Source organism: Podarcis melisellensis, assembly GCF_964234715.1.
Source record: "Podarcis melisellensis genome assembly, chromosome: 10".
In the NCBI taxonomy this organism is placed as follows: Eukaryota; Metazoa; Chordata; class Lepidosauria; order Squamata; family Lacertidae; genus Podarcis; species Podarcis melisellensis.
In genome coordinates, this window is record NC_138542.1 from 53,866,440 (window position 1) to 54,009,021 (window position 142,582).

General features: G+C 43.9%; 5 protein-coding genes across 9 annotated transcripts in view; 2 read left to right on the forward strand and 3 right to left on the reverse strand.

Annotated features, from left to right (window-relative positions):
- Positions 1 to 13,779: 13,779 nt before the first annotated feature.
- Positions 13,780 to 49,365, forward strand: AKR1D1 (aldo-keto reductase family 1 member D1). Its single transcript, XM_081928407.1, has 9 exons — positions 13,780 to 14,325; positions 31,714 to 31,881; positions 39,651 to 39,767; positions 41,193 to 41,270; positions 41,870 to 41,992; positions 44,662 to 44,771; positions 45,256 to 45,421; positions 47,165 to 47,247; positions 48,854 to 49,365. The coding sequence occupies exons 1-9, from the start codon at positions 14,227 to 14,229 to the stop codon at positions 48,894 to 48,896; spliced, it is 987 nt and encodes a 328-aa protein (XP_081784533.1). The 5' UTR covers positions 13,780 to 14,226; the 3' UTR covers positions 48,897 to 49,365.
- A 446-nt stretch (positions 49,366 to 49,811) lies between these two features.
- On the reverse strand, positions 49,812 to 59,938 carry LOC309379314 (protein mono-ADP-ribosyltransferase PARP12-like). Of its 2 annotated transcripts, none has more exons than XM_081928414.1 (8): positions 59,650 to 59,938; positions 57,128 to 57,341; positions 56,657 to 56,777; positions 54,484 to 54,580; positions 53,697 to 53,775; positions 52,998 to 53,128; positions 50,919 to 51,070; positions 49,812 to 50,235 (listed from the first exon to the last, which is right to left on the reverse strand). In XM_081928414.1, exons 2-8 carry the CDS (start codon positions 57,209 to 57,211, stop codon positions 49,955 to 49,957), a joined length of 945 nt encoding a protein of 314 aa, XP_081784540.1. In that variant the 5' UTR covers positions 57,212 to 57,341; positions 59,650 to 59,938; the 3' UTR covers positions 49,812 to 49,954. The 2 variants fall into 2 exon arrangements, with proteins under 2 accessions (XP_081784540.1, XP_081784539.1); XM_081928413.1 differs by having other exon boundaries at positions 53,697 to 53,778.
- Positions 59,939 to 63,963: 4,025 nt separating this feature from the next.
- LOC309379288 (cystine/glutamate transporter-like) lies at positions 63,964 to 95,172 on the reverse strand. 2 transcript variants are annotated; one of them, XM_081928348.1, is made up of 14 exons: positions 95,061 to 95,172; positions 85,713 to 85,849; positions 78,889 to 79,161; positions 73,550 to 73,676; positions 72,964 to 73,079; positions 72,678 to 72,803; positions 72,113 to 72,212; positions 71,980 to 72,024; positions 71,052 to 71,175; positions 69,735 to 69,838; positions 69,241 to 69,337; positions 68,659 to 68,808; positions 66,590 to 66,764; positions 63,964 to 65,392 (listed from the first exon to the last, which is right to left on the reverse strand). In XM_081928348.1, exons 3-14 carry the CDS (start codon positions 79,082 to 79,084, stop codon positions 65,328 to 65,330), a joined length of 1,425 nt encoding a protein of 474 aa, XP_081784474.1. In that variant the 5' UTR covers positions 79,085 to 79,161; positions 85,713 to 85,849; positions 95,061 to 95,172; the 3' UTR covers positions 63,964 to 65,327. The 2 variants fall into 2 exon arrangements, with proteins under 2 accessions (XP_081784474.1, XP_081784475.1); XM_081928349.1 differs by lacking the exon at positions 95,061 to 95,172 and adding an exon at positions 86,468 to 86,603.
- A 6,797-nt stretch (positions 95,173 to 101,969) lies between these two features.
- LOC309379287 (cystine/glutamate transporter-like) lies at positions 101,970 to 120,007 on the forward strand. Its single transcript, XM_081928347.1, has 12 exons — positions 101,970 to 102,482; positions 104,346 to 104,472; positions 106,552 to 106,667; positions 108,523 to 108,648; positions 110,973 to 111,072; positions 111,555 to 111,599; positions 113,363 to 113,486; positions 114,709 to 114,812; positions 115,543 to 115,639; positions 117,407 to 117,556; positions 118,409 to 118,586; positions 119,579 to 120,007. The coding sequence occupies exons 1-12, from the start codon at positions 102,269 to 102,271 to the stop codon at positions 119,641 to 119,643; spliced, it is 1,446 nt and encodes a 481-aa protein (XP_081784473.1). The 5' UTR covers positions 101,970 to 102,268; the 3' UTR covers positions 119,644 to 120,007.
- A 3,494-nt stretch (positions 120,008 to 123,501) lies between these two features.
- KDM7A (lysine demethylase 7A) overlaps positions 123,502 to 142,582 on the reverse strand; it is a 48,085-nt gene continuing 29,004 nt past the window's right edge. The window contains exons 8-20 of one of the 3 annotated variants that reach the window (XM_081928210.1): positions 142,091 to 142,178; positions 141,342 to 141,448; positions 139,340 to 139,431; positions 139,090 to 139,179; positions 138,361 to 138,570; positions 136,590 to 136,714; positions 134,801 to 134,973; positions 133,575 to 133,672; positions 132,685 to 132,833; positions 132,384 to 132,541; positions 130,048 to 130,130; positions 128,651 to 128,927; positions 123,502 to 127,978 (exon numbers count right to left, since the gene is read on the reverse strand). In XM_081928210.1, coding sequence (XP_081784336.1) covers positions 127,884 to 127,978; positions 128,651 to 128,927; positions 130,048 to 130,130; positions 132,384 to 132,541; positions 132,685 to 132,833; positions 133,575 to 133,672; positions 134,801 to 134,973; positions 136,590 to 136,714; positions 138,361 to 138,570; positions 139,090 to 139,179; positions 139,340 to 139,431; positions 141,342 to 141,448; positions 142,091 to 142,178 — 1,745 coding nt within the window. In that variant the 3' untranslated portion in view covers positions 123,502 to 127,883. Of the gene's footprint in view, positions 127,979 to 128,650; positions 128,928 to 130,047; positions 130,131 to 132,335; positions 132,542 to 132,684; positions 132,834 to 133,574; positions 133,673 to 134,800; positions 134,974 to 136,589; positions 136,715 to 138,360; positions 138,571 to 139,089; positions 139,180 to 139,339; positions 139,432 to 141,341; positions 141,449 to 142,090; positions 142,179 to 142,582 lie in introns of all 3 variants that reach the window. The other 2 variants (XM_081928208.1, XM_081928209.1) reach the window with 2 other exon arrangements.

Here is a 142,582-nt window from a genome sequence, read left to right on the forward strand (position 1 = left end):
GTCCGCCTCTGGCGCTAACGAGCGGAAGCGCTCCATCTGAAAACGAGATAGAGCGTCCGCGATATCATTATTAATGCCGGGGACGAATTTGGCCGAAAAGTAGATATTCTGTTCTAAACACAGAAGGACAAAGGCACGCAATAGATTACCCACTCTGGGGGACCGTGCAGACTGTCTAGTGAGGACCGCAACGACTGCTTGGTTGTCGGTGTGGAAACAGACCCTGTGATTGCGAAATTGATCCGCCCACAAGTGTACGGCTACGACAATAGGGAAGAACTCCAAGAAGGTAAGGTCCCGGGTAATGGGCTGGCCTTGCCACTCCGAGGGCCACTTTTTGGCACACCACTGGCCGCGAAAATAAACACCGAAACCTAAAGACCCAGCTGCATCTGATTGAACTTGGAGGTCGGCATTAAGCTGCATGGTATCTTGCCATAAGGAAATCCCGTTATATTTCTCTAGGAATTGTAACCAAACCCCCAGGTCTGTTTTTACTTCTTTTGAGAGGCGTACCCTATGTTGAGGAGCTTTGAGCCCTGCCGCCAATCTAGCCAGACGGCCGCAAAACGGCCGACCTGGGGAAACAACCCTGCAAGCGAAATTCAAATGGCCCAGCAGGGATTGGATCTGTCTCAATGTTATTTTCTTTAGAGGCAAGAGTTGTTGTATGACTGTCTTGAGGGCCCCCAATTTTTCCACGGGTAAGCGGGAAGTCTGGGCCACGGTGTCCAGCTCGATACCCAAATAGACTAGGGAGGTGGCTGGTCCCTCTGTCTTGTCGGCGGCTAGGGGTACCCCTAGTTCGCCAGCTAGGGATGTAAAAGCCTCTAGAAGAGTGGTGCAGCGTGGCTTACTGTCTGCGGCCAAAATAAAATCATCGAGATAGTGCGATACGCCTGAGGACCCTGTTCTGCTGCGTAGGGCCCAGTCTAGGAATGTGCTGAAAGATTCAAAGGCTGCGCATGCAACAGAGCAGCCCATGGGCATAGCCTTGTCAATGAAATACGCGCCGTCAAATTTAAAGCCCAACCATTTAAAGTCGTCAGGGTGAACTGGAAGAAGGCGGAAGGCCGACTCAATGTCGCATTTTGCAAGAAACGCCCCCTGACCGAATCTACGGATCATTTTTACAGCCTGATCGAAGGAAGCGTATTTCACTGTACAAAGCTCCTGAGGAATTGCATCATTGACTGACCCCCCTCTTGGGTAAGAGAGGTTGTGAATCATGCGGAATTCCCCCGGGGCCTTTTTTGGCACGATGCCCAGCGGGGAGAGGTGAAGACCCTCAAAAGGCGGTTCGAGGAAAGGACCAGCCACCCTGCCTGCCCTGATCTCTTTCTCAATTTTCTTTCTGGCTATGTCTGGCCGATCCCTAACTGATTTTTGGTTATCCGCGTCACTGGAGTTGGGTGGGGTGGCCACCGGGATCCTAAATCCCGTTGAGAACCCCTCCCAGAGGTATTTTGCCGCGTTTTTGTCCGGGTATTGTTCCAATAGGTCTTTGAGGGGCTGCAGACGAATGGGGGAAAATGCTAATCCTAGGTCGATGTTACTGGCGATTGCTGGGACCTTGATGGGATGAGCCGGGAGCACCTCTGGGATTGCTATGGAAGTACCCCCTGCCCCCCCCGAAAGGGCTGCGGCTTATTCTTGAAGCACGCGGAAGCGGGGTGATTCCCCCAGCACCGCTCGCATTCATGAAGATACTTACAAGAGGGGCGAGAGCATACGCCCCTGTTGAACTCCCAGCATTGTCGACGTCTCCTTGGCTCAATCTTACCCACTTTTGCTGCCTCCTGACTCTTCTTCTCGATGTAGGGGTTTACATCCTCGCCCCAGAAGTTAGGATCTGTAAGGTCCCATCGGGTGGAGGGGTGCAGAGAAGCATTCCTTCGGAAGTCCTCATCATACGTTAATGCAGCGTTTTCGCCCGCGAGAGCCCGAGCTCGCCTCACATGAGCCTGGTAGGCAACTAAATCCATGGCGCGGCGGGGATAAGCTGCGCAAACCACGCCCATGAAAACCTGGTACCCGTCTAACCAGTTCTCGAAGGTGCGCTCCGCCCGGGGCGTTCTATACCTCCTCCTACCATAAGAGCGTCTCTTCTCACCTCTCCCTGTTATTTTTGTTGGGGGGAGTAGAGTAAACATATCCACGTACTCCCCGTTAAGGATCTTACTCCTCTTCCTGTGGGACAAGTGGTTTCCCAGGATGAAGTCCGTGGGCTGACTGGTAGTAACCTTAACGTCCTCTACCAATGCCCCGTCCTTCCAATCTAGCACCCCATTAAAAGTCTTGCGGTGGGAATTAGCCCTCCTTTCGTGCGCCCAGAGAGGGATCCCATGATTGGACTCCCCGATAACCCAATAGCCATCCATTGGCCCCTCAGAATCAGAATCTGAAGAGGACGTACCTGATTCCTCCTCGGTCTCTGAGTGCCTGCTCCTCTTCTTCTTGGCCGATGTGTGCTTCTTTTTGGACTTCCTCTTACCCCCTTGCTGCCCACTGGCAGAGGTGTCGACGGCTGGCTGAGATGGCTGGTTCACACCGGGTTCTTCTTCGGAACCAGAACCCGCGCTGTCCTCAGTGGAGCTGTGAATGATCTGCTGCCCCTGAAAGGCACTTGGCAAACCTATAGTTTGTGGGATGGTGTTACTGCTGCCCCCTTTTGTGGGAGCCTTTCCCTTACCTTTCCCCTTTGCTGGGGCCTTGCCTTTACTGGGAGCTTGCTTAGCTTTTCTAGGGCGGGCAGACTGGCCCCGCTTACTGGGGCGGCCAACTGCTGTGGCATCGGACTGGTCACCAGCTGCCGAAGCAGCCGACTGGTCGCCGGCTGCCGAAGTGGCCGACTGGGCACCGGCTGCCGATGCAGCCGACTGGGCACAAGCTGCTGATGTAGCCGGAGAATCTGACAGCCCCTGATTGGGGGGGGGAGTATCAGGTATTACGTCTTGGGATGGCTCTGGGGCGGGCAGCGCCGCAGACCCAGGGAGCAGTCAAACCACGTGGAGAGAGGGGAAGAAACAAAGGGGCAGAATGGAGACTGTTTAAAATCAGCTGGGGAGAGGGGAGAAACAAGGGGACAGAACGGAGACCGTGTAAAATCAGGAAGATTAAAGAGCGTTCAAACCACGGGGAGAGAGGGGGAGAAGCAGAGGAGGAGGGATGAGGAAATTCTGAAGCACCTCCGCCGACCACAGGAACAATAAACACACACACCAAAAAGCAACGCACCAGCGGAATTAACGACGAATGGCTATGCAGTCACCCCCCAGGCACCCCAATCAATTAAATTCGTCCAAAGTACCCAATTATGAAGAGAGCAGCGCAATAAAGGCAAATTAAGCCGCGCACACTCCTAGAGGAGAAAGGAATAACGAAAGGTAAACTTCCCTGCCGGCAAGCCTCTTCCAAGATAGCTCCACGTGGAAAAACCTCTCAGCTGGTCGGGAGTGAAGAGGGCGGACCCTGGGCATGCCCGGCTTAAAATACGTTAAGCCACGCCTCCCCCCGGCCTGCCGATAGGCGGCCAGGGTCGCGGGCACGCCCAGGGATTCCCCCAATTCTCGCGGGGGCCAAGGACAGCCCCCGCGCCTGGGGGGGAGGGGCTAGACCGCAACCCCCTCTCCTCCCCAGGGTCGGAAATGGCTTTCTTTCATGTGTTTGCTTGGTACATTTATTTTATATCTTAGACCTTATAATTCTCATAACAGTCCTCAAATTCTTTTTTAGCAACCCTTATTGTCTGCTTGCATTTCTTTTGCCAAAGTTAAGTGTGCCTTTTTGTTCTCATTTGGCAAGAACCCTCCAAAACAGATTTGGCAGTGGTGGCTGGTGAACAGTGGGGCTGGTAGGGTGGAAAGACAGGAGACCAACACTTGGTGGAGCCAGAGCCAACTATAGGCAGAGCCTACTAGTTCTACCTTTGTCCCCATTCTCCTGACTGCTGAGTTCTGCAAGGAGAATACTGAGATTAAGGAGGGGGAAGCTGACAGGCAGTGCCACTCCTACGGTGGGGGTAAGTAAGAAGGCAAGGAGGGGCTGACTGAGAGTAAGGTAAAGGGATCCCTGACCATTAGGTCCAGTCATGACCGACTCTGGGGTTGTGGTGCTCATCTCGCTTTATTGGCCGAGGGAGCCGGTGTTTGTCCGCAAACAGCTTCCGGGTCATGTGGCCAGCATGACTAAGCTTCTTCTGGCGAACCAGAGCAGTGCACGGGAACGCCGTTTACCTTCCTGCTGGAGCGGTACCTATTTATCTACTTGCACTTTGACGTGCTTTCGAACTGCTAGGTTGGCAGGAGTTCTACAAGGAGAATACTGAGATTAAGGAGGGGAAAGCTGACAGGCAGTGCCACTCCTACAGTGGGGGTAAGTAAGAAGGCAAGGGGGGCTGACTGAGAGCAGAATGAGGTTATTGGGGGCAGTGTCCTATTTGCCCTAAAAGACCACCCTCCACTAAGATTTTGGGGAGCATTGGGGATTGCAGGAGAGCAAGGGAAATCCAACTGCCTGCCCAGAATTCCACCCATGCTGTGTGGGATTTCATCCATTGCCTTTGATTGTAAATGTGCATCACCAATCCATATAAACTGCCCAAACTAAAGAATAAAAAAGCATAAAATACTTAAATGAATACCCCTTTCTCCACTTGCTACTTTCCTCCACTGCAATCCCACCACCCTAACACACAAGATGCTCCCAAGCTCATGCCCAAAAAATAAATAGATAACAGATTGTGTTGCATATTCAGCCCCTTCAGAGTACATGAACTTTTCCCTTTGATAGTTTCGTTTATTGCCTGATAACACTGTTAGTTCAGGGTTAGCAGTCCAAGGTGAACAGACAGTTTGGAGGTGTGTTTTCTCTCTAGAAAGAAAGGGGGAGAAGGGAATCATTCTCAGAAACGCAGAGAATAGGAGACCTCACAGGGGCCCACTGATCTTGCAATGTTTTCAAACAACAGCCCAGTGGTGGTGGAGAGTAGATCACATCACCTGGGCTGGGGAGACAGGGGATGCTTCCAGGTAGCCTGCTGATTGTTTGCAGACATGTCCAAAATCTGTTCCAGGGGCCTAATCCAATTTAATCCGGCCCCGGTCAGCAGGTCAGCAACTCCATTCCTAAAAAAAAGCTCAACAACTGTGGTCGCCCTGACACATGTTCACTTCATCAAATCTGGCCCTCTTTGAAAAAAGTTTGGGCTCCTGGGAGAGCAGACAAAATGGGCTATTTTAGTGAGCACTCCTTCTGGTTTATTTGCAGGGAGATTACGTGGTGTGGTCAGTCTCACCTCACACTCTTCAGGAAACTTGGAGTCACTTTCCTTATCTCAAAAAGTCCGATCTTTGGTGAAGTGGGTTTGTTGCACGAGAAGACTTCCCATTCAACTACCGTCGCACAACCTGAATTGGCTAGTATGTGATTGAATCCCACCCAGAAATGGAAATCCCCTGGGTTTAATTCCTTTCTCTTTTCACTGTTTTCTCACTCAGAACCACCTCCCTAAAGCTGTTATTAGCTCCCCTGGGCTGGGGGCAGGAAGACACAGCATCTGAAACATGCCTCCCCTTTTCACTCCCCGCCAGACTAGTAGCAGATTTGGTAGGGGTATGATTTTACAGATCACAGAAGGGTAAGAGTTGGAAGAGCTCTTCGGGAACAATAGCAAACTTGCAGCTGAAGCAAGCATCGCTCACAGATTGTTGTCCAGTTGTTGCTTAAATACCTTTGGTAAAAGAGATCTCATCGTATCCCAAAATCTAGAGAGAGTGTAACAGTCAGTATCATGTTGTTGTTGTTGTTGTTTAGTCATTTAGTCGTGTCCGACTCTTTGTGACCCCATGGACCAGAGCACACCAGGCACTCCTGTCTTCCACTGCCTCCTGCAGTTTGGTCAGGCTCATGTTGGTAGCTTCGAGAACACTGTCCAACCATCTTGAGTCAGTATCATAGCATACTGACTGTCTCCCCCTTCTTGGATCACTGCCTTGCCGTGGCGAAGTGGCTTGAATAACTCAGAGAAGCTATGAGCTATGCCGTGCAGGGCCACCCAAGATGGACAGGTCATAGTGGAGAGTTTTGACCAAACATGATCCAACTGGAGCAGGAACTGGTAAGCCACTCCAGTATCCCTGCCAAGAAAACTCCATGGACAACGACAGTCAGTATCATAGCTGACCTGAATCCAGGTCTCCCTGGTCCTAGTCTTGATACTTTACCCATTGCACCACACTGGAAACCCTAAAAGGTAACTTCTTTCCATCATGCCACTTCATATGGCATTCATTCCCACAAATGTATTGACTGCTCATATCCTAGAGGGCTTGAAAACATACTGCGTCCATCCATTCTTCTGGTCTGTTTTAGGGCCCAAAATGTTTTGCAAAGGTTTTTTTGTTTTTGTTTTGTTTCAAATATATAAACGATGCTAATAATATTCAGACTATTTCAGCAAGATACATATACCAGCATTTGGAATGATTGATAACTGCCAGCAAACACTGGTGTTTAGTTGTGGAATTTTGGGTCCCAGACAGCTTGCAAAAATTAAAAATAGTTTTAATTGAGACAACTGCATATTGTTTCCTTGACAGGGTAGTCATTGATTCCCACCCCCAGATTTTATTGTTTTCTTTCAGATACAAATATGCGTACGTTCCTATTTGCTTATAGAAAATTAAATAAAAATAATGATTGCTTAAAAAAAAAAATCCAAGTTCAAACCACATGACAAACATCACATCTCATTTGGCCCTGAGATATAGTATTTCAAGGTCTTTGAACACTTGGAATGGGCTGTATAATTGCTACTGGAGGTACAATGTATTGCTCATTTGACCATTGCCCTTACACAACATGACTTTAAAAAAACACACATGTCGTGACAATATTTATAGCCCATAAAATAATATACAAAGGATGTGAAGCTTTCAAAGGGGTAAAGTTCTAGAGTGCATTTACCCTGAGATTTATTTATTTTTTAATAACACTCTAAATGATACTGGTATGGGGGGGGAGGAATTGAGCACAGTAATTTAAAGCATATTGTAGGAGCCTGTGATTGTGAGCTAGGTAATGACAAGCACGTGGTTGCAGCTGGCAGCTCCTCTTGGCATCTACAGCAGACTCCTGATGCTTTGAGCAACCTTCTCTAGCTGACCCAGGGAATTGTGGGTAAACCGATCCTCTCAGAGAGCTTGTTCTGAGCAATTTAGCCGGCATCAAGGCTCAATGATCATATAGGGCATTGTTCTTAAACTTCATGGCCACAGAGAAACCTTCCAGTGTCAGCATCTACCAAGGAAACCCTGAAGGTCTCCTGCAAGAGGGCCTATTCATTGAGCATTCATCCTGATTTGCTTGCACAAAGCTCCTGCAGAGGTTAGACTATTCCCTATCTTTATTAAGCATTAATTCGGATTGGTCAGTCAGAGAACGAGCATTTGTCCTGGATTCATCTTGATTTGAGTGTATGTGGTGCTTACACATCTTTCCCTTAAACACTTTCCTAATCTGTAAAAAGCGTGTTTCCTTTGTTTTTGATGTGGATTTGTTGTGCTACAGAGTGGCTGAGTTCACTTTAATTTTGAAAACCTAAATTTCCTCTGTGTTTGAATCCCTCCTTCAAAATGTGTACTGACTACCTGGAGGTTCCACAAAATACAGTGGTAACTCGGGTTACATACACTTCAGGTTACAGACTCCGCTAACTCAGAAATAGTGCTTCAGGTTAAGAACTTTGCTTCAGGATGAGAACAGAAATTGTGCTCCGGCGGCGTGGCAGCAGCAGGAGGCCCCATTAACTAAAGTGGTGCTTCAGGTTAAGAACAGTTTCAGGTTAAGAACAGACCTCCGGAACGAATTAAGTACTTAACCCAAGGTGCCACTGTAGAGTTTTCTGCCTCAGGCAGAGGCCATGCTACTGCCTTCCTTGTACATATGCTGAGCAGAATGGCAGGTGAATCTTACCTCAACACTGCTGCTCTCCACTGAAATTGGCTAGGTTAATGGGCCTGGGGTGGATGTGTGGTGCTCTCCTCAAACACCACACCACTGCTCACTCATGACCAGGCTTCCTCCACCTCGGCTCTCCAAATGTTTTTGGCCTACAACTCCCAGGACCAGTGGTCAGGGATGATGGGAATTGTAGTCTCAAAACATCTGGAGGGTCGAGTTTGAGGAAGCCTGCTCATAAATCTGTATCATTTATTTGCGCACGCAGAGCGCAAGCACCCAGCAATGTAACAGCAGGGGTACTTGGGGTTACAGTCGTCGCAAACGGAATCCCTGATCTGGACCTTGTGTTGCATAGAAATGAGTCAGCTCTCCACCACAATAATGAGTTTCAAAGCTTTGCCGCAGAACAGTCTTAAAATAGTTGCAGATAAACGTGACATAATACACCGTTGCTCTTTAACAAGCAAGCAAGCAAAAAAGCAATCCCAGTCTTTTTTTAAAAAAAAAAGTCCTTAATACAGTTCATTAACTTTCCTCTTTCTGGTTCCAGGGAGAGATCCTAAGAAACTTGCTTGTACGACACACTGAGCTTTTTTGCATTTTAGGAGGACTGGTGGGAGATACAGGACAGCCGCACTTAGAGAAATGGTGGGCAGCTCAGGCCCTTTCTTCACAACTCCTGCAGCATAACGTTTCTGCACACAGTTTATTATAACCAGTGGCGTAGCGTGGGTTGTCAGCACCCGGGGCAAGGCAAGTAATTTGTGCCCCCTAACCCGTGGATTTGCGCCCCTAAACCTAACCCCCAGATGTTGCGCCCGGTGTGGCCGGCCCCCCTGCACCCCCCACGCTACGCCACTGATTATAACATGCATTAGACAAACAAAGAATAATGGAACAGAGAGGAAATGCTGCACCTACCTGCAGCCATGAGAAGGAGGCCTGTAAGGTTAAGTCTGTGTACAAACCATGCCTTTAAAGGACATCCAAAGCCCCTCTCCCCCCAAAAAAGAATTTTGAGAACTGTAGTTTAAGGTTGATGGGAACGGTGCTCTGTGGAGGTAAACTAGAGTTCCCAATATATTGTGTGTATGTGTGCGTGCGCACGCTTTAAAGGTATGGTGCATACGTCTTAATGATGATCACATCATTTGCATGATTGTGACCTAGAGATTAGTAATGAACACCAAGCCCAGCTACTAAGCAGCAAATGCTGTTTTTGAGTGTATGGGTTCATATTCTCCTGTTTTTAGTGGTGGGTGTTATGTTGTCTGAGCATGTAGAGACATAAATGCTCCAAGATGTGGGCCGGAAAGAAGGAACAGGCCAGATTTGACCCAGAAGGGATGGGAAGCAGTATCATGAAGGGCCTAATAGAAGAAGAAGAAGAAGAAGAAGAAGAAGAAGAAGAAGAAGAAGAAGAAGAAGAAGAAGAAGAGGAGGAGGAGGAGGAGGAGGAGCAGGAGGAGGAGGAGGAGGAGGAGGAGGAGGAGGAGGAATAGTTTGGATTTGATATCCCGCTTTATCACTGAAGCTGTGATTGGGGCTGAGGCCCCAATACTTTGGCCACCTCATGAGAAGAGAAGACTCCCTGGAAAAGACCCTGATGTTGGGAAAGATTGAGGGCACAAGGAGAAGGGGACAGCAGAGGACGAGATGGTTGGACAGTGTTCTCAAAGCTACCAGCATGTGCTTGACTAAACTGTGGGAGGCAGTGGAAGACAGGAGTGCTTGGCGTGCTCTGGTTCATGGGGTTACAAAGAGTCAGACATGACTAAACAACTAACCAGCAACAACAAGAAGAACATAAGAAGAGCCTGCCGGATCAGGCCAATGGCCCATCTAGTCCAACATCCTGCTCTCACATTGGCCAACCAGCTCTGCCTATGGGAAACCTGCAGGCAGGATTTGAGCCCAAAGCCCACTTCCTTCCTGTGGTTTCCAGCAAGTGGTATTCAGAAGCATTGTTGCCTCCAGCTGTGGAGGCAGGGCATAGCCCTCATGACTAACTGAATTCAGCAGGGTTTACTCCCTGATAACTGGGGTCAGCATTGCAGTGCAAGCTCATTTGTTCCAGAAAAAAAGATGACACAAAACAAGGAGGGATGGCGATGAGGAATGGGGACGGGGGACAAAAGAAGGACACACCACCCTCGCACCAGACTTTAGTCCCTTAATGTGCAATACCACAGTCCCATGGGATGCGAGGACTGTGTCATCAGGCTCTCTTTAAATCAGCTTGACATTTTTACTTGCTGCACAGCTGGGCTTCTTTAGCTCCCTCTCCTGGCAGACAAAGGGCAATTTAAAATGTGCATACATTTAAACGCTTGAACAAAGGGCACTTGATTGACGGAAGCCTTCTCCCAGTACCCTGTGAAAGAGGCACCTTCGGTCCTGTGGCCGAGAGTTGATGATGAGGACGACTTGGGAGAGATCACTGTTCAGCAATAAATGATCCACACCCCTCCAGCAGCAACTTTATCTGTGAAAGAGAGTTTTTCCACCACACCCTAATTGACCGTCCTCCCATATACCTTGGGGTTTTGATGTGTGGGCACTTAAGAATTGGATATATAAGCTGCTTTTCGTCCCCACTCCCCAGCTCAGCATTGCATCAGGTTTGCTCCTAAAAATGTGAAATTCATTTGTGGTCTTGGTTAAATAGGTATCATTCCTTACCAGGTTGTTAGGAAGAAACAGAAGGCAAGGGAAAGCTTGATCTTTTTACTGCTGTACCTTTAACACCAGCTTGCTCTGCAGACAATAGCAGGTGAAAATGAGCTGCAAATGGCTTCACTTACTGATTTCCACGGATCACATTCCTATTGTTATAGGAATTCTAAGGTCTTATATAGATAAAATAAATGCTCAAAAATGTACAAGGCAAACACACATGCATAAGTATAGTGTCTGAAACAGTACAGGACAGCAAACCTGAAGCCATTTTGACTCTCCCAAATTGACTTCAAACATTTCTCTGCAAAGAAGAAAGAAATGGGAAAAGCTTTCCAATTGTCTTTGGGCTGTAGGGCTTCTTGTTGTTGTTTAGTTGTTTAGTCATGTCTGACTCTTCGTGACCCCATGGACCAGAGCATGCCAAGCACTTCTGTCTTCCACTGCCTCCCGCAGTTTGGTCAAACTCATGCTGGTAGCTTCGAGAACACTGTCCAACCATCTCGTCCTCTGTCGTCCCCTTCTCCTTGTGCCCTCAATCTTTCCCAGAATCAGGGCCTTTTCCAGGGAGTCTTCTCATGAGGTGGCCAAAGTATTGGAGCCTCAGCTTCAGGATCTGTCCTTCCAGTGAGCACTCAGGGCTGATTTCCTTCAGAATGGAGAGGTTTGATCTTCTTGCAGTCCATGGGACTCCCAAGAGTCTCCTCCAGCACCATAATTCAAAAGCATCAATTCTTTGTGGTCCTTCTTTATGGTCCAGATCTCATTTCCATACTTCACTACTGGGAAAACCATGGCTTTAACTATACAGACCTTTGTCGGCAAGGTGATGTCTCTGCTTTTTAAGATGCTGTCTAGGTTTGTCATTGCTTTTCTCCCAAGAAGCAGGCATCTTTTAATTTTGTGACTGCTGTCACCATCTGCAGTGATCATGGAACCCAAGAAAGTAAAATCTCTCACTGCCTCCATTTCTTCCCCTTCTATTTGCCAGGAGGTAATGGGGACCAATGGCCATGATCTTAGTTTTGTTTTATGTTGAGCTTCAGACCATATTTTGCGCTCTCCTCTTTCACGCTCATTAAAAGGTTCTTTAATTCCTCCTCACTTTCTGCCATCAAGGTTGTGTCATCTGCATATCTGAAGTTGTTGATATTTCTTCCGGCAATCTTAACTCCGGCTTGGGATTCATCCAGTCCAGCCTTTCGCATGCCGAATTTTGCATACAAGTTAAATAAGCAGGGAGACAATATTCAGCCTTGTCGTACTCCTTTTCCCAATTTTGAACCAATCAGTTGTTCCATATCCAGTTCTAACTGTAGCTTCTTGTCCCACATAGAGATTTCTCAGGAGACAGATAAGGTGATCAGGCACTCCCATTTCTTTAAGAATTCACCATAGTTTGCTGTGGTCGACATACTGTACTCAAGTTTCTGCTGGGAACACCTCTTGCTGTGATGTATGTATGATGTTTTGGGGGGTGGTCTTGAGCTACAGGGTAGGCAATTTCAAAAGTCTATACAAGTGCTTGTACAGCAGTGTTCTGGGTTCCTCTCCTCCCTGCCTGTGTGGGGGACTCTGTTGCAATAAAGATCATGCTTACTAGCTGCTTTGCTTCTCAATATTCTCTGGTTGGCCTCTGTTATTTTCTCCTACCAATAGAGAACCTACACAAGGACTCTATACCGGCTCTTGGATACCCCATAAGGGAAAAAAGGAGCAGTGTTTTTTTTCTTATGACACTGTGAAAAGTGCAAAAACGATGCTGCAGTGTGGCAGCACTGGCCCTCCCTGCCCATTCACATTTGGAAGGTGCCTTAACTGTACTGCATTTGGTGCATTCTAAAAAATATTATTTTACCAGTAAGCCTACACAGGTATGTAACTTTTAACATGTAAACTTATTATGTAGTGTAGTGGGTTCCAACATCAGACTGGGACCTGGGAGACCAGGGTTCAAATACCCACTCAACCACGAAGCTCACTGGGTGAACTTGAGCCAGCCGCTGCCTCTCAACCTAACCTCCCTGGCAGAGTGGCTGTGGGGATTAAATGAGGGGGAGAACCATGTACTGTATACCACTTTGAGATCCATGGAGAAAGAGGTGGCCTATACAGTGGTACCTCGGATTAAGAACTTAATTCGTTCCAGAGGGCCATTCTTAACCTGAAACTGTTCTTAACCTGAAGCACCACTTTAGCTAATGGGGCCTCCTGCTGCCACCACATGATTTCTGTTCTTAACCCGAGGTACTATTTCTGGGTTAACCGAGTCTGTAACTTGAAGCGTCTGTAACCCGAGGTACCACTGTAAATGCATTAAATAAATTACCGGTACACATAATTCCAATTGCCAGTTTCATTACTTGAGGGCACCGGCGCATGGAAGGCAGAGCATCCCATAAGCAGGGACGAGGCTGCAAAAGAACACATCCGCTTGGGCCGAGGCGGCTTTGCAATGACATCAAGAGCGACCAGCTCTAGGAGGCCTTTCCCGTCCCCTGATCTGCCACTCTTTAAACTGGGAATTAAACCAGGGATTTTCCTCTTGAAAAGCAGGTGATTTGCTAACTGCGCTCCCTGTATCTCCCCCACCTCTATGACAAGAAAAAACACGGCAGTACAACCCTTTAGTGGGGAGTATGAGCAACCCTCACCAGTCTGTCTCTGGGGTGTGTGGGTATGTGAGAGAGCTGTACCAGTTGAACTTCCACCATTCATCACAGCGCTTAGTAGCCTAGGTAGAGCGACCAGCGTGCCAAAATCTCAAACGAGAGCCTCCACGCCTATGATAGGCGTGTAGCAGTAGCAGCAGCCAGGAGTTCGGCAGGTGCAGCGGGATTCCTAGCTGGCTCCCTTTCCTCTCCTATGCCCGTGTAGGAAAGGCAGAGGAGCCCGAGGAGCTGGCCGCCCGGCTGCTGGCGTTTAGGCGAGGGTTCAGAGCCCCCAACAAGGATTCCTCAGCGTCACGTGTGAACGCGTCCCAAGAAGCCTTTCTCCTTGCACTTAGGGCTTGATCTCCCCCGAGCGCTTAGGGTTGCCTTGTAAAGCAATGACGCGGGGCAATAAGAGCTTGCAAAGAGCCGCAGGGCAGCGGTACAAAGGTTGCTTTGTGTTTCCTGGGTTTGCCATGGGGCACCCTCCTCACCCCACTCCGCCGCCACCGTTTCGATTGCGCACGGGGTGGGGGTGGGGGACGGACTCAGGAGCAAAGGATCTCCAGTCCTCAGATCCAACCAACCAGCCAGCCAGAAGCCCTTTCCAGCAGCTCGGGGATCCAGATCCCCCGGAGAGCAGCTGCCAAGGCCTTCCTCCCAGAAAATCCCGCAGCCCGCGCGCCGCCGGCTCGTATTTAAACAGATGGCGAGTTGATCGCGGGCCCCAGTGCAGGTCGAGCAGCAGATGGTGGCCGGCTCTCTTCGCTGCTCTCTTGCGCCCTCTGCCGCTAGGACTGGGCTGCAGCCCAAAGCACCCCGAAGCACACAAAAGGCAGGATTCCCTCCGAAGAGTCTCGTGCATCCGAATTCTTGGTGGTCTCTTTAATAAATAAAAAATTTAAAAATTTAAAAATCGAAGTTTTTATTTTGCATCATGACGACTAATCTCACCGCCAAAAACCACCGTTTGATGCTGAGTGATGGGAACAGCATCCCTGTGATTGGACTTGGGACATACTCCGACCCTAAAACGGTAAGAGCATTTATTACTTTTCTCCCCCTCGCATGAATATGAACTCACCACAGCGGCTCATTGTTAAGGTTCTCTTTTTTTGAAAGGAAGCGTCTCTGTCCTCCCAGCTTCTTAGCTTTTGAAACTTGTTTGGACTTTAGATTCTCCCCTCGCATTTCCACCCCCTGCATGCTTCCATCCCCCCTGAACTCGTTAAAATTTATCTTGCAGAGATGTGATCAGCCTTTAAGCCAATCTCTGGGGCCTCTTTTGCAAAATTCATTCAGCACAAATCAAACAAGCCAGAACATCATGTGTATTTAAACTTGGTTGTGGGTGCTTGTTGTTGACTGTGATGTAATTCAAGTGACTCTTAAGGCTACATTCTTACACATGCAGACTTGAGGGTTAAGCACCCTGAGGCAGCAATGCTAAATGCTCACTTACCTGGGAATAAACCCCAGTGAAAGCTTTGTGCGTGATATCTAACTCGGCCACACTCCCACTGAAAGAAATTAGTCCTAGATTCTAAACCCAGTGATTTCAGCGACTGTGATTTAGTCAGATGTCACCCAGTGGGGTTTACTTCTGAGTAAACCTGCCTAGGATTGGACGCTGATAGTGGGACTTTTCTTCTGAGTTTAAATGTGCAAGAGATTTGGCTGCAAGCCCGTTTATAGAGTCGCGCTCTGCTCAAGTGTCGTTGATAAAGAATTGTGAGTTAAGGAAAGTACTCATCTCTCACCTACATAAATCAGGGCGATGGATAAGGGCTCAATGTTGGTTGGATCCATTGTACTAATAGATGGCAGAGCAGGGCTAAAGATGGCTTTAGACTTGTAGGATCGACTCTGTCTCTTACTGGGACCCCAAGATCCAGCAGTCAGAGCTTGGGGCGAAAGACATACATACAGTTAGCACGAAAGCCTTGGGCACACCCCCCCCAGCCCATGCTGAGCTCAGGGCTTTGTTTCCATCGCCAGAACTGAACAGAGCTCACACAAAAGACTGGGGGTGGGATAGCTCTCAGCAGCCTCTCTTAGGTGTTTCTAGCAGGACTCTGCTACCGATCACACACACTTAAATGGCTTTTAAAAAGGAGGGGGCAAATCTATGGGGGAGAAGACACTCTGTGGCCACTGCTAACCTCTGATGGCTGCATTCTGCTTCCATTGTTAGATGCATACCATTCCGATTCTTGGAAACTGCAGAAGGGGAGAGTGATTTCCCCCCCCCTTTCTGCTAGTGCTCTGGTCCGGCTTGCAAGCTTCCCACAGGCATCTGGGTGGTCACTGCGAGACCAGGATGCTGGACTAGATGGGCCACTGGCCTGATCCAGGGGCTCTCCTTGTATTCTTGTTGTTTAGTCATGTCTGACTCTTCGTGACCCCATGGACCAGAGCACGCCAGGCACTCCTGTCTTCCACTGCCTCCCGCAGTTTGGTCAAACTCATGCTGGTAGCTTCGAGAACACTATCCAACCATCTCGTCCTCTGCTGTCCCCTTCTCCTTGTGCCCTCCATCTTTCCCAACATCAGGGTCTTTTCCAGGGAGTCTTCTCTTCTCACGAGGTGGCCAAAGTATTGGAGCCTCAGCTTCACGATCTGTCCTTCCAGTGAGCACTCAGGGCTGATTTCCTTAAGAATGGATAGGTTTGATCTTCTTGCAGTCCATGGGACTCTCAAGAGTCTCCTCCAGCACCATAATTCAAAAGCATCAATTCTCCTTGTATTCTTGCCTCCCAACAAATCCCACCTATTCACTCCTGCTGTAGATCAGGGGTAGGCAGATTTTAGCCTGATAAAAACTTGAAACTCAAGAGCTATACATTGGAACCAGATACAACACACACACACACACACACACACACACGGATAGAATTACAGAGCAGGGTGCGTATAAGTTGGGGCTGAGCCCAGGAGCTCCCCCCCCACCTGCCCCCAGTTACCGGGACTGATCTGCACTCCCTCGAAAGTCCCCACCTGGTTTTCCTTGCAGACTTCCTTAAGGGAAGGGCAATGCAAGAGCAGTGGCTATGTATGCAGAAGGTCGCAGGTTCAATTCCTGGTGTCTCCAGGTAGGACTGGGAGGGAGGTTGCCTGAACCCCAGAGAGCCCCTGCCAGCCAGTGTAGACCAGTAGTTCCCAATACTTCCCTCCAATGCAACTTCCCTCCCAGTCCTAATGTAACCTCCCTCCCAGTCCTACCATAGACCACTTGAAAATTGCTGATGGTCCTGGTGGACCAGTTTTTTCTGCATGTCGAGGCAATTCAAAGAATCATAGAATTGCAGAGTTGGAAGGGAACCCCAGGACCACCTGGTCCAACCCCCCTGTAATGCAGGAATATGCAGCTGACCCTGGGCCACTTAGTCTTTCAGCCGAGCCTACCTGCATAGAATGGGGAGGAGGAGAAGAACCATGTATGCCACCCTTGAGCTTCTTGCAGAAAAGGGGGGCACAGAAATGTAATGAAGTACATCAATGAAATAAGGAAGGAACGCTCTGTTTCTACTGCTAGATGTCCTAGGACAGGCATCCCCAACTTGCGGCCCTCCAGATGTTTTGGCCTACAACTCCCAGGATCCCTAGCTAACAGGACCAGTGGTCAGGGATGATGGGAATTGTAGTCCAAAACATCTGGAGGGCAGCAGGTTGGGGATGCCTGTCCTAGGACTCCAGAATCAAAAGGAAGCCTGCATTCAGGCACAAGGCAAGGTGAGATGACCAGCTCAGGCAGCAAGGATCCACAGGGACAGCCGATCCCGGTGTAGATCTTTCTTCCACCCAGCCAGCCATTCCTGATGTAGATCTTCACTCACCCCTTCTTCCCTGGTGGGAAGGGGGCGCCATTTTGTTTTCCGCCTCGGGTGCCAGAATGTCTTGAACCCAGCCCCTGATTGCAAGGGGAGCCAATATGGTTCCCTCCAAGAGCTGGAGTACAACTTCCCCACATCCCTGGCCACTGGCTATGCTAGCTTGCAGTTCACCAACATCTGGAGGAACAAAGCCAGAGGCCTGCTGATGTGCCTATTATCGCAGCCTTGACAATGATTTGATTGCAAGGTGGGGGTCTAACTCTTCCAAATAGCCAAATAAATTCCATATATGCATGAAAGCAAGTCCCATGGCAAGAAGCAAAGCTTAATTCTGAGTAAATATATGAAGGATCAGGCAGCACATGTTTGTTCAGCCTTGGAATTTTTCTCCAAAGGAGGGAAAGGGAATCCTTTTGTTTGCCGGCTGGTGTTCCATCATGCATGTGCAATACAACTTGAGAGAAGGAGCTTTGTCAGATGAAGGGCTTCTACATGTCCAGACAATAAGGTGATTCAGTTCTGCATGGTTAAAAACTTTTTATTTTTTAATATTTTTTAAGGCCAGCTCATCTTTTTTAGTACAGTCCGGTACTTTTCTTATCCCTTGACTACTCATGCGGAATTTGATGACAGGGTTGTTGTGAAGATAAAAATGGAGAGGGGGAGAACGATGTAGATAATCCCTACAAAATGTATTTATTTCTTTGTCATCCCGCCTCAAAAAAAGCATTTATAAATAGCTTCATAGTTTAAAACTCTTTAAGTGGTAAATGTGAGAAAGATAAGTGAATAAGGATGGCTGAGAATTCCATTGGCAAGAGAAATTGCCTCGATTGGCAGGCCAGCCCAAGGACGCCCTCGCTCACCCGAGGTCACAAAGTGAACTCAGTGGGAACCGAATGGGATTGTGAGACTCGCTAGCCCTAGAAGTGCTTTCTAAGGTTTGCTGCCTGCCAATCTTGCTGCACTGAACAAATATAAAAGATGAAGAAATGTGCCGGAGCCTCTCGCAGCTGGCTCTGATGCATTCAAAGGAATGCCCCTGGAACAAAAGCCCAGATTCCATCACCCCAATTGCTGGGGCTCCTCAAACTGAATGCCAAAACCAACTGTTGGAAGACGCCAAGGCATCTGCTTGTGCCCCTTGATGTGGTGCACTGGGCATTAGAATTTATCTTCATCTTTGGGCAGCCTTAATATCTACCAAAGCATACCTGATGCTCACAAGCTGATTCTTTCAGCCCATGTTTGCTTAAGGTGGGCCATACTGTGGCGGGAGGGCAAGGGAGGAGAGTGGATAGGATAGTCTGTACTACTCTCGGCTAGTAATTTTCTGAATGCTCTCCTACCTTATGCATTAAAACCTTCCTGTGGATACTGACAAACCAACATCTGTTTGACTATTATTCTCGTTTTCTATTTTCGGGAGACCCTTTTTAAAAAAATATATGAAAGGGAGTCTTCAATAATAATAATAACAATAACAACAACAATAATAATTAATTTATTATTTATACCCCGCCCATCTGGCTGGGCCTCCCCAGGCACTCTGGGCGGCTTCCATAAAAACCAAAAATGCTTCAGGTTTGCAGAACATCTGGGTGACCCCATATTTTGCATGATATTTTGTCCCAGTAATGTTGAGCAGTCCCCCCCCCAAACTGGGCACGCTCCAGAGGTTGTTGGACTCCAAATCCCATCAGCATGGCCAACAGTCGGGGATGATGGGAACTGGAGTCTAGCACCACCTGGACGGGAGATGCTGCCCCTTCATGTGCCTGAAATGAATGCATATTCTCCCCATGCAAACCCTTTCCCTTGTGACTTTTCATGTTGCAGTTTGGACCGCGAAGCTCCTTGGCCCTGGGGCTTGCCCAGCAGTGTTTCCCTAAGATATTATGCACTCTGATGGTACTACATTAGTGGTGGGGAAACTCTGGCCCTGGGGCCAAACATGGCCCCCTGGGCCTCTCTATCTGGCCCTCAAAAGTCTCCCCAAGCCACCCCTCTCCCTGTGCCTGCTTTCTCAGGCTAAACATAGCCAGTTCCTTCACTTGATCTTCATAGGACATGTTTTCCATACCGCTGGCTACCCTTATCAGTTGTTCAGTGTTTGCAGTAAATACATCATACATAATCTGTTCTTGGGGTCTGTGGGCAAGTTAAACTTGCAGACCATTGTAGCTCTATTTCTGTAATGGTGTGAATCAGCAAGCTACGCCATCAACTTGCATTTCTTGTTTATATATAAAATCATAGAATTGTAGAGTTGGGACACCCAGGGTCTTCTAACTCAACCACCTGCAATGCAGGAATCTCCGCTAAAGCATCCATGAGAGATGACCACCCAACCTCTGCTTAAAACCTCCAAGGAAGGGAGTCCACAATCTCCCGAGGGAGACCATTCCACTGCTGAACAGCTCTTCCTGTCAGAAAGTTGTTCCTGATATTTCGAATCTCTTTTCTTGCAACTTGAAGCCATTGGTTCGAGTCCTACAAGCTTGTTCCCGCTTCCATATGACAGCCCTTGAGATTTTTGAAGATGGCTATGATCTCTCCTCTTAGTCCCCACTTTTCCAGGTTATACATACCCAGCTCCTTCAAGTGCTCACCATAAGGCTTGGTTTCCAGACCCTTGATCATCTTGGATGTCCTCCTCTGCACATGTTCCAGCTTGTCAACATCCTTCTTAAATTGTGGTGCCCAGAACCAAACACAGTACTCCAGGTATGGTCTGACTAAGACAGAATAGAGTGGCACTATGACTTTCCTTGATCTGGACACTAGGCTTCTGATGATGCAGCCTAGAATAGCATTCACTTTTTTTGCCGCTGCATCACACTCTTGACTCATGTTGAGCTTGTGATCCACTAAGACCCCTAGATCCTTTTCATATGTCCTACTAGTAAGCCAGGTGTTCCCCATCTTATATGTGCATCTGGTTCTTCCTGCCTAAGTAAAGGACCTTACATTTGCCCCTATTGAAATTCATTTTATTATAACCTATCACAATCTCTTGGCAAAACAGGCAAGACCAAAGTGAGGGGGAGGGGTACCCACAATATTGAGCTTCAGACTAAAAGCCTGGGGGCAGTGGCAGGGTAAGGCCAATTTAAATGCCTAATCCTTATATATGAACCAGGGATACTCTGAGTGAAAAATCACTGTCCTCTATGCCGGCAATAACGTGTGTGTTCTGAAACAATGGCTCAGTAAGTAAGACCAAAGGCCAAAGGTCATTGGAATACATATCTTGGAAGCTGAACTGGGGGACATGGGGCAGGGGGTGGTGATCCTAGCTGGGTTACCACTCACCCAACCTCAGTGGGAAACACTCCACCTACAGCCATGGTTCTCAACCTTTTTTTTCTCTGGACCACACTTTGAGATTTATTTATTTTTTTGCATTCCACTGATTTTTTTCTATTGGTAAGAACTACATTGGAAAACAAAAAGAAGCAACTCCTAGCCATTCTTGATTTATAACATAGAACAACAACTGCTTTATAATGTGATTGTAGGACAACCAGAAAGTATAAAACAATGTAGCTATATAAGAACATGAACTTGTGAGGGAGGTTATTGGGATAAAACTCGAAGCAGAGGCTGTGCCTGCTTTTGGCTCCAGTTCCTACATAGGAGTCCTGACCTGCCCCAAGAGACACCAACCACAACTGTTATAAGAAGGTGGAAGGTTGGCAGCTTTAAAAGGGTGTGTGGGTGTGTCTTCAGATCAAGTTCACTTGTTCCTCCATTATTATTATCAGTAATATATATTTCCATCCCACCCTACCTCTGCTTTAAATAGTCAGATGCATCATTAGGGCCCCTTGCGCCCTTGGCAAGGAGCTGTATTACTTTGCCACAATAGCCATATTAGAAATTACTACATTTTATGTGTCCCAAGTACAGTGGTACCTCGGGTTACATATGCTTCAGGTTACAGATGCTTCAGGTTACAGACTCCGCTAACCCAGAAATAGTACCTCGGGTTAAGAACTTTGCTTCAGGATGAGAACAGAAATCGTGCTCTGGCGGCGCGGCGGCAGCAGGAGGCCCCATTAGCTAAAATGGTGCTTCAGGTTAAGAACAGTTTCAGGTTAAGAATGGGCCTCCGGAATGAATTAAGTACTTAACCCGCGGTACCACTGTACTTGAAGTGCCCAGGGTAAGAATGAAGAGCAAAAAACATAAAATAATGCATGCCTTTGTGTGGGAAGATTGGGAAACCTCTCCGAATTTTATCTTGCCACAACAGTGGTGGCTTTGTTGCCCCACACATATACTTCATACACCTCATAGTGTAATAGGTGATTTTTGCAAAAACAAAACCCTGGGTTTGTGCCCCTGGCAGGAACTGGTTTCACCAACCCCTAGGCATGCCTCTGTTTGCAGTGTCTAGAGTGGATTACAGCAAGGTTTTTTGGGGGAGGCAGGGTGGGGACTAATAAAATTCCAGCAGCCAACAACAGTTTTAGGCATTTGTCTGCTGCCCTTATCTAAAAACAAGGGAGTGGCCTTAAAGAATTTGGGCGCAATAGAAATCTCTGTGGTGGTCTCTGTGAGGCAAGGCATTCCACCATCTAGGCCTAGCCACAGAGAGAAGGCCCTTTCCCACGGCCCAGCCAGTCCTGCCTCAGGCACTGTCAAGACACAAAGAGGAGTCTTCACAGCAGATATTGTGGGGAGGAGATGGGCTGTGGGTGGCAGTTCATTAGGGCAAACGGGGTGCTGCCCCACCAACCTTGGCCAGCCCTCCCTTGCCTTGCCTTATTATTGCTTACACCCAGTCCAGGGGGGTGGGCCCTGGCTGTCAGTTTCTTCTGCCTTAATCTCTGCATTGCTGCTGTGGACAGGGACAAAACTAGAGTAAGTTGGCTGTGCCCATCATTGATTCTTGACTCTATCTGCTCTTGACTTCCGTTCCTTCCACCTCCCAGCCCTAATGGGCCCAGCCCCCACTGTGGGCAGCTTCACTTACTTTTATTGGGATTGAATATATTTTTGTTTATTCTTCTAGGCTTTGTAGCCTCCGAAGGTGGCACACAAAGCAACCAGTGAAACAAAGATTTTATTTATTTTGTTATTTAGTTAGCTTTTGAAACAATAAAGCAAAACCAACAGCAACATTAAGTAGCATTAATATAACGGCAGTAGAGAAAACTATTATTAGAACATAAGCCGACTAGAATGAAACAAAGTATTTAGGGCTCTTCTGAAAGCCAACTAAGAGATACATATATTCCAGAGATACATATATATTTGGAACAGACACAGATGAGGAATCACCAAGGAGAAGGCCTTGGAACTCACTAACCCAATAGCTCTCACCAAATTATGGGCCGTTTGTTGCAAATTTTAAGGCTCAGGTGGGTACAGATGGGTATAGGTGGTCCCTTGAGTATCCTGACTATTTAAATGGGATCACCAACACTTTTGAATGCTTGCACAGAAATGAACTTGCAGTCAATGCAGCTGTTGCAAACTGGGTATAATATGCTCACCCATGGGTAAGCTAGCACTCCCATTCTTGCTGCCTGGTTCTGGACCAATCAGATTTTCCATTTGCTTGCCACATGTAGATCATGCTGCAATAAACACAATTCCAATCTGAAAGTAACAAAAATGTGTGCCATGAGATATCGATTGGTCACCTTGACCATGGATTGGTTGGGTAGTGGTTTTCATTAGGAACCTGAGTTCGAGAAGGGGAATTTTTCTTCTAGCAATCATTATTGGGAAAAGAAGAGACTAAGACGTGAAATCGGAGGAAAGGGAACTGTTTTGAAGAATGTTTCTTGTCCTCCTTATACTGGAAATGTCACACAAGAATGCCTAATGGAAAGTTAAGCCTGCTTTTTTGCATACGAACAGGAATAATAGAATCAAAGCACTGGAACCTGGGAAAGATCTTAGAATAGTCTAAACCAGCCCCCTGAACAGAGGAGGACTTTATTATTATAGATTAATCATTCTTGACAGATGTTTATCTACCCACCTCTTCAAAAGCTAAAATTGATTTCCCCCCATCTACCTTAAAACTATTTGTTTAAACAAGCACCAAGTATGGCATTTAGGAATGTCTTCATAGTATTGAACCCATTTCTACTTTCTGCAACTTTTGAATGTTGGAGGATTTTGTTTAAAAAACTGTGGCTGAGGGAGGGGAGTGTGCTAGAGCCACAGTAAACAGCAAGGCAAATGCAACCTTAATTTTCCAGGCTGGAAGAACAAGCACCACCACCCTTTCCTCAGTGGTCTGAAGATCTTACTGCCCTTTCTTCATTTGAATGTATATCTTACAATTATCTATCTCGTTTAGAGACCTATTTGGACATATGAATGGTATTGGACATATGAATCACATGACATTTACACCACTTGGAAGGGGGCTGGTCACCAACCTTTTTGGGCTCATGGGTACATCTGCAAACTGGAAAAACGATCATGGACACCACATATACACCCACCTCCAAACAACATCCAAGCATGCACCACAACCTAGTCTATTGGCTACAAGAGGATGCTTAATCTAATTTCAGCAGGGGGAAGGGAACCCTGCAGGTACCAGGGAAGGCTCTTGCTGGTACATATGCACCCCTGAGCACCATGTTGGTGACCCCTGACTTAGAAGACACCGATCCCATTTTCATGGCTGTGATTGACATTGCAAGGGAGCAAGGCTTAATCGTAAGGTCTCCTAATCAAGGCAGCTCTATTTAGCTCAGAGGGAACAAGACATGCTTGCATTTGTTCCACCTTTGCAAGAGATGCTTCAGGACTCAATTCCTATGTGTTCCCCACTGTGATTCCACCATTGCATTTTCATACCTTACAATTTAAGACTCAGTTTGAAGCATGCTTGCTTAGGAGGTAAATCTGGGTGAAATCAATGGGACTTAATTCCAAATGCACAGAATTAAGACCTGGCTGTAAAAATAGACTTCTTTTTTGAGAACTAATCTTCATGGAATAGTTGAAAATTCAGATTTTTAAGAGGATGTCCCTAACAGAGGTTAATTTCAGTACGGTTATCAGTCAAGCCAACTAAGCACAGGTTGTTGGTTTTTTGGGGGCAGGGGGCGGGGCTAGAATTCTGGTTCAGAACTGGGAGGTCGAATGAAAGTTTGCAGTCCATAGTTAAGCCCCTAGCTATGTTGTATCTGCAGTAGTTCTCCCTGGCAAGTGAATTGTGGTCTTTGGCACAACTGCACATGGCGAAAACCTATTTCTGAAATTAAAATTCCAGTCTCGTTCAGGTTCAAAGACCATGCAACTGTTTTTAATGAGATTTGCAATGTGGTATTGAAGACTGAGATACTCAATATTTTCAAAGGGGGGGAAGGAAATTTGCCATATTTGAAGTGAGGCCTCCTGAGCACTACAGCACTCTCCCTTCCTATGGATTTCAGAGGCATATCGTCTCCTACCTCCACAGCTGAACAGCCATTGTGGCTAAAATGTGGCATTTTAGCCTTCTACAAAGCTTTATAAACATGCAAAAACTACAGGCCTTAACGGTAAGGCCTTGGAGTTTTGCATTCTTCAGTTACCTTTTTCCTCTTTTAAGCTCAGTATTTTTTTTTAATCAATATTTGAGATATTTGTTCACTTGCTGCATTCTTATCTCTGGAAGAGTCAAAACAGATTTTGAATAGGGAAGGGACTTTGTTCAGCTAGTTTTGTCAATATTGCTTGCTAGCATGGCATGTAGAATATACCATATTTTTCCATGTATAAGACTAGGTCCCCCCCCTAAAAAATAATGTCAAAAATATTATACATGGATATTGCCGAGGTTGGACTGGCCATTGGTTGTTGCCACAACAATAGGGGGCGTCTTATACATGGAGGCATTTTATAGATGGAAAAATACGGTATTTGCAGCTTCAGTGCAGTTTTATTGAGGGTCAGAGGTAGGGAACTCCCGCCTAATTTGAATTCAAATGCCTTGTTTTAGTGAAAAGCAATTATTTAAGAAACACTGACATAACATCTGGACTTCAGGTAGTTCATTATTCAAGGCTGATGATCCAAGACATTTTTATTTTATTTTATATTTTATAAAAAAGGGATTATTGATTCAATTACTTCAGAGAAAATTTCAGGAGGCTTTTGACATCCTGCCCACTCACCTCCTCTCTGACTTCTTCTCTTCTTTTTCGGGACAAACTCTGAAAGATTGGTCACGTCAATTAGTTTGTTAAGGGTGCAGGGGACTATGAGAGTCTCCTAACAACTCTCAGCACACTTTAAAAAATACAGTTCCCAGAATTCTTTTGGGGCAAGCCGTGCCTTTTTTAAAGTAGTATACGTGTGTTTTAGATACAAAGTTAGGTCCTTTAAAATGTACAGTTCTCTGAATTTTCCAAGACAGTTTTTCAGCCAAGTAGTGTGTACACAAATGTATATGCTGGGATAAAGTGTGCATAAAAATACATATACACAAATACATAACATGGAAAAATGCATTATATTAGGGGAAAGTGCTTTGCCAGTGTGGTGTAGTGGTTAAGAGCGGGGGACTCATAATCTGGTGAACCGGGTTTGATTCCCTGCTCCTCCACATGAAGCTGCTGGGTGACCTTGGGCTAGTCACACTTCTCTGAAGTCTCTCAGCCTCACTCACCTCACAGAGCGTTTGTTGTGAGGGAGGAGGGGAAAGGAGATTGTTAGCCGCTTTGAGACTCCTTCGGGTAGTGATAAAGCGGGATATCAAATCCAAACTCCTCCTCCTCTTCTGCAGTTGCATACAAACATATATATGTTAGGAGAAATTTGCACTAAAATACCAATGGCTTAAAACCCCCGAAACTGATGTGGAAATGTGGAAACCAAATTTAAAAATGTAAAACTGAGAAACTGAAATTGCCATATTCACCCATCTCTACTGGAAGGGGCTTATTATAACTGGCCAATTCACTTGCTGTATATACCGCTTTATTGCTTCTGTATTTCCTGTTTGTTTCAAAACAAATGCTGGAAAGTATCCAACAACAGATGCTTGGAGACTCTCTCTTGCCTTCACTTCCTCCCCATCATCTGAAAAGATGCACCCATTCCAAGGGTTGGGCATTTTCTTTTGTCCACATTTCCACCCTACTTCACCAGATATACTCGCAGAACTGCTAACAAAACAAAACAAAACAAAACCCACCAGTCCTCTGGTATTTGCTCAGGAAGGAGATCAAAGCATTTATAACTGTAAGAAATGAAGGGGGATGAAAGTCTAACTTGGAATCTCAGGAGGTTTGGGGGGAATCTGGGCATCATTTTGTGCTAATCAGCCCCAGCTGTTAGGCCTCAAAGTCAAGGGCTTATGGCTTCAGGTGGGGTATTAGAAGAATAAAAAAAGGCAAAGGCAGCTTCTTTCATGAAAGAAATGTTGGTAATAAGCTATAAACTGTGAGGTTGGAAAGAACAGGATTATATAGGGGGAAATGTTGCAAAATAACATTTCCCCTTCTATTTAAGGAGTCACACTTTTAAGAGAATGTTTCCCAGAGAACGCCAAAACCTTCAGATCCACAGCTTAAAATGGTCAATTGTTGCCATTAAGTGACCAAACAATTAAACTCATGTGTACAACGCATAATTGGTGTCATTGTCAAGTGTGCGCATTCTCTTGCCCTTGGCACATTAGTTGTTCTGTCCTTAAGCAGGACGGAACAACCCTTTCCATGTACAATTGCAACATGGTGGAGCTGCCACAGTTTTGGCGCGAAAACTTAGGAAGAGAGCTATTGGACTCAAACAAGCATAGGAAACTAGGAAGTTGCCTAACACCAAATCAGGCCTTTGCTCCATCTAGCTCAATATTGCCTGCTAATGAAGGAATGGGTTTCCCAAGCCCAAAACTGACTGTGCAAAACTGACAGTGCACTTTGACAGGCAGCAGCTCTCCAGGGTTTCAGATGATGCGAGTCTCTCCCAGCCCTACCGGGAGGTGCTGAGGTTTGAAGTGGGAACCTCCTGCGTACACAGCAGATGGTCTGCCACTCAGTTATAGAAAAGAATAGAAAAATGACATCCAGAAATATTTCTAGTTTTTGTTTTCTTTTAATCAATTTGGACACATACAGGCTCCAAAAGGTTTCAGATTTAGAGTGCTCTGTACATCCAAGCTGTCAGCAAGTCTTTGAAGTACAAAACGAGGAGTGTCCTTAATTTTCTCTCTAGAAGACTGGGTTTTGCAGCAGTAACCTGCAGACCTTCAAACGGAAGGCTGCATGTGATGGGGTTGGAGTTTAAATCAGCATACCGTATTTTTTGCTCCATAAGACGCACCTAGTTTTTGGAGGAGGATCTGATGGTGAATTTGGGGTGACCCAGTGCAAAAATCCTGGGGATCCATGTGGATCCGTGCTTTGTAACCACATTTTTGCACCACTGCAGCCCCAGGAAACAGTGGGTGCGTGATTTTTTTGGTGCAGGCTGTAGCCATGGGCATGCTATGTGATCTGATGGTGGATTTGGGGTGACTCAATGTAAAAATCCTGAGGATCCATGGGCTTTTACCTCCCTCTCCCAGGCAGCCTCCGCTAGCGTCTCTTATCTCTCTTCGGATCCCACCACTCCATTCCCTCTTGTTTGCCTTAGTGTCTTTTCCTTAGCTGGAGCAGTTTTTTGCTCCTCCTTTTCTTCTAATTTCTCTCCTTATTGCTTTAGTCTTCCTGTTTCCCCCCTTTGCAAGTTTGCTATCTTTACTTCCCCCCCTCCCAGGCAACCTCCTTTATCTCTAGAGTCCCTTATCTCTCTCCCCGAAAGGATCAGCAGCTTTGTTTCAACACTCACTTCCCTCTTTCAAGAAAAGAAAAGAAAAGAAAAGAAAAGAAAAGAAAAGAAAAGAGAAAAGAAAAAGAAAAGCATGATCTGCTTTTTTGCCCCTAGGCAATTTGGCTCCAGGGACCACACATTCGCACCATAAGATGCACAGACATTTCCTCTTACTTTTTAGGAAGAAAAAAAGTGCTTCTTATGGAGCAAAAAATACGGTATCTCTCTTTTAAATTGGTATATCTTTTCTGAAAAGTTACAGACAGTCCTTAGAACCACTGACCCTGCAATTTTGTACGAGTCTCGGGGAAATAGCCATGTCGCACTTAGCCAACAACAACAGCCCAAGGCTTACTTTGCCTTAGCCAAATTCTACAAAGCCACATAACTGGATGGCACTATATCTTTGGTTATGCAAACTAAGTTGATATTATGGGAATAATCAAGCTGCACATGGTTCAAAATCTACATGATGGTGCTGCTCATTCCCAAAGGAAACAGCCCCTTTCTCTGTTCACCCAATCACAGCGCTGGACAGAAGACAAGATGCATTGTGTTCTTTTCCTATGGTTAGTTTTTAAAGCTATAAAGGCCTGTCTGGGTTTCTTCTTTTGTTTCTGTTTTCGGATCAGAAAGGCAAGGTTAGGAAGGAAGTTGCCATATACTCAATCAGACCACTGGGCCATCTAATTTGGCACCCCAGGGGTTCTCAAACTTGGGTCTCCAGCTGTTTTTGGACTACAGTTCCCATAATCCCTGACCTGTTAGCTAGGGGTGATGGGAGTTGTAGTCCAAAAACAGCTGGAGACCCAAACACTGGTCTATACTTCAGATTTCAGATGGGGGTCTTTCCCGGCCTTTCCTGGAGATTCACAGATTTTAACCTGGGGTCTTCTGTGTGCAAAGCGGATGCTCTTCCATGGAGCTATGTCACTTCTCCTAAAGGCTGTTTTTGGATGCCAACTCCCATCAGCGCAAGGCAGCAGAGCCCAATAGTCAGATGATGCAAGCTGTGGATTACCAGCTTCACCAAATATTCCCCATCACTGGTATGAACAGATAGCATTTGCTCTGAGCTCCACTCATAGACCCTCTTGGACCACCCCTACCTAGATTGACCTTTGACCCAGAGAACTCTTCCCCTGAGTACCACTTTTAATTTTGGGGTGACGTGGCCCCTTCCCAACAGAAGGGGCCATAGCATTGGAACATTGCATATGGAAAGTTCAAGAGTCAGCAGATACTTAGCAAAGTTCCTTCTTGAGTTCCTGGAGAGCCACAGCCAATCAGAGCAAGTCAGCCGCTATGCCTGGCCGACCAATGGTCAGTCTCAGAAAACTGTGAAGCCATTGCAGTGGAGCAGTGAGAGCGGGCGGAAGCGGGTTCAAATCCCCACTCAGCCATGAAGCTTGCTGTGTGACCTTGGTCCAGACATTATATCTCCACCTAAGCTACCTCACAAGGCGGTTGTGAGGATTACATTGGGGCAGGAAGAGAACCATGGACAATGCCTCATTCACCTTGGAGGGAGAACAGTGTATCAATGTAATAAACTCAATATAATCCAGGTTCATATGTTTCCTACCTTAAGGGGCACCACTGGGCTGCATCCTAGCTCTGAAGGAAGACGCCATCTTGGAAGGCACAGCAATGTGTGTCCTAGATAGATGGTTTATATCATATAGTCATCACCCCAGTTACCACTTCTCTTTCATCTGCTGTTTCTGAGTTCCTTCTTTCCTTGGATTTATTTTTGCTCGTTTCTTGACGCCTACATTCCTTAAGAAAGGCTGCCAGCATTATTATTCCCTCCCTCTCCTTAAAAGCTGGGTGTGTTCTGGTGCTTTGGTGTTTTCTAGGAAATACAACATCTCACCTTTTGCCAGATGGAAATTCTGGGAATGCTCCCTCATGTAACTTGCATCTGCAGAGTTCTGCTAAAAAAATAAAACCTGAGCTGCCTCGTCTGTAACATCTCAAAACGCTTTAGGCACTTTCTGTGACCTGCTCTTATACTCCTCAGATTTTGGTTCTGGTGTTAAGTGGTTTGCCCATTTATTTATTCCAGTCTGCATTTGGGTGTTATGACGTCGTTTGAGAACTGTCTTCTCTACTGATGCATTTGAATGTTAAGTGTGTTTATTGCTATTTTAAATCTTGGATTTTAATGTCTGTATTTTATTGAGGTGGTGTAGCCTACTTTTGGGACGCGGGTGGCGCTGTGGGTAAAAGCCTCAGCGCCTAGGGCTTGCCGATCGAAAGGTCGGCGGTTCGAATCCCCGCGGCGGGGTGCGCTCCCATTGCTCGGTCCCAGCGCCTGCCAACCTAGCAGTTCGAAAGCACCCTCGGGTGCAAGTAGATAAATAGAGACCGCTTTCTAGCGGGAAGGTAAACGGCGTTTCCGTGTGCAACTCTGGCTCGCCAGAGCAGCGATGTCACGCTGGCCACGTGACCTGGAAGTGTCTTCGGACAGCGCTGGCCCCTGGCCTCTTGAGTGAGATGGGCGCACAACCCCAGAGTCTGGCAAGACTGGCCCGTACAGGCAGGGGTACCTTTACCTTTACCTTTACCTTTAGCCTACTTTAAAGGCACACTTTAAAACCATTCATTAATCAATTGTCATTATTATAATTAAGAATAATAAAAGTTCACCTTCTATAAACTTCATTTATAAATGTGGTGGAATAATAATAATAATAATAGTTATTGATAATAATAATTTCCAAGTAACACTTTAAGGAGGAGACATTATAGGATTTCATTGTAAAACTCCTTGATAGCTATAGTGGTTCCTGCTGGTTGTGGTGTGCAGGATTCCAGTGAAAATGTCACAAAATAGTGAGCAAGCCTTTGAGTTTCTCCAGAGCTGTTAATCAGGCTAGAATGTTAAGGGAAAATGAGATGATGATAAACACAGGATGTCTGCAGATTGAAACATTCTTAAGGTGAATGCTGGATCGTTGGCATCAAAATGCCAATACATTTCCCCCCACCCTCTTTAATTTGGATTTTCCCTTTCACAGGACAATCAAATAAACAAAACAAAACAAAACAAACAAACAAACCCAGCCCCAACTACAGTCGTACCTTGGAAGCCGAACACTTTGTCACTCAGACATTTTGACTCCCAAACGCCGCAAACCCGGAAGTGAGTGTTCCAGTTTGTGAACGTTCTTTTGGAACCCGAATGTGCGGTGTGGCTTCCGATTGGCTGCAGGAGCTTCATGTAGCCAATCAGAAGCCGTGCCTTGCTTTCTTTTGGAAGTCAAACGGACTTCCGGAACAGATTCCGTTCAGCTTCCAAGGTACCACTATACTGCCAATTGTGGGATACGTAGTTGCTTTGCTTCTGTTTCCCAGTTTACATAACTACATGTTCAATAAAGGTTCATGCTGTTATCACTGTGTCCTGCCTTGTGGGAACCCACCTACACTTCAGGCCGGTCACCCTCTCTCAACCTAAACTATCTTGCAGAGTTGTGGTGAGCATGAAATGAGGAAGAGAAGCGCCATCTACATCTGCTTGAGTTCCTTGGAGGAAAAGTAGAATATAAAGTAATAAACATATAGGCCAGATATAAGTTCTCCAAACTTCTGTTCTGTAAAGCCTCTGGAGCTATATTTCAATATGCCTTTTTTGTTTGTTTTTAGCAGGCTTGCATTTAAATGTGGCTTGATTGGTATCCTAAGTTCATTTCCGTGACTTGTTTCTTTTGTGGCTTTAGCTGTTCTTTCGCAGGGGGCGGGCGGCTGTGGAGGTTGAAAGGAGGTATAAATACAAAAATAAAGCCCCCCTTCTCTCTCCTGATTGGCAGACACCCAAAGGCACTTGTGCCGAATCTGTGAAAACCGCCATTGATGCAGGTTACCGCCACATTGACGGTGCTTTTGTGTACTACAACGAGCATGAAGTGGGACAGGCCATCCGGGAGAAGATCTCTGAAGGAAAGGTCAAGCGTGAAGACATCTTTTATTGTGGCAAGGTAAGGAATCCTAATTATTGGTGAGGGTGAGGGTGGGAAGTGTCAGAAACACATGTCATTGGCTGTAACCTGCATTTTGTTTTCTTCAAGTCAAAGGTGAAATGTGGGAGGTTTTGGCAGGTAAGGAATCAAAGGGAAATTGTGTGCGGTGCAAGCAGCATTGGAAGGAGCTACAAGTCACACTCTCCAACCATCCCCAAATTCCTGGGACAGTCCCGAAAATCCTTTAGCCATCCCGCCTTCTCAAGGTGTCACGGACAGTCCCGATCTCCTAAGAAAACCTCTCCTTGCTCTCTGTGCCAACATTAATTATTTGCTTGGCTGATGGACTGGTGCCAAGGGTTATTTCTCACAAATGCTTTATATGTAGCTTTAAAAAGAATAAAGAATATATATATATATATATATATATATATATATATATAAAGAATAAAGAATATATATATATATATATATATATATATATATATATATATATATGCAGGTTTTGGTGTCCTCGGGTGTCTTCCCGTGTAAAAGTTGGGGTGTCTAGGCGACGTTTCGACGAGGTCTCACTCGTCATCTTCAGGCTGGTGCTTTCGGCTTCTTGTTACTGGAACAGAGCAGGATCTCAGTGTTTGAGTTCCTATAAATACTGTTGAGGGTGTGTGGTGTATAGCCTCCAATGTTCTGGGCAGAGAGGAAGTTCCCAGGCTAGTGTGCCTTTTTTTTTTTTCTTTTGTTCCTTAATTACTTGAGGGATATCTTGAGTGATTTCTTGAGTGATATCCTGAGTACCACTTAGGTGGGTATGAAATACCCTGCAAAGTCTGCCCAGCCACGTACATTGGACAAACAAACAGACGAATAAATGCACGTATCGCAGAACACAAGAATGCCGTCAAAAAAGAAGAAAAAACTTCCTCTCTTTTCCAACACATGAAAGAAACAGGACACGAAATTAATTTTGCAGATTCCAAATTGCTCTTTAACATGGAACATCACCACAAGAGAATAATCATGGAAGCCATCGAGATAGAGAAACACCCTCACAACATGAACAAGCGTGACGACACATCCCGCTTGCCAGACATCTGGAAATTAGCCCTCCCCACAAAAACTGACACCAGATCCAGAGGCACACAGAACGCCATCACCAATCAACCACACCAGACCCAAACCCAGACCCTCTCCACAGATAAATTACAGACACCATCCAGTAGCCAAACCATGGTGGCACCTCCGGATGCTGCACCCCCCTGCAATCCCTACACAGATCTGGCTGACACAGGCCACAAAACCACAGCTCGCCCCTATACACGAAGCCAAGCCAGAGCACAACTAAGTGTAGTACAGCCATCTTCTCAGAAAAACTCTTCACAAAGTTCAAGAGGTCAAGACACAAAGACTTTAGCAACTAATCCACACCTAATGACCCACCTAAGTGGTACTCAGGATATCACTCAAGAAATCACTCAAGATATCCCTCAAGTAATTAAGGAACAAAAGAAGAAAAGGCACACTAGCCTGGGAACTTCCTCTCTGCCCAGAACATTGGAGGCTATACACCACACCCCCTCAACAGTATTTATAGGAACTCAAACACTGAGATCCTGCTCTGTTCCAGTAACAAGAAGCCGAAAGCACCAGCCTGAAGATGACGAGTGAGACCTCGTCGAAACGTCGCCTAGACACCCCAACTTTTACACGGGAAGACACCCGAGGACACCAAAACCTGCATTCCTGTACCCGTGAAAATCTACGAAAGCAAATATATATATATATATATATATTTACTGTCTCCACCCCTCAAGAAAGATATTGTGATGATATGAGAAGCCTTTCTTCAGATTCTGCTCTTCAGCAACTTAACGCCTTTGCCATTGGCCTTGGCAAGTTTCCTCGTAAAATTTCCATATGGAAAATTACAATAATATAAAACAAAATACGTAATAAAAAAATGCCAGTGCAATCAAAGATAATAGACCCACTTAGGATTTTAAAGAATCTCCTGGTCTCACTACACTGATCCTTTCCTCTTTTTTTGCTACATAGAATTTCCTTGCTGTTAAAGCACACAGAGCTGTTCCGTAGGTCACAGATGAGTACACATTTCCTAATAAAAATACTAAGTTCATGTTTGGAAGAGTTGGTTGATTGGTTAACAGCCTGCCCACTGCTCCAAACCTTGAGGGGAAAGGGCAGGCTGCTGGCAGAGTGGCACCCCCCACCCCCATTCAGCAGCACAGGAGCACGGGGCATGGGCGCACAGCCTGCCCACTGCTCCAAAGCTTCCCGGGGCTGCAAGGGGAAGGCGAGGCTGCCGGCAGACGAGCGCGGCTCCACCACCACCACCAAAGAGCGGTCCAAGAGCCTTTTGTACACACATAACTTAGAGACTTCAACATATGCACACACTTTCATCCTCCATCTATTTTTTATTATTATTAAATTTGTAGACTGCCCTTAGATCCATAGATTTCAGAGTGGTTCACAACAAAAAATTACAATATAAAAAAGACAAAAAAAGTAAGCATCGAAGGTAAGCAAGAGGCATGATCACAGTTCAATGAGATATTACAGCCAGGCAAATGCACTCAGGTAGGGCACAGAAGAAGGGGAAGAAATGGAGGCAGTGAGAGATTTTACTTTCTTGGGCTCCATGATCACTGCAGATGGTGACAGCAGTCACAAAATTAAAAGACGCCTGCTCCTTGGGAGAAAGGCGATGGCAAACCTAGACAGCATCTTAAAAAGCAGAGACATCACCTTGCCAACAAAGGTCTGTATAGTTAAAGCCATGGTTTTCCCAGTAGTGATGTATGGAAGTGAGAGCTGGACCATAAAGAAGGCTGATCGCCGAAGAATTTATCCTTTGAATTATGGTGTTGGAGGAGACTCTTGAGAGTCCCATGGACTGCAAGAAGATCAAACGCATCCATTCTTAAGGAAATCTGCCCTGAGTGCTCACTGGAAGGACAGAACCTGAAGCTGAGGCTCCAATACTTTGGCCACCTCATGAGAAGAGAAGACTCCCTGGAAAAGACCCTGATGTTGGGAAAGATTGAGGGCACAAGGAGAAGGGGAAGACAGAGGACGAGATGGTTGGACAGTGTTCTCAAAGCTACCAGCATGATTTTGACCAAACTGCGGGAGGCAGTGGAAGACAGGAGTGCCTGGCGTGCTCCGGTCCATGGGGTCACGAAGAGTCAGACACGACTAAACAACAACAACAACAACAACAACAACAACAGGGCACAGAACAGGGGCAGTGAGGAGCATGGCATGGGAACAGCCCCCAGGCCCAGAGAAAGAGGTATGGAGGGTTACATTTGGACCCGAAGCCTAACATTTTTGACTTCTTAATTAAGGCCAACTCCACAAGGTCCTCTAGCAAAAAGACCCTGTGTGGCTGAACAATGAAGGGCAGAGGTTTTCAACCTTTTTGAGTCCACAGTTCCCTTGACCAACTACATTCTTTCTGTGGCACCCCTGTGGGGCTCAGGAGCCCAGTTATGTCACCCCTTGCCTGCAGAGCTGGCAGCCTCTCACCCTTTTTTGAACACTCTCCCTTGTGTAGTGTAACTTCAGCCTCCTCTCCTCTTCCCTCTCATTGGGAGTCCTCCAGGCAGCTACTGCTGCCACCCCCAGTCTCTGAGCTGACCCCTCTGCCCCAAAGAGAGGTACCTCTCAGAGGACCATTCACTTGTGGAGCTTATAGCCAGGGATGCTGCAATAAACAGCTGTACAAGCCTTTGGGAGGCAGAGACACAAGAAGAAGAGACGAGAAGAAGAGTTTTTGATTTGATATCCTGCTTTATCACTACCCGAAGGAGTCTCAAAGCGGCTAACATTCTCCTTTCCCTTCCTCCCCCACAACAAACACTCTGTGAGGTGAGTGGGACTGAGAGACTTCAGAGAAGTGTGACTAGCCCAAGGTCACCCAGCAGCTGCATGTGGAGGAGCGGGGAAGCGAACCTGGTTCACCAGATTACGAGTCCACCGCTCTTAACCACTACACCACACTGGCTCTCCTACAAGCCTACTGCTATCTAAATAGAACTGTTTGGTTTTCTGTATTCTTGCCAGTGTATCATAAACAAAGATGTTGCAAAAGTGCCATTTCCTCTGTTGCACATCTGTCCTTCCCTCACCCCTTTGCCTAACCCAGCAATGTTTTTGAATGTTTCCTGGCTCTCTCTTACAAGTTCACCATTAGTTATGCACCACGTTGTGCCCAAGCATCCATCTGGATGGGAAGCAACAAACAACTGGATGGGAGGAAAAAGGGATAGAGGCCGGTGTTGCCTGTGGTACCCCTGGCCATCATTCAAGGTACCCTAGGCTTCCACGGCACGCTGGTTGAAAACCACTGGTTAAGAGCATTGCTAAACCTTGTCTCTATTATCTCCACTGCTGTTTACTAACCTAAAGGGAATATTCCAGCTGTTCCTGTTTCATGCTACTTTTTATTTTTCAAATTCAGAGCCATGACTATGCAGGTTGGGAGGCGAGCTGCAGAGTAGGAAAAGTGGGGTGGGGAGACTCCCTAAGAATCCCAAGGACTTCTGGAAGGGAAGAATGGTTAGTATAAATGTGGTTCCAATTACCCTTGTGACTGCCACATTAAGCAACTGGCTTTCAGGGAGGGAAGGGCTGAAAATAAAAGCCAGAATCCCTTAGGCTGAAGCTCCGTCCCTGAAGCTGCTAATTGATCTGTGCCAGACTGCAGGAAATGGCTAATTTCTTGTGTCTAAGTCTTGATTTTTATATTTTTGAAAAGGAAGAGGAGGCTGCTGAAATCTAGACAGCAATCTTTAAGCATTAATCTCCAGTCAAGTAAACCTCTTGAGTGATGGAGAAGTTGGTCTCAAAGCCACCGATGAAGTGTTATTTCACAAATCCTGAGTGGTTGATTGGTGCCTAATGAGAAAGAGAGAGCTATAGAATTCCTAACATGAGAAAATGATCAAAAACTGTCCAAGTCACAATGTGGCTACATTTTTATATGACCGTGTGGTTGTAATGGTCAGAGAGCTGGACTAGGAGACCAGGGTTCAAATCTCCACTCAGCCATGAAGCACGCAGGAATGACCTTGGGCTAGTCACTGTCTCTGAGCCTACTTCAAAGGGTTGTTGTGAGATTAAAATCGGAAGCAGAGAAGAACAGTGTATGCAGCCTTGAACTCCTTAGAGGAAAGGTGGGATAGAAATGTCATAATAAATAACAATAAATAGATAAGACGCATGACACATCAAATAGGGCATCCGGATCGACCACTGGGTTCACCTAATGCTGCTATCCAGCTTGGAGCAACAAATCTTGCATATTCTTCACACTAGTAATATTGCCTTAGTTCATCTGAGACCTTGCAGACCAGGCATAGGCAAACTCAGCCCTCCAGATGTTTTGAGACTACAGTTCCCATCATCCCTGGCCACTGGTCCTGTTAGCTAGGGGTGATGGGAGTTGTAGTCCCAAAACATCTGGAGGGCCGAGTTTGCCTATGTCTGTTGCAGACCATTCTGCTTGCCAGATTCCAAAATCTAGACACACAGAGAGATTTCTGCCCTAAAGAAATACCCATGAGGCACAGTTCTTGATGAAAATTTGCTTTCATTCTGCTCCATAGATACTGTGGGGAATTTTCCTTGAGATACCATTGGCTACACCCACCAGATAATTTAAAAAAACCCACCTTATATCATCTCAACATACATGGAGAATCCTGGGAACTGAACTTTGTTAAAGGTGCTGGAAATTTTAGCTCTGTGAGGTCAGCACTCTATAGTTTGTTAAGTCAGAAAGTGGCATAAGAGTGCTTTAAATGCATTGTGTGGATGTGGAAAGGGATATATTAAGTTGCTGATTATTGGTCTAATACCTTGGTTCTTGAACTTAATCTGTTCGACTCCCGAAACATTAGAAAACCAAGGCACAGCTTCTGATTAGCGCAGGCACCCCGGAAACAATAGCCGACAGCTGCATTGGACGTTCGGCTTCCGGAAAATGTTCGAAAATCGGATCACTTACTTCCAGGTTTTTGGCATTTGGGAGCTGATTTGTTTGTCAACTGAGCCATTCGAGAACCAAGGTTCCACTGTACAATCTATTATAAGTGACAAGTGTGTTGGTTTGTTGGAATATTTCTAGATAATATGATTGTTCCTTTTCCTTCTGCATGAGTACGATTGTTACCATCTATTTATGGAAGCGTTTTGTCTAAAATTCTTAGGTTTTGATGATAAGCAGTACAAAGGACACTTTAATAATCCAGTTCTAACTATCTTTACTCAAAACAGCTAGATCTCTGAAATCTGTAGAAGTTCTAAAGCAGCTTTCGACAATGCCTTGCCCTCCAGAAGGTTTGGACTCCAGCTCCCATCACCCTCACTCAATTGGGCCAGTGGCTGAGGATGAAGGGAGTTGTAGTCCAACAACATCTGCAGTGTGCCAGCTTGGAGAAGGTTGAGCTGAAGTTTGGCAACTGACTCATCAGAAATTATTCCAAACTCGCAAGTGCCAGGATAATTGTACACTAATTTATTTGTTGACTGAAAGCAGCAGCATCTGTATTCTGGCACAGTTCTCAAAGCAAAGCATTATTATTTTATTTTATTTTATTTTATTGCATGCAAAGAACTTGAAGGTCCAACCCCCACCTCACCTCCCATTTTCCTACACTGCCAGAAATTTTGGTTGTTTGGCTGCTCCTCCCCACCCCCACCCCAGTAGTTCTTCTATTTCATTAAGTTGAAAGCAATGTTTGCAGAGAAAGTGATGTCCTGGGACAAAAGAATAATTTGGCAGCTGCCTGGTGCTCTCACTTATTGACACATGGCTGCTATGTGCACTGAGAAGATCCTCTTGAACACAAATAGTAAAAAAAGAGTTGGGAAGAGAGAAGACCCATGATGAAACAAGAAGCTAATATTTACAATGCAAAGAATAACCCAGCGTTCATAGCCTTTCCTAGAAAAGGTTTTTGTTTTTGTTTTTCTGGAGCTGCTATTCATGCACACTTTGAAAATGATCAAATGAAGCCAAGAACTGGGTCCTATTCCTGCAGCAGAACCGTATACATAACTCCTCAGAAGTGAGCCTCATTTAGTTAGATGGGACTTACTCTCAGGTAACTGGGTGTAGGATTGCAGCATGACAGTTTACTTCTGTTGAAGTGGCTACTTCTGGACTGCCATGCAAGAAGAACAAAGAGTTTTGTGGCACCATAAAGGCTAACAATTTATTATGGCAAACACTTTTGTGACCTAAAATTCCTTTTGTTAGATACATCAGTGTTGGGGTTTAGTTTGGTCCAGCAGGTTTAATTTTGGCTGTGAGGCAATTATCTCCAGAGCTGTCCCTTCATATATGATATCACGCAGATAAAGTCATTTGTTCAAAGGAACAATCAGGATACTTAACGTGTGGTCTCCAATTGGGAACTCCCAAGTGCAGCCAATCCTTGCCAAGAGCAGGAAGTCACCATGGATAGCTGACATTAAGCCATCTTTTAGCAGGGATCCTGAGCTCAAGCAAAGGAAAAATGGATCATCTGACATCAAGCACTCCTTACTGCTGTTGCAATTACTGTTCATGGAAAATTCCATACCCTGTGAAAGAACAGTTTTTGTTGTAACCTTGCTATAATGGTTCTCCAAGTGTAGCTGCCTGTGGTTAACTTCAGTCAACATGCTCTTGAAATGCCATATTTTCTTCGTTTCAGCATTTAGCTTGCAGTGAAGGTTCTATCACATTTATTTATGTTTTCTTCCTCTTCTCCCTCAAGCTGTGGAACACATGCCACCCACCAGAGCTGGTGCGTCCAACTCTGGAGAAGACATTGAAGACCTTGCAGCTTGACTACGTTGATCTCTACATTATTGAGCTGCCGATGGCTTTTAAGGTAAAGAGAAAAGTTGTGTTAGAGCTCCTCCTAGTGTGTTAGTGTCTTCCAGTCTGAACTAGGAAGAATACCTGGAGTAAACTTCACATTCACAGGTAGAGAGGCCACTGACTCACCACCCAAAATGCATCTCTCTCTCTCTCTCTCTCTCTCTCTCTCTCTCTCTCTCTCTCTCTCTCTCTCTCTCTCTCTCTCTCACACACACACACACACACACACACACACACACACACACCCATGCACACACACACACGGAGGCAGATTTGCATATAGGGTAAGTTGCACACACTAATTTATAAAAACATAAATTTGCCATTAATTTTTTAATTGGCCAAGCAAAGCGAGACCTTTGGTTTAACGACTTGCTCATTCAACATTCTGTCTGTAGTGTTGGCAAGCAAGGACTGGAGGCATACAGCTTCTGTGTAGAATATGCATTCCTTGCAAACATACAAGCGGGGTATGAGGGGAGGCAAACAGGAATTCCTTTAGGCAGATGTTTCTTTGATGTTTGTACCCTCAAATCTTGACAACTCCGTGGAATTTTTTTCAGTCCTTTTCCTCTCCTCCTGCAAATCCCACAACGCTCCAACAGTCATTTCTAAGGGCCGAGCTACACATTACTAAATTCACTCTTTTTAAAAAGCAGGCTTCATGCTGACACTTTTCTTTTCATGGAAAATCCCAGTTCAATGCCCTACACCCAGTGCAGATCAGTGTGTGTGTGTGTTGGTTTCCTGCTGAAAAGTAACTCTCTGGCTGCTATGTAGTAAGCAGCACCTATGGGGACACATAGCCAGGTATATGTGTGCAGGTGGAATAACAGAGAAACCAGCATGCTTGTACATGGGTTCAGAGTAATGTGTGAATGAGCATAGAGGGAAAGGCATGCAGGCATCGGCTGCTGGCCAGAAAAAGGATGTTGCTGTTATTATTGTTATTTTGTGTGTGTGTTGTTTTAATGTATTGTATTGTAAATTGCTTTCGATATAATTTTGATCAAAAGGCAGAGTGTAACTTGTTAAAATAAATCAGACGTCACTTGAAGCCCAAGCCCCTTCTTGGGAATCAAGGAAGCAAACTTGCAAAAGGCAGTTTGTTTTGTAATGTGAGATCTCTGAAGACCACTGGAATTTCAGAATGAAATTTGGTACATGTGTTCAAGCAGTGGAGGTACATTTCAGCTTCAGATGACAAAGCCCAGCCTCCATGTCCATTTTCTGTTAACCCAAGTACACATTTCTTCTTATATGTGCTTTCTTTCCAATTTAATCACTTACACCTGCTTCCACGCATACTTTTCTGTCTTTCCAAGAAGTCCCAAGGTACCCACTGCCTCTCCCCTGGAAAGTAAAAAAACAGAATACTTATGCATTGTGGATTTCTCTTCCACAAACATATTTTTGTGTGTGTTTTCCCCCTCAGCCTGGAGAGCGCATCTACCCAAAAGATGAAAATGGGAAATGGATGTACCATGAGACAGACCTATGTGCCACTTGGGAGGTGAGTAGATCTGAAGCTTCTGTGGAACCATCATCTTTGCATCTCCTAAGGCAGGTGTGGGCAAACTTCATGCCCCTTCCTCTGTCAGAGATCCTGGCCAGCTTACCTGGTTACCTTTATCTTCATTTTTCTGGCCGGAGGCTGCTGAACAATGTGAAGTAGGTCTGGCTTTTTACACTGCTCTACTTCCTCACAGTGCTCTCAAGCTAGCTTTGCTTTGGAGAATTGTGGCTCCATGAAGACTACCCCAGATAGGGCCTTATTTTCCCCCTCTCATCTGACCTTCCCTTCAACACTCTATCTCACTGTTCTGCCTATTAGTTTTTTCCTTCTTCCTTTCCCCCTTTCCCTTTTCTGCTGCGGAGAAAAATCACTTCCTTGTCTTTCCTTATTTAAGTTCTTGATCAAAGGCTATTTCTTCAGCAAAGTCTGCCCCCTCCAGAAGCTTCTTGGCCTTCTCCTGTCCTCCTCTACATCCTGGCTTTTTCCTCACTTAGCTGCTACTAAGTCCCCTCCCTCCTTCCCTCCCTCCTTGGGGAATTGCTATAAATCTTCTACTCGGCTGCCTTCCCACTGTTTTGCCTGTTTTATTCCGACAGGCTTTGGAAGCATGTAAAGACGCAGGGCTAATGAAGTCCATTGGGGTGTCCAACTTCAACCGTAGGCAGCTGGAGATGATCCTCAACAAACCGGGACTCAAGCACAAGCCTGTCAGCAACCAGGTAATGGTGACGTGCAAAGTGATGCAGTGACATGAGCATGCATCTTGTTGCTTTCACATCATCTGACATGCACTGTATGCTTTTGGTACTTGGGTGACGTATCAGAGTACTAAAGCATCTTGTACAGACCATTCTTACGATCTTGCGGCTGCGCCATGATGGCTGTGCTCTGCTTCCACAGTCAGAGGCAGTAATGCTCCTGAATACCAGCCACTGCAAACCACAGGAGGAGAGTGCGCTCTTATGCTCAGGTCCTGCTTTCAGGTTTTCCACAGGCATCTGGTAGGGCATTGTGAGAACAGGAGGCTGGACCAGATGGGCCAGGCTCTTTGTATGGTCTTATGCTGAGGGAACTACCCAGTGGTGAGCATATTCATGGCTTCAGATGGCTGAGTGTACGAGTGGTTAAGTAATGTCAGACATGGGACATAACAATCTTAAACCTGCCCCACTCCAGATCATAAAATGCAATGCCAGTATCAGATTGTTGTGGGGCCCTTTGGGCAAGAAGAGTAACATTGGGCTCACGTTCAGCACCTCTCCTTCCTCCTATAATCATATCCCCCCCCACCAAAAAATCTAAAATACCCTAAAATCTTACACAAGATTCTTCCCCCTCTCTCACAAATGCACTCATGTCTCTTCTTCCACTCATCTTTCTCTACCTAAATATGTTGCATGTCTTATCCAATTCTACAATTATATGGCTCTATGAGAGCCCACCTAGTATAGCATCTGGTTCTCACAATCAGATCCCTATGGGAAGCTCACAAATAGGATCTGAATGTGGCAGCCTTCAGCCCACCTTTAATTCCCACTTGTGGCACGGTAGACCTTCATTCAGTCAGACACCCTTACTTATTTTTCTCTCCCCGCCCCCACCCATTTCACACCAAATCCATATCACACAAATCATGCACCTCCAGTCCTCTCTCTCCCCTTCCCCACAAACTATGCATTCCCTAGCTTGTCCCTATATTCATCAGTGAAAATATTTGACATGCCATTACAATAATAAGGATAGCATGATCACTGATATTGTGAATTGCCATCAGCTCTTTGGAAAAGTTCGGAGGAAGGAAAGAGGCTAGAAGGATGATCATAATTTTTACATCTCAGTTCATAAACTGCAGTGAGGCAATCCTATATGACACTTAGCCTAACCTGTCTGTTTCGAGCACAAGAACACAATATCTTTATGTGGGAGAAAGAAGTGAGAAGAGCAACTACTTGGTAACTGCATGAAGGGAGAAGATATGGGGGAAATGAGAGCTAAAAGACCTGAATTGGCTGGCACAAGAGTGAAGACTGCAGGCAGCAACAGGGCTATGTGTCAATCAGCTGGCCTCTAGGACAGGGGTGGCTAACCTGAGGGCTGCACTCAAGGTTGGTCAATCCACCAAGTGCCACATGTCAACAGTGGTCATAGCCAATCATGGATGGACTTCCCCAACCACTCGTTTACCACTGTGTATACAAACTCACCCAGCCAACGTACCGAGAGTCACTGTGACCTGCTCAGTTTGCCTCTGAGGTGCTCCCTATGAATGGGCAGCTTCCAGACCCATCCTGTTCTCCTGTCTTAGGGATCGTTTTCTTTAAACTGGACTTGAATTGGAGAGCCCTCTAAGCAGAAGACACCTTAAAATGGAGGACTGTAAATCATTGCAGCCCACTCCTTAGTACATTTGGCTCCATTTCTTGTTGAATAAGAACTGTACACGAGACATTCTGGAGCTACAAAAGCTGTGTCATCAAAAAAAGCAGATTGTAGGTCCGATTATAAAAGAATAATCTAGGAGACAATGGATTTCTGAGCACTCTGCACTTTTTTGACAAAACCCACTGAGAGAATGAGAGAGAGGGCTGGAACACAGTTTTCTTGGCAACTGGATGAGGTCAGTGTGTTCCACCAACATAAGCTTACAGTTGAATAAGCTAGCCTTATTGAAGCCTTTTCTCATCCCCACTTCCAGAGGCTCCAGTTTGAGCAAAGGAAGATTTGCATGGCCTAGAAGGCATGCTTTCCTGGGACCAGCCTTGCAATAAACTTCACAAACAATAAATCAGTCCTGGGATAAATTGGGACTGCTCCATGGAATAGATACTTTTAAATCTATGAAACATTGGCCCATGTAGATGGTTCCCAGGGTCAACAAAAGTTTGCAGAACCCTGAGAGAAGCCAGTTTTCTCCTTCCTTAGAATTTTATCCCCAAACCTTTCACAGCTTTATAATGGGACTGTATATGTGGCAAACATATAGAGCAGGGATTGGGGACCTCTGACCCTACAGATGTTGTGGGACTACAACTCCCATCATCCCTGATGGGTGGTCATGCTTGTTGGCCATTATGACCATTGATTGGGGATGATGGGAGTTGTAGCCCCACAACACCTGGAGGGCCAGAGGTTCCCCGTCCTTGCTATAGCAGGATGGCTTCATGGTGTATGACGTATGGTGTATGACGAGTTTAGTTATCCAAGCAGGTTGAAATGGTTGTGTGAAAATGAGGGGAGAAGGACCTAAGTGTTTCCCCTCCAGCAGTTTTTCCACTGAAAATCATTCCCCAGGGGGAAATTACAGGCAATTACATGTTGGCTTTGTGAACAAGGTTTCTTGTTGGGCCATTTTGTCATTAACCCAGCCTTCTGCATTGTGTCTCTGCAGATTGAATGCCACCCGTATTTCACCCAGCCCAAACTTTTAGAATTTTGCAAACAACATGACATTGTCCTTGTCGGATACAGCCCTCTAGGAACATCAAGAGATGAAAGCTGGTGAGTGAGATGTTGTGTTTAGGAATATTAGAGCAGGGGTGGGGGACTTGTAGACCTCCAGATGTGGCTGGACTCCAACTCTCATCAGACCCAGCCACCATGATCGGTGGTCAGGGATGATGGGAATTGTTGCTGGAGACAACTTCACCCTCTTTCCTCTGCTGCAGGGTCACATTGTTCTCTTGCTGCTCCATCTGTTGCTAAATTGGTTTGAAATCTGTTAGCATGGTCCTCACCTGGTCCAAAGATCACTGGTATGCTACTCTCACACTGCCTGCATAGGCAAGGCGGACCCACTTTAAAAATTAGCTGTATTGCACTCATATTGCCTGCAGATGCCTTCAGCAGGGCGGTTTTCAAAACCGGATAACAACTTGATTTGGTCTTGCTTCGGTCCCTTCACACCCCCATTAGTTCTTCTGCTGCCACCAGACTGCCATGTAAGGCAAATCTAGGCTGATTTCCTTTCCCTTTCTACAACAAGGGTGAATGTGTCTTCCCCTCCACTGCTGGAGGACCCTGTGTTAAAGGCCATTGGAGAAAAATACAACAAGACGGCGGCCCAAGTGGCACTCCGCTTCAATATCCAGCGAGGGGTGGTGGTCATCCCTAAGAGCTTCACCGCAGAGCGCATTAGAGAGAACTTCCAGGTAAGTTTTCAAAAAAGCCTGCTCTGTGTGGCAAAGCACCTGCTGTTCTTTCTCCCCACCTCACTAGAAGGTAGCAAAGCCCACTAGCCTTGCAACCTCCAAAAGGGTCTTTGACAGCAAGGCAGAGATAGCACTCCATGTCTGCAGTCTTCAACCTGTTCAATTCACCCCTCCCAATTTTTAAAAAACAACTTCCACCGTTATAAAAACAAAACCAATACCGTATTTTTTGCTCCATAAGACACACTTTTCCCCTTCTAAAAAGTAAGGGGAAATGTGTGTTCGTCTTATGGAGCGAATGCAGGCAGGAGGCTCTGCTCAGCGCTCCCTTTAAAGAGCCATTTGGAGCATGTGTGCGGCTCTTGGGGGCTTTCCCCCGAGGAGGGAGAAGGGCAGCCCATCAGTCCCTTCTTCCTCCTCGGGGAAAAGTCCCCAAGAGCCGCAAACACGCTCCACGCAGCTTTTTAAAGGGAGCACTGAGCAGAGCCTGGGATGCATACAGGCTCTGCTTTAAAGCGCTCCCTTTAAATAATTCTCCCCCCCCCCCTTGCATTGCCCCTCTAAAAACTAGGATCGTCTTATGGCCAGGTGCGTCTTATGGAGCGAAAAATACGGTGCATTAATTGTCAGCTTTCGTCATCTTCAACTTTTTCAAACCAGGGACCCGCCATGTGCTTGGGACCCACTTTCAATTTTTTTTTTTAACCTTATATTTATGTGATGATAGTATTGCCGTTGACATTTAATCTTGGCCCAGGATGCAACCCAGCAGTGAATCTTAGCCCACTTCTTGAAGGCCAGCGAACACTGGAGGGACCACAGATGGCTTTTCTCCTTTGGGTGATTCTCCCTCTGGTCCTGGGGAACTCCATAATGCCTTCCTCCACATGCTGCAGCCCGTGGTGGAGTCGTACCTGCCTGTATTCCAAAATAATAAGGATCTGAGGATCTGAATCTACAGCAAGCCCACCACTCTGGCATAGGGAACAGAGTGGTTGGCTTGCTGTAGATTCAGATCTTTTATTGGGATTGAAGCTCACTAGGTGAAATCAGGTCAGTCACAAACTCGCAGTCTAACCTACCTTGCAGGGTACTTGTGAACTGGACTAGATGATCCTCATGCAAGTCATCAAATATTGAGTGCCCATGTGTGAATTTGTCCTCCATTTGTCCTCTTATTTAAGCAATTTACCTTATACTGAATCAGACCATTGGGCTCACCTGAATCAGTATTGTCTGCATTGACTGGAAGCGCCTCTCCAGGATTTAAGGCATTCCCAGCCATACCTGGAGATGCTGGGGATTGAACCAGGAACCTTCTGCACGCAAAGCAGATGCTCTGCCACTGAGCTATGGCCCTTATGGCTGCTCTCATTCCACCACATACTATCATGTGCTGCTCATTTGATCCTTTTGCAGGGGCTGCGAGAATGAGGGTGTGCCTGCTGTCCAGCATCCATTTCCTTTTAGGCCAGAGGAGAGGCTAAGGGCAGAGCTCTCAATTTAAAGCCCTGGGTCTGAGCACCCTTTGTTTTGCTCCACAAAAACACGCTCTCTAAAGCTCAATCAGAGCAAATGTCAGTCTGCAGAAAACCCAAATTGACAGACATGGAGTGCTAGAATGAGCAGGACAAAAGGTCAGTGTGGACAAGCCCACACTTAAGACCCAGGCTTAGTCATCAGTTGCATAAATGTAGGATAATGGGTGGTTTCTCTCTCTCTCTCTCTCTCTCTTTTGCCAAGATCTTTGATTTTTCCCTTACTGACAAAGAAATGAAAGAGATTGAAGCGCTGAACAAAAATATCCGCTACGTGGAGATGTTGATGTAAGTATAAATCTAGATATGCAGCATGTAGAAGCATGAGTTGTACTGATGTGATAACCACAGCTTAACTGTGGGCTGGGGCCTTTCCTGAAGTTTTCAGTGCAGGACCCAAAAATCCACTCTATGGAAGGAGGGAGGGCACTGTCCTCCTGCACAAGACAATGTGCTTCCTTGCCTTAAGTAAGCTGGGGGCCACAGCTATGCTCCAGTTTGCTGGCAGGTTCCTAACATGGCCATTCTGGTGATCCTGAAACTTGAGAACATCCTCTATGTGTTCTAGGAAATGTGTCAAGTTGGTCACTTGCAATGCAGCTTTAGGAGCCCATGGTATTATATTACATTTGGCTAGCTCTTGCCCAAGGACTTGCACGACTGAAGTCTGCAGCGGAACAGCCTTGGCAAAACAAATGCACCAGTAGATGCCAGCTTTAACATCATCACTCCCAAGACTCCTGGAAGGCAGACAGGACATTAATGTCCCCTTACATAACCAAACCGAACTCATCCAGGTTTGAGTCCCAGCAGTTTAATTAGAGGGTGCAGCCAGGTTTGAATGGGCTGCCTGCCAGTTCATAGTGGAGGAGGGAGAAAGAGGCAACAGAAATGAGAGCCAGATAAGTTTATCCTTTGCCGGCTCAAGGAGTTGGGATACATGCAGGGTTTGGCTACACTTTGTACCACATATAGTCAGGGAATCATTAGTGAAAATCAGATGTTTAATCTTAATAACCCAAGCTGACCCATGTTTTCTCCAAAAGCCAAACACTTGTGCTTAAAAAGCCTTCTCAGATTCAAAGATTGTGTCTTGATAAGTAAAATCATATTTTTACATATGAATACTTACTCTAATGGATCCTTCATATTGTAGGAGGCCTGTTTGTACCAAGTTTTAAAGCATACATATTAAGCACAAATCACCTTTTCTGTTCAAAATGGTGTATTTAGTTCTGTGTGGGGACTTCTTTCTAGAGGCAACAAATTGCCATACTCTAGGGATTTGAAAATGTTTCCACCTGCCTTCCAGTTAAAAGAAAACATTCCGGGCTGCTGGCAATTAGGGTTGCCACCTTTGGTCAGCCAAAATAAGGGACAAGTCCCACACTTTCCCTTAAAATAAGGAACCACCCCTTATTATAAAGGACAGGTGGCAGCCCTACTTGCAAAACTTGAAGAAATAACCCTTGAAATACAGTGGTACCTCAGGTTACAGACACTTCAGGTTACAGACTCTGCTAACCCAGAAATAGTACCTCAGGTTAAGAACTTTGCTTCAGGATGAGAACAGAAATCACGCGGCAGCGGGAGGCCCCATTAGCTCAGGTTAAGAACGGACCTCCGGAACAAATTAAGTTCTTAACCCGAGGTACCACTGTACATAAAATATGATCACTTCAGATGTTTTGGATGACAGCTCCCATAATACTCTACCACAGACCACAGCTGTGACTGATGGGAGTTGCCACTCAAAAAATCTGAAAAGGTCATCGATTACCCCTTCAGTAGATCATACCAATAGCAAGCCTGAGGTCAAGGTGGAGGGATGTTGCTGTTGTGGTTATTTATGGTGTTAGCTGCCACTCTTAACTGTGACTTCAATTTGTTTCAGGTGGCAGGACCATCCAGAGTATCCTTTTCACGATGAATACTGAAAATGGTGCATCCACTACCGTGTGCTTGGTTTTAGTGATCTTTGTTCCTTGTTATCTTTTAGCTTTGAATTTAGTAACAGCATCATTGTAATCTTTCTGCAAGTCCCTCGATTTCTCCTATGCTAACCCTCCACAATCTGCCCAAAACAAATGTGGATAACCAGGCCCACTCAGAAGAGTAGTTTCAAGTCAGTGTTCAACTGCCACTATTATTGTGATGGAGGAGAGCCAAGGTGTTGTGGTTTTTGTTTCGTATAAGAAGGAGGATCTCTCTTTGATTTGCTGTCTCAAATTTTTGTCTTGTGCAACAAACATTAAACATTTTCGATTAAATCTCTGATGAACTTGAACAGTTGGATGCAAGGTTAGGAAACATAGTATGATGGTGGCAATCATTCAAAGCAAAACTGGATGTGAAATTTGGAGTAGCTTGCTTATATAAAAAAGTAATCTTCTAGATCAGAATGTTCCTTCATTGTATGTTTTTTTGGCACTTGTGCTCATCTTATGTGACTATAAAAGGACTTATGGACCAAAGCCACCTTTGGCTACACTTTAGAGCAGGGCTGGGGGGGCCAATGGGCCTCCAGTCACTTCTGAACTACAACTCTCATCATTCTTGACCACTGGTCCTGCTAGCTAGGGATGATGGGAGTTGTAGTCAAAAAACAGCTGGAGACCCAAGTTTGGGAAACTCTGGGTTATGTAGTCTGGAGCTGATGGGAATTGTCCCAATGACATTTGAAGGGCCACAATTTTCCCATTCCTGCTTTAGAGTGAAGGCAATGGTCAATTATACAAGTGGTCAGGGGTGGCGCCAGATGGGTGTGGTCAGCATGGGGCCCTCAAAAACCTTTCAGCTCCAGTAACCTTTAAGCAATGCCAACAATCCAGCTAAGAATATGGGTTGTTCACTTGTAACATGTAACGTTTTTAATATGCAGAAGTAAAATAAATCACAGTAGCCTTTTAAATAAGAAATTGTTAAAGTTTTAGATATATAAAAAAGGATTTCAAGTCCATGTTTAGACGACGAGGAGGAGGAAGATTGCTGCCCTTTACATGACCACACAATGGGACACTGGCTGATACTCAAATATGTATGCTGGGTAAATCTGATATTTCTCAAAGATGACAAAAATAGAAGGATCAAGAACGTTGTCCACACAGCTATCATAAAAGTTGTTCGATTGGTTAGATCTCGATGGAGGGCGGAGGTAAGCAGGATTTCCTTGAACATAATCTCCAACCAGAACTTTAGCTACAAACATGCTCCTGATGTGGGTATCCGACTGGCAATATGCATGTGAATAACTAGCGTCTCTGGCAAAATAACTTCCTGAAAGAAGAGATGTCTGTAAGAACCAAGCAAGCCAATGCAAGTTTGCTGCTGCACAAATAATCATCTTGAACATTTTAGACCACTCCCTTCCTTTCCGATCTTCCATTGCAAGTGCCATTGCTCACGTAGCCAAAATAGCATCATCCACACCCAACAGGGAGTATCAACAGGATCATGGAAACTCTTGGTGTGGGGGGAACCCTCCAAAATAGCCCATTGAGGCTGTTCTGGGTGCAGGGTGTGTGTTTTGCTCACTGTGAAATTCTCTTGCCTTTGTGCTCACACAGCTGCATTGTCTGCCTACCTCAAATACTAGCCCATTTAGTGACTTGCACAGGGCAACCACAAAGGTGTGGAGGGTAGACTTCTGAAGAGGAGGGGCAGGGAAGCAAGTGGATATAGGAGATCATTCAATCACAGATATTCAGCTGGCAAAAGAAGAATCACCAAGGTCCCCTAAGCCTTCCACATCGCTGTGGACTTTCAACAAACACAGTTTTTTGTACTTGATTGGTGTTGGATTGCTGAGGACTTAATATCAGACTATAGACAGGTGATGGTACGGTATGGTCCTTGCAATTTGTGTGTGTGTTCCTCTCAGGTTCATTGCACACTAGATGGAGAAAACATGCACATACATGCACAGCTACGCACATTTCCTGCCCGCTCTGAATTGGTACCTTTTCCATAGAGAGTGCCATGGGTCCCACAGATTCTCCAGTCAAAGTTCTGCCCACAGATGTCATGCAAATGGCGTTTGTTGGTGCCATGGAACAATAACCTTTCGTCTACCTTGTCCCCCCCATTCATCTTCTTCATCTGCTCTTTCTGCCTAGAAACAGAAGCATCTGCTTTATAAAAAAATAAACACACACCCCGAGTCAAACTCCATGCACGCAAGAATCCTTGAACTCCTTTCCTTGAACCAGCCCTCAGGCAATGCAATGAAAGGATCAGCAAGTCTGTTTACACATTTGCCAGCATAATTCCATACACTTTTTTCTAGCAGAGTAGTCAAATAATTACTTTCCCAAGATCTACTAGCTTACTATATTGTAACTATGTATACTCTACATTAAAATCCAAATTCTGCACCAAGCAAACCTTTATATCTGGAGGCGGTTGGAGGATGGACGGCGGCTAACAGATTGAGGTTGAATCCTGACAAGACAGAAGTACTTTTTCTAGGGGACAGGGGGCGGGTGAGTGTGGAGGACTCTCTGGTCCTGAATGGGTAACTGTGCCCCTGAAGGACCAAGTGTGCAGCCTGGAAGTCATTTTGGACTCTCTCCCGCTTGGACTACTGCAATGCGCTCTACGTTGGGCTACCTTTGAAAGTGACCCAGAAACTACAACAAATCCAGAATGCGGCAGCTAGACTGGTGACTGGGAGTGGCCGCCAAGACCATATAACACCAGTCCTGAAAGACCTACATTGGTTCCCAGTACATTTCTGGGCATAATTCAAAGTGTTGGTGCTGACCTTTAAAGCCCTAAACGGCCTCGGCCCAGTATACCTGAAGGAGCGTCTCCACCCCCATCGTTCAGCCAGACACTGAGGTCCAGCACCGAGGGTCTTCTGGCAGTTCCCTCACTATGAGAAATGAAGTTACTGGGACCCAGGCAGAGGGCCTTCTTCGGTAGTGGCACCCACCCTATGGAATGCCCTCCCATCAGATGTCAAAGAAATAAACAACTATCAGACTTTTAAAAGACATCTGAAGGCAGCCCTGTTTAGGAAAGTTTTAAATGTTTGAAGTTTTATTCTGTTTTTAGTGTTCTGTTGGAAGCCACCTAGAGTGGCTGGGGAAACCCAGACATATGGGTGGGCTAATAATAATAATTTATTATGGGCACCTCCACTAGACAAGGGAATCATCAGACTGCTGTGGACTGAAGGCTTTGCCAAGATTGCACAGTCTCACCTTTGGAGTACAACTTACACTGCTCATTCTATCTCCTATAGCTGAACTGGGTGGTGGTAGAGATTATGGTCACTAGGGAGCCCCCGGCCAATTTCTGTTGGACCAATTAGTGCAAACTCCCCCAACCTAGTGCCCTCCAAACATTCTGGATTACAGCTTCCATCAGCCCCAGTCAACACGGCCAGTGGTCAAGGAAGATGGGAGCTGTAGACTCAAACATCTGGAGGTTGAGGAAGGCTGCTGTTTGCTGGGATTACTGGAAAGAATGGTGGTCAGATTCTGTAAGAGATTACTTCAGAGGCAACCTACATGTGATACTAGTCACATATTTAAATAAATCCTCCAGAACAATTGTCTGGGAGTTCTCCAACACCTGAGATCACCACCGCCAACCCATGTAGGGATGCTACTAGGCAGCAGGTTGGGTGGCCACCGTGTCCCAAACACTAATCCCAACGCTGGCATGGATGGGTATCCTGGTGAGTGAGATGGAATCCCTTTGGATAATGGTACCCCATAATCTTCCAGTCTGTGCTGATGCTGATGCTTGCAGTAGGGGCAAGTCAACATCTGTTTGACTGAAACATGACAAAGAAATATCAATGTGCTTCCCTCAAAATATAATCCATGGCCAGTTACATATTTGTGACATCAGGCTGCAAGATTTGAATTCCCACCAAATAATAGAGGAATAGCAGTCAAGTAAGGAGTCATAGCCAATTATAGTAGTATTCCCCCCCCCCCTTCACCACAAAAAGAGACAAAGGAAACCATTTCTAGACTCTCATACCATGAGTTCCCATCCCTTGGAAGAGAAGGAAATTAAATACGAACCACTGGAAGACTTGCCAAAGAGACGGGTTCTGAATCCTTTGGAGTCGGTGGATAACATAACCCTCCATGGTCTTCTGAAAGAGTTCCTTAATTTCATTGTATTCTTCAGCAGAATCAGAGATCTCCACCAGCTAGGCACAAATCATAGTGAAATGAACCGTTCCACAATTGTTTTCAGACTATACATTTATTTTCTCACATTTATACATCACTCTTCTGAAACAACACAAACCCTGTTTTGTGTTTAACATTGCTTCGCACCGGTTGAAATTGTTCATTTTCATGTTTCATGTTTTTCTTTTTAAAAAATTGTTTCTTTAGAATGTTAACTTTACCACTAGCCCATGGGACTTGAGTCTCTATATTCTGTCTGCCACCTGGCAATGCATTCACTTGAGCAGGTGCTTAACTCAGCTCCTCACAGCTCCAACACTGCCACCCATTTCTTACTCTCCTTGTGCTAGTGGGCTGCTCTCCTTTTCATTCAGAGGAAACAGCTGAGAAGCACCATAGCTCAGTGGCAGAACATCAGCTTGCATGCCAGAGCCTCTAGGTTCAATTCCTGGAATCTCTAGGTAGGGCAGGGGATGTCCCCCATCTGAAAACCCGGAGAGCCACTGCTAGCTCTCCAGAACCAAGCTAGATGGACCAATATAGGCCTTTGGTCAGCTGTGTAGCAGTAAGGGGGGAATTGAATACCTTATAGCCTACGTTAGGCAATGCTGATTGGTCCCAGCTTGAAGGAAACAGGGGGGTGGGAAGAGAAGACTCAAAACGACTGCTGCAGACAAGAGACAAAACAATCATCTAATAGCCAGGAGAAGAGGAAGTAGCAATTGGTTCCATTGTTGAACTACTAGGCAATTCATTCCATTGTTGGAGGATCAAGACTTTCCCCCTAATATTCAACAGATATATCCCCAGCCTTGCTCAGCAGCTAACTCAAGTTTCAATACAATTAAGCACCTTTTGGATTATGTTTGATCTCTTAACTAGATGTAGGATTAAGAAATAAAAGGCACAGGGGCATTGCTCTATCACTTGCATGGACGCATAATTTCTGAAATGTGCAGTTTGCCATGTCAAGCTGCAGCAACTGCAGCCCCTTCTATTAGAAGCTACTGGAGGCCTTGCCCTGGTTCTCTTTTTGGCAACCCACCTTGCAAACCATACCCCACCCCCCATCATCTAAAAATTGGAACACAAGAGAAGCAAGCTCACTTTGCTCATCTGCTGCTTGCAGCCATGGTTCAGCCAAAGGGATTCTATGCCTATTTTGCACATATCCTTTGCATGCATTGATTTAGGTTCGGTGTTTATTTGAAACATTTCTATCCCACCTCTAGGAGACATTTGAGGCAATCTACGCCCAATCCAAGTCACATAGTCAAATATCAAACAAATCTATCTTGCCCCCCTCAAATATACACAAACAGTTTAGTAGCCACTGGCCAAGCTAGGCTGAGAATGAAAACATATCCAATACCCCATCTCATTGTCACGTCCTCCTCCAAAGAGCACAAGCTTGGGCCACCTGCAGACTCTTCTCCGGGTTCGGTAGTACAGGTTCCTCTGGACCATCTCTTGAGGGAAACGGTAGTGGTCAATGTTAAAAATCTCATGTCCACCAGCAGCTTAGAATTAATTAAATTACAGAGAACTACTGAACAGTACAGGGTCCTGCTTTCTCCCTAAGATATGATCACAAATCAGCTCCTCTCACTTTGTTTGTGCACCTTCAGAAAAACCAGGACTACTCCAAAGAACCATTCATCCCCATTTGTTTGCACAAAACCTGTGAAAAGGTCTTTACTGAGCATTTGTTCCCACCCCACCCATTTTTTTGCAGGGTATTTATACAACAATGAACACTAACCCTGATTTGCTTGCATCATCTTTTATACATCTTCCTGTTAATCATTTGTTCACCCCACTTTTCAGTGCATGTTCCCATCATTTTCCTAATTATAGAAAGTCCAGGTTGGTTGGTTGGTTGGCTGGTTGGTTGGTTGGTTGGTTGAAGTGGATCTGTTGTGCTATTTTGGCAGTGCATTTAATCCACTTTAATAGTACAAACCTAAGTTTCCAGTATGCATTTGAATCTCTCCTACAGAATAATGACTGCCTGGAAGCACATCCAACCAAATGCAAATCCCTATGTGCAGAACAGCAATAGAGTCCTCTGTGGGCTTCACCAGGTTTGCATCGAGCCAATGCATTGCAGCAGGCCCACATTCAAAAATCTGGTTGTCCTTGCCCTCACTCAACAAAGGGTATGTAGAGGAAGACATTGTAATGAAACAGCTTATTCTCGAGCTTTAGAAATCATTACTATGAACAATGGGACCAAGGACTGAGTCATTTGTTACATTAGCACATATTAAATTTCTCAGAAACTAGCACCATTTTTGTAAGGCAAGGTATCTACATGGAACATCTTCAGTGTGGTAAAAAGAGAAGGAGTCAAGAGTTATGTCAGAGGAATCTCTCCTGCTAAAGGCTGCTGTTCTGAATCATCCTGCACAATTTAAAACATATTTATTTGGTTGTGGGCAGTTCCTCTGTTTAAGAGTTGGCCTTCCTATTTGTTGCAGTCGCCTCCTCCCTTTACTCTGTCCTTTGTGCACCTGGCAGTGATTGGGCCTCAGAGCACCAGCAAGACCTTGCTAGATACTGAAAGCAAAAACACTGCTGTCAGAGCTGCCTCCAGGTCCCAGCTCACAGAGGACCAACGCTAGCCGGTGGTAATGTACAAAAGTCTTTATTGAAGTTCAGTTTCCATTTACAAGCCGCAGCGTGCAGCTCTACATCTAGAACCTAGACCGGCGAAGCTCCGTCTGAGTCTCCGCCCCCTGTACACCAGTTTAAGACCCTGGCCTTACTCCACCTCTTCCGTTGTTCTTTCCTCCTCGGGGTCCGTCTGCCCCCCGGGGTCTCCTCCTTTCTGGACTCTTCTGACGCTGACCCCCCTGACTCTTGTCCCTCCTTCCGGCGGGCTTTAGGACCTGGTTCCCTATCCGGGCTACCTGCTGTGCCACTTGCCTGTACATTTGAACTTGGCGCGCGCGCCCAGCCGGTAACCTTCCTCTTGACTGTTTCCGCGCTCTCCGATGGAGGCGTGGTCAATCCTGACTCATCTCCTCTTGCTGGTGGTGAACACCCTGGTCCCGATACCTGGGACTCCTCCCCCCCACTGCGCTCTGGTGGGGAAGCTGGTCCTGATTTCCAACTGCTGCTCTCTGAGTCCCCGCTGGCCCCTTCCTTCTGGGGTGTCCCCCTTGGCATCCCCCTTGCCCTGGCCATAGGCGCCCCCTTCTGTGAATCTTCCGATTCGCTGGAGAGACTTAGGGAATCCCTCAGACCACTGTCATCGCCTACGCTCCCCTCGGATTCCTCCCCCTCGCTCTCCATTTCCTCCCTCTCCTGTGCCTCTGCTCCTGAGCCCCTGACAACTGCGTTTCAGCTTTGCAAGTACAAGGTATATGCAGGAGAACATCATTTCCTCTTCTCTTGAAACAAGTTGCTGCCTCATAACTAGCAAAGCTTTTGTGTTGGGATGGCCAGAACGCGGAAATAACAAAAACAGCAACAAGTTTTGTGAATATAGAAATTGGAAGGGCATTACGCCACCCCCTAGCTTAATGAGGATGATACACTACCTTGGAAATTTACTTCGTACAGCTGAGTACCAGCATGGAAGAAGACAACGCCTTTGTGGTCCGCCTGGTAAGCAGCCTCCAATTCTTCCGATGATATTGTGGCAGCACAGTGCTCCAAATGCTACAGAGAGGTGTTGGAAAGGGAGATAGCAGAGGATCCATTGGCTCTGAGCTTTTTGATTTTCAAGAGTCTTCATCAAACTTTGAAATTGGCCTTCCCCAATCAGATGCCCTCCAAATTGTTTTGGACTACAACTCCCATAATTCCTGTGACTTGTCTTTGTCAGCCCCTAGGCCAGCCTTCCCCTCCAGGTGTTGTTGGACTCCCCCAGAGGAGACGGCCGTGAAAGTAGTAGCAGGACTATTGCTGGCTGGGAGGTGGGTAGCTGTGCTATTACGAAGGGCAGTAAAAGACACCACTCAGTGAGAGTCGTTAAGATTTGGCTCAGCAGGAGAAGAAGGGTACCTCACCTTTTTCCCATACTCAATCCACCTGTCAGCTTCATCCAGCCAATACCAGATGAACTCTATTCTGACAATGGAGTCTAAGAGCATGACAATGGAGTCTAAGAGTGCTCAGGGATGGGTCTGTTGCTTCATCTGACGCTAGTCCTTTTTGGAAGACCTCCTCCACTTCATGGGAAAGAGAAGGACCAGCTGGGGAACAATGATTCCAAGCTTTAACCTGAAACGTAAAGTTAAGACATTCATTAGCATCGCGTCAAGAAGATTAGCCAATGCCTTTCTACAGGAAGCTACCTTATGCCAACTCATTCTAGGCCATTGTTGTCAGTCCAAATCCATCTGCCCTAGGCCAGGCATGGTGGGAGTTGTCAGCCAACAACATCTGGATGTCTATAGCTTCCTTGCCCCTGCCCTGTTCTGACCGGCAGCAGCTATCCAGGGTCTCCAGCAGAAGTTACCCATCCATCCCCTGCTCCCTTTTTAATTGAATGTACCAAGTACATGCAAAGCATGTACTCATCACATGCGTAAGGACATCCCACTGAATGATGGTCCCTTCCTAGAAGGATTTTTTTTTAGAGCATCAGGAGGCAATAGAGCACTTTAGGAGAGGAGAGATGCCACAGATAAGGAGAACTAGCCCTAGTAGATCCAGGTAGAATGACTGTGAGCACAGAGGGTTTGCTACACTCAAACTGAACTGACCAGAGTCATGAGACATCAACCAGAAACTAGGGTAGCCATATGTTCCACTTTAAGGATGGCTGTCCTCTTTTTTAAGAGCTGTCAAAGGACAGTTCTCCATTGGAAGGCATCATCTTTTGGGAGGGCTAGCCAGTCCGGATCCAGGCTAAAGAACCTCAAGGAGAGAGAAAAGGCACCTTCACACTGCCCAGCAACCCTGAGCCCTTGGGTAGCAGGCGCACCCAGGTTACAGTCTTTCCCGCAATGTCAAATTATAGCCATTTCTAAATTTACAACTATACATATAAATTAGCATATGCAAATATTACATGTTATGCTCTCTTTTTCAGCAAGGGCCACCCCATTGGAAGACCCATCTAGCCATAGATTGGTTTGTAAATTGAGCCTTATGGTTGTTTCAAGTTTGCTTTCTGGTGTGTTACCTTCCCCTTAAAGTAACCAGAGTTATAACAAGCGCAAACTACTCCAGGAAAATGTGCCTGTCTTATCCAGTAACGCCAGAGGTTAAAGGCCTTTTATTTTTGTTGCAGATGCTTTCAGACTTTGCCTCTTCCTCAAGCAGCTTTCGGTTTCCACCTGGCCTTTGCTTACAGCAGCGTCGCTCAAATGTTTTGAAGTGGAACTGACATGTAAACTTCCAAAACACCTCAGGGCCCACTTGCAGAACTAACACCATATTTTGAGTTCTGCTTTTCCCCCATTGCAACAGAAAATTCAAGACTACCAAATCAGCAGTTAACACTGCAGCAGTTTGCATACCTCCCCCATTTTTTTAATGTCTATCTTGCTCTCTCTATTCCCAATGTCCAGGCTGCAAGTGTCCCCCTGCCATCTCTGTGCTCACAAGCTTACTCAGCAGTAACCTTAGGAGTAAAAGAGCATTTGACAATCCTTCTAAGCCAGATATACTTTTACTGCACCAAACTTCTTAGAGGTATACCCATCACATTGCAAGAAAGGAGATTCTAAGTGAACATCAGGAAGAACTTTTAGACAATAAGAGTTGTTAGACAGTGGACCGGTCTCCCTCAGGAGGTTGTGGACTCTCCTTCCTTGGAAGGTTTTAAGCAGATGTTGGGTGGCCATCTGTCATGGATGCTTTAGCTGAAATTCTTGCATTGCAGGAATTTGGACTAGGTGACCCTCAGAGTGCCTTCCAACTCTCCAAGTCTATGAGTCTATACCCAGACGTAAACAAATGATTCTTTAAAACATGTTCTTTTTTAGACACGGATGGGTAACCTGTGGCCCGACAGTACATTTCCGAGCACAATCTAGAGTGTTGGTGCTGACCTTTAAAGCCCTAAATGGCCTCAGCCCAGGATACCTGAAGGAACGTCTCCACCCCCATCATTCAGCCCAGACACTGAGGTCCAGCACCGAGGGCCTTCTGGCAGTTCCCTCACTGCAAGAAGCCAAGTTACAGGGAACCAGGCAGAGGGCCTTCTCAGTGGTGGCACCCACCCTGTGGAACACCCTCCCCCTCCCACCAGATGTCAAAGAGAAGAACAACTACCAGGCTTTTAGAAGACATCTGAAGGCAGTCCTCTTTATGGAAGCTTTTAATGTTTAACAGACCACTGTATTTTAATACTTTGTTGGAAGCTGTCCAGAGTGGCAATATATTATTATTATTATTATTATTATTATTATTATTATTATTATTAATTGTTGGAGCACAGCTTCCACCATCCCCGACCTTTGTGTACACAAGTTGGTGCCGATAGGCTCAGCAGTCCATCAACTTCTGGAGGGCTAGAGACTCCCCATTGCTGCTTTGAGAGCCCTTCAGAAAAAGAGGCAGCCCTCCTCTGTCCACTTACCTTTTTCACTCTTTGCCAGAGAAGTTCTGTGGCGCATCTCACAGGAAAGCCAGCAGGGGGAAAAAGACTTGTTATCCTTGCCCCTCTTGTGTGAAAACAATCCTGTTACAATCGAGTCATATTTATAGTCCAAAGCCAATTCATCAGGAGACCAAGTCAGGTAGGATTCAAGGCAGAGAAATATTTTTTAAAAAGAGCAATAATTAAAAAAAGCTACAAAGGAGAACAACAACAGAAATCTCAATCAGGAGAAACTTCTAGCCTTGACTTCCCATGGATCGCCTTCCAACTCAACTGCCCTCTAATCAGCCCAGCCTTGCAAGCCCCACCCTCCAGCCTCTTGGCTTTCCTGGCTAGATAATTAACTGGATCACCTGTCTCTGAGTCAAAGGCTCGGTTAACTCTTTCCAATGCCTTTCTGCCATTGAGAAATGTGGCAAAGGCAAACAGGGCTGTCAGCTAAGGTGGCCAGTTTTGAAGGGCTAGCCTAGACTTAAACTGGGTTAACAGGCATCCCCTCTCCCAGGGAATTGTAGTTCCCAATGGGAAGGTCCGTGGTGTAGTGGTCTGGGGTTGCAGTGGGTCGAGCACCTTTTACTATTTCTACAGCTGGTGTCCTCTCTCCAGCATCCTAAAAGTAAAGGTAAAGGACCCCTGACAGTTAAGTCCAGTCATGGACGACTCTGGGGTTGCGGTGCTCATCTCGCTTTACTGGCTGAGGGAGCCTGCGTCTGTCCACAGACAGTTTTTCCAGGTCATGTGGCCAGCATGACCAAGCCGCTTCTGGCGAAACCAGAGCAGCGCACGGAAATGCCGTTTACTTTCCCGCCAGAGTGGTACCTATTTATCTACTTGCACTTTGACGTGCTTTCAAACTGCCAGGTTGGCAGGAGCTGGGACCGAGCATCGGGAGCTCACCCATTGCAGGGATTCAAACTGCCAACCTTCCAATCGGCAAGCCCGAGAGGCTCAGTGGTTTAGACCACAGCGCCACCAGCATCCCTCTCCAGCATCCTAGATCTGCCCAGTTAGCATGAAACGGGAGCTGTTTAGCTTCTGTATCCTCCAAAGCTAAAGCCAAGGGAAACTGCTTTGCACAACTGTGCAAAATAGGCAAAACTGAGTATAAAAATGTGTATTGCAGGATAAATTGACATTGATGGATTTTTATGAGGGTTTAAAAATAAAATAAAAATTTGCAAACCAAAGTGGAAATGTGAGAATTTAGGATTGGGAAAGTGATAAATTAAAGCCGTCATGCAGGGCTGGGCAATATATCAATATATTGTCCTAAACTGGTTTGAAATCCACATCATGATATCGGTTTCATAATTTTTGACCTGGCAATATATCACGTATCATGATGATGGTGATGATGTATGTGTGCTATGCAAAAATCAGCGTGTGGGGGAAACCAGCCAATGCTTCTCTCAATTCCTGCAGCCCCTGTTAAAACTGCTGACTCCGTTCTCCCCTGCCTCATGCAGGGGGCAGCGAATTACAAGAGCAGGCGCTGGCAAAAATCACGATGCAGGAAAAACCAGGAAGCTAGCCAATGCCTCTGCATAGCTCCATTCTTCTTTCAGACATTGTGATGTATCAGTATATTGTGATGTTTACCTGGTGATACATCACAATGCTGAAAGCTAGATATTGCCCGGCCCTACTGACAAGATTCACCATCCCTAAGTCCCACACATGTCTACTTATAAGAAAGCCCCACTAAGTTCAGTGGGACTTACTCCCAGGAAAGTGTGTACAGTGGTACCTTGGGTTACATACGCTTCAGGTTACATACACTTCAGGTTACAGACTCCATTAACCCAGAAATAGTACCTCGGGTTAAGAACTTTGCTTCAGGATGATAAATAAATCGTGCTCCGGTGGCGCGGCAGCAGCGGGAGGCCCCATTAGCTAAAGTGGTGCTTCAGGTTAAGAACAGTTTCAGGTTAAGAACGGACCTCCAGAATGAATTAAGTACTTAACCTGAGGTACCACTGTATATACTTACAGACATAGTCACATGTTGCCCCCTGAATGGAAAGTTGCTTCCCATGCCAGGGACAGCCCCAAATATTTTGCTGCCTGAGGCAGAGCAGCAGAGCATTTCAATCTGACTCAACTAACACTCAGTTTCCCCCAATTTTGTTCGGAACTTGAGACTCAGCTGAATCCAGAGTTATGTTTAGGGAAGTTTTTAATGTTTAATGTGGTATTGTGTTTTTAATATTCGATTGGGAGCTGCCCAGAGTGGCTGGGGAAACCCAGCTAGATGGGTGGGTTATAAATAATAAAGGTAAAGGTACTCCTGACCGTTAGGTCCAGTCGTGGACGATTCTGGGGTTGTGGCGCTCATCTTGCTCTATAGGCCAAGGGAGCCAGTGTTTGTCTGCAGACAGCTTCCGGGTCATGTGGCCAGCATGACTAAGCCGCTTCTGGCGATCCAGAGCAGTGCACGGAAACACCGTTTACCTTCCCACTGGAGTGGTACCTATTTATCTACTTGCACTTTGACGTGCTTTCGAACTGCTAGGTGGACAGGAGCTGGGATTGAGCAATGAGAGCTCACCCCGTTGCTGGGATTTGAACCATCGACCTTCCGATTGGCAAGCCCTAGGCTCAGTGGTTTACACCACAGCGCCACCCGCGTCCCTTATAAATAATAAATTATTATTATTATTTGCTAATGATGTCACATTATTAGTCTATAGTTAGGTTTCTACAGTCTAATCGGAACAACATCAAATATTTGCCTTCCCCCCACCACCCTGAACTTTCACTAGAAAGAAAAGTATGTGTGTTTGGACGACAGTGATGGTATACAAACTACGTCTACCTCCAGTTTACAAGTGCTTTCACCTAAAGTCTGGTTACAATGAATAAGGTAGCAGCTTTGACCCAACGCTTCAACTCTTCCATTAGCATGATAACATATGCAAGATGGCAAGAAAAAAATTATATTAATAACTTCTGAAAACTGTGCTTTATTTCAAACCATTTAATTAGGTGTTCACTGAGTGTATAAAAAGCTTAGAAATGCTGCTTAGATTTTGGACCTAATGTCACTTTAATATGAAAGTTTCCATTGTGAACTTGGATGAGGTTGGAATTTTACCCTCGAAAACGTAGAAAACATTTCACATCTTTTAGCAAACTAAAACGGGAAGTTCAACATTTCCTGTGATTGTCTACCATTTTATACAAAATGTTATATCTCAACAACGACTGTACAGAGTCAGTGTTTATGTAATCTCTATCTGCTAAGGTCTTCAGTGCTGATAGAAAGAAGCTCACTAGACACAGTTTAGAAAACCACAAATAAGAAAGTAGTTCAAAGTTGCTTGCCTATTTGGCTACATGATACTAAATCACTCAAACCAGCCAATCATACACATTGGGAGCACTCTCAGTCAGATTTTCATATGTGTATGAAACATTTTTCAGGTGGGATTCCATCACTACCAGCTAATTCAGGTTGCACAGTTAGAACTTATTTGGTGCTCTTGGGCATCAAACTCACTCCCCAACCCACCCAAAATCAGACTTTTTGCAATAAGGAATGTGAGGGGTAAATGCACTAGGGATAATATTTGCTTGATTTAGTGTCGTCTAACCTTCCCACACGCAAATCAGAATGAATGTGCAATAAATAACCAATGCTGACTGATCTCCCTGCAAACTTTGTGCAAACAAATAAAGATAAAATGCCCAATGAAAAGATCATCTGGAAGTGACCTGGGCTGTATCCAGTGCACAAACAGAAGAGGCCTCCACTAGTGCAATGGGATTGCATCTTCCTTTCCCTCCCACAATCTCACCCACCCACCCTGGGGCACCCTCAAATCTGCTTCAAAAGTTCTGGAGACTTCGAAAGAAAGAAAGGAAGGAAGGAAGGAAGGAAGGAAGGAAGGAAGGAAGGAAGGAAGGAAGGAAGGAAGGAAGGAAGAAAGAGTTATGTACTGAGTTGAATAGGCTCCAAAAGGCAGCAGTCTGATTGGTCCTAGAACAATAGGATTCAGAATGCAGCATCTGATTGGTCCTAGAACAATAGGGTCCAGAATGCAGCAGTCTGACTGGTCCACAGGAGCCGCCCAATGCAGTTCCAGGTGGAAGTGAATCCACAACCTGATTGGCCTACAGGTGAATCCCGGAATTAGTCAATCACTTGGGGCCCATTGTGTAAATAATGTATATAAAGCAGACATTCTGGGGGGACTTCCATTCCTCCTCACCACTATGAGCTGAATAAAGAGCATGAAATCCACTCTCAACTCCGAGTATATTTCAGAAAGAAGGAAAGCTAGAAAGAAAGCTAGAAATCTAGCTCCCATTGGTGCCAGTGAAGGCTTTCCTTCTATGGCTGATAGAAAGCCTAAAGAGGGGCAAATTTTGGCAGGATTGTTGCAGAAGAGATAAGGATGTTAAAGACAATAAAATAGGCATATATGGCATCACATGAATTGAAACATACATTATTTAGCCTCCCTCCCCACACTTTTACATGGATCCATCTACAGACTGTGTTATATTTGACCTGATTTTGATTTTTCATGCTTGCAGGTGCTGAATCCAGGGTTTTGGTTTGTGACCCTCTCAAGTTGCATTCTGTGTTGCAAAACTAATGTTATCATTACTAGTTAATACACAAGCATGTGTCATTTGCAGGGTGCTCTCAGTCTACCTTGCAAAGCCATGCACCGTACACAAATGATTATTATTTCTCAGGATCAATGGGGGTAATGCCCCCTAACTGGTGCGATGGGACCAGACTTGATCAAACATTAGCAAGAATAACTGAAGGCAGTAAGCATCACCTGTGAGAATATATGGTAATCATATCCATATTCTTAATTCTACCAGTACTATGAACTTCAAAAGAGGTGTGAAATTGGCTGCTTGAAAGCTGCATCTGGTTTAGTCAATTTCACAAAAAGGAAATTTCCTCCCTCCCACTTTGCAACAGGCTATATGACCACTTGGAATTATATGTGTCCGTCCTTTTACACACTATTAATAATAACAGTAATAATGTGTGTGTATGTGAGTGTGTGTGTATACCCAAAACAAAATCAGAAGTTTCAGATTTGGGGAGGGCTTCTTTACCATTCTAAAGATGCCCGTTATAATCACATACATGTCTTTTTCAGCAAGGCTTATTTCAGTTTTCTAGAGTCCATCTTGGAGTACATCAAAAACTATCATTGGTCAAGGTACACTGCTCAAATCAAACTTTTTTAAAAAAATGAGCCTGTGTACCTTGATGACTAACAGCTCTGCAGTACCACTTCAATATCTACAAATAGCTATTGCCTCTACACAGCCAGCATTTAGGGATTGTGTATGCATTCAGACAAACGCATCTCTAGGAGTCTTTCTTCAAGGACCGGATGCTCTCGTGCCCATCTGCATGGCAGATGAGGACAATATCAGGATGCACATGGGCTGTTGCTTGCACAGTCAAAGGTGTGACTCATCTGCACAGGGTTTCCTGTGCCTTTGATTTTTCAGGAACTCTCCATCTGGTATGAAAACACCAAACTGGAAGCAGAAGATGCTCCGATGCAGGCATGCTCCGAGTTGTGAGGGTGGCATTAAATATAAGCTAGGAGAAGTCACCACAAAATCAGAGCTTTGAAGTTCAGGCTTCTGGTTCACCTCTCCAGCTCTCGTTATGCTTCTCAATAAGTCCTGATTTCTTGTTGCACCACCTTCAAGAGGATCTGAAGCTTCAGTGTAAGAGAATCTGTAATAATAAGGGGTTAAAAGTATAAGGGCAAGAGTATTTCATGTTCTGGTGTTCCTAAAGTACGAATTATGTTTCTTCCAAAATTGGAAAAATTAATGTGGAAACGGAATGGGATGGAATTAGGGTTACAAAAAAAGAAGAAGCAAAAACGGCACAAATTAAATATGGACAGATTTGAACCCCTTCCTCAGCCCCCTATCTGCAACATGTGGATATTAATACTGACTTATCTTAAGAAGTTATTTTAAGGATTACAAGGACACAATACATGTAAGCATGTTAAACTCTCAGAAGTACTTTATGGATGCTTAGCATCATTATTAATATAATTATTTGATTGCTCAAAACAGGGCTACTTGGAAATGCCCCCATAATATTGGTTGGTAAGTTTGCAATTCCATTTCTCCCTCTCTAGAAGTAGCCACAGGGCTTGTAGCTTGAATCTCAATTGCTTGTACAGGGTGCTCCTCTTGGTTTTTCCTTATCCCCCTCCCAAGTCACATTTCCCTTTGGGCTTCTTGCAATTCCCCTTTGATCAAAGGAACTCAAAATATTGATTTCATTGTAAAAACCAATCAAAAAAACAACCCCTCCCCCAAAAGGAGAGCATTTTCTTAGGTAATTTGAAAAAGCTCAAAAATATAATTAATGAAGCTGCAAATTAAACACACCACGGCAGCCATGCCTTCCCCACTGGCATTTTTTAAGCATCGGGTTTTTCCATTCCACAATAAGCAATTGGAAACACAACTGGAGCTGTTAGGGGTACTTCATAATACTCATTTCGCATTTGTAAGGACACATCTTTCAGTGTGTCAGTACCCACACATTGGAACCCCCTGCCGAATGACATTTTTTGTTTGGACAAGACCCAGATATAGCATGTTGATGTGTGTTTTAATCTGCTTTTAGCTTATCGTTGTTTTTAATTATTTTTGAATGTTATAAATAGCTGTCTGTAGCTGTTTTTACTGATAGTTTCATAGTTTTATTCTTTTCTGTATGCTGCTATGCGGGTTCCTCCCCAACACACACAATCACGAAGCATCGATAATCAATCAATAATAAATCTCCCTCTGATTCCTGAGGAAATTCAGCTCTCTACAGCCAGATCAAGCTCTGGCTATGCAGCGATCTTTAAAGAATACCGTACTAAATATGATCATTCAAAATTACCCAGCAGTTTCTACTCACAGAATGTGTTGCTGCAACACTTTGGCATTGACCTGTTGATGAACAAATAGTAAACGGGAAACCCACTTAAAACCATGGCACAGCCAATGCTGATATTTATTGGGTCCGAGTAGAAAGACATCGCCACAGTGAAAAGGCAAATGATTGTAAAGGACACAGGAACGAAGAGAGGAACCTGGATAGGAAAACAGAGTTCCAAAAGTGGAGTTACTTTTACAAGTGGGCCCTGAAAGGCTGAGGAAGTTTGCAGGTGGATCTCACTTCAAAACATTTTAGAAGCAAAAGGAGGACTGGAGGAAAATGAAAGCTCCTAGAGAAAGACGCATATACCTGGAGGTATTTGCAACGCAAATAAAAGGCCTTTGACCCAGGACAAAGGACTGAATGTAATGGTTAGAACTCTAATTAAAATGTTTCTTTGGGTGGGTGGGGGGAAATCTAACACACCGAATGAGAGCTTTGACTACACACTGTGTGGTCCAAGTCCTGAGTTCTACAGGGACATCCTTGAGAGGAAAACAAGGTAATTGGGAGTTTAAGCTTACAATTCCTCTCCTCTGCCATGCATCCTAATAATAATAATCCACATAAGGATTATTATTATTTTCAGATGGGCACAGGAGCTACATGTACTTAATCTGTGCACCCAAGTCTTGAGAAGAGAAGCTCCGTAGGAATGAGACATGCAAGCATTCTTTTGCTTTAAAAGGTGTGGAAATAAGGGTTCTAGCTTATGTCCACAAGGCGGCAGTAGATGCACATATTATAAGCACTGGTCTTTTCGAATTTAATTTGTATGGTTTCTTCTTGCTGCTTTTTCCCTTCCAAGTTTTGTGAGCGGCTAAAAAAAACAGCAAAGCATTACCCCGCATTTTCGAAGTGCTTTTGGTAGTGGCTATGAAGACATACCAAAAGCATGTTATTCCTGATTATGGAAAATAAGGTAGCCAGGTGAAAAAAGGAATCCTGGGCTCTTGCACCTTTAATAGTGATGTAGAAGATGGAACTTCATCTGCTGTAGATTCTCTTGCAAGCGACACCTGCTGACATTTCTTTTTCTATACAGCTATTAAAGATACAGGAGTCCTCTTTTCGCATCTGGCCACCCCAAGAATGATAATGAAAATCCACCCTGGGACACCTTGGAAGTAGGGCGAATATTTCTTCTCTAAGCAAACAAGCAATTCATGTTTGTTGTTTATTTGTATCCCGCCACCCTTCCTTCTAGGAACACAGGGCAGCATACATAGCTCTCCTCCCTAGGGGCAGAGGAGAAATTCCGTTTGGTATGCATTAAAGCAGAATCTCTCAAATTCACACTTTCTCCAAACAATGTGTACAAAAATGGACATATTGGGGGAGTGTGCGCATTAAATGAAGACATTGGGGAAAAGGACATACAAAAATCCATTGTATTATGGGAAATAGCTTGGAACAATGTGTACATTAGGCAAAAGCGCATCGAAAAATGGGCTTCTTAGGAGAAAATTGCCCCAAAATGCTTAGAATTTTCATGAGGTTTTTTTTTTTAAAAAACAATGCAAATTACTGCAGAACACAGAAAACAAAATTTAATAATGGATAAATGAGAAACTGAGAGGTGCAAAATTGACAGATCCTTCCATCCCTATTCTGCCCCCCCCCCCATTTTATCCTCACAACAACCCCCAGTCAGGCTGAGAGGCAGTGTGCCTGGTTTGAGATCACAAGATGCTGTAAACAGCTCAGAGATGCCGTACGATGCTCTAAACTGCTCAGAGGTTTCTTTGAAATATGGAGTGCTATATGAATTTCCTTTTAAAATGTCTGAGTTGGGGGGGGCTGAACATAGGTCACCTATTTCTTTTTAACCACTTAACACTGTTTCTGATCAGTTGTTGATGGGTGTGATATTTGTTGGGCCTACTCTGAGGTGGGATCTGAACCAGGGATCACTTGGCTCACAGCTCCAGCTCTTAACTACTTACTCTTCCTTATTAGCACAGAGAGATGGGTCTAAGTACATCTGGTCTAAAATAAAGAGCAACAGAGGGAGAATCATGGGAGAAAACAGGCCAGCAGAGCCTTACCTTGAATGGGCTTGTTATCTCAGGATGACGGCAGCGGTGAACTATCAGCCCAAGGGTGGCTAATCCTATGAAGAGCCACCGGGAGAAGCTGAAGAAGTTCAGCAGGTGGTAGATATCTCCCACACAGATCATGGCTGTGACCAAAGGGAACTGAGGGGTGTAGAAGGAGGGGAAATAGGTTTAGTAAACCACCATCTCAGATTGAACACACAGACGTAGATGAAAACCTAGAACAGGGATGGGAAACTTGTGGCCTTTCAGATGTTGCTGGACTGCAAGTTTGTGTACACACTCCCATTTTCTGTGTACCCAGTGCACTTCCACTCCTGGTGTGGGAAGCAGTGTGCACAAAAATCCATTAGCCAGAATCCATATCCTGTAGTTTCTTAGGAAATACTGTTCAGCCTCAATCTGAATTGAGAAAAAGAATGACCTAGCTGCATTTTAAGCCAGTAATGTGCACAGAACTTTTTAGAGTAGGCCCATTGAGACCGACAGTCCTTAAATTACTCATGGGTATCTTAAACATTTCAGTGGGTCTACTCTAAGAATGACTAGGATGGAGTCAACCCAGATTCTTACCATCAACATGACTGCTGGTAGGGGTGTATGTCTTTGAATATGGATCATGGAGAAGAGGGGAGGCCATTGCCCCTCTCGTGAAGCCACAAACAAGGTCCTAGAAGGAGAAAATAAATAAGCAGTGAAAGAACGCAATGAATCGGTCTGCAGGGGTGGGGAATCTCTAGTAGGGATGCTCAGTGCTGGGGTTCTCTTCCTCAGTTTCATGCTTTGGCCCTCCAGATGTTATTGGACTACAACTCCTATCAGCCCTAGCCAGAACAGCAAATGGCCAGGGGGCGATGGGAGCTATAGTCCAGCAGCAACTGGAGGGTCACATGTCCCCCAGCCCTGATATGTAGCATGTAGTTCATCCCTCAACAACAACAACAACAACAACAACAACAATAATAATTTATTATTTATACCCCACCCATCTGGCTGACCTTCCCCAGCCACTCTGGGCAGCTTCCAATCAAGTGTTAAAAACAAGATTTAAAAAAGAGGTCACTAACCTTGAAAATGTAAAGATTCCTCCATTCATGGTCCCAAAGCAAGACAAGGAAACCAAGATAGGCACCATTGAGATAACACTCCGGCAAGCTTTGTGTGCAAAGCTCTGGAAGAAAAGGCATGTTTGTGTTCAGAAATGTGAGGTTTATAATTATTGGTGAAGGAAAACCACTGAGTGGCCTTCAGTGAAAGCAGGCGTGATATGCTACAGAGCTCTGTTTCATTCTGATTTCATATTTACTTGTTGTTCTCCATGCCTCCCAAATCCCTGATTTTTGCTTGTTTTACTCATTTTACTAAAGGCTTAGAGACATTATTACAAGGCCCTATCAGCACGACAGGTTTCCCAGACTTGGATCTCCAGCAGCTTTTGGATTCCAGCTCCCATCATACCAGTGGTCAGGGATGATGGGAACTGTAGTCCCAAAACAGCTGGAGACATACATTTAAAGCATCACCATGCCACTTTAAATAGTCATGGCTTCCCCCAAAGAGTCCTGGAAACCGTAGTTTGTAAAGGGCAATGAAAGTTGATAGGAGACCCTAATTCCATCCACAGAGCTACAATTCCCAGAGCTCCCTGGGAAGAGGGGTTGACTCTTAAATCTCTTAGGGAACTGTAGGTCTGTGAGGGGACTTGCATCAGCACCACCAATAGGCAAGGCTGCTGGGAGCTGAAGTCCAACAACATCTGAAGGGCCACAGATTCCCTTCTCCCAGCTTATGAAGGACTGGGCTAGGGATGGGTGAATCGGTCCATTTCAGTTTCTCAAATTTTCCGTCTTATTCAGCTCTCCACATTTACAAGTTCCTTTGAGAATTCTTTTATAGCTATATATAGAAGTCCTTCTGGAAATTCACCAGCATTTCAATGCAATTTTCTCCTAATAGAGGCGTTCCTCGCAGTTTTGCCTAATATATACATTTCTGCAAAGCAATTCCCCCTAAAATAATGCCTGTTTGTATGTTGGGCTGTTAATGCTGTGAGCCGCTCCATCATAGTCTCAGGTTGTCTATATGTGTAAATAAACTCTATATCATAAAGACACCACAGTCTCTGCTGACCCTCATTCCAAGGAAACTGAACCATGGAACCCCCGGAATCTCGCACTGCTCAGAGACTGGGGTGGCGCACATACAATGGTTTGCTCTTCTGAGACTTCTCGATAACCAAACAACTCCTCATTCTGCAGAGGCTGAATTTAATTGCCACTGTCTTACATTCCAGGCCTCTCCCCTCCATCTACTGAAAACTGAACCCTCTTGGGGAAGAAGGGGAATTAATCTGATATTAACTACAACATTGGCTTTCGACTCACCACAGCTACTGCCTGGGAGGCCAGAACATCTGCTGCTGTCAGTACCGTGTAATAGGAAACATTAGTAAGCATATAACCCACAATCACAGTGATCACAGACACAATCACTGCCAGAGGGATATTTCTACAAACAAAATGGGGAGGGAGAGAGAAAAGGATAGTCAGTACAACTGTTCCCATGTACATGCAAAATTGCATTGTATTGTTTTTTATTATATATATATATATATATATATATATATATATATATATATGCTTTCGTAGATTTTCACGGGTACAGGAATGCAGGTTTTGGTGTCCTCGGGTGTCTTCCCGTGTAAAAAGTTGGGGTGTCTAGGCGACGTTTCGACGAGGTCTCACTCGTCATCTTCAGGCTGGTGCTTTCGGCTTCTTGTTACTGGAACAGAGCAGGATCTCAGTGTTTGAGTTCCTATAAATACTGTTGAGGGGGTGTGGTGTATAGCCTCCAATGTTCTGGGCAGAGAGGAAGTTCCCAGGCTAGTGTGCCTTTTCTTCTTTTGTTCCTTAATCACTCAAGATATCCCTCAAGTAATTAAGGAACAAAAGAAGAAAAGGCACACTAGCCTGGGAACTTCCTCTCTGCCCAGAACATTGGAGGCTATACACCACACCCCCTCAACAGTATTTATAGGAACTCAAACACTGAGATCCTGCTCTGTTCCAGTAACAAGAAGCCGAAAGCACCAGCCTGAAGATGACGAGTGAGACCTCGTCGAAACGTCGCCTAGACACCCCAACTTTTACACGGGAAGACACCCGAGGACACCAAAACCTGCATATATATATATATATATATATATGAGAAGCCTGTGCCTTGATGGAATAATCCATCCCTGTTCAAAACAGCTTCAGAAATACATTAAGCAGGGTCAAATACAGATATTTTTTAACTGGTCTTTTGACTCACCGCTCTGGCTTCACTAGTTCTTCTCGCACAAAACTAGTTTGAAACCTGCATTGTGGGAGAGAAAGGAACAGATTTCAGTGGCCCTGACAGTTTATAAGTGGATATCTTAAAAATGTATGTCATTTATGCATACCATCCTGAATAGGCAAACATCCCTGCATAAAAAGCCAAAGGGAGCTTGTCCAAAGCGAGGGTCTGAGCATTGAAAGCATCCTGGAAATTTTCTGTATGGCCTAAAGAAAACCATACAGTTAGAGAGCAAAGTATGATAAAAATAGACACGTTCCTAAGAAAGATGAGCATGTATACGGGCTTCATTTTACCATCTACATCTTTGAGATGTGGTTCAGGATTACAGCATATACTTTGGATGCAAAAAAGTCTCCAAGTTCAACCCATGCCATTTCCACTTTAAAAGATTGGTTAGGATGTAATAGGGGGCAGGAAACATTCTGCCTGAGCTCTTAGCAGACTTTCTTAGGGATGACATTCTGCAAAGCAGGTGCCACAAATGAAAAGGCCCCGCTTATTATATCCACCCACCCAACTTCAGACTCTGACCACTGTAGTCACTCAAATGTGGGGAGGCAGCCCTCAGGGCAGAATATATGGAGGCTATAATATTTTCTAGAGGCACGTCCTTGCATTTTGATGGTGGTGATGTTTTATAGCTAATAACAATGAGAATAATGCATTACCTTGAGCTAAAAGTATCATTCCTGGGACAATGATGAGAGTGAGAGCTACCAACTTGACGATGGACAAGAAGGTCAGAAGCCTGGCACTCCAGCTGACACTCCAAGAGTTCAGGATTAGGACAATGTCTGGATTGGAGAGGGTAAAAAAGGCATTTGACCTGCACGCTGGGACTATCTAGTTCAGCTGATGAATTCAGAATACGAAATTAATAATAAGACTCCCATTGATTTGACTGAATCGCATCCCAAGGAAATAAATGGGGCACAGTTCCTGCTTCGTACTTACAGTAGCCAAGAAGAGCAACAAGTTTCACAGCCAGAAGTGGAGCGCCACAGGGTGCGAAAAAGGGGTCCAGGATGTAGCGTCCAAATGCCAGAGCAACAACTGCACTGTTGGCTGGCCTGGAAGGAAAAACTGGCTTATGCATTCTGTGACAAGACCTCAAGAAAACTCTTATTTTTCCCATGCAAAGATGCCACATTCCTGCAAAGTCAAGGAAACTGGGCAGTCGGCTTATTTAAACTGTTTTCTGTGTCCCCTGGAAATTGCTCAGGAGGGAATATGTCCCTAGGGCTGAAGAGAGTTCTCCACCCCTGGCCTAGCTCATCTGGGCTGATATTCCTGATGGGCGAAGCTGACACAACTCAGAGAAAGGCAGGGCAAAACTTCAGTTAGTTATGAACAGCTGCCATTCACCCAGAAATATTAGATGGCCATTTGCCTGGACTGCCTTTAATATCTGCTTCTTACATGCGCAGTTTCTCTCACTGACATTTAAAGGCATAGATTATATACACAACTGCGCCACATGGTTTGAAGCATTCCAACCTCACCTTTAAGTTTATAGCAGGTTGCAGATGGAAAAGCTTACCTTATAGCAAAGTATTCTGCCCATAGGAACAAGAACCCTGGCAGAGGGCCCAGGGTCTCCAAGATATAGATGTAATGGGCTCCAGACTTTGTGATCCGGGTGCCAAGTTCAGCATAACACAGAGCACCTGGAAGTGTTCAGGTAGGAAAGAGCGTAAGCAAACCATCCTAAAGAGTTTTCCTTCACTTCACACATTGACGGGCTGTTGGTAGCCTGTGATGTTGTGTCCATGACAGAGAAAAATAGGACCCTTGTGAAAATCCTCACTTAAAAGTCACCCAGATAGCAAAACCTTCTGTAGTGGATAAGGCATTAGACTTTAAACAGGGGTTCAAGTCCCTGCTTCATTTGTGACCGTTAATGTTAAAAATCCAGCAAATGGAGGATTTCTGTGGTGCCCCCTTCCCTTGATGTCCTAAACACAGTTTTATTTTGCTTAATGGTTAATCCAGCCCTGAGATGGGCCAATGGTCTGACGCAGTTTAAGATGTTCCCACCACTATCTCTGTGTATCAATAGAAGATGCACAGAGAAAGCTGTCATTCTGAGGTTTCACTTCAAGTGCACCTGAACCCTTTTTATTCAGACATAAGTTCTGGTGAGTTCAAAGGACCTTGCTCCCTAGTCCTAATTACTGCAGTGGTGAAGAGTCATTCCTCATACATTTGCAGAATGGCCACAGACTGGGTGTTTTTTTTTGGGGGGGTCTTCCATTGCCATTTAACACCAGCCTTTCCATTCCCCTGCCCTTGTTGTCACTCCTGCACATGCATATATACTTGACCATTGGGGATCACACTTCATGCATCTGATAAAGGAGGCTCTAGTCTAGTCTTTTAAAATGTGTCGAGGGTGTTATTGGGTTGCTTTTGTTTTTATTTTGATTGTGTATTTTGTGTTTTTATATTGTGATATTATATTGTGAACTGCTCTGAGGCCTGCAGGTATAGGGCAGTATATAAATTAGAAAATTAATAATAAATGATGGTGATGATGATCCATCTTTGGCTCTGCCCTCGCTGGTTCTGGAAGGATCTTTTGGAAAAGTCCCGTACGCCCAGAGACTTTGCACCTGCCCATTAGGGGAAATAGGAAGCCCTGGACACTTATTTTTTAGATGTCCTTTTTACGATGAGGCACATAGAAATACCATTGACCCCATCTGGTGAGGCTTGCTGACATTCCAGACAAGCCAAAACTCAATTTTCTCCTCTTAGGCAAAAACCATAAGACGACCTGGATGGTCTCCAGATTCTGCGCGCAGATTTGTAGGCACAGAATACCCCCCCAGAAAACTGCCGTAGCCGGCCTCCTGGGTGTCCCAGGGTCAATCTGCATGTTAGTTTAAAACTGAAATAGTCACATGTACATAAAAAGACCTAAGATTAATCCATAAGCTGCTATTGTATACTGTTTTAAATGTCTATTTCACTTTTGTGAAAGTAGTCTCAGTTGTGCTTCTTGAACTGGTCTTTGACCGTAATAATAAAATTAATATTAGTATTAGTTGGCAAAGGCAATCACAAAAACCCGTTCATCTTCAAGGTGCCACAAGACTCTTTGGCATTTTTGCTCCCTAGTACATCGGCTAAGGATTGCAGCCTTCAGAGTGTCAGAGAGCTACTGAAACTAGGGAAAGCAGAATGACCCATATCTGCATGAAGTGTTTGTGCAACCATTTCACCCACCCATGGAAATTATGACATTAGGAATGATCCATATTGACAACCTGAACTTGAACCTGGAGGCTGTGAAAAATCCATGATGACTCCATATGTGCACCCACAATGGAACCATATGGTCAAAAAACAGCTTTCTTAGATTTTAGCCTGGGTTATTTTTATCCTAAACTTCAGCTGGCAAACTTTCGTGTTTTGAGGCCATTCAGATAGAATCACAACCCCCTGTATTTATCATTGGAGAACACTTCCATTGAAAGTTGATTGTTTTGAGGGGTTTTTACAGTAATTCTATACATGTCTATTGAAAAGTAAGCCCCATTGAGACCCTGGAAATTAAGTATATGATTGTAGCCTTCGCTTCCAATTTCTTGTGGGGCAGATGGGAGGAGGGCTCCATTTTGGCTCTCATAGTTTACTCTCAGTTCTCTTTGATGAAAAATTGCTGTTAAAAAGCCACTGGGTAGGGTGTTTTTGTTTGTTTGTTTGTTTGTTTGTTTGTTTTTGCAAAACACCAGCATAACTAGCAATCTATCTACTCTTTTTTTGTGTGGGCAATTTTCCACACAGGTTGTGTGTGATGCCGTGGTTAGTGTGTTGGACTAGAACCGGCTTTACTGGAAGTTTGCTAGGTGACTTGGTCCAATCACTCTCTGTCTCAGGTCAAACTACCTCGCAGAATTGTTGTCAGGATTGAATGGGCAGGATAAGAACCATATGCATATGTTATTTGGGAAGAGTTGGGTGAACATGTAAAATAAATATGTTATAATAATAATAATTTATTATTTATACCCCGCCCATCTGGCTGGGTTTCCCCAGCCACTCTGGGCGGCTTCCAACTGAATATTAAAAACAACCCAGCATCAGACATTAAAATTTTCCCTAAACAGGACTGCCTTCAGGTGTCTTTTAAAAGTAAAATAGTTGTTTATTTCCTTGACATCTGATGGGAGTGCGTTCCACAGGGCAGGCGCCACTACTGAGAAGGCCCTCTGCCTGGTACCCTGTAACCTCACTTCTCGCAGCAAGGGAAACGCCAGAAGGCCCTTGGCGCTGGACCTCAGTGTCCAGGCTGAACGATGGGGGTGGAGACGCTCCTTCAGGTATACAGGACCGAGGCCGTTTATATTCCCTTTTGCAGAAGAGGGGTCATAGCTGTCAACGTTTCCCTTTTTTTAAGGGAAATTCCCTTATTCTGAATAGGATTCCTCACAAGAGAAGGGAAAAGTTGACAACTATGAGAGGGGCCACGGCTGTGTACAAATCATATACAGTGGTACCTTGGGTTACATACACTTCAGGTTACATACGCTTCAGGTTACATACTCTGATAACCCAGAAATAGTAGCTCAGGTTAAGAACTTTGCTTCAGGATGAGAACAGAAATTGTGCTCTGGTGGCAAAGTGGCAGCAGGAGGCCCCATTAGCTAAAGTGGTGCTTCAGGTTAAGAACAGTTTCAGGTTAAGAATGGACCTCCAGAACGAATTAAGTACTTAACCTGAGGTACCACTGTATTTAAAGCACATTCAAAGCACATCAATCCCCTCCCCACACAGAAATCCTCAGAACTGTTGTTTATCCCCTCACAGAACAAAAGTTCCCATGATTTGGGGGAGGGGGGGAAGCCATGTGATTTAATTACGCTTTAAACGTATGGTATGTACACAGGCACACATTCTGAAGACAGAGGTTCAGTCCTTGGCATCTTCAGTTAAGGTGCCTGATACTAGGGACATTTGAGCTGACTGGTGTAGTTATGTAATTAAAAGATCCCACAGAAACGACATTGCTCTGTAGAAGAAATGGGGGGCCCATGGCCCTCCAGTTGTTGTGGGACTAAAACTCCTCTCAGCCCAGCCAGCATGGCCAAAGGTCCAGAGCTGATGGGAGTTGTCCTTGGGCAATAGCTGGAGTTTCCTTCCCCTTGCTGTGTAAGTATCACATGGGTTGTGGGACTTGCAGGTGGAGAGGGTACATGCCCCTCTTAGACTTCCCAGGTGGGAGAGTTACACTGAAATACGTAAGATTCATAGAACTGTAGAGTTGGAAGGGTCCACAAGGCTCATCTAGTCCAACCCCCTGCAATGCAGGAATCTTTTGCCCCACCTGGGGCTCAAACCCATGACCCTGAGATGAAGAGTCTCATGCTCTACCGACTGAGCTATCCAGGATGTTAGGAGTCTGAGATACAAGAGCCTGTTAGGAAGGCTGCTGTTTGGGAATCTTATGGGTCAAGGGCTTTGAAATGGCCTTCCCAGTTTCATCATGCAATGGGGGTGGGGTGCCTCTTTCACAGGGTTCTTCTGATAAGATCCTAATTCGGATTAGTTACACATTAACTCCATGTGGCTTTGGGAGCTCCTGCTCCAAGTTCAAGGCAGAAACCAAGGCTCGCAGCATCGCAGGTGCAATGGAGGTGTCACGGGACCAGGGGCTGCTCAGTTGCATCAGGTGCCCAAGTACATCTCAGAAAACAGATATGGCAGGATTGGAGTGTGTACAGAAAAGGGCACAGCTCAGGGGCAGAGCAATTGCCTTGCCAACAGAAGGTCCCAGGTTCAGTCCCAGGCAGCCCTGGGAGAGACCCCTGCCTGAATTCCCGGAGAGCTGCTGCCAGTCAGTGTGGACAATACTGAACTGGATGGACTAGTGGTCTCACTCAGTATGAGGCAGCTTCTTATGTTATTCTCTCTCCTCCTTTAACCACGAGTCAGGATGCAAGTGGGCAACAAAAGTGGATTCTTTGGGCAAGAGACTGGTACTGATGAACTGGAACAGAGCTTCCCAAACTTGGGTTTCTGGACTGTTTTTGGACTACAGCTCCCATCAGCCCTGACCACTGTTCTTGCTAGCTAGGGATGATGGGAGTTGTAGTTCAAAAACAGTTGGAGACCCCAGTTTGGGAAACACTGAACTGGAAGAATAAAGGTACGGTCCCCTTTAATCAATGGGCTGACAACAAGACAACACTCGCAACATATGAACGAATTGCTTATAGACGCAGACCTTGTTTGGACAAATAATATTGACATTTAGAACGAGCTTATACTGCATATATGTATTATGACAATATTATTATTTATATTACATATACAGTGGAACCTCGGCCTTGGGAGCAGAACGTTCTGGCTCCCATACAAATGAAAACCGGAAGTAATTGTTCCAGTTTTCAAACGTTCTTTGGAAACCGAACACCTGGCGTGGATTCTGATTGGCTGCAGGAAGTTGCTGCAGTCAATCACAAGCCATGCCTTGTTTGCCAAACTGTTTCGGGAATCGAACAGACTCCCGGAATGGATTAAGTTCGGAAACCAAGGTTCCACTATATAATAATGTATTGAAATGTTACTGATAATATATAACGTACTATACTATATCTTTTTATTATATTTTTGCACTTTCTCTCTTTTTTTTTTTTTGCTCCTTTATTTTCTGTAATGGAAATTCCGTGTGTGTGTGTGTGTATACACACACACACACACACACATTAAAAACAACGTTGAGTCAGAATGCTGTCTCAGTTCTGGGTCCTGGGCCAATACAGATTTCATTACTGCAGCTACCAATTCGTTAAGTGATGGGGTGAAACACAGTCCCAATAGGGTTTCTCATCCTCCAAGAGCTGAAAAAGGAGAGGAAAGAAACTCACCACGCACCAAACATAGAGAGGATCCCACAGGCAAACCAGACGACTAAGGAGAGGCCCACGTTGCCGGAGTTCTTCAGCACCCCTTGGGGAGAGATGAATATTCCGCTGCCTACCATGCTCCCTATGAGGAGTGAGAAAGCTCTCAAGAGGGTGATCTTCTTCCTCAGAAAGACAGCCTCCCCGTTCTTCTTCGATTTCCCCATGGCTTGTGTGGTCCTCTGGAAGAGCCTTCAGGTGTCAAAGGTTTGTGGTGTGGAAGTGATCTCTCAAATCAGCCTAGCTTTAAAAAGAAAGAAGAGCATTTTCAAAGAGACCCTTAGAGGTTGGGACGGGATGTTATGAAGCAAGCATACAGCTCTCAAACCTATATTTGCATTAATGTGGGAGCAGAGCGCCACTTTCAGGGGGATTATCTGCCACAGAGGATGCTTAACCCTTTCCCCAACCCAGTTCTAAAAATGTGTGGATGATGAGCCTCCCTAGCTCAGTATTGTCTACATTAACTGACAACAGCTCTCCGGGCTCTCGGGCATGGGGCTGTCCTAGCCCTTCCCCTCCAGTTATCCATCTTTCTTCCTCACCTGGAAACAAATTATATCCTCCGGGTGTTTTAAACATTAGTGTTCCTTTCCCGCCCTGCCCCATTTCCCTTTAAACATGTGTTTAAGCACATGCATATGCTTTTAAAATTACTGCACATTAAGCACCACAAACATTTTTATGGTGCTTTGTAAAGTACCCGAGCACCAGGTGGCTGGGGACCATTGCACACATAAAGTATTTGTTTCTAGCTTTTTGTTGGTTAAAATGTTACAGCTCACATCTTGTGTGTGCGCCAGTACTTTAAAAAAAAAACAACACAACCCAAGACATTAACACATTTAAATGCAATATTTATACATCAAATTATCAGCCAGTAATTCATTCTCATTATGTACCACTATGAATAGGAAAGGACACAGCCAATATATCCATTCATCAAAGCTGAATGGATGTCACAGTTAATAAGAAGTATTGCTTCCTCTTTCAGTCTCTCTGTATATAGAACTCCGGAAAGTAATAAAGGAAGCCCATTTATCTTTCTTTTTTTTAAAAAAAGTTGATTTTCTGCTCCCCTTCATTTATAATGAAGTAACTTGTAAGATTAGACATGATAGCTGTAGTCAATAAATTGATGAGTGCCATTCTGGAGACACAGTCCAGCACACTGAAGCCCACAGAAATCAGCTCTGTGCTGGGTTAGGACCACTGTGTTTCACTCAGTTTCCTAATGCTTGCAACTGTTGAAGCAATAAAACAAAATGAAATAATCGTGGCATTGTAGAGGTGGGAGGGAACCCAGGGGTCATCTAGTCCAACCCCCTGGAGGAAGAAAATAATAATTTTCATGAACATTAGTCTAATCCTACTCGTAACAGGAGGAAGGCACGTGGTTCCCTGAGCCAAGAAGTCGAGCCTTCTGACTCCCGTTCTATATTGGCTCTGATGTAGAGTCACCATATTCCAAGAAGTAAAAATCCAGACACAAAAAGTAGTTTTTATAAAATAATATTTATTGAAGTTTCAACAAAATTACAAAAATAAAAGAAAATAAAACAAAAAATACAAAATACAGAAAAATAGAAACAATTAAAAACAAATCAATTTTTCAATATCTTATCTTTCATTTGCTTGTTTCCTTGACCTCCTCACACCTCCCTTTTTTGTGTTCTAGTTCAGTTAGTTAATTCAGCAAATCCTTTCCCTCTTTGTTTTTATCTCAATAATTTATCTTAATATATTGTAACTTTACATTCTCACCTGTTAACAATCCATTTTTACATACTCCTTTGTAACATTACTGCTAAAACCACATAACTTCATTCCAGCATCCTTCTAACATTCCTTAATTTTACAATGTTTCTGTAGATAATCTTTAAATTTCTTCCAATCTTCTTCCACCGACTCTTCTCCCTGTTCTCGGATTCTGCCAGCACAAAAAGTACTTTTTAAAGGAAAGCTGTTGAGTTTTGTTGTTGACACTAATTCCGTCATTGGAAGAACCACGTCAGCCCCAGGCTTGTGTTGATCGTGGCAGAGGGGCACTCCCAGCCTATCCTAACTGTGTGCTCCTCAATCTGTGGATCTTGCCCTTTGGCCCAGGCAGCAAAATGACTCAGACCAGTCCTGGTTAGTCTCAACATCACTCATCCAGAAACGTTTGGAAATCAGGAAGTAATCCAAAGAGTTTTCTTGGGTCGCACAACACAGCAGTGGCATAGCGTGGGTTGTCAGCACCCGGGGCAAGTAATTTGCGCCCCCTAACCCGTGGATTTGCGCCCACTAACCCATGGATTTGCGCCCCCTAACCCTAACCCCCAGGTGTTGCGCCCGGTGAGGCCGGCCCCCCCTGCACCCCCCACGCTACGCCACTGCAACACAGTAAGCGGAACTATGGTTCAGCAAGACTGTATGAATGCTAAGGAATCGTACCATGTTGTGCGAAACAGCCTTGTGTCTTAGGGGAAAATATTACCTCTCCTCTAGTCACAGCACGGTCCACTGGGAAGGTAAAGCATCTTGGCTTTGAAGCTGAGTTGCTCTACGTAACAGATTAAAGTGCAAGTATGTTAATCCTCGCAGCTGCACTCTGCATGTGTTTGGAATAAAGGAAATATTTACAAAGCTCGTTTTTGTTTCCTACACTGTGTTGACTGTTGACTCAGATATCTTTCGTTCTACGAAATTGCCCTTTTTGTTGAAGAGTCAGATGGAATTTTAACTGGCAAAAAAGATATGTTATGAAGAAATCTTACATGACACATCATTCTTGTTTCTGAGCATTTTACAGAACAAAAAAGGGGGTGATATCCATCTTTATGCAGTGGATTCTGAGAGTGTATGGGACTCAAACAGAAGAAGAAGTCACCACAATCCAGCCAAAATGATGCAATTTATGTTAATGGCAGACCCTCCAAATGTCCCTATTTTCCAGGGACAGTCCCAGATTTACAGAAGCTGTCCTGGTTTCTGATTTGATCCTGGAATGTCCCACTTTTCCTTAGGACGTCCCTATTTTCATCGGAGAAATGTTGGAGGGTATAGAGTTATGCGACCCCCGAGCCAAGGAGATAAGTAACTATACAACCTTTAGAAGACATCTAAAGACCGCCACTTACAGTGGCTTGGGCAATCCTGTCAGATGAAGGGCATATAATTATAATTATATTATTATTGAATAGTGCACCCCTATTTTCATTGGAGAAAGGTTGGAGGGTATGCAATGGGAAAGATTAGGCACAGGCTTTACTAGAAGTTATATCCAACACTGCGCAAAGGGTGATCAGCTCATGCAATGGGACTTCCCCCTATCCTGACCCTCCCAAATCTGATCCAAAGGGACCCCCAGCCCCCTAGAGCACATTTTGAGAGTGGGGGAGGGGGTTGTAGGGGAGAAGGAGGAGACGTTCCATTGCCCAAGCAGAAGTCTGAAGCATAAGCAAAAAGGCAGAATTTGATAGAACTCTAGGTCACTGACATAAACAGAACCAAAAATATGTCAGTTTTGACCTCTGTGAACAGAGCCATTAAATACACACACAGTCACAGGCAGGGCCAGCTCCAGGTGAGGAGGGGCCTTCAGGAAAGGAAACTGCTGTTAACAGCTTCAAAAACAGATATCTGCAATAAAAATACAGGTCTGGGTAGGCTTGCCGAGACCAAAAAGGTTTTAACAGGCATCAAAAGGCAGTACAACAAAGGCCTCTGCCTGATATCAATAGGCAGGGAGTTCCAGAGATTTGGTAGTGTTGCACGGAAACGTCAATTTCTCATAAGTGCTGAATGAATGTTATGTGACACTTGTGAAATCAGTGCTATTTTTCTAGAAAAAGAGGTGTGGGAACTCACCATGGCCCCCTCCCTTGTTTTCTTATAATGGCAATGGCGCCCACCTGAGAGGTGCCAGAACAGAGTTCCAGTGAGTTCTGGCTGGGGGAAAAAGCCCTGTGTAAAAGTGCCCGTTCCACAGATATTGTGATCTGATATCTGTCAGCCATACAAAAGAGGCTTCTAATGGTTCTCACAAACATCTACTATTTGTGTCAAACACTTGCCAAACATGGCAACAGCCAGGAGCAATGGTATGTACATAAAAACTCAGGGCATAGGCATGTGACACAAATCTACATAAAGTTTACATAGTGTGCTTTATGTGAATTTTAGGTGGCTTTCAGAGGGACGGGGGTGAGGGACTTTGGCTCTCCACTGTAACTGGATTGGGCCTCCACAAATCAAGATGGCAGGTGGCTGGAGTCTTCCAGCACTGTGCTTTGCAGCAGACCCAGCTGGCTGTGAAAAGCTTTGAGAAAGTTCTTCGTTGTTGTTTTTAAGGGGAGAGGAAAAGGCAAGAGATCTATGTCCCACTGCAAAAGACATAGTATGGCTTGAGCCCCTCACAGCACCCATGGGCAACCGTTCATAAATATGAGAAGAAACTTACCCCAAAGTTAAAGGAGCCCCATAATAATGTGTTGATGCAGCAGGATTGGTCCCATGGAATGACACTGAAAATATCTTCTCATTTAGACCAAATACCTGTTGGTGAAAATACCGGTAGGCAGAACACTAAGTTGCAGCTGACCCTTCTTTAAACTTAGCGAGGAACCCAAGGGAAATAAAAAAAACTCTCCGAGAAAAGCAAGTGAGGAATGCAAGAGCTTTAGGCCCTGCAGATAAGTCGGATTCCAGAGCTGCTGAACATTAAGAGTAGCTGAGAGCAGACGCGCTAACAATAATTGAGCAGCTCAGTTGGTAGAGCATGAGATCTCAGGGTTGGGCGTTCGAGTCCCACGTTGGGCAAAAAGATTCCTGCATTTGCAGCGGGTTCGACTAGATGACCCTTGTGGCCCGTGCCAACTCTACAGTTCTATGATTAGCTGGATAGTGCAGTGGTTTCTATGTTTGGGGTTACCTTGAAGATTATCTGGAGTTCCTCAGTTCAGATTATAATTAATGGTGGCCAAGTGTTCCTTAAAAACAAAGAAAGCTTCTCAGGAAACATACTGGGAGGTCTAGAAAAGGGAGTGACCGCTGGGATCCCTCATATAAGTACAGAAGAAAGGCCATAACTCAGTGGTAGAGCATCTGCCTTGCATGCATTTGGAATATTGTGTAGAACTCTGTCGCCTCGCTTCAAAAAGGAGTTGGAAAAGGTTCAGAAAAGGGCAACCGAAATGATCACGGAGATACACTGCCATGCCCCAACTCTCCTTGGGGAGAGAGGTTGTAATGAGAATATTTTGCCCACACCATCAGTCTCCCTACAGCAAGAGTAACCAAAATGGTGCTTTCCAGATGTGGTTGAACCAACCACATTCCAGCCAACACATGACCAATGGTCAGGCATGATGTGAGTTCTAGTCTAACAACATCTAGAGGGCCCCACATTGGCTACCTTTGCCATACAGGGTTTCTACCAGCATTCTGGAGCCAGAAGGCTCAAAGAGGTTACTAAAGCTCTGCACTGTAGCAACCTGCTCCCTCTTTCTAGGAAGGAAGCAGCCTAACTCAAGATACTGTGGAATCCCAAGGTCCTGGCCTTCGTACTCCAAATATCTGACAGTCACTCCTTGCAGTTTGCGGAAGTCTGCAAAACTTGGGCATTCTGCTAGCTTAGCACCGCCGCTTCTTCAATAAGTTATGAGCAGATGTTCCAGATGTTCCAGAAGACCTGCGCCTTTCCCTGATGAACCTCATGACCTTCCTCTTTGTTGGTGACCTGGTGAGGGTGGGGAGCGAGTTCTTTTCACTCGCTAGGACAAGCCCCGGGGTCAAAACGAGAGACTTTGCCTCATCGCACAAACTGTTTTTTTAGCTGGATCGGAGAAAACAAAAATAAAGCAAAGCGTCCCCCTGCAGGGTTCCAAAGTTTGATCAGGCAACAGCTTTCCCAGAAATTCTTGTCCCTTTAACCATTTCAGCTCTGGTGATAGGACGCAGGAGCCCCCGGGGCTCAGGATGAGGATGAATTCGAGGCGGTTCACATTGAAAGGCAAATCTGCCTAATTCGCAACGAAACACAGACACCCTTTGAAATTTGCACTTCTCGGAATTTTGTGGGAAGGCCCCATTCATTATCTGATAGGTTCTCTGCATGGGCAGGATTCCCCCCCCCCCCCAGCTGCACCCATGCTTCCCTGGACTCTGCAAAGGCAGCTCTTAAAACACCCCCTCTGTGGCTGTTTCGGGGAGCAACAGCCCCTGAGCAATTGTTGGGTGTGGAGTTGCTCTAAAGGCAGTCATGGGAGCTGCCAGCCACCTTCAAGGCCAAGTTTGTAAAGGATTTGCGACAATGAGTATTTTGCAGTCTTCATTTTCACCCTGTCATCTAGACATACAAGCTCTGCGCACTTCACCAGCTGTCCACCTTTCCCTTTAAAGTGCATTTCTTTACTGGGGGGGGGGTGTTACTGGGTTGTTGTTTTTATTTTGGTTATATATTTTGTGGTTTTACAATTTGATTTTGTTCTGTGAACTCCTCTGAGACCTCCGGGTATAGGGCGGTATACAAATTCAATAAATGAGTAAATAAGTAACATTTCTTGTCCCGATTTCAGCGTAGATAAGCACTTGCGCTCATTTTTAACATTTGTCCTATTAACTCATTCTTGGATTGTGAAAGATGTGGAAATACTGAAATACTGATCAACCATAATATTTGGTGCCATTATTACATGAGACTCCTCAAACAAAGGGACAAGTCACCATTTAAATATATTGTCATTTATTATTATTATTACTACTACTATTATTATTATTATGAACTTGATAACAAATAATAACTCGACTTACTTTGTCTTGCCCTTGCTTTCTTTTAAATACTGTATTTCATTCACTTGATTTGTTGCTTGCCCTGGAATGTTCTGTCTGCAGCGACTTTCATGAAGTCTTCACAAATAACAGTTCAACAGCTTTTGCTTTTCCCACATCTGTAAAGCAAATGAGAAATCTATATTGACTAAAAACAATGTTCCTTTAAAAAAACAACCAAAAAACTCTTTAGTTTCCTATACAGCTTTCGCAATGTTTTGAGAGGATATATTTGAAACTAAGCAAAATTCCATACATTCTGATCTCATGCATGTTTACTCAAAAGTAAAAACTCCACCAAGTACGAAGAGGCTTAATTACAAGTGTACATTTGTAACATCCCTTGTGAAAATGTGCGCTGATGAATGACTTTCCTGGCTAGGATTGCCAGCTGACCAGGAGGGAAAAAAGTAGTTTGCTCCTCTGCTCTATTTCCCCCAATTAAAATTTTAATAATAAGGCAATTAAATGCATGTTGTCAAACCTGTTCTGTTATTTTTTTTACAGCAGCTTGATTTTTAGAAATCAGCATGTGGAGCTCTTCATGGTATGAATATAAACATTTATTGTGCGGTAAATTAAAGGTGGAGGAGCAGGAGCCAGTGAGGAAAAGTTGGCAACCCTGGCCCTGGCCTCTTTCCAGCTCTCTATCAACTCCAGCATAGTGGCTCCCCTTAACTGCTTTGGACCTGAAGGTAATTTATTCAGTAATCTCAGAGATATTTTAAACCACTCACATATTGTTGCAGACCCAGCTCCAAGGTAGGTGTCTATGAGTAACATCCAGCACAGAGGCACTAACTCACTTGGCTCAGTCCCTTAATTCTCCCTCAGAGCAAAACTCCTCCTCTGAAGAGATCACTACTGGGTGCCTTTCTGCTGTTGGTCTCTCAGCTCAGCTGCTATTCATTTTTTATTTTTTATATAAAGCCGTAAGCACAGATTATGGTTGAGAGAACACATTTTCTTTTGTGACCCTCTGAAAAGTTATGTAACAATTATTATCACTGTTTTTTATTTATTTTAGCACCTCCCCGACTGTTGTTATGCGATGCCCAGCTTTGATCAGCTTGCTGCCATTTCTCTTCACCAAAGGCATGGCCTCAAATCAGAAAACCTTAAACCAGCAGAAGTAGTGTAGCACCCTGCTTGTGGTTAACGCTTAGCTGGAATGAAATATTCAACGCAGCAACAGAGAAATTAAAATAATAATTTATTTGTCAGACAAATAAATGAGAGGCTCAGTGGTATATGGTTACCAAGCTCTGGCCTGCCTCCTGCCATTATGGCCAGCACTTATATTCCCTTAATCCAGCCCCCTTTGCTCCTCCTTGGGCTGCCTCTGTTCAATCAGCCTGGTTGGATTTCCTATTGGCTGATTGCTATAACTAATCACAAAAAGATACACCCATTTCCTTCTATCCTTATAAGGGAGACAAAGAGCTATATATATGACATATAAGTAATAATATATCTTACATGGAATCTTAATTACCAGCTCACCTCTTGCCCTATTGCCTTCTAAAACAAATGGTTAATCTTACATTTTTATCTTCAAGGATCTTGAGTTAATCATCATTGAAAGATCTCCTTCATTTGAGGGTCTTTTAAACAAATGCCTGACAACTATATATCAGAAGTGTTCGATGGCGTCTCCTGTCTGGCAAGGGGGGGCTAGGCTCATTTGCCCCTCTGGTCTCCTATTGCAATATGACTCTATGAATCTAGCATTTCTTAAATCCTTTGCATAATTACATTTAAGCCAATATATTTAAGCTAATATATTTCATACATTATCATATATAGCTTTTTAGAAGGATAAATCTCCTCAAAGTAAAAGGAAGGAACAGTTTACAGCCTCAAAATAAAAAGTGAAGAAAAAGTCTCTTCCCCTGTTTACACTCCCCCCCTTCTCCAGCCAGTTGTTTTTCAAAACCATTTGCTCTTGGCCTTTCAACCTTAGGAAGAAGATATGGCTCATTTTACTGGGAGGCACATTGGTATTATTTTACTATTTACCCATTCTTAATAGTGTTTTTTCAGCCTTGGGGCAGCATATGTAATTTCCCCTTTTTTATATAACTTTGAGAATTGTTTTTCTACTATAAATCAATGGGGCCCTCTTGTCTTAGGAGAAAACCTCTTGCCAAGGTTTTTTTTCTGCCTGGCATGAAACCTTTGAAAATCTAAGCCCATTTAATTTAGGAACCTGATCAAGATATAAGCCAATATAAGTCTTGATTAAAAATGCAGTCTATATTCAGATGCCACATTCCCCCCTTTCAAGCTCAAGGACCTTGCTTACCAAGCGTCCTTGATAGCTTGATCTTCATCATATTCCTGAGGTAAAGCTCTGTATAGGGCCATGATATGAGGTAGAGTTTCATTCGAAATCATCTTGCTAATTGTACTTCTAAAACATGAGATGATACATGGCACCATACATAAAACCATTATTACTACCGTCAAGAAAAACAAGCAAGACAATAATATCCCTTTGAGTCCCGCAACATTAGGTAACCAATTGGTGAGCCATCCCATATCCCATCCTTCCCATGTTTATACTTGGACATGTGCTATATTCTCCATCTTTGTAGCCAACACACGGATTGCCTCACCATTATCAGAAATGTTAAAGCAACAGGCATTCCCTGTCAAGTTCAAGACTCCACATAGGCCTCCCTGCCTGGCAAGTACATAATCCATTCCCATTTTCAGCTGCATAATGGCGGCTCTACTTTCATCCAACTGTTGTGCAATAAGTCTCAAACTCTGGGCCGTTGCATTGGTTACAAGTTCCACTACTGCTTGCAATCGAATTATTCTGTTTAGTTTATAAATAGGATCCCGTGCCCCTTGTATGAGCTCACCAGGATTCCAGGAGGCAGGATCATAATAGGCTATAATGCGCTCTGGCGGCCAATCATCAGTACCGCTCCAACTTTGGGTACTTCCTCCTGCTATACGAGAAATATCAGCATTCCTTCGTGTTCGCTTAGCTGAACTAGTGGGCATAATCCACATTGGTGGTAATACCCATCCCAGGAAACAAGTCCCACTCCATTTGGAAGGGAGTTTCTTGTATGCCCATTCTCCACATATCCACCACAACCATCGGGTCTGAGGTTTTTGGTACGTGGAGTACAGAAGGCGAAAATATCAAAAGAGGTAGAGAGTTCACAGTGCAGTATGTTAGATTGCCTTTTTCTGTCACAGTTATGTTCCACACCACTTTCCATGCATAAATAAAAGGAGGTGCACAGGGCAAGGTATTCCGAGTTCGATACGTAGTACCGTTTGCCCAGGTTTGACTATTCTTAATATAATCCCAAGTATAGTGGCAATGAGAAGAGCCTATCATGGTAGGGTCAGCTGCATCTGATGATTTATGCACACAGATTTCCCCTTGCACAGGTATAACTCGTATTGGTTTAGTTGAGTTCCAACCGGGGAAATTCTGTACTTCTGTTTGGTGTGGCATTTCGCTTACCATACCAATGGCACTTAATGGTATTGGTAATAAGGGCATACCTCCCTCTGAATCATCTGGCCCAAGAGAGCAAACAAGGCAATTAGTCCTATTTGCAACATTGGCTATCATCTCAGCTAAGCCTACCCACATATTGTGGTCATGGCGGAATCCATATTTAGCAAATTTGGTCAGATTCATGGACCCTTCCCCTTCCCAAGGGATCAGGATTAATAATAAAATCATGTTGATGTCTAGCATATGCATTCCTTCCACAAAAGATTACCTTATTGTGATAGCAAATAATTATTAGTCCCAATATAATTCCCCCAGTGACAGAAATGGGGAACCACCAAGACCAAAACATATATCCCAAGGATCCCCAATGTGTAATATCACTTATAATTGTTCCACAAAGGGGCAGTCAATCAATTGTATAAGAGAATCTTCCCGTTCACAATTGCTGGTTTAGACGCTCCTCAAGCTTCAGGCGTGCGCAGGTCAGCCAGCTTCCAGGTTGTGGCTGCAGCAGGCCGGTCGTCAAATGTTGCCCGTGACCTAACCCGCTCCCGGTAGGGCTAGATACAGGGGTTTTTGGAGAGAGTCAGTTTTAAAGGATTAGAGGGGTCACCTTTGCATGTCCAACTGCCTTCAGACTTCTTTAAACGAGAGTGATGAATCCAGGGGGTCACCTCAGCTACCTTCACCGCTGTTAGAATAGAGAGCAGGACGGTGTAAGGTCCACGCCACTTAGGTGCAAGTGGATCACGTTTCCACTCTTTCACCCATATGCTATGCCAGTCTGGAGCTGATGAATCGGCTTGGCAATGCTGCACGGCGTGTGCTTGAGGGCCCACCTGTTAAGATAAAAAAACAAACAAACACGGGAGAGAGACAAAAACACGGGAGAGATTGCACTTGTCCCTGTGTCACATGGTCTCCTATTTGTTTGAGGTCAGTTGGAATATCCTGAACAAAGGAGGGCGGCCTCCCATACAGGAGCTCAAAAGGTGACAACTTAAGTCTTTTTGTGGGTGCGCACCGAACACGAAACAGTGTTATGGGTCAGCAAGCACATGGGGATATTAAAGCAGCCTGTGCTTTTCCTTTGCAGGCTTGACACAGCCCGGCCTGGTCCCTGGGGTGCAGGGCCGTAAGAGATGGAGGCAGGCTGGGCCCTCTCCCTCCTGGGTGAAGCACCTGCCGGAAGCCTCGTGGCAATCATCCCCCCCCCCGGGGGCACACGCAACAGACACTGGGGCCAACGGAGCGTGGTGGGTTAGGGTGGCAAATGCCTCTCTGAGCTCCGCAGAAAAGCTGAACTTGCACCAGAGCCGCCTCTGACCCACATAATGGGCTATTGCCAGCTTGTATTTTAGGGAGCTGGTTTCTTGTTTTCAGCCTTGCAGCAGCAGTACCCGACTGCACACACTTAATGTGATCTCACAACAATCCTAGGAGGTAGGCCATGGTTATTCCCATTGTAGAAGAGAGGAGAAACGGAGTGATATAATGCCAGCAGTAGTATAAATATGTCCCCATACATGCACCATACAAATAAAGAGTGGACACATAGTCCTACAGATACAACCGACCCTTTGAGGGTGACCAAACTGTTGATGCGGCCCCCCGATGAATTTGAGTTTGACACCCCTGCTTTAGACATATTAGTGGGCTTCTGGCATGCCCTGCAGATGCCTTGCACAAGCGTCTGGCGGTAGGTAGTAAGCCTGGCCAGGTGAATTGCATTGTTTGGATCCCAATTAGGATCTTCCAAGGGAAAGTTGTCCTGGAGATGATGGTCAATATTATAAATATTTCCCACTCTGGCCTGCTCACGCAAATATATCTGTGCCTTTTCAATTATGTCTCTCCTTTCCTCAGTGGTGAAAAGAGTATTCAGGAGCTGGCGACAATCTGTCCAAATAGGACTATTACTATTGAGGTCACCAAGTCCATCATAGCCTGAGGTTTTTCTGCGAAAGATGGGGTGTTTTCCAATTCATCAGATCTGTAGTTGTGAATGGAATACATTGCAGGGTCGAAGTTCGAGGTGGCCGTGGTCCAGGTTGCCCATTAACCAGCACAGGCTCCTCAAGTGCATCAAATACTCTTCTAAGAGGGGCTACTACGTGACCTTTTTCTTCACTTTGCTCTAGGGGCCTCAAATCATAGGGGATGGTATTTGTCCCAAGGCGTTCTTTTAGCAGCTTTATACGCCTGGCTGTATTGCTTGCTGACCGATTAAGGTCTCCCTGTAACTTCTGTAATAATTCTCTAGGACTTGGATGTACAGGGGTTTGGGGTAGGCAATCAGTTGTTCCACTAAAAGAGACTGTAGATGGAGTTCTACTGGGACTCACAGGTGGAATAACCACTTCTGCTTGGGCTTCATTATAGGACTCCAATGCCTCCTGAAGATATTTATCATAATCTATCAAGGAATCAAGCTCTGTGACTCCACTCCCATTATTCATTCCAGTTTCTTGCCTTGGGGTTACAACTGGTGGAGTGTTTGGATTAGGCTCCCTTCGATGTGGAGCATAGGGGGGAGGTGGAAGCACCTCTTCCTCTGGTCCCTCAAAAATGGGTTTAAGTTTATTTGGCAAGATTCCTTTCCTAGCTTCGGCTTTTACAGCCAATAATTTGCATCGTTGGACTTTGCATTCCCTTATCCATGGAGGATTTTTTTTTTTTATTTAATGTGCTCAGCCAGGAATCTATATATGAAAATTGTTCTGGGCACCCTCCAGTTTCTTTGGTGATGTTAGACCAAAGTTTGCTTACTAAATTTATATCAAAGGTTCCCTGGGATGGCCATCCAGTACTTTGTTTTGGCTACCCTAATTCACATAACGTTCTCAAGCGCTCTGGCGTCATTTTGACTCCATATGCCCCTGAGAAGGCTTTCTTAAAATTATTTAACATACATTCAAGAGGTGTATTTCCCCCTTTGAACCCCCAACTCCCATTGTATGGCCCTGTGAAGTATCCACTCAGTCACTCACACACACGCCTTACTGGGAAACGAAGTAGTACTCACTCCACACTTAGGTCAGCTACACATTGTACTTTCTCACACATGCAATGCACTAGATACTTCAACCACACTCTACCTCCCAATCTTCCCTTTGCCCTACACCAGATCACCATCTGATGTACCCAGCCACCTAGCGTACTCAGTTCCCCTTTACTGAGACGCAGAAGTTTGATCAGGACTTCTCTTCCTCCCAATTAATTGGAGGGCCAAAACCCCTTAGTGCACTTACCCTTAGCTGGTTGCCTGTTTATTTCTCTGGTCCCCCCCGGTCCGTCGCCGTCAGTGGGCAGGGTATCAGATAGACGAGACTTCTGCGTTCCCCCTGGAAAAATTTACCAGTGCGCGCTGGGAAGCAGTTTAGAGATCCTCTCTCTTGTACCCTGTCCAATAGGGCGAAGGGGCTGCGTTCCAGCAGACCACTTATCCGAGTCGCAGGCACCATAAAATGTAGCACCCTGCTTGTGGTTAACGCTTAGCTGGAATGAAATATTCAACGCAGCAACAGAGAAATTAAAATAATAATTTATTTGTCAGACAAATAAATGAGAGGCTCAGTGGTATATGGTTACCAAGCTCTGGCCTGCCTCCTGCCATTATGGCCAGCACTTATATTCCCTTAATCCAGCCCCCTTTGCTCCTCCTTGGGCTGCCTCTGTTCAATCAGCCTGGTTGGATTTCCTATTGGCTGATTGCTATAACTAATCACAAAAAGATACACCCATTTCCTTCTATCCTTATAAGGGAGACAAAGAGCTATATATATGACATATAAGTAATAATATATCTTACATGGAATCTTAATTACCAGCTCACCTCTTGCCCTATTGCCTTCTAAAACAAATGGTTAATCTTACATTTTTATCTTCAAGGATCTTGAGTTAATCATCATTGAAAGATCTCCTTCATTTGAGGGTCTTTTAAACAAATGCCTGACAACTATATATCAGAAGTGTTCGATGGCGTCTCCTGTCTGGCAAGGGGGGGCTAGGCTCATTTGCCCCTCTGGTCTCCTATTGCAATATGACTCTATGAATCTAGCATTTCTTAAATCCTTTGCATAATTACATTTAAGCCAATATATTTAAGCTAATATATTTCATACATTATCATATATAGCTTTTTAGAAGGATAAATCTCCTCAAAGTAAAAGGAAGGAACAGTTTACAGCCTCAAAATAAAAAGTGAAGAAAAAGTCTCTTCCCCTGTTTACACTCCCCCCCTTCTCCAGCCAGTTGTTTTTCAAAACCATTTGCTCTTGGCCTTTCAACCTTAGGAAGAAGATATGGCTCATTTTACTGGGAGGCACATTGGTATTATTTTACTATTTACCCATTCTTAATAGTGTTTTTTCAGCCTTGGGGCAGCATATGTAATTTCCCCTTTTTTATATAACTTTGAGAATTGTTTTTCTACTATAAATCAATGGGGCCCTCTTGTCTTAGGAGAAAACCTCTTGCCAAGGTTTTTTTTCTGCCTGGCATGAAACCTTTGAAAATCTAAGCCCATTTAATTTAGGAACCTGATCAAGATATAAGCCAATATAAGTCTTGATTAAAAATGCAGTCTATATTCAGATGCCACATTAGCACTGATGCGTTTTTGCTTTGTGGATAAGGCAAATTTAGGCACACTGAGCATGGAGTCATGCTGAGCATGGAGTACAATGCGCAAAGATGCATTTCCATTCCCAAGGGGGTGAAAGGTTGTTTGCAAAGTCCTTTCATTTATTCAGTTTTTTATTAAAAGCAGTTTCTATAACAATTGTGGTTTTTTAAAAGGACACCCTACAGCAAATATCACGATTGCCACAAGGAATCCATATGCCTACCAGAGGGGTGATGTCCATTCGCATAAATAACCTTCCTTTTTTAGAGAGAACTGGCGAAATTTACAAAGGAAAGGTGGTTAAACTGTGACAGCTAAATACAGCCTCCATATTCAGAGGCAGTCTATCTCCGATTGCCATGTTCTGGGAACACAGGAAAGTAAGAAAAGCCTGCCAGATCAGGCCAACATCTCATCTAGTCCAGCAGCCTGTTTTCACAATGGCCCACCAGATCCCTGTGGGAAACCAGGGAGCAGGATTTGATCACAAGAGAACCCTTCCCTTCTTGTGGTTTCCAGCAACTGGTATTCAGTATCCCAGTACGTTTCTGAGCACAATTCAAAGTGTTGGTGCTGACCTTTAAAGCCCTAAACGGCCTCGGTCCAGTATATCTGAAGGAGCGTCTCCACCCCCATCATTCTGCCCGGACACTGAGGTCCAGCACTGAAGGCCTTCTGGTGGTTCTCTCACAGTGAGAAGTGAAGTTACAGGGAACCAGGCAGAGGGCCTTCTCGGTAGTGGCACCCGCCCTGTGGAACGCCCTCCCACCAGATGTCAAAGAGAAAAACAATTACCAGACTTTTAGAAGCCATCTGAAGGCAGCCCTGTTTAAGGAAGCTTTTAATGTTTAACAGACTACAGTATTTTAATATTTTGTTGGAAGCTGCCCAGAGTGGCTGGGGAAACCCAGCCAGATGGGCAGGGTATAAATAATAAATTATTATTATTATTATTATTATTATTATTATTATTATTATTATGATTATTATTATTCAGAAGTAGAGCACAGCCATTATGGCTAATAGCCATTGGCAGCCTCATCCTTCCTGACTTTGTCTCACCCAAGTTGATGGCTATTGCTTCCTCCTGAGGCAGTGAGTTCCACAGTTTAACTATGCTCTGTTACACTGTCTCTAACTGCGTCCATGCCGTATTATTCACAGCAAGGGGAAGACAAACCCCAAAGAAAGCAAGACTGAAAACACCTCCACTTACCTGACACCACCAGGTTACAACCAAAACACCAGTTTTCCCCCCACACTTCGTTTTTTAAACTAATGAAGTTCTTTGTCCCCGTTGTTTCCAAGAAAACTATCGCTTTTCTGCCCTGCACTGCGGAGCATTCATCTTTCAGAGAACTTTACAAACATTAACGAGCGAAGCTTTGTGAAGGATAGATAAATACTATTTTCTCGTTTGATTGATAGGTGATGAAATTGAGGCAAAGAGCCATGAAATTAGTTAGCAACATGCAGCAGCCTTGCCAGCTACGTGGGTCTAGAATAATTCCCTTCTAGCATCTACCATTTCCCTCCGCTGTCGCCTTGCTACAATGACTTAAACCCCCCCCCCCGCCTCAATCTCTTCTCAAAAGAAAACAACGATCTCTTTAATTTTCTGAAGAAAATACCTAGAAAACTGAAGACCAGATCAGTATGAGGGCTGTAATCATTCGTCACCAAAGGTCAGCTATTGTGAATGGCACATGTTGAGGTTCCATTTGGGAGGCCAATTGGAGAGTCTTGGCAGGCTAAATATGGCCCATAGGCTGGAGGCTCTCCAGCCCTGGAGTCAGAAGTGGCTGGGCTGAAAGTCAGTTGCTTGTCAAATTAATGCCCATTTGATTGCTCTCCTCAGCTCTGTCTGGCCCTGCCTTGCTGGACTCTGCAATGATTATGGCTCTTAGCACCTGTCGCTTTGACTTCTTAGGACAGCATCTACAGCAATGTTCTTTTCTCTCACTGTGCATGCTTTTATTTGTGAGGAATAGATCATGTAAGGTGCACCGTTTTGATACCTTTGCTTAGGTCAGTGGCAGAGCTGTCTTTAGCAAAGATCCACTCAGCGCTCCCTTTTCTGGGGGGGGGGGAGTTGTTGAGCTTTTGTGGGGAGGGGGAATCGAGAGCAACAGAGAGGGGCTACAGATCAAGAGGGACCAGTATGCATTTGCCGCCTCCCAGAGTTCACAGGACCCCCTGCAGCCCCGGGTAAACATGGCCCTGGCCAGTGGTCAAGGTGCTTTGAACTGCCCTGAGATCTACGGATGAAGGGTGGTACACGGCCGCCAAACTTTAATTACCGTAGTTTTTATTAAAGGCTTCCTTGTGTAACCAACAAACACATAAAAGTACATACGGTGTCTCCACTTTCAATTCATGTTTACATTCTGTATGAGACACTGTTGTTATATGCATTATACAATTGGGGGATAGGAGAGAGGGGGAATTTCATGGTGGAATTCTTGTTGCAGGATTTGCCAGTATACATATATGCCATGGCTATTTCTTGCTACACACAATTTTGTAAGTTTCTGTTGTACGTGCTTTTTAAAAAATAAATACATTTAAAAGCAGCCTCTGAGGCTGCTTTGGAAAGGAAAATAGCAGGAAGTGAGGTCCTGCTTAACCCCTTCCCTTCCTACCGTTTGTCTGTGTTTCCACCACCCAACAGTTTTTCTCTTTGTGAGGGAAAAAGATACAGAGAACCCCGTAACTGTTCCACGCATGTGGGAAAGCAGTTTGTGAGGGTGGGGCAGGGGGGGGCTGATTTTAAGCAAACAAATGGCAGAAAAGGCAATGGTTTTTTGTTTTTAAAAAATCCTTCTCCCTCCCCATGGTAGCCTAATAGGCTGCTTTTCAGTTTTTTAAAATGGGGGTAAAACACACATAACTCTGCAATATGTAGTTGGACTCAGTTCCTTTTAAAATTAATATTTGGAGCAGAAGAACCTGACAGATTTATAATTTGCCAATAAACTCTCTGGGGGAAGTCCAGATTCTTTACCAAAAGGCTAACAAAGTTTCAGGCCTTTGGGACATGGACCGAGAAGAGGGGAGGGGGGAATCAATAACACATCTATTTGGGGTATTTGTGTGCAAATGTGAAAGTTCTTTTCAGTTAACTTTTGTTTAAAGAATGTTTTTCCCATTCTGGAAACAACCTTCCCCCAGATAACCAGATCATGGTCAGAAGGTCAGAAGGACTTTTTTTAAAAAAACAACCTTTCTATTTAGATTTCAACCCTGGCCTCTTCTCAAATCCTTCACCCTGAGGGTTATAAAATCTGCAAAGCAGAAACATCTTATATAATACAGAACAGCATGAAATGAACTGAAAACCTTTCGGTGTTTGTTCTATAATCTTGCTTCTGGTATTGGAGGTGGTATGGCTCTGAATATCAGTTGCCGGAAAGCAACAACTGTATTGGCCCATGTTGCAGATATCAGTATTGCACAGTTTGAAGCGACTGGAAGCATAAGAACTGAGTCCTTTTGGAAGAAACCATTGTTTGGGCCCATAAAAATATTAGTCAGACTTTTACTTGCAGAACTCTTTAAAAACAGAACATAAACATCAAAGATAAAACCAAAATGTATTGTGCTGTCCAGAACAGGCTCGGCATCTTAGAAAATACGAAATAATCCAAACAGACCGATAAGCAAAGGTCTCTCTCTCTCTTCAGCTACGTACATCCATTTTTCTAGAGATGTTTTCCTTGAAAGCTATGTTTACGTTTTCTGTTCCCTGTGGCCAGGAAGACTTAAAAACACCACTGCTTTCAAGATGGCGAGTTTGCAACTCAGTACCTTTGTCACCTGATCTAAGGTTCACTCTCAGCATAGAGTAGGGAAACAATAAACAGCTAATCATTAACTAGGTACAGCTCAGAGTCCTTTAGAACCCTGCTGTGAAAAACCACCAATGTTAGCAATACACATTTAGCCATTTTCCATTTTAAACCTTCATCAAGACACATGCATTTTCATTTCAGTGTCAATTAAGCCAATTATACTCAACAGCCTCATTTGCTTCTTGTGGGCTTCCCATAGGCATCTGGTTCACCACTGTGGGAACAAAATGCTGGCCTTTGGTCTGATCCAGCAGTGCTCTTTTTATGTTCTTAACAATATTCTCCCCGTTTCATTGCCTGAAAAAAAATCATTATTTGATTAACCAGATTTGTTTCTGTCTCTAATTCACATGGTCCCAACTGTTTGTTATATTAAGAAATCTGATACAAAGACAGAAGGTAAAGGAGGAAAGTAATTGAGGGATAAAGCAGTCTAATTCATGCATGAAGGGGTTAATACAATAGAGTAAACTATCCTGCCAGGCTTAGCTATGTCACTTCCCTTACCTTGGGAGGAAATAGGTAATCAAACCCATGGTTCCCTCCAATCTACCCGAGAAATTTCAGCTCAACTGCATGGGTCTTGCCAGCAACTCTTGAGCTCCTATACCAATAATCTAGGAACTAAGTTAAGTTTTACTACCTGTGCAACTTTTTCTGAATGCTGCATGGCAAAGCACATGAATATGACCTTTGGAGAGTTTGTAAGTAAACCATTTTTAACTTGCCAAACATGTGGTCTTGGAACTTGGAAGGGCATTTTTAAAGGTATAGCAGCTGTTATTTCCACGCTTTGCTCTGCTTTGCTACGTATCTTGTGATTTTAAACATTTTGCTGGGGTTTTCTCACCTAAGAGTACTTGCCCCAAATTTGGATCTTGGCATTCTGCCACTAGGCTACAGCCCTTTCCCTGCCTGAGGCAGAACAAATGCATTTCCCACACCCAAAGGCATGGTGCTCTGTATGCGGTATGTGGTACATACTGCCTCTGTATGTGGTATGTGGTACTGTACATACATGTAGTATGTGGTACATACTGCCTTACATCAGCAATGATGCTCACATGCCGGGGTATATACCTAATGGCTTTTTATGCACCAGTCTGGAACTTTTTGCATGTTTACTTGTCTATCTTTCAAACTATTATTTGTGTATATTTATTTATATTTAAAAAACTGCATACCACTGTGTCATAGCGAAGAGGTTTACAGCAATAAATCTTTAAAACCATACAATAAAACCCATTATAAACTTAAAAACAGACATCAGTTAGCCATTGTGGTTAATTAACCATTGTAGAAGACTGTATTCTGAATTGCCTGCATTCACCTGTGTTACGGGGGGGGGGCATGTCTTCTTCACCTTCTTCGCTACAATATATCCATTTATTCCCAATTGTCAATGTCAAAAGGGACTAAAATCTATAAAATCCATAGAAAATCAACGTGCCAATTTGCTCAATTTCTCTAGGACTCCATTACCCCTCCCCTGTCCTCCATAATCCCTCAAGTAAGGTGTCAAGACCCTAATCCTGTCAAATCACTCTGCCAAGCCTTTCCTCTGGGCAATGCCAGGTGGCAGACTATGCATACATGGACCATTGTCTTCCCATCACCGGCACTCAGGAAGTGCTTATCTGTGCATATCTCCAGCTCTGCATATTCCCCCCTCCCTCCTCCATATGTTAATCCGGTGTAACCCAACCTCTCCTTAATGTATTCATGATGTAATCTGTGTAACCCAACCTTTCCTTAATATATTCATGATGTAACTGGGATGTATTTTGCACTGTATTCTGGGACATGGAGGGAGTTTCAAAAGTTCATGTCACCCCTTTCTCGCTGTTCAATCTCGTCTTGAACCTGTTGCGCAATAAACCTTGGATCTCCGCATCTTGCTCCTGTCTCCGGCTGAGCTTATTTTCTTCCGCTAGGACCCGCGGAATTAGTCCGACAAGTTGGGTGGCAGGGTAGCTCCGCACCCAGATTTTAGCCGTAACTCCTGGTTGGCATAGGAGGCAACAAGAAGGTTTTTTATTATCATAGAATTGTGGAATTGGAAGGGACCCCAGTCATCAAGTCACCAACTCCCTGCAATGCAGGAATATTTTGATATTTTGTCTTTTTCTACATAATATAAGAATAATTATAGTGTTATTTTGGTACCTGAATCAGAGCATTTCGCAAATACCTCTCTGAATTTCTGGCAGTAAGAACAGGAGTGGTTGCTTACCTTCATTCACTTCAGTGTGTCTACTCTGAGTACAACTAGTTTTCACCATGTGATAACAAATTGAAAAGCTAATGCTTTTCTGCCTCTTTCATGTCACCCAGAGCCAGCCACTTGATCTGACCATCTCACTCTGCCTAATGATAGGGGCGGCCCGTTTAACTCCAGTCATCTAAAAGGTCTATGAACGCGGCCCTATTAGACTTGATGGGTTTTTGTTTTATTGTCTTGCTTTGTACATAAGGCCTGCATTTTATCACTGAGGCAATGGACGAGACAGACATTTTGTCTGCCTTTGCCGTGTTTCAGGAGTCGACTTTGGGAGAGTAAACACTCTCTTGGCAACTAGAATAACTGTGTCCCATTTCTCTGATGGGCTTAGACATCCATATTCCCAGCAGGCCCCTCTCCCTCTCTGTACTATTTATTTTGGGACTCCTTCTCCGCCTCTGGACTTCGAGCCTTCTTTGTTGCTTTTTGTTTGTTATCATCACCGACAGATGCCCTTAGAGCAAACAAAAAAGGGAAGGAGTGTAAGTTGAGGAGCACACGGCGCAGGCATGAAACCTGCATGATATGCAGACGGTGGAATTTGCTGCCACAGGAGGCCACTGATGCTAATTGGGTTTAATAAAGGATTAAATTGCTTGAGGACCAATAACCCCATTAGCGGCTACGCATGCTAAGAGAAAAGTCCTCGCATTGCGTGCCGCAGGAACTAATATGATCTCCGGGAGGGCAGCCGATAAACATCCCCTTCCTTTCTCCATCACTTAGCACAATAGGACAGGTCAGCCTTGCAAAATCCCACTCCTTTGGGGTGAATAATGTTTTCTGACATATGGAGAAAACACTATTTGCTTCCCCACCTTTCCAGAGCCTCCCCCCGCCCGCCAGTCCTCACTGCAATAATCATGGAATAGGTAGGGTTACCTTGCTACCCTCTCACAATTTTTTACAGACTGTTCAAACTTATGGCGGGAGGCAGGGCGTTGTGTTAATTTCATCGTAAAATCACCAAAGACTAACAAATATACTGGGCATTGACTTTCAGGAGTCAGAGCTGCCCACTTTTATCACATGCATGAAGGCATCACTTAAGTATGTATTTGCAGACCCTCGAAGTGTCCCTATTTTCCAGGGACATCCCTCATTTAGAGAAGTTCTCCCGGCTTCTGATTTGATCCCACTTTTCCTTAGGACGTCCCTATTTTCATTGGAGAAATTATGGAGGGTATGGAGTTATTTGACTGCCGAGCCGTCTGAAGGCAATCCCGTATAGGGAAGCTTTTTTTAATGTTTAATGTTTTTATATGAGTTGGAAGCTGCCCAGAGTGGCTGGAGCAACCCAGTAAGATGTGTGGAGTATAAATAGTAAAATTACCATTATGGAATGGGATGTCCCTATTTTCATCGGAGAAATGTTGGAGGGCATGGATTTCTATGTTGTTGGCATCCATCTGCCTCAAGATACAATGGAGTGCACTTCCAGGGGTGAAGTCAAACCACAGTGTTAGCAGCACTGAAGTGATTTCCTGGGGGCACAAGTCTGGGCAGTGTGTATGGAAGTCCTGGGTTGCCCAGATGAAAAGATCCCCCTCTCAGCCTTGCTGATGTGGTCCAAAGGAAAGCAGAGTAATGTGACACCAGCTTAGCTGCAGGAGTTGCCAGAAGGAGGCCTACAAGGCACCATCTTAGGGACTCTGTTCTGGATTTGTGTATGGTTTACTCCTTAGCCTTCTCCTCAAGATATCCTGGAAAGCAGAGGTGGTTTAGCATCACAGTTTTCTTTCTCCTAGATGGGCTCCCTTCCGAGGTTGACAAGCCCATCTGCCCCTCGCTTCCCTCTGCAGCACATGCAGAAGCCACCTTTTTGGCCATTGGGCCCACTGTTGGTTGACATTTCTTCCTTAAAAAGCTCACGTCATCCACCAGACATGGAGACACTATCCATGGTTAGGACTGGAGCTTGTACATACTGTAAAACCAAGTGGAGCACATCCTGATCAAAAACAAATTGTTTGTGTGAAAAGCCGGGAATTGGACTTGCACCACGCCACGTATCACTAGCTGTGGACAAAGCCCTGCAGCAGACTTCCGTTTCGTGGGATTTGGGCCCCCGTTTCCACTCCCACCTGATATTTTTGTTTAAATATTTGTTTACTTCATGCTCCTGTTATTCCAAAGTCTTCCCAGACAAACTGTACTCTGCCTGCTAAGCAAAGAGAGAGCGAGAGACTGACTGAGAGGAGAACTGAGCCGCGACGCAGGGGTCCGGAAAGGAACTCAAGTTGTGCTTCATGCAGGGACTTCCTGTGGTTCAGCAGGGACACAGAATAAGGCATGGGAGTTTGCAGGAGAAGCAAAGCACCGGCAGAGGTGAAGGAGGCCGTTTTCCTCAGGAGGAAGATCACCCTCACCCGCGTCATTGCCTTGGGGGTGGGCACCATGGTGGGCAGCGGCATCTTCATTTCCCCCAAAGGAGTCTTGCAAAACTCAGGCAATGTGGGGGTCTCCTTACTGGTGTGGCTGGCTTGTGGGATCCTATCACTATTTGGTGAGTTGTTTGGCTGCTTGGTGGTTTCATTTCCTTTTTCACATACACCCTCATGTGATAGACAAAAATCCCATGACTGCAATCATGGAGCAGGAATTCTAACAATCATAAAGGGGGAAAGCCTCCTCTCCCACCCCAGCGTGTGGCAATTGTGGTATAACAACTTAGGGTGCGTCCTCTTGGGGATGATGGAACCTCAAAATGGGCTTCTGTGGAGGACAGTGGGAGAATCATACACACACACACACACACACACACACACCAATATTAAATTCAGTTCTCCACATTTCCACATCAGTTTGTGATTTATTTGTTTTTTAAAATAGTCCTCATGAAATTTCATCCACATTTTAGTGTGAATTTTTCCTTAATATACACAATTCTGTATGCAATGTTGTGCAATGCACATATTTTTTGGCAAAGCATATTTTATTATGTATATTTCCCCTAATACAATGCACTTTTGTATGCTATTTTCACAAATATATCCATTTTTGTGCACACTTTACCCGAGTATATGTATTTTTTTTTTACGAATTACTTGACTGGAGAATTAAATTATTGCTATTGCTATTACTTTTATTACTATTAAATGTCTGGGTGGAGGATAGCCTGGTTTCAGTTGTCAATGCTCTGGCAACCTCCAGGTTAGACTACTGCAATGTGTTGTGTGTGGGGCTGCCTTTGAAGATGGTTCAGCAACTACAACTACTGCAAAATGCAGAAGCCCAATTGTTAACTGGCTCAAGACAGCACGAGCATATAACACCATCTCTGGCCTGACCACAAAGGCTGCCAATTTGTACTGGGTTCATTTCAAAGTGCTGGCTTTGACCTTGAAAACTTTATATGGCTTGGAACCTCTAAAGGACCACCTGTCCGCATAGGAACCGAACCCTGAGATCATCATCTGAGGCTCTTCTCTGAGTCTCAAGAAGAGAACGAGTTTCTGAGTAGCTCCCCATCTACGCAGCTCTCTCCCATGAGAGGCCCGACTGGTATGAATGAACTTTGTCAACATTTTGGTACCAAGCAAAGATGTTGATTTTCCCGGGCATTTGGGTAGCACCCGTGATTGGATGTGTTTACGTTGATTATATTTTTAATATGTTCATGTATTTTCTACTGTATTTTATTCTTGCAATTGGTTTAGAACTGTCTGTTGTGGGAAGCGATTCAGGAATTCTACAAACTAACTACATCCAAGTTACACACTAGAACTCCTTTACCCGGTTTGCCTTTTCGTATTAATCTTTTTGTTCTCATTATATTTTTATGGGGGTTGCTTAGTTATATTTTATAATCATTATACTGCTTTTATGTTGCTAAAAAACATGTTTTCTTTCTTTTAACAGAAACGTGGGCTAGAAATTTATTAGAGAGAGGCCCATGTGCAGAGGCAGATTTAGGGGAGTGCGACTGATTCAGTCGTACTGCATGCAGAACCTCGGGGGGCCCTACAGAAAAGTGGGGGGTGCTCAATATTGGTGTTGTCCAGGATGCTGCTGAAATTTGAGACCCTGAAGTCCTCCACTGCCATCTGGGGAGGTTTGAATCCCAATTTGGCCATGCAGCCACTGGGTGACAGTGGGACATTCATCATCTATCAACCAAACCAGGATTATTGTGAAGATAAAAAGTGGGGGCTCCTTTGAATGAGAACCGGACAAAAGAATGGAAATTACCACTACTACTGATGATGATGATTATGCACCTCAGTTCTAAATATCTTTCCATTGGTACCAGTCCAACTTATTTTAGTGCAACTGAATTTCATATTAATGTATATTACTCATCAGATAAGGGTGATGGTGATGATAAGAAATGCACACAGGGTTTACATTTTAAATGTTTTCTTTCTAGGAGCCCTGTCCTATGCAGATCTTGGAACATGCATCACCAAGTCCGGCGGTCATTACATTTACCTGCTAGAGACACTTGGGCCACTGCCTGCTTTTCTAAGATTATGGGCGGAATTTGTTATGATCCGGTAAGGGCAGATTTAACTTCCCATTGTTGTGTGAGAAGGGGGAGGTTCTCCGGAGAGACGGAGGGGGTTTTACTGGGAGTTTTGTGTCTCTTTAAATCTCTCAACAGGGGCACTGTTCCAGCTGTGTTTTTAAAAGCAGCCAGCTGGTGGATGCAGCACCACTGAGATCTAACAAATGGCTGCAAAGACGTTGAGAGGGAGGGGAGAGGGGAAAGAATCTAAGAAAGAGATGGGGGGGGGAGAATGAATGAAATAATAGAGAAAGCCCTATGGGAGAATAAAAACAACACACACACACACAAACATGCACACACAGCCTTTCTTTCAGTCACAACATGAGATAGATGAATATTTTCTTCCAATAAGAAGACCACCACTGTACTTTTTTGCAGCAGCCACAACAAAAGGTCTTGTTCTATAGAAATCAGTTTGATATATGATCTGCCCCTCCACCAATACCAGATAGCTACTAGATAAACAGAGCCGTCTGCCACAGAACATCTGGGAGCTGCTTTCCCCGAGGAGAGGGATCTCACCGCTTGCAGCACCAGGACAGAGCAATGCAAACACATGGGCCCACTACCCTATTTCAGTGCAAATACAAGAATACACACACACACACACTCATCGACCACCCCACCAAGGTCAGGCCCATCCGTTCAAAGCTTGTTCCCTTTTGTGTTTGTTTTGCGTGTGTTGTCACAAATGCTGCAGAATTTAGAGGAGGTTGGGAGCTGGGGAAACCATTCTACCTCACACCAGAGGGGGAGTTGATGGAGCATATTGTAAAAGACTGGCCAATGGCCATCAAAAGGCTTTGAAAATAATCCTAGTGGGGTGTTGGTGAGGCTCTGATCGCCACATTTCAAGGCCTTTTGCTCCATCCCGTGCATTTCCCCTGTCTACCCAGGACTGTATGAAGAACCGAGCTGAAAGCTCCCCAATGAATATTATGGGCCAAATGTAGAACAGAGAAATGAAACCCAACTTGGAGTGGGGCTTCATTTCCTGTCACTTTTCAGAGCAGCGCAAAATCCGCTGTCAGGATTGGGGGCAGCACACCATCAACAAACACAACAAGTATCTTCCCCGCCCCCCCATGGGGAGCAGCAGCACCAGGGCATTCTTTCACCAGCCTCACCAGCCTTTTGCTTTTCCCATAATACCATGGGGCATCTTGGGCATATTGAGGAAAAACCTGGGTTCTTATTTTGGTGGTTGGGCCACCATTCTCTCCCCTGGTGTCCAAAGCCACATTAGTTCAACATTTCAAATGAAATGGTGGCAGGCTATTGAAAGAAAATGGTTTGGGTCTGTGGTTTGCCATGAAATCAGAATCCCTAACCATGGCTGGGGTCCTGGCTGAGGGCAATCTGTGGCCTGTCAAATTTGGATAAGATTGCAGTTTTTTGTTTCCTGCAGTTTAGAAATGGAAGACTGTAATTGCCTGCCCTTGCACTTGGCAGAAAGGGAGTCTCACAGCTTCTCATTCGGATCCTGGAATTGTAGAGTTGGAGAGGGACCAAGGGTCATCTAGTCCACCCTCCTGCAAGGCAGGAATTACAGCGAAACAATCCCAGACAGATGGCTATCCAACCTCCTTCCATGAAGGAGAGTCCACCACATTCTGAGGTACAGTGGTACCTCAAGTTACAGACGCTTCAGGTTACAGACTCCGCTAACCCAGAAATAGTACCTCGGGTTAAGAACTTTACCTCAGGATGAGAACAGAAATTGTATGGCAGCAGCAGGAAGCCCCATTAGATAAAGTCATACCTCAGGTTAAGAACAGTTTCAGGTTGAGAATGGACCTCCAGAATGAATTAAGTTCTTAATCTGAGGTACCACTGTAGTCCATTCTCCTATCAGACAGCTCTTAACGTCAGAAAGTTTGCCAGAAAGTTCTTCCCAGTCCTCAATCCATGCTTTGGAAAGGTGTCTGAATGTCTTCATTTGTGGTTGTTTTAGAAGAGCAGACATCAACAGGAGCAGACAGAAAACATAGGCGAGAGGGAGACAAAGTTGCCAGAGAAAAGACCCAAATAAAAAAAATGTTTTTGCCTTTGTTTCATTTTCCAGACCTGCAAATATGGCTGTAGTGTCCTTGGCATTTGGTCGGTACTTAATCGAGCCTTTCTTCGCCCCATGTAATGTCCCTCCTTTGGCTGTGAAACTGATCACCACCACAGGAATCAGTGAGTACCAAAGAGAACTAAATATATAAGGTTGCAAGTTAATCCTAAATGTACCTGCCAAATATTAATACATTTCTCACTGCCACTTGTATATTTGCAGATATTTCCACAGCAAAAAATCATAAATATGCTGAGAAAGTTCACAAATAAAGCAAATCTTCATAGCTCATAATACCTGTTTTTATTATGAGTCAAGAACCCTTCTCTAAATGTTTGTACTGATAAGGAGATATATTTTTAATACCCTACTTTTGCAACTCCACAATTGGCATTTATCAGACTGCGCTGCTGAGGCCAGTACCAATAATAATAATTTGATTGATTGTACCCTGCCCATCGCTTGGTTGCCCCAGTCACTCTGGGCTGCTTCCAACAGAATATTAAAAAACACAACAAAATATCAGACATTAAAACCTTGATTGCTTTAACCCAGCAGTAGCCAACACAGTGCCCTCCAGATGCCACTGGACTCCCATCAGCCCCTGCCAGCATGGCCAATACTCAGGGATGACGGGAGTTGTAGTCTATCAAACTTCTAGAAGCTGGCTGCCCCCACTTTAATCTCTTACTTAGCCTCATTGAGAAACTGCCTTTCATTCCCAATAGCTGCATCTCAGTTCACTCTTAGTAGTCCATATGTTGCTGGACTACAGATCCCATAATCCATTCCCATTAGCCATGCTGACTAGGGTGGCTGGGAATCGGGATCCAGAATGTTTGGAGGGCACCACATTTGCTACTCCTGCTCTATACTAAGAAAAGAGGTTCCCAGTGCCGTATGATAAGTTCTCCTCAATTCACAATCCTAGCCTTGTCTACTCAGAAGTCATTCCTACTGAATTTAGTGGGGCTTAAACTCAGGTAAGTGGGCTTAGGATGGCAGCCTTAGTTCTCACAGGCCATCCATGAAATGCTGAGAGATTTCTTCCTGCTGTACTGTATTTAAAAAGTTTGCTTGATATATCCAAGGCAGTTTGTAAATGAACAGAAGCTGGTTTTCTTTTAGTTCGATGCTGTCAGCCAGTTGGCAAAGGAAAGGGCTTTTCAAAACCACAGTTAAAAGCTATTTAAAAGCCAGCTAGTTAAAAAAACAAAACAAAACAAAACACCACTCACTGGCAATATTTAGAAACAGCAGTGCTCTTGCATGTTTGAAAGCTTCACGCAAACAGTTGGAAACTCCTTCCTTATAGGGCTCCTCGGCCTTTAAGCTACATGACCAGCAGAAATGCAGGTGCAGCTTTGCTTTATTTTAAGAAAATATTGAGAGGCTGCTGTCTCATTTTTAAAAATATCAGAGCAATTTAAAACAAAAATACCCAAAACCATACAGTAAAAACTCTTTCCCCCCCCCCCTCTTTCTCTGTGTTGTTGAAAACAGACATTGATTAGCCATTGTGGAAAGATGTATTCTTAATTGCCTGCACAGGTCTGGCAGAATTTAAGAGTTTTCAGCAGGCATTTAAAAGTTGGCACAGAAGGCACCTGCTGCAGAGATCCGGCAACAGGGATTTATTGACATTTCTGCCAGTCATGCTGGAGTCCTATCAGAAAGCCTCATCAAGCTTGTGGGGTTTTTTTTCTAATGATCAGCACTTTTAGTAAGTAAGCTTGCTGGAGAAGCAGTATTTCCATCTCCATGGGCTGTTATGACACAGAAGCATTTCTGGTTCTGTTTTTTTAATGTCAGCAAAAAGTCAACACTTGCTAGCTGTTCCAAAAGTACGAGCATCGCAGTCGCAGCCATTCATGGGGATTTCTCTCTCCTCCTTTTTCTTTCTTTCTTTTTCCTAAAAAATATTTATGCGTTTTCCATTTTTCTATTTACACGTCACATCTCTCTCCTCCTTTCCAGCCCTAGTCATAGTCCTCAACTGCTGGAGTGTGAGCTGGTCTGCCAACATACAGACATTCCTCACAGCCCTCAAGATGGTCACGGTTGGTCTGATCATCGTTCCTGGGATGATGGCTCTAGGAAATGGTAAGACTGGCCAGAACCCTCCTACATGGCGTGAAATGAGAAAGGGGCATCAGAAGGGGCGGAAACCGGCAGTGGCAAAGAAATAGGAAAGATGGGGGTGGTGAGAGAGACTTGCTAGGAAACAACAGTAGGTTTGATAGCAGAATTCTGCATGGGGTAGGGACACGGGTGGCACTGTGGTCTAAACCACTGAGCCTCTTGGGCTTGCCTATCAGAAGGTTGGTGGTTCGAATCCCCAAGACTGGGTGAGCTCCCATTGCTCTGTCTCAGCTTCTGCTAACCTAGCAGTTTGAAAGCACACCAGTGCAAGCAGATAAATAGGTACCACTGCGACAGGAAGGTAAACAGCGTTTCCATGCACTCTGGTTTCCGTCACGGTGTCCCATTGCACCAGAAGCGGTTTAGTCATGCTGGCCACATGACCCAGAAAGCTGTCTGTGGACAAACGCCAGTTCCCTCGGCCTGAAAAGCGAGATGAGCGCCGCAACCCCATAGTCGCCTTTGACTGGATGGAACCGTCCAGGGGTCCTTTACCTTTTTTTCTGTGTGGGATACTTTTCCAGACTCATAGAATTGTAGAGTTGGAAGGGACCAACTCTAGTTCAACCCCCTGCAACGCAGGAATTTTGCCCAATGTGGGGCTCAAACCCACCACCCTGAGATTAAGAGTCTCATGCTCTACCAACTGAGCTATCCCACTTGAGCCCCAGGTAGCTTTTACGCATCCATGGTTCTACTGAGGGCCAAGCTCTACATACAGCCTACAAAGTAGGCACTCTGCTCCCTTTCTCACCCCAGGATACAGAAGTGATGGGGAATCGTTTTATCTCTGCAAGCCAACTTTGATAGGTGGGGTAACGCACCTGCCTATCGAGCGACATTCCCTAGGCCATGCCCCTGCCCTTGGCTGTTTGGGGTGCATCATTCAGACGGTGCCTCTTGCAGGCCTGGCTGATGAGTTGTGTGCCTGTGCCTCTGATTTATACTGTAGAAGAATGAGCATCACATCCATTTCTCCACTCCCTTTGACCTCTGGCCCCAGGCACCCAAGGCCTGTGGCCCCTGGAAAAGTCCCCACAAGGGAAAGTAACCTTTAAGCTGAAAAAGGGCTCCCTGTTCATGTCAAGGTGTGAAGTTTTATGTGTGCAGAAACTGCCAGTAAAAGCTGGGATATGCTAGAACAGTGGTTTTCAACCAGTGTTCTGTGGCACCCTGGGGTGGCTTGAATGATGGTCAGGGGTGTCGCGGGCAACACTGGCCTCTGTCCCTCTTTCCTTCCCTCTCTCCTCTGAGGCCCTCTCCTGTCTCTGCCTCCCATAGGCTTGCACAGTTGTTTGTTGCAGCAGCTCTGACCACAAACTCCCCAGGCAAACAGTGTCTCTGGGGCTGGCCAGGGGGTGCTTTCCAGGCCCCTGTGGGGCAGTGTGAGGAGGCATCTCTCTTTGGGGCAGGGTGGGTAGCTCAAAGACCAAGGGCAGCAGCTGCGGCTGCCCAGAGGACTCCCAAGGAGAGGAGGCTGAGGGAACACTGCACAAGGGAGGGCGTTTGAAAAAGGCAAATGGTGATATAACTGGGCTCCTGAGCCCCACTGGGGTGCCGCAGAAAGAATGTAGTTGGTCAAGGGAACTGCAGACTCAGAAAGGTTGAAAACCTCTCTGCTAGAACATTCTAGCGGGTCTTCAACTTTTCAAAGTGCTCGAAGCGCAGCTGTTGTTTTTCATGCTGTGTGTCTTAGATAAGTTCCAAGGCCATTCAGTGAGCAGTTTCTTCTTCTGACTTCTATACTTTACTTTCATTTTGCATTTTATATTCGTGTGGTGTAATTTTTCTGCTGAAACTGGTTTTGCTCTAAAGGAGCTGAGCTTTGCCTTGCTAGGGAGCTAGCAACAAACTGCACAATTTATGCCTTAGTATATCTCTCCTTAAAGATTTTTTTTCCTGCTGTCTGTGTATTTTATTTTATTTTTTGAATACATGCACCTGCCAAGGTTCTTCTCCTCTGCTAATCAAACAATGTCCGGGTGTGTTCCAAGTCTTGGTTCCCAACAGTTCACCCATAGTAGCCAGTTGAAGCCCTAAGGCAGAGAAGATGCATCCACAGCATCTGTAGATACCTTGGGTACCATTTCTCCCCCACTACAGCTCCATGCTGGAGGAGTCTGCACCTGTTGAACTTCTGCACGTTTTGAAGAAACAGAAACAACGATACATGGCCTGATCCAGCCAGTTCTCCTTATGCTCTTATCTGGCTGGGCACAATGGAAAATGCTTCTGATCTAGGATGGTGTCCGCTGATGTATATTCCTGTTCTCATTGTTTTTCAGGCCACTATGAAAATTTCCAGGACAGCTTTAACACAACTTCGCTGACACTCGAAAAACTGCCTCTTGCTTTTTACTCTGGGATGTTTGCCTATGGAGGCTGGTAAGTCTTTGAAATTCTAACAGAGCTTTCTACTGTTTGCTCAAATGTCAGAAAGAAAATGCAAATTAAGCAATCAATCAATCAATCTGTACTTTACTCCAGTGCTGGTACAATCCTGGATTGCAGATAATATTTATCTATCTAGTCTGCACCAAATATCTGTTGTAGGCTTGGGATATAACTCACAGTGTCATCTCCCTTTGTTCATTTCTTTTGTGAATTACTGAGGTGATCGTGCTTCACAGCTCTTTGGTAATTTTGATGCTGTTTTGTAAGATTCCATAGCTGTTTTCAAAAAGTCTGGTGTGCATTTTTATCTATCTATTGTTATTACAGACATACAATATATGTATACATGGAAATAAAAATACTTTCGCAAAGTGAAGTTAATATAGCAGGATTCATTATTACTGGGGTCGGGGGGGGGGTAAAAAAGAAAACACACATATGTTGACCTTGTGACTCTTGATTTCTTATTTCAGGTTCTATATAAGCTTTGTAACAGAGGAAATTGTAAATCCTAAACGGTGAGCAAACGGGGGGTGGGGTTCCGTTCTTTTCCGGTGTATGAAACATGTGTTTCCAAAATAATTGAAGCAGACCAACAGAGCAAATGTTAGGAGGCAGAGTCTCTTCAGCAATGCCCCAAAGAGGAGAATCCCTGTTAAGTTGTGGGTGAACATATAGGACGACACAGCGATTCTTCAAACAGCTCTTGTTTATTCGCAGGCCAGGACAGAACTGAACTGAAGGGTTCAGTCAGCCTGCTTATATAGAGCTCCAGTACAACGTAACTGTATCAACTTTCTAAAACTATCCAATCACTGAACGTCACTTTCGATCCCTTATTTGCATAACTATCTACAGTATCCCCCTGCTGGCCCAGGGTGAGAACTTCAGTACATAACAATCCCCTCAGAGTTGACCTCAGGAAGAGTTAAAAAAAGACTGAGTAAATTGGCATAAGAAGATCTTGCTGAATTAGGCCCAAACCCCATCTAGTTCAGCCTCATGTTCTCACTGCAACCAACCAGATCCCAATGGGGAATCTCCTGTCTGAAATCCTGGGAAGTTGCTGCCAGTCCGTGTAGCTAATACTCTAATAGAGGGATCAATAGTCTGACTCAGTATAAGGCAGCTTCCGATGTTCCTGTCCATTCAAAGAAGCAGTAGCACAGATGTCAGCTGCAACACCCACCCATTCAGCTAAAGCTAAAGGTCAGGGAAAGCCTTAGCAAGCAGGTGAGTTTTCAGTAAACATCAGAAGCATCCGCCATTCGGTGCCTTCTGAATCGCAGACAGTGGGAGCCCCACTTCCGCCCGGCTTTCAGATTAAGCAATGCAGGTTGTGTCAGTATCGGCAACATCTCCACAGTAGATCTCAGTGATCACCTGAGTCTGTACAGAGGGAAATGGTCAGCCAGCCCTGAGTTGCTCCAGCTTTATACATTAGCAACACCTGGATCGCTAATTAACCGTCGGTGCAGTTCCTTCAACAGCCGTGTTCAATACATGAGGCAGTTTGGATAAAAAGAGGGGGAAGGGCTTGTTAGGGTTTGCTATTCTTCTTTTAGAGTTTGTTATTTTCTTTATTATGTTTCCATATGTGCTGGAAGCCGCCCAGAGTGGCTGGGGAAATCCAGGTAGCAAAAAAAAAAAGTTTTTGAAAATATATATAATAGACTCAGAGGTGGGAGCAAACACGAAAGGGAACTCCTACTCATTTGAATGGGAAAGGATGAAGTTGGTTCTCATCAGAGAGTAGGAGTAATATTAATAATAATAATAATAATAATAATAATAATAATAATAATTAGTGAGACACTCCCTGCATCTTCCAAACTAACTTCAAGGACAGAGTGACCCACAGTGCATGAATCACAGTGGCTAAGCTATCGCTATCTTGAAAAAGACATATTTATACATACAGATACATAAAGAAATATAATGCAAGCAACACATAGCCATCTAGCATATACAGGGACCAGGGAAGTCATCAGGCTCCCCAAAGTAGCCTGTTCTTTGAGAAGAGATATTCAAGTGTCCCTGTTTTCATCTCTACACCTTTGGCAGGTCTTGTCATATTTGGCGTTAGCTTACAAGACAGAAAATGTGGGGTGGGAAGAGAGAAGGCACCTTGAAATGTGGACCAAATAAAATTCCTGACTGTCTTTATTTTCCTATTTTTGCAAATGCCTTCTAGAATATTGAAGGTGGGTGACCACAGGGTCAAGGGAAATCTGTCTCTAAAATGGAACTGTGTATAAGAGAGGCTGTTTTTCTTCTTCAGGAATATCCCACTCGCTGTAATAGTGTCCCTGGTCGTTGTTACAGGGTGTTACATCCTTACCAATGTGTCTTACTACGCAGTCCTGACACCACATGAGATTCTCAACTCTGACGCAGTAGCTGTGGTGAGTGTGGCAACTTGTGTGCTATCTGTATTTTTAGACCAATGTTACCAGGGGGGCAGAGGAGAAGGGAGATGGTCTAGAAGCCCTATTGGACATAAATTTAAGTAACAGATTGTAAATTCCTAGGGCAGACATCTGTTTCCATGGGCAGCGAAGAGGAAACATACATGCTTTGCTAAACAACATTTGTTCGAGGAAGAATCTTTAAATTGTGCACCTATAAATGAGCAAACCAGACAGAATACAGAGTATTCCTAGATTTTTTATTCTCTCCAGATCAACATACGGTAACTTTATTCAGCATAAAGCAGCAATTTATGTATTGTCCTTCAACTGTCTGGACACAAATTTGGATAGGCCTTTTCGGCTGATGTGCTGACCTCTTCTAGTTTTGACTTATTTCACAGGTGGCCTCTGCTGGCCGCAGGGCTGTGGCAGCTTTCAAATGTTTTGCACTGTCTAGTGACATACACAACTACCGTACCTTCCTGTTGGACAGAAGTTGTGTACTCAATGCAATGAGCGCCTGGCTCTCCGAGAACGACTTTTTCCACTTGTCACTTTTGTCATATATATTTCTCTCTCCCAGCTTTTGCTTTTTTATTTATTTGCTGATGTTGTTGACATCTGTCTGTCTCCCGAGACAACGGAGGAGTGTACCTTTGGGAGTGTCAAACTGTTGCAGAGTTAAAGCGCCGTTTGCGGCTGCAGAGACTGATATGGGAGAGACATGTTTTGTTGCAGCAGGGGCAGGTGAAGATATAGTTGTTCTGCTGCAGAAGCACCACGGTGTGTGTTTTTTCTGTGCTCCTTCCAGCGGTCATTCTTCCTCTGGTCACCGCTGTGGATACACAACTTGTCTGTCTCCAGGCGCTGCAGTTGTCTGCAAGGGATTCCCACACAGCAGGGTTGATATTGCCAGCCAATATCCCTCCTTTTCCTCCCAGAAGCTCAAGTGGCCTAGATTGTTCTCCAGCTCCTTATTTAACCGCCACAACAACCCTGTGAGGTAGATTAGGGTGAGAGGCAGCGACTGGCTCACATGGCTCACTGGGAATTTGAACCGTAGTTTCCCAGGCTCTAGTCAGACATTCTAACCACTACACTACACTGCCTTTGTTTACTGTATGACATAATGGAAGGTTCTACAGAACTCAAAGAATGGTACCCTATGATACTGTTGGTTGGCCTTAATGATAAGGCTGTCTTGGTTTTCTTCCAGAGTTTTGCTGATAAAGCTTTCAAGAGCATTTCCTCTGTGATTCCAATACTTGTAGCTCTCTCATGTTTTGGTGCTTTGAATGGAGGAATCTTTGCTGCTTCAAGGTAAGGGCTTGCCCATTTCAAAGCAAATGTCCTTGTTAAAAGAAACTGTTCAAAGTTCCTTATCTTGTCAGTGTCTCCCTTCTACCAAAATGCTACTTTAGGGAATAATACAGAAAGCAGCCATTTTCCCCAAAATCTGCCTTTTGCACAGAAATTCCAGTTCTTATCTCCATTTCACAAACCTATGTAGAACTAATTTCCAAATGCTGGGAAGTTGTGGCCAAAGAAACACAGCACAAACCTAGGCTATAAGAAAAATATTTTTCCTCACACCTTAGGGATAATGCCTATATAGAAAGGGAAAAAAGTCAAGTGCATTGGTATAGTTTAAAGAGCATTTGCTCCCCGACGTGACATATTGAACTCAGCACAATTCACTTCAATAACGACAGCCATTTTTTGCGAGCTGATATTTCACAAAGAACTTTTCTTAAAAAACTGGTCAGTGGACAGCGAGTGGTGGAAGCTAGAGAACAACTTTGAATAACGCTTACATTTCAGCGATAGGAATATAAATAAAAACGAAGTCTTCTCCAAATTTACCAGGTGCAATGCTGCTGTTGTGGGGTTCTCTTTTCCTAGAGTATGTGATATCCCTAACACTTTATGATTTCTAAGGGGGGGGAGAAATGTTTTCTTTTAACGAAAGGAGTGTTTAACAAACCTCCAGTAAGCATAGCAAAAAAGGGGAGTGGAATTCAATGTGTGATCAACTGGTTTTCTTCCACAGGATGTTGTTTGCAGCTGCCCGAGAAGGACAGTGGCCAGCTCTTTTTTCAATGATACACCTTGAAAGACACACTCCTCTTCCAGCCTTGATACTAATGGTAAGAGCTTCAAGGTTTGCTTTAGTGTGCGGTTGTGTAGCCTTATTAGAGTTCACCGATTGGGTCTGCGTTGCTCCGGGACAGGAGGAAGGAAGTCAAAATGACACCGAGGTTGGTTCAAAGAAAGAGTTTATTCTGCTCCCCGGGTAGCAGAAGGCACCTGCGTGGTGAGTCCACAGCAAGTACAAAGAAATGACAGGTTTCATGCAGTTTATATATCCTCCAGGCACCCTCTCACTCCTCCCCTAGGAGCCCAACCACGTCGGCGTACATACACAGGTTGACATCACATATGTTCCTGCTCTGGTACTCTCAACCATAAAGGGATCTTCCTTCCTGTACTTCTGACCATAAAAGGATATTCCTGTTCCTACTCCTATCTTGGAGCAAGAGGTCACTACTTCCGAGAACTTGCTCTGGCGTTAGTCCCAGACTTGGGTCTCTGCGTCATTTGTGGTCAGGACATATGTCTGTGTCTGTTCTACTGGTAAAGTCAAGGCCAGTCTTGCCGTCAAACTGATAAGGGAGAGAGCTGTGTTCTTGTTTTGCATTTGCTCAATGGCTAAAGTTTATGCATTTTAGCTAAGGAGAAATGGGGATTTTGGTGCAGTTTAAAAACTGCCTGCACAGTCAGTTTTGGGGTTTGGGAAACCCATTCCTTCATTTGGACATAAATTGCAGTGTATGGGCCTGGGGGGGGGGATTTTGCCCCTGGAAGGCTGATGGTGTGTAATTTGAAAGGGGGGAGAATTAAATGTATTAGGCATGTTTCTTAAATTATAGGAGTGTCAAGCACTGCATGTACACAAAGTCCATAAAGGTAGAATGTTCTCAGTTTCCATGTTTGAAACAAATTGGCCATACCATATTAAGACCCTGGTTTTAGCCTCCATCTTTGGGCAGGTAACGCTTTATCGCATCCTTGGCGTACTTAAAGAATGCTTGTTAGCTACTGAAAGAAGACAGATGGATAAATGAACTGTCACTATATTTTCGATAAGAACGGCTAAGTTTAGCTGGGGTAGTTTTATATTGTTCTGAAGTGTTACTTGTCTATTTTAGGGTTGCCATATTTCAAAAAGTAAAATTCCTGATACCTGCAAAGTTGTTGAGCTTTTTTTTTTTTTAGGAAACCACCCAAAATTGAAGAGCTTTTTTGGGGAAGCCTGACTCCCAAATACTGATTTGAGCTTTTTGAGATATTTCAACTGCTTTTTCCGTTCCATTGCCATACATCTGGGCTTTCCCTGACAAAATCCCGCCCTCCAACGCCATTTTCATGCCCAGAAAACCAGGACATGTCAGCCTAGTCTATTTGTATTTTGTATTTGTATCTTTTTGTTTCATAGGACTGATTGATACTTTTAAACGTGTTTGTGGGAGGAGGGGGTTATTGTTATTGTGTTGTTGCTTTTGTTTTAGAGAAGCACTGCCTTAAGGTATCTGGGGTTTAGGGTTTTGTATGTTAACACAAGATCCTTGAACCTAGGCTGGTAGCATGTGGGCAGCTGGTGTGGATGTTTCAACAGACATGTTACATGCTGTCGGCCATCTGCCCCCATCAGCAATTTTGTACTAGTTGGGAGTTTCAGGGCCAAGTCCACCATCAGGTCTCATCAACTGAAAACGTTCCCATAATTCTGCTCAGTAATAACGGACAAGTGTTATACAGTAATTAGTCACAAGGAAAACCTAAAAGGAGCATGGAAAACTGGTTTTGTATTCTACTGACATATTTCCAACACTGTCATTTTTCTCCACCTGCAGTTGCCATTGATCTACTTGATGGTGTCCATTGGTGACCTCTATGGGCTGTTGAACTTCTATAGCTTTTCACGCTGGTTCTTCATAGGACTTGCCACCCTGGGGCTCATGATACATCGTTATCGGCATCCAGAACTGCCAAGACCCTTTAAGGTAAGAAGACTAAAGATAGTGGATACAGGGAAGGGTAAATCTGTGCTTCTATCTTTTACCTAGCTAAAGATTACAAAAATCCAAACATATTGGCACAGTTCAGACATAAAGCTCAAGTGGTTTGTTGCTCTCACCCTGTAAGATCTCAAATGTATACTGAAACCATGGTTTTATCTGCCAGACTAAGCCTTGACCCCAGGGAGGATTACCTGATACAGGACCCATTTTTCATCTTGTAAGCAGAGAGGTGGGGAAACTGCCTTAACCACAATTTGCTTAATGAAGATGGGGTGCCTATGTTTTGATATCCATTTGCAGCTAATCTTTAACTACCTCTTATATGGTCAAGTGTAATGCTTAACCATGGTTAAGGAAAGCAAGTCACAATGAAGTATGTCTGAAGCCATTATTTTATAAGCTGCTATGGGGAATTTCATTGCTGGACGGCCATATTCTGTAAATATTGTGTTACATAAGCAGAAGCAAAGTGTGATCTTGCTCACAGGCTACTAACTGAACAAGAACAAAAGGGAATCACGGATCCATTAGAAGCCAAAAATAGGAGAAGGGGAGAAAAATGCCACCATAACATGCCAGTATTTGGGAAGAAGCCATAAAGAAACCCTAAACCAGCTAGCTCCTTTTCCTGCACTTTATTAAAACTAGAGAATGGAGACATTGTTAAGAGCTTTGTTGTTGTTGTTTTTAAGTGCTTTGTATAGGCATGAGTTACAGTCCTTTCCATCTCTCAGATTAAATATACTACTCTTCTCCATGTTCAAAACATGTTTCTTTTTTGCATTTATGCTTCATGCAGAACTTTATTTTCCAATTTGACCCTTTTTCCTTTAGGTGCCTTTGTTTTTCCCACTAGTGTTCACAATTGCCTCTTTCTGCATCGTGGGAACATCCCTGTATTCAGATCCTGTGAACACCAGCATTGGCTGTGCTGTGACTCTGTCTGGCTTGCCTGTCTACTATCTGGTGGTACAGAAGGCTAGGATCCCAGGCTGTTTCACATCCATGTTCAGTAAGTATGGCCCCAGCTATGGTAGCTCAGAACTGTGAAAGGGAAGCTTCAAAATTAGCGTAAATGAGGCCCGATTTCACACGTGGCACATGACACTGTTTGTGGCTCGCAAGCTGTCAAGAGGAGTTCTGCATCTCCAAAGAGTTGGGGACGAAGTTCCCTCTGTCCTTTTATAGACTATAGAGCTGCAAATGCCAACATCTGTGCAGCAGAAACTATGCTCAGTTTAGGACGGACAACAATCATATGTGAAACTTCTCCCTGAAATTAAGCTAGTACTTTGATTATTATTATTATTTATTGAATTTTTATACCATCCTGCATCCAAAGATCTCAGGGTGGTTTGTTGTTATGGTGTGTATTTTATAGAGTATAAAAGCCACAAAAATACACACCATAACAACAAACCGCCCTGAGATCTTTGGATGCAGGATGGTATATAAATTTAATAAATAATTGTGATAACATGCACAGTCCTCCACAGTAAATTGGACCTGTTGCATTGGCTGTGATTGACGACTTCCCCTTGTCACACATATAAGGACCCAAAAAGCACTGTACTTACCTTATGAAGTTTTGGTAAAGACACGAGGAAGATAAACCAATGCATGTATAATACTGCTTAGAGCTCAACCACAGGAAAAGTTAAGAAAGTTTGAATGAACTTGGAAGAGACTGGAGAAGAAATCTTCAGGAAGGCCTTCCTCAAGACTACTTCACAAATGTTTAGCAAGTATATATACCTATCTGTATAGTGTATGGCTCTGCCCTGTTCACTACCAAGAGGCATGCTAATAATTTTAGTTGCATGTAAACAGGAAGTGAAACCAGATAGCTTCTCACACTTCATAGGGAATAGCAGGTTCACAATGTGGACCACGATATATCTGATGTGTGAAGCAGCCAGAGTTTTCTGTTTTCGCTGAAGAACACCAAATGATGCCTCTCCCAAACTAAACTTTTCCTCTGATTTCCTTGTTGCATTTGTCTAGATTCCATCACAGTAAAATTGCAGATCCTGATGAAAGTGGTGCCCCAGGATGTCCTAACATACTGAAGAATGTGCATCCCAAGGACCTTTCAAATCTGTTCTTTGGGAGCTCCTCACACTCCAACCGTGTGGGATACGCCTCCAAGTCCACTTTTAAACAAGGGAGAAAACTGTGACAAGCCATTCTTTCCTTACCAACGATTAGCCAGAGCATTTGGATATCAGAAATTTAAAGGGTGGTCTTGTTTTGGGCAAAAAACATAACCTAGTTCTGCTTAGATCAGGAGTGGGAAGCCTCAAGTCTGTCAGGCCTTAAGACTCTTTCTAGACCACATCTCTCATCAGCCTTGCTCTCTGCATCCTCCCAGAGGGCTTTTGCCCTCGAACTACGGTCACGCCTCCTACTTGTCTGGATAGAGGTGTGAGTCTGTGAAGAAATCTCTGACTTTTGCATGGTTGGAATGTTAGGCCAGTATTCCAGTCTCAGTATATAGGCTACTAGAGCAGAAAAATTGGAACAGACCAATGGTAAATCTAGTACAGGGGTTGTTAAACTGTGCTCCACAGACCACCAAGGGTCTGTGAGCTTTGTTCAGGTGGTCTGCAGTTGTTCTGTTAAAACAATGGAAAAGCATACAGCATCTACATTACACTTGCTACAATAGACGGGGGGGGGGGAGCAGTCTGCCAAGACCCTTGGCCATTTTCAAGTGATCCATGGAGCAAAGAATTTGGGAACCACCAACAGAGTGGATACCAGACTTTATAGTGTCTATAAAGCTGGTCTATATAGCTGGTGCCCGGCTGAGGAAGCTTGCATATCTACGTGTAGAAAACCAGTGAAAATGGAAAATTCAGTATGATCTCACTTTGCTACAGACATAGCAAAATTAACGTTGCTTAAGAACGGTTTACTGGATTTTCAAGGTAATCCGCATACAGGGGATACTTTCCTGGGATGGGTGGAACAGATAATGGGTTATTCATTTAAGGGTAGCCCTGGTTACCAGGAGAATGACGGAAACACAGTATATTCAAGAACAAGTGACTTCACTTGGTAGAGATGTTAAGGTGCCATTTTAAGATTAGTGGACTGTACTTAAAAATACATTTAACCTTGCAGGAGCTAAGTCAAGTGGTAGCTTATCTACGGTAAAAGAGCTATTGCCAAAATGACATTTGATGGAGCTGCCTAATTCAACACTTACAGCATGTGAAACTAAAAAACACACAAATAAACATTTGTGCCTCTTCCCAAAAACTTGCAATTTCACCAATGACTCAGTGGCCACAGAAAGCGAGGAAGTTGCTCCTCCTGGATAAGCTCTCACATCAAATTAGTGAGTCTTACTCATCCTGTGGGTAAAACCTCAGCGCCTAGGACTTGCCGATTGCATGGTCGGCGGTTCGAATCCCCGCGGTGGGGTGCGCTCCCGTCGTTCGGTCCCAGCGCCTGCCAACCTAGCAGTTCAAAAGCACCTTCGGGTGCAAGTAGATAAATAGGGACCGCTTACCAGCGGGAAGGTAAACGGCGTTCCGTGTGCTGCGCTGGCTCGCCAGATGCAGCTTGTCACGCTGGCCACGTGACCCGGAAGTGTCTGCGGACAGCGCTGGCTCCCGGCCTCTAGAGTGAGATAAGCGCACAACCGTAGAGTCTGGCAAGACTGGCACGTACGGGCAGGGGTACCTTTACCTTTACCTTTTTACTCATCCTGAAGAATTCCTTGTAATGTGGAATGCTTTTCTAGCATACAGAGAACTAAAATAATAGGCTGCAATTCTAAGACCATGTACCTGTGAGTGAGTCAAATTGAGGATTGCAGCCTAAAGCACAAATTACACCCTGCATTGATATGAATCTTCATTTTTTACTAGACAAAGGCACTTCATATCTGGGCTGCTCCTAAATTAATAGTACAGAGATATGGTGCAGGAAAGTTTATATGTATTTTAGATTACAGGATTGTAATGATTTATATATTTGTTGTGTTAAATTTGTTATAATTGTAAATTGTTTTAGGAATGGAAATAAAACATTCTCACTGTGTGCTGTTTTCCAGCTCTAAGGGTTGTGTCATATATTGTGTACAAAATACTTGTGCACCCTTAATCCTTGCCTCTCATCCTCAGTTTTTGGTGGCAAAATACATGAGCCTATGGTGTGTTTCCCAATTATTTTATTCCTGGAGCACACTAATTTATTCAGGATTTAAACTGAAGACAAATCACCTACTCTCAAAAATACACATTTCCTCTCTTGAGCTTCCAAAGTGATAGGCAGGCATATTCTTTGTAAGTGCAAGATGCCCGGTTTATATTCCTTGCAGCCATCTCTGCTGATACAATGGCACACAGATGAATGCGACCAATGCTGCATGGAACTTCCCTGCTCCAGTGCAACAATCCATCAGGCATAGTTGCTTAAACTGTCTAGTAGTTCAGTTCTCAGGGTCCACTTCTTCATGTGCCCAGAATCATGCCTGCACACTATCCCACACGACAGAAACCCTAGGGAGATTTCATAGTGAAACAGGAAGAACAGTAAGGCCTTTGGATATCTCCTGAATCTCTGGTATAGGGTGAGTAGCCTAATCCTTTAACTACCCCAATTATGCGTGCTCTCAACACACACTGGCACTGTGTTTCTTGTTGAAATGTGTGCCAACCACATGAGGAAGCACCAGACAATTTCTCATTGTCGCCACACTATTTTCTGCCTAAAAAGCTATATTGGAAACAACTCTATTCAGTTAACCCTGTGGATGCTGGATTCCCAGAATTAATCAGTTAGCAGAAGTTCCTTTCTAGGAGGCATCGTTTTGCCATGCCACTTCATACGCCTAAATGAAGTGAGTACGTAACAAACCCCTTGCTTAAGAAAAAAAGGATGTAGCCGCATCTCTGCATTCTGCTGTGAATTATGACTCTATAGCGTTAAAGTCAAAGACCAGACAAGTCTCTAGTCAGAAGCCCGATTCACATGCTTAAGGAAACCAACAAGGTTTGTATGTTCTAAGGCACTTTTTCCCAACCAGATGACCTTCAGTTGGACTACAGCTCCTATCAACCATGCTGGCTGGGACAGAAAGTACTGTAGTCCAAATCGTCTAGAAGCTGTGATGTTAGGGAAGGCTCTGCAAAGGGAGGCAACTGGTTATAGGTGAAATTTGATAGTGCCAGTCTGCTGGCATGGTTACCAGAAAGCACTGACAGGGTGGGGGAAAAACCTAAAGCTATAGGAAGTTTTTACTGACAATTCCCTTCTTGTGCGCATACACAACACCAACAGTACAGTGGTGCCTCGCAAGATGAAAAGAATCCGTTCCACGAGTCTCTTCGTCTTGCGGTTTTTTCGTCTTGCGAAGCACGCCCATTAGCCCATTAGCACTATTAGTGGCTTAGCGGATCAGCTGATAAGCGGCTTAGTGGATCAGCTGATAAGCGGCTTAGCGGCTTGGGGGGAAAGGGGGGGAGGGGAAAAAACTCCGCAGGAACTTGCAAGACATTTTCGTCTTGCGAAGCAAGCCCATAGGAAATTCGTTTTGCAAAGCACCTCCAAAACTGAAAACCCTTTCGTCTAGCGGGTTTTCCGTCTTGCGAGGCATTCGTCTTGCGGGCACCACTGTATTGGCATTCAAATATTGAGCTAGATCTTTTTCAAGGTGTTTGATCTCCAAATCCTTCCCCTTTAAAACATGTTTGGTTAGTTTATATACCACCAAACCTTCAGCCCATTTTCTAAAGTATTTTGAAATAAGTGAAGCTAGTATTGCTATATTCAAGCTTTGCTCAAAAACCAAGAGTGATAGAAAATCAGAAATAGCAGTGGAATTAAGTTTGGTTTTTTCCCCACAAGACATTCTGTATCACATCCAATATTTACACTGAATGAGTGTGCTGAAATTAAACACTTGAATGCTGAAATCAAAAACATAAGCAATACAGATTTTAATTTCAGTATTTTTGAAGTACAGGAAGTGGAAACTATGGTCAAATACAAATTTAAACAAGCCACTTGTCCTTCCAAACAAGAAATCAATAAGCTACTTATATAAACTTACAAATATTAAAGTAAAATTGAAACAAAATAAATACTGTACATACACTTTCCCTGCCTGCAGGCAAAAATGGGATGGGAAACACTGTTATAAATTGAAAAAAATGCTCTTAAAGCTGCAGCATCCCATTTCCCAGCCAAAACACTCGACACAGTAGTGTGTTTCTGTAAAAAGGAGCAGAGGACACACAACCCCCTATGCAGAAAGACAGCTATTTCACAAACATTCAAAAAAGTTAGAAATCAGACTGACAGTAGAAAAAGGGTGTGGGGTGAAGTCACATCAGCAAAAACACTACTACAAAACTAGTAAATATAGCCAAGACCTAACCCCTTTTTTCAAATGCAATGAATATTTTAAAAATGCCAAAGCACAGGCAAAGTTAAAACTGTGATAATTCATATTAATATAATCTCTTAAAGTGATTTTTCATTCCCTTCCCACAGCAAGAAACTATTATGGCTTAAAATTTATATTCAAAGTCCTTTTCTAGTTAGAAATGCAGCTTCGGCGGCAGCTACATTTCCTAATCAGTGCTCGTCTCATTCTCACCCAGTGTTGCATGATTCGTTCGTTTTGTAGACAGATCTTTGCCTTTTTGGGAAAAAAAACAGATGTTGCAGCTCTGAACCCAGTTTAAACTACAAAACGGTAAGGCCCTTAAATTCAGTTCATATTTACTACACACAAAATAAAGTTGCCCTGGATTGACTTAGGCCCAAGGCCATGAACAGTTTTTAATGGTCTGGAAGTATGAATAATGCAAGTTCTTCTTCTCCTCCTCCTCCTCACAAAAAGATGACTTGAGATTTTTGGTGGCACAGGAATTGTGAGCAAGGAGAGGCATTATGCAGGGGATTCTCTGGTCATTTATAGCATTGGGTCTCATTGGGTTTCTTCCAAGCTACCAGTTACAGAGTAAGCAAACGTGTCGAGTCATGACTCAAATCCTACGAAGTTTTTTGTTTTTTTTAATGACTACACATCCTGGCAAATGAAGGCAGTCTACGGCATGTTAAAAGCTTAGGCGAAGTAAAGTTTATTTGATCTGACCGTGACATTGTACTCTTCGGCTGAAGAACATTATGTAAGCATTTCAGATTGTGGCCAGAAAGGCAGCTCTTCTTGTTCTACCCCTCCGAGATGGTTTTGAAAATGATTGTATGTCATTGTTACTGATTGCATAGGTAAATCTTACCACAGAAGTCAACTGAGGCTAGTTTGTAGGCTGGCTTTATCAGTAAGTATTGGATAAAGTGAAATGTGGCTGGAGATGTCACTAAACACCAGTATACCAATGCCATTTTCAATTCTCTCTCTCTCTCTCGTTTGGGCAAAGCCCAAACATTTCATTTCACATATTCCTATCACCTTACGACTCCAAGAGAGAATAGGTCTATTGTAATTCCACCCTACAGCTGAAGCTCTTGTTTCAGTTATTTAAAAATATCTTCTCTTTGAAAATAAGGTTCACTAACCTTCTGCCAGATATGGCTTTAGCACTGCTTCCTGTCCCTCAAGGAAGTGAAATGATGAAGTCAGGACTATAGCACCCAATTCAGACAATCTATTACACATAAAAGTCTGGTGCAGCAAGGGTTTCTATCAAGCAAGTTATTAACACACAAACAAGACTTGTCTCGATCAAGCCACCAAAATAATTATTGCTTCAGGCAATTTATTTTGGTGCACACAATTGATGTACTCTACCTTCCTCAAAATTAATCTTAATGCCTAATCCAAAGCTTCATTTTGGTAAAAGTCTTACTAAAGTGGTAATAGGGGATATTTCCCTCGATTTGTATTTGAAAGACAAAAGGTCAGGAGAAACTACAAAGTATTTCTCTTAGTCTATGAAAAAATGTTTGCATGCTCATGACAGTGGAAGTGAGTCGTGGGGGTGGCGGGGGTGGAGGAATGAGAAAAGTAACTGGAAGCAGCCATTAAAAACCCTCTTCTCTTCTACCACCACCTTCACCCAATAAGGCCATAGCTATATTTTAGTAATCAAGATGTGTTTAGAGAAAGTAGATCAGTTATAGGATCTGCTAGCTACTATGGATTCACTGGAATATTTTAAAGGAAGAACTGAAGAAACGCAAATGCTTCAAAATTCACTTTAGAATTGCTTTTTCCGTCTAAACCAAAAGGACAAGTAATTTTACTTTAAGGGGGAATTGAGAACTTAAATGATCTGTAGCTCAGTTAAAAGATATATGGACTGCTGGGGGGGGGGGGGAAACATTTTCTCTTATCAATATTGAAAAGTGTGCAATTTCAGATTAACCAGTAAATTTCCGTGTTTCCAAAAGCTAGTATTAAATTCTCTTTCTGTAACTGGCTCTGTTTATAATGCTGACAACGTGCAGCTTACCCAGTTTGGTTTTAGTTACATAATGTGGACACACAAGTGCTGGGGGAAAACCTGTAATTCGATGAAGAAAGAAGAGTGAAGAACAAATGTGTGGTAACTTTCAAAATCTAGGACACACCACAATCCCATTATCCTATTTTTATCCATTTACACTCCACAACTAACCAGATTTACTCAGAGGTCAGTCCCAATGATTACAATGGGGCCTATTTCCAAGTTAAGATTGCTAACTTGATTATTTTGGCTACCATCCTGCATGTAGCAATGTGGTTAATTCCTATTCAGCTAAATGGGAAGTGTTGGGAACTCTGTCAAGGACTGCATACTTGAAATGTCTCCACTGAGAATTTTGCCTAAGTCTTAGTAACTGCAGTAGCCAAGGACGTCTGACTAATATCTATTCTGATAGATGACAAAGGTCATTATGTCTAGTTTAATACAGATACACACACATAGATGCAGCAAATACTGAATATATAAAATTGTTTAAGCACAGAAAAGTCCTATTTGGGGACTTTTAAGATATTTTATTTTTGATATAACCTGAAGGCTTGGAAGTTTTTATTGAAGTTAAAAGAAGTCAAGCAACTGAGTAGCTTTGGCCATGCTTTAACTCTTTATCAACAGAAGAAGAAATCCAAAGCGGTATCCCTAGTATTCCCACTTTAGTACTGAATAGCCCTCTTACCAAAGTAGTAGTACAGGTGCCTCCCCTTTTCCTCCAAAAACAGCTTAAATATTCAATTTTATATTACAAAAATACAAATTTATCATCTAAGTTATTTACATGTATTTCAGAATTGGCATTTACTACTGGATATTTGCAAAGCATGACGCAAAATAGTCATTCTGAGTTTTAGCAAGCTATGAAACATATTTACATATATACAAAAACTTAAGACCTTTCATTGGCTGGCATGTGTAGACGAGCAATACTCTGCCGCAATAGCCTTCCTCCAAAAAAAGAAAAAAAGCATTTTAAGTGTCTACACTTAAACCAATAATAGCTGTAGTGCTACCCTTGGTTTACAGCTACCCATGCTTAGCATGAATCTTTCTCCATGATATGGAAACAAATAGGCAGGAGGAGGAAGCACACGTGTGTGAAAAGAGCTCTTAGTAATGTTATGCCAATTTATCATCCAGAACAAATGGCAAAACATGAGAGGAGGAAGAGGGAGGAGCAAGAAGGGAAAGGTTAACTGGCAAAGAATACGTACTTTAGAAGTCAGTACAAAAGCCAGTCAAGAGCTTATATAAAGAGCGGAAATTAACATGTGATTCCATGTGCCTTAACTTAATGCATCACATCCATGTTTAAGACTATACCTGTTATCAATTGTTTGAATGCAGAGTAAATCATTCATGTGGCTCTCCACTGGAGAGAGACAGACAGACGGAAGACAGACAGACATTAAGGACAAACAAAAACCTTCACATTCTCAACATCTAAAATAAAAATCATAATTCCCACAAAGAGTTTTCCAAATAAATAGTTTTAAAATGAATTCAATAGTTGCAAAAAAAAATATCTGTCAAATAAATTATTGATAACCACCTTCATCACACTCTTCTGTTCGTGAATTAGCTCAGACGCTACCAGAAACAACAAAATGATTGAGCCCTGAAGAAAGACCATTTCCCAAGTCCATAGTCTCTCTGAATATTCCCCTGTTTCCCAAATGGTTATTGCTGAGCAGGTGTGGCACAGTGAAAATGCAGCATTGAGTTTTTGTTCATTAGGCAGTGTTCTAATAAGGTACATGCATTCTGCTTCAAGCAGAGGAATAAAACAGAAGCTCCAGGCACTGTTCCCCCTCAGTACTGGTCCGTGCATAAAAAGGACAGCAGCAGCGGTGGTAGCAGCTACTGCATCAAACAAAGAAGCGCGCATGGCCATTTCGGTTCAGCTTTAGAATCTTCCCTAGGCGCTGCTTGGCAGTTGCCATTCCTTTCTTTGGACGCTTTCCTGAAAAAGAAAGAAAAAGTTGGTACTGCTAACCACCATTCACGCTTGTACTTCCATAGGTCAGTAAAATCAGCCCCATGTTGGCACAACATGGGATTTCCTAGACAGGAACATGAGGCAACAGAAGCTTGCCAGGAACTAGCTATATTCTGTTCTGACTCTTCCAGTATACTTACTACTATTCCAATTGGATAGTTGTGCGATACCAACCACCTGAAGGGCAAATGTACAAATTTGAGGCTGCAATACTAACCACCACCAGTCCTTATTTATATAATGCATTTCAATGTATATGGAGTGTTCTGAACTACAGGCTTGTAAAAGATGTCATTATTATGCCATTGTTGTTGTTATTATGTATTTTGTGCCACACAAAATACATAATAAAAACTAGAACAACACCGCCTCTTACCCTATATTGCCCTTACCCTATAGAGTGTAGGTGTGTGCATGTGTAAGGCTAAAAAAGAAAAAGAAATGTGCACAACATTTCACGTGAAATATTATATAATTCAACATCTAAAAAGGTCAGATAGTGTGGCACTGCAGACTGGGTAGGAACCCATTTTCTGAATGGGCACATCATTTAAACCATGCACTACAGCTTATTTTGCAAAAAGTAACTGTCAGTGATTTCTGGCTAAAAGAAATAAACACAGATGATTACACCACCTTTTGTTGCCTGATTGTTGATAGGGGGTGGATTTGATGCTGGCCGCTTAGTTGGATGAAGAGGTACAGACAACGATGTTTCACCATATGGCCTGTCAGGACTGAGGCTGCCATCACTTAGCCTGCACTCCCCTTCAATCAAGCTCGAGTCCTGGATGCACTTGCCGTGGGGGAAGTTCAAAGCATTGTTTTGTAAATGGATCCTGTTTTCTGAAATTTTATAACTAATTTCAGAAGCACCTTCCTTCTTGAAGTATTTCTGAGCTTTACTTGTATCCTATGGAGGGAGAAGAACAGTTTGATTCTGGAATGCAACAAACACACCACTGGAAAGACAGTTTTTGTAACTTTAAACAGTTTGTTCTAGGAAGCCAATAACTACATTCTGAATGAATGGGAGACACCTACAAACATATGAAAACATCAACACTATGTTCAGAATACAACAAAGAACTTAAATGTGGGTAGACTGCACCCATAGAAGAGGTGAACTTGACTACTTTTCCTTTCTTTGTGTAACCTACACCAACGCAGCCTTGCATGCCACACTTCGGCACCTCTCCCCCTGCTATCCCACTTTTAGATTTGTCAGCAGCCTTCAACATGGTCAACTACGAACTTTTGGACTACTGCTTTGCCGACGTGGGGATTCAGGGCACAGTCTTACAATGGCTGCGCTCTTTGCTTTCAGGTCGGGGACAGAGGATGGCACTAGGGGAGGAGTTGTCATGGCACCCCTTGGTGTGTGGAGTGCCACGGGGCGCAATCCTCTCCCCAGTGCTTTTTAACATTTTTATGTGCCCCCTTGCCCAGAATTTTGGACTGGGTTGTCATCAATATGCTGATGACACCCAGCTTTTATCCGTTGATGGACGACCATCCTGACTCGGCCCCAGACACACTAACCAGATGCTTGGAAGCTGTGGCTGCATGGCTGTGTGGAAGCCAGTTGAAGTTACATCCTTCGAAGACAGAGGTCCTCTGGCTGGGTCGGAATGACATGGGGTTGGGGGGCCAGCTCCCATCTCTTGCGGGGGCTCAATTTGTGCCTGCGCCTTCTGTGAGGAGTCGCCTCCCTCTTTATGGAGGTGCAGGTTGCAGCTACAGCAAAGGCGGCATTTTTCCACCTTCGTCGTGCTAAGCAGCTGGTCCCTTACCTTTCTGACCCCTAGCTGACCCCTGCAGAAAGCGGGCTTGCAATTGGCCTTAAATTTTAATTCTTCCTTTGAAGTTGAATCACATAATGGTATAGGATGCCCAATGATTGGCACAGCATCCCCACCTACATGTCAAAAGCAGTCTGCCAAGAGCAAATTGGCCAAATCCAGTTCCCACTCCTGATTTAATCTGTACAGTACACAGCAAGCTGCTTTATTAGACACATAATATAATCTTACCTGAGGATTTACTTTAGAAACTGCATGTAATTGTGAAGCAAATGTTGAAGCTCCCACATCTTTTTCTTCTTTTATGTGCTTACCTGAACAGAAATTTGAAGTTCTTAGTATATTTTATATGTTATTCATTCCCCCCTACAGATTCCACCTAGTGTACTACCAGAGTAACCCAAGAGAAGTTCAACAAAGCAAATTTTACACTGAGGCAAATTTCCTACTAGAATAATGCAATAGCTTATTGCCTAGTCATAGGTCTGCAGTTTTCTTTGGGCAAGAGAATGCTAACACGGAACCCCACAGCCCAAAATGTTATAGGACGGTCTAGCTTGTACACAAAAGGTATTAAAATCTACTGGTAAATAAATCTACAATGGAAACTAGATTAGCTCCAATCTGCAGTGGTGACTGTAATGGCTCACAGTGAAAGATCACCAACATATCACACTTATCAGATCATTGTAGCATTTGTGTCACTTGCACACGCCTTTCAAACTTCAGACAGCATTAGATCTTCCCCAATACAAAACCAGAAAAACTGAAGCATTTTGGATCAAAACTGTTTGCCTTTGCCATCTGCATCTCTTCGTAACCATAGATATAGAGATGGATGGAAAAGCATCAAACAGATTACAGTTGAAACAACATCTGCTGTCACAGCTGTCAAGTTACTATGCTTTCTGGGTTTTGCTAAAAGCAAACATCTTGCTATCTCCCTAAACTGGTGAAACAAGTTACTGGGGCAAAGTACTGGCAACTGTGAACAACTTCTATAAAGGAAATTCACATCACTGTTGATTCTTTTATATATAAAACAAACCACGCTATGATTTTCTTACCTCCGACAAAAGGCTATCATTTATTAAGTAAAATTTATTTAAGAAAATCAGAATCAGCAAATTAACAAGCTACTACTGAAATCCTATTTTTATGCTTCCCCACCCCCTCATTATTCTGCTGTTACATTTTGATTTTGCTACATTTTGGTAATGGCTGGGTTTAGACAGTACTAAGCTGTGACTTATGGATTAAGCAAGTTATCCTGTGTATAAGCTGTGCCCTTTTGCACCTAGACTGAACGCTCTTCCCTTACTGAAGCGGAGGAACAACTCAGATTAACATCATGTGTGAACCACCATGCCTCTTGGTTTCTCCCAAACAAATCCAATCAGGAAGCAAAGAAGAAGACTTGGCTTTCGGTCATGGTTCACATGGAGAGAAACAAACTACAAGCAGCAGTTCTGGCATGACACAAATTAAGCCATTCCATGGTTTGTTTCTCTGCTTGACTAAAGCAGAAGTGAAATATGTGGGAGACCTCGTGGCTTAGCATTACATCTGAATGTGGCCATTGTCTCAATTTTATATTTTAAAAAATTCATTTTAAGCCTAAATAATGGTCTCGGAAAATTCAATGTAAAAAACCCTGCTGCTGCTGCTGCTACTTGGATTAGTGATATTTTCCTGTATTTTCTATCAACTTTAAATGAACATCATATTAAATTGGATTTTATATTTCCAATGAAATTTCATTCACAATCATTAAAATCTATATAAATTGTTGTATTTACGATGTTAAAGAACCCTACTGTGGAATTAGTAAACACAGTGTTAACACACAGGTGTCATTAATCCCATAAGCAGCCCCTGTAAGGTTTTTAGTTTTTATTTTTTTTTACACTCCTAATCTCATATCGAGTAATTTGAGAATACGAATGCTTAGAGTTTTATTACCTCTCTAGCTGGAAAAATAAATCCATCTGTTAATGCAAGAATGCATGAGTCACTGCATCTGTCGGTTACCTGCTGAAATCTCTGCACAATGCCCCCAATTATAAATTAATCAATTCAACCACAATAGATTTCTTGTGTTAGTATCTTAAGCACTTAATATCAGAAAGAGAAACAAGGGCATTTGAAGCACATGCCTTCCAGCTTCAAGTTGTAATGGAGAAATGTAAGCCTTGCATGTTTCCAGCAGTCTAGTCACTTGCTTTTACTAGAAACTGTCTGCCCAACTACACAGACCTTTTTAGCCCGGCATGTGCACTAGTAGCTGAAGTCAGATGGATCTATTTTTTTCTACAGGCAGTACATGAGCCATCTGCTGTCTTAGAAAGCTAGAAAATCTAAATCTGACCAAAAAAACCCACTACAGATATTCCATTGGTCTTGATTCCCTGAAGGGGACTGCAACTTTCAAGCTAATCCAGCCATGCAGCCTACTTTTGCAATCTATAGCTTAGGCATCTTTTAGTTTTGGCATAATATACATCTACAAGACAACATACCATATTCTGCTTTATGACTCTGGGAAGACAGCTTGTCTTTATGCCTACTTTTGGGGTAGCTTCTGTGTTCCTGAAGAGAGCTTCTTCTATCAGTGCAGTCTGTGCTCTGCATATGACTTGGTAAACAAGTGGTATAGTGCAATCCTGCCATAGAAAGCATGCCCTGAATAGCTTCTTCCTCCGTACTGGTCGAGGTAGGACATTCCCTAAAAAATAAGAGGAAAGAAAGCTGTATCACAGGACTAAAATGTTTCATCTTCCTATTTAACAGAAAGCAATGAATATAATTTGCTTCAAGCACCTCCATTAATTTTGTAATTGTTCACCATCACCACCCCTTTTTACTCACCTTTTAATTGTCATTTCTAGATGTCTAGATGGCTTCTGCGTGGTTTGAAAGAGGTCATTTGTTATTTTAGATTCCTCTCTAAAATTTGAAGTTACTTCCTGTTTCTCATCACCTGAGCTTTCTGACTCCTCAAGAGAGAAATCTTTTTGCTGGTGGGAAGAAAACAAAACTTTCAACACAATGAATACCATTAACTTCAAAACTAATTTCTATTTCATATTTTAATCTTAGTTAATTCTTAAGGTTAAAGGTAAAGGTACCCCTGACAGTTAGGTCCAGTCTCGCTCTATAGGCCGAGGGAGCCAGCGTTTGTCCGCAGACAGCTTCCGAGTCATGTGGCCAGCATGACTAAGCTGCTTCTGGTGAAACCAGAGCAGCTCACAGAAACACCATTTACTTTCCCGCCTATTTATCTACTTGCACTTTGACGTGATTTTAAACTGCTAGGAGCTGGGACCGAACAACGGGAGCTCACCCTGTCATGGGGATTCGAACCGCTGACCTTCTGATCAGCAAGCCCTAGGCTCTGTGGTTTAATTCTTAAGGTTAGGGTGACTAAATATATATTCCTAGAGGAGATGTTGGGTTATGAAGATGGGATGGGATTCTATTTAGAAGCCATGTCTTTGGCAATAAAAGATTGCATGAATGTATGCTTGGTGTACTTTAGATGCAGATCTATAAAATTTAAAAAGAAAATGGATTTGTAACACGGTCAGCCTAAAAAACAGTTTATATCTATACTAGCTGACCTTTCATCTAACTCTGCCCCCCATGCACAAACTGTTCTTGCCCATTTTTGTCATTAATACTATTCAGAGCTAGATGTCCTTTGAATTATAATGTTTAATACTTCATTTAACCACCGCCTGTGACACTCTTGTATTTACCTGGTTAGTGCAATCAGGCTCAGATTCTTCTGAATCAGAAATATCAGAGTATTCTGAGTTTCCATTCCTGAGTTCTGATTTCACACTTTCAAAGAACACTGGAGGAGAAAAACAGAGGGATTTTAGATTTGCCATATATTAACTGGACATACTTCCCTATAGTACCTGCTACCAACTGAGCCTTTCATCCTGTGACTGTACATTGCTTTGAAGACAATGAAACTCTTAGTACGCATATCCACACTCCAAAAACAGAATTTAATGCCCACTGTTAAGCAGTATAGGAATGAAAAGTTTGTAATTTATAAGTAATTTGTTACTTCCTGGTTCTTAGGAATTTAATTTCTGGCCTCAGAAAGCCACTGTAATTGTGAGAAAATACTATATATTCCATATATAGGGAATTCTCGGGAGAAATTCTACTTTGATCAAATTGGACTTTTTTCCTGTGATCATAGACAGTCACAATAATTTATTTATATGGGGATAACATACTGCTTGAACTCATTATACTAAGGTTTCTAACAGATCCAGCTCATGAGTCATAGATATTCCTAGCTATGTATTTCCCAATTAACCAAAGACATTGACTTACATCTATGAACACAGCCATGTCTGAATTTAACAAACACTCATAACCCACCTTTAGCCTTTTTAAAAATATTGGCTGCATCTGGAAGTGACACTAAACCATGGCATAGTGCTGTGTAAAAGAACTTGGCCTTCTCGATTGAGCTTGTGTGTTCCTCCCATGTGGCCAAAATGAGGATTCCAGATGCTTTTATTTGGGGTTTTAACCAGCCAAAGCTCTGCTTCGGTCTGAACCAGGGAATGGACTTCAGTTTCAAAAACAAGTCAGCTTCAACTCATGGTTTTTGAAGCTGGCTTGTTTAAACTAAGTATAGTTAGTGTTAGCTATAAACTCTGGTTCAGAAGACAGAGGAAGGTCTGGTTTAACTAAAATCAAAAGTAAAAACTTCCATAATCCTCCTTTCACTCATGCAGGAAAAGAAGAAAATGGGGACAGCACACAAGTCTGAGCAGAGGAAGGCTCAATCGCATCGTGCTAAGACATGATTTATCATTATGTCTAAATACAGCAAATGTCAGTGGAAGCTTAACTACCCTGATGAATGATGCCACATTGATAAGCAGCACAAAGCAACAATGAAGGACGGTGCAGATACAATAGCCCTGGATTTCTAGTTCAAGGAAAACATACTTACTGTTCAGTGGTTTCTGAGCATCTACACTGCCATCTGCTTCCTGGGAGATCTCTTCTTCTGCCTTAACTGTTATTTCCTTCTCTGACTCTGCTCTCTCATCCTCATCTTCACTGTCTGCAGTGTAAAGACTTCGATCTCTGAAAGGTTGCCTCTCATCTCTGTAATAAAATAACCTGTTACCAAACCAAAAAAAGATCCATTGGGGCCTTGCCCCATCTTTTTAGAAGTAATAACCAATTTTCACTGCTTCCTAGAACTTTTACAGTACCATTTCTCATCTACTGAAGAATTTTCCCCAAGTCTGTGCAGAATTGTTGGCTGTTATTCTCTTTAACAGAAGGTTTAAATCATTTTCAATTATTTGAAACAGGAGTGGAAAACCTCAGACCAGGAAGCCAAACTTGACCTTCCAAGCCTCTCAAGTTGGCCCTCAAGACTCTCTGCAGGTCATGCCTTCGCCAAAGGCCACATTACCACCACTCTGTTTTGAACAATCCTTCAATGTGTTCTTGAAGTAGGATAATGCCTCTTGCTTGCTGGGGGGCGGGGTTGTGCTGCTGAAGGGATATGTGGGGGATGAAGAGATGTGGGGTACAGAAACACCTGACTTTTGCATTGATGGAATGTATCCTACTGTACAAATGTAAGAGTCACACCCATTGCTTTGCCCACATTTGCCTTTGACCCAGACCACCGCTGGCATATGGTCTCCAGAATGTTTTCCCATGAATGAGTAATGCCCTTAGTCTGAAAAAGGTTCTCCACCCCAGGTGTCAGAGACTGGCTGGACGAAGAGGAGTGGTGGGAAAAACCAGCTGGGGAACCCCCAAGAGAAACCCCGGAGAAGAAAGGCTCAGAGCCAGGGGATTGGTGATGGGACCCTCTGACTTCTGTCAGAGGGAGAAGAATGGAAGGAAGTACTGAATGCTGAAGGGTCAACAGGGTATAGTGAGCAGGAAGAGCATGTGACAAGGAGCTGTTCAGACTGCGAGGCTGAAACATAGGAGCAGGGTCAAGAGACTACAGAAGAATCCAGGGAGTCTTCCTCTCCTGCTGCGACCAGCTCTCCCCACCCACCCCGTCTCCAAGAATGTGCGAGGAGAGAGGAACAGAGCCAGAATTGTGCAGATGCAGCTTGAGACTGCTTGGGAAACATCTGGGGGAGGGGAACCTTAGAAGGGTGAGGGAGGCAGGGACCTTCAGTCCTGGCAACTGCTCTATGGGGGCGAAACCTGCTGGTAAGTGTTGTTGAGTTGTATGCCTTTTCTTTGAATAAAGAGTTAACTTCACTGACAACTGAGACTGCTTCTTCATGCTGACCTGCATCTGACTCCAGACCTGACACCAGGTTTAAAACCATCTATATTAGCAAGACTGGAGCTCAGTGGGGCCCACCACTGATGCCTGAAGTTTTTCTGAGTCAGAGCTCCAGCAGCATAAGATAGCTGGACCTAGGGTACATTTAAATTTGCTCACAAGGCCACAAATGGTGCTTCCTGAGGGCACTGGGAGAAATTAGAGCCGTCTGGCAGGGTTTCAAATGCTGCTGCCCCACCACACAAGGTAAGTCCATTATGGCAGCACTCTATCCAGAACTGCCTCAAGTTGGAGACAGTCCTGCAAAATCTGCCCCTTTGTTCCTCCAAACATTTAATTCCTATGTTTGGTTACAGATGTTTCTTGCTGTATCCCTTTTTCAGCCCAGATCTGTCAATTAACTACAAGCTGGATTTTCAAAATTGCCTAAAGTAAACTACATGTAGCAAGCTACATGCTGATGTTTTTATACCTAATTATTCTTCCATTTGACAGCAAAAGTCGTAAATCATTGTCCTTCGTTCTCCATTCAGGAACAGTAGAAGATGGCTGAAGAGGCTTGTTAAACCTTCCATTCAGTTTACCATTTGCCGTGTCCTAAAGCAAGGAGACAAAAGATTTCACCTACGGTTAATGGTACTTTAATAAGCTATTTCTCTTTGTAATCCACATCAGCGGTGGTGCCCTGCCAAGCCACACTTAAAACACTGACAGCCAGCAAACGAAGAAATCCTGCATTATTAATAGCCATTACGGCAGAGAGAGAAGTCTGTTTCATGTGTACAATTGTCTTTCACGCACATGGCCCAAGTTGCAGCAACTCCTTCCTCCTGCACAACACTCAATTCTCTCCTATTCTCTGGATTGTTGGTGCTTAGTGCACATATTCACTATTAACATGTCTAAACTATTCTACTTTGCAAGTATGGACGGATGGTACTTCCTCTGAGAAATAATTTAAGACACAAGACCGCCACAGTAACTTTACAGATGAATTTTTACAACGTATCAGCACATATATTATTAAGTCCACAGAGCTGTATTGCTAACAAGAAGATATTCAGACCATAGAAATAAAACTGGTAGAGAGGACTCTGTATGATGTCATTTCCCCTTCTCTCCTGAACAGGAAGGAACACTTACTAATTCCTCTCTCTCTCTCTCTCTCTCTCTCTCTCTCTCTCTCTCTCTCTCTCTCACCAGCAATGGATGCATACATGCCTCTGCTTCCTCCAGCTTCAGCACATGCCTGAAGCAGGTTATACTGTAAATATTAAGTATTTTGCCTGCATAGTTTTTACTTCTGCTTTTGCTGTGAACCAATGCATGATTATCAAGTAAGTAAATTATATTTTTAAGCTTACTTTCCAGTCTGTTGCTTGATTCTTTTTTAAGTGGGTTAAGAAAGGGGAGCCAGCTTACTTCATAGCCGGACTTGTTCAAAACAAGGTTTTACAACCTAACACCTATGCTTTTAATTTTGCTGCCAGGGGTAGGATTTTAAAACACTGTTCAATCCACAAATGTGGGCACCTGGAGGGATAAATTGCAATTAATATATGCTCACCTACAAAAACCTATCCCACAAACTATACACTGGGAACAAGCAGAATTATATACTTAAGGTTCCAGAAATGGGAGGTAATTGGGGATTTGGATGAGATGTGTTAAAGGAAAAGTGATACCAGTGGGAAAGACCACCATTACCGCAAAACCCTTCTAATTTTTCTTCTTAAAACAGCTCCGGTACCAAATACTTTTTAGATCACAGGAGAGTATGTAGAGGCAGCTTCCAAAATATGGTCTGTCCTGGATCTTTTTGGGTAAAATGAAGAAGTATTTGAAAGGTCTGATTCTAGGCTTAGCATTCTTTTACTGTAGCCATACTGTATACGTTTATTGCTACACTACATCTATATTTGCTAATTCAAAATTCATCTATTCACATAGACCCAAAATGGAAAGTGCATTTTGAGGTCGCTCCTCCCTACCTGTGGTGTCCAGTACAATATATATATGTGCCTGGGTAGTGCAACAACTCCTCACCAAACCAGTAGTATTCAATGATGTGGAAAAGTGAGAATAATATTTTCATTGAACATTAACCAGTGATATGATTATACCTCCCACAGTCTTTGTTTTAAAAATGCAACAAGTTCCCATTTTTACGTGTGCCATCTGCCCTGCACACTAAATGTTCTAGTTGTGCTTTACTTTGCTCCAATATGCAATTCTGTACTTGCCTCTTCCCACGGGGACATCTCTAGTCTTTTGAGAACTTCTCTTGTGTGGAGCTCCAAGATGTCCAAATTAGATGGAGTTTTGATGGCATGGTCCCGTAGCTTCCTTGCTTTTCGTCTGGAATGATGGGCGGAGGCGGATTCATTTGATGAACGCGAAACTTGGCACACACCAATAATTCCCTGAGTTTTAACTGGTTTGCTGTTCTCCTCCTTTAAATAAAAGAAAGTTATTTAGAGCAGCCTATATTGACAATTCCACACAATTTAAAGTGAAAGAAGGTTTCACTTTCAAGTAGCAGTATAAGACTTTCAACTAGATTATTCCATCCTCTTCCTGTATTGTCTATCACAACAGCACCCTAAGGGACTCTGTCCACTACTGAAATATAAGAGAAAGAGAATGTTATGCTCCAGCTAAAGATTTAATTCAAATTTCATTATTCACTCTAAACTGCCTTTATAATTCCCCCATAATGTGATCACTTAAACTCTGAATTCTAAGATAGGAGCGTACGGTGGGTTATACTTGATAAGTATCTTATAATCATAAGCACCTAAACAGTTTGCCAACCATGAATAATAAAAGTTTGGAAGTGATTATTTCAGCTAACTAGCAGTTATTTTTGAAGAGAGAGGAGCACAACTAAAGGAGAGTATCTCCAAAAGCTGAAAGTAATCATATGTGATTATCCAAATTCTGCAATCATATTCAGTGTATTTTATTCTTACCTCTACAGAACGAATCACTTTAGATAGTTCTTTAATTAGCTGTCCAGGCCTTATATTGTCTGGAATTTCAAAGGCATGTTCTGTTACCAGCTGTTAAGTAAAACAGGAAAATAAGCAGTTAAGTTCCCCCAAATACAAATCAGCAGCATATTTAATTACAGAATTTTTATGAAGCTGTATTGCATTTTAAAGGCTTTTCTTTTAAAGAAAGAAAACCCACTAAAAATTATGACTACACATTTCAACTTACATCTTTTTTCATCCATAACTTTAAAGCAGTAAGTAAAGCTTTCACTCCTTGTACTAAGAAAGTTTGAGGGTAAAAACCATCCTCTTTCAGTTCTGGAAATAAAGACAAACACTGCACATTAGATTAATATAAATGTCAAATGAGTATTTACTATCCAATTTCTCTCTCAACCTTTAAACCTGTAAAAAGTTACCCATGCATTCAAAACTACAATGAAGAGTTAACTGTGGGTTTATAGCATCAACACTGTACAAAGTTCAAAAAGAGCCTCTTTTTAAAAAGAAACTTTTATAAATTACTACAATATGTATGGTCATTAATTAGCAGTTACAGCAAACCGCACAATTGTACATTCCTACAGTGATTGTTTTGTAATGTAAATGAGTCGTTTAATTCATTAACTTCTAGGAAAGAAAAAGGTTTGAAAGTCATCATGGTCAACCCCTGCCCCAAAGGAGAATTTCCCCACACCCCAGTTTTTACAGGATTAAAACATAAACCAAACAGTAGTTTGCCAAGCCACATGCCAATGGATCTTCAGAGCAAATGGATCTATGGGATTCAGTAACCAAGCTACACATGAAAAAATCTCATGGACTTTATTCAGTCTCAGCCTCGGTAGAAAGTAACTTTCCAAACTTTATCAGCAGGGGAGAATCTGAGCATGAGGTAAAACTAGAAACCTACTGAGGTGCATGTTCACTAAGCTTTCTTTAGACTTAGGGGCAGCCCTTTAGCTTCCAAAGGAAAGCCAATAAGAAGCACCAAAGGTCCTGTACCAGCCAGGAAACAAGAATCAGAGGAAGGGGAAGTTTCAGAGTTGGAGGAAGAGGCAGGCCAGGCAAGTGAAGGGCAGGGTGCCTCCCCACCCTCTCCTGCACCACTGTCTCCCAGAACCAGCAGAGGAATGAAGTGCAAAGAGCAGAGGAATCTTCTATGCAGCTGTAGTCTCTGGTTATGGGCAAACAGCCAATCATGGGAAGGTACATAAAATGGTGGAGGGGGGAGTGATCACCAGTTGCTGCAACTGCTCCATAGAAAGTGGACCTGGGAGTAGCTGCCCCGACACTAGATTGGTGTGTGTAGGTATCTGGAGCCACAGAAGCAACTGTAAATGTTATCTTTGACAATATAGAGTGAACTCTGCTGTGTGCACTCCTTTGGGTAGAAGCTCCCTTGACAGGGTGGAGGCTAAGTGAAATGATTTTTAAATCAGATTAAAAAAGAAGACTTGGCTGCCTGGGTTCAGTGCTAAGGTGGTGGCCATGGACATTTCTTATACATGTGCATACTCACAAAAGCATATCCTTCCCACATCATATTATCAGAACAGTTTTGGGGTTAGAGGTGGAATTTTTAAGCTTTATGTTCAGCCTCCTGTTGTGCAGTTGGCTAACAGTCTAGTTACTTGTCAGCTTCAGTTGCTTTCCTCAGTTTCTTGAACTTCTATTAGTTCCCAGTTCAGCTATTTGAACTACATTTACTTTATAAATGTGAGTCTTATTACTAAGAAAAAAGCTATTTTGGGGGAGACTGGCAGAGAACCTAAATGGAGGTGCATAGAGTACTGACTAATAGAGACTAAGGGAAACAGCATACAAGTTAATAATTTGAGTGAGGTGACAACTGTAACTTTAGAGGGCTGTGCAGGAATGTTGTCATGAAACAAAAATATTTTCACTTCCACATAAATAACTGCAGTTGACACTTGTTTAAAGATACATAGGACACTCTAAAGAAAAAGGTTCATATGCCTTCTTTGTCAAAGCCTTTGTACTCCGCTGCACATGAATCATATATGTATCGTTTACTACAAATGCTTTTAATTCATAAAGCTTCTGTCATATCAAAACTGAACAAAGTAGCTACACTTACATTTTCCAGTTATAAACTATGAGTAACATATGTCTTGTTTGACTGGTGTACATTAGACATGGGTCTTCCCGCAAATGGTAGAAAAAAGTCTAGCCTCACGTTCTTCTTAAAACATGAAATGAGTTACCTTTCAAAGTTTCCAGTAAGTTTTTGGCCACAAACCAACAGATGGCTTCAAAGAAAGGGAATTTGAAAAGATCTGGGGTTTTTAGCCTTTTCTCCATTTCATAACACCTAAATAAACAATTTAGAAGGATTATTTTGCGTGAATATTGATCACTGTTAACTGTGTTCACCTAAATTATATGGTGTGCAGCAAAATGAAGCAGTCCATGACAAACAAGATACATCAAGATTTATAGTCAAGAGTAGTAAGATCAAACTTGACAAAATTGGGCAGAACTTTTGTAAGCTCTAGACTTATCTCTTTTGAAGCTCTGTTGCATATTAAGCTGCAACGTTAGACTTCATAATACTAATATATAAACCCAACTTTAAAAAGACAGAATTCAAGCAACTTATGCCATTATGGTATGCTTAGAACAAAAAGTTTACTCTCAAGTAATGCAGGAATTAGAATTTATTTTCCAGTTCCTGAGTTTTGCTTGCCAAATTTCAGTTTGTTCTGATGTAATCTTCCATGTTATCTTGTTTAATTTCAAAGGCAAGTGGAACAGAACAAACTATTCATTTCTATCTGGAAATAATTCTTGCAATATTCAGTCCACCCCTGGCAGAATAGCAGCATTGTCTCTTTAATTAGTGTCTTGTGCCATTTAATCTCATTTAATCAATTATGTATCAACTGAATGACAAAAATATTTTCAAGCTTATGGGAGAAGATACATAATAAAAAGAGAAAGCTCCAATACAAACCTGAGCTGCATGCCAATATTGAGGTTGTGCAAAAAGTTTCCTCCAAAAGCCATACAGTCCTGAGAAGTGAGCACAGCATGAATCCAGCCTGAAATGACAGGTAAGTAGAACCTGAGTATCCCTGCTACAAAATATTTCACATGCCCTACATTTTGGACTTCAACAAAACACAGGATAGGACTGATACTTTGAAGACCTCCAATATAATGTTTTGTAACAATACTGGCATCACTAATCATACTGGGTGAAAGACATGCACATCCTATTAAACTGTCTAAGTGTAGCAGTTTGGTGAAGAAAGTGTGTGAAAATGGAGAATCCCAAAATCTAAGCCTCTTCCAGCTCCAGCTGGGAACAACTGAAGTACTAGGATAAAAGTCGAAAGTGTTTATTTTATCTATTTCAATCTTGAAATGGAAGTCCATTCAAACACTGTCTAAAGAGTTTAACCCTAGTATCAGAAACCTCCTTAGCTTGTATAATTGCAATTTA

What these genes read in the sequence shown, in the direction of transcription:
- AKR1D1 (XM_081928407.1), top strand. Translation starts at nt 14,227, where the DNA reads ATGACGACTAATCTCACCGCCAAAAACCACCGTTTGATGCTGAGTGAT. An exon ending in AGCTGCCGATGGCTTTTAAG is followed by an intron (nt 39,768 to 41,192) that starts GTAAAGAGAAAA and finishes TTTCCCCCTCAG; the next exon opens with CCTGGAGAGCGCATCTACCC. An exon ending in CGCTACGTGGAGATGTTGAT is followed by an intron (nt 47,248 to 48,853) that starts GTAAGTATAAAT and finishes AATTTGTTTCAG; the next exon opens with GTGGCAGGACCATCCAGAGT.
- LOC309379314 (XM_081928413.1), bottom strand. Translation starts at nt 57,211, where the DNA reads ATGCTCTTAGACTCCATTGTCAGAATAGAGTTCATCTGGTATTGGCTG. An exon ending in GTACGAAGTAAATTTCCAAG is followed by an intron (nt 54,581 to 56,656) that starts GTAGTGTATCAT and finishes GTTTCCCTCAAG; the next exon opens with AGATGGTCCAGAGGAACCTG. An exon ending in GGACGTGACAATGAGATGGG is followed by an intron (nt 53,779 to 54,483) that starts GTATTGGATATG and finishes TCTTGTCTGCAG; the next exon opens with CAGTCGTTTTGAGTCTTCTC.
- LOC309379288 (XM_081928348.1), bottom strand. Translation starts at nt 79,084, where the DNA reads ATGGGGAAATCGAAGAAGAACGGGGAGGCTGTCTTTCTGAGGAAGAAG. An exon ending in ATGTTTGCCTATTCAGGATG is followed by an intron (nt 72,025 to 72,112) that starts GTATGCATAAAT and finishes CCCACAATGCAG; the next exon opens with GTTTCAAACTAGTTTTGTGC. An exon ending in GAACTAGTGAAGCCAGAGCG is followed by an intron (nt 71,176 to 71,979) that starts GTGAGTCAAAAG and finishes TTTTGTTTGTAG; the next exon opens with AAATATCCCTCTGGCAGTGA.
- LOC309379287 (XM_081928347.1), top strand. Translation starts at nt 102,269, where the DNA reads ATGGGAGTTTGCAGGAGAAGCAAAGCACCGGCAGAGGTGAAGGAGGCC. An exon ending in GCGGAATTTGTTATGATCCG is followed by an intron (nt 104,473 to 106,551) that starts GTAAGGGCAGAT and finishes TTCATTTTCCAG; the next exon opens with ACCTGCAAATATGGCTGTAG. An exon ending in CTGTTTCACATCCATGTTCA is followed by an intron (nt 118,587 to 119,578) that starts GTAAGTATGGCC and finishes GCATTTGTCTAG; the next exon opens with ATTCCATCACAGTAAAATTG.